This window comes from Eumetopias jubatus, unplaced genomic scaffold, assembly GCF_037043125.1.
Source record: "Eumetopias jubatus isolate StellerSeaLion01/CBP00866 unplaced genomic scaffold, mEumJub1_p1.0 scaffold_5, whole genome shotgun sequence".
Taxonomy (NCBI): Eukaryota; Metazoa; Chordata; class Mammalia; order Carnivora; family Otariidae; genus Eumetopias; species Eumetopias jubatus.
The window spans coordinates 150,045,231-150,189,409 of NW_028274811.1; the positions used below are offsets into that span (position 1 = coordinate 150,045,231).

The window sequence follows — 144,179 nt, forward strand, 5'->3', positions numbered from 1 at the left end:
GGCCGCTCATTGCAACCGCTCTGTGAAGTGTTATTCCTTCTTTAATTTGAGGAAACGGGTAGAGTAACTTGCCTGAGATCCCTGAGCTGGTGAGACAGTGATTTGGGATTCAAATCCTGGTCCCACAGACTTGAGAAACACTGTTTGTTCCACCACAGGATCCTTACTGCCTGATAAAGGATGGCGTGTTCTGGACGGTCAGTGCGCCGTGTACCATAGGCATAGGGTTCCCTAGGCTCCTGTACCAGTCACACCACTTCCAACCTCATTGCTTTTTGTGAGTTTTCTTTGTCTTTTTCAAAGTGCTTTATTTACAGTTTTTTAAATTAAATAGAGGAAGATGAGTCCAGATGTGTTCAGCTAAACAAACATCAAAAAGTGATAATTATCAATGAGCTTCTTGTATCTGTGAGTCGATGTTGTTCATCGGGAGGACATTTGGGAAATTCTCAGCCACCATCTCTTTGAAGATCATCTCTGATCCATTCTGTTTTCTCACCTTTGAGGTGTCGAGTCTATGAACATCCAGTGTTTTCATTATGCTGCTCTGTCCCTCCATTCTTTGCCTTATTTTCCATCACTTACTCTTTCTGTGATTCAGTCTGGGTATTTTCCTTCTCCTGCTTCTGGTTCTCGGGCAAAACCTGACTTTTGATTTTTGAACATATTCATCACAATTATTTTAAGTCCGTGTCTGCTAATTCCAATATCTGGATGGCCCATGGTTTGGTTCTTGCTGTCTGGCTTATTTGTCTCACCCTGTTTGTTTGTTTTCATTATGCTATCATTCTGTAGAGAAGACCGCCTCTTGCTTTGGCCCAGTGTCCAGGGTTGGGTGCGTGTGCAGCGGGGCTCCTTCTGCAGGAGACCTCTCACACACGGTCCTGCGAGACTCTCGCCTGAAAGCCTGGGGTAATTCTAAGGGCTTCTTCGGGAAGGCCTCTGAGATCTTCTTTCTGTCCTCCCGGGCCCAGGAGGCTGTTGAGAGCTCGGCAGATGGTCAGACATTTGGTTACTACAGCATCTTGAGGGTAAAGTGGCACCTGACCTCAGGGTTTTTCAACACCTGCCGTCCTTCCAGTGTCCGGGTCCTCAGACCCTGTGGCCTTGGGAGCTGTGCAATGGCCACAGATGGTCCTCTTTCCTTTTTATTGTGTTCAGTTTTCTCTGCATTCTCAGTAGAAACGTTGGTCTGCGTGATCTATCTTCCATCCCCAGAAATAGAAGTCTTGTCTTAGTTGCTTGTAGCAAGTTCACAAAGCTCCTCACATTAGTGTTCATAACCCACCAGCGTGGCACATGCCTGGGGAGACACAGTTCACGGGGCCGTCCCCACAGACGTAAGCACAAGCGACTTCAGACAGTGCATTAAGCACATTCTTTCAAGTAGTTTTAATAAAGCTTTTTATTTTCCCTGCCTCCTTTTGGGTCAGAAAGGGCCTAAGGTGTTCACTTTTTATGAAACTAGTATATCTCTCTTGGCTTTCACCATGTTGTGTTCTTAGAAACTGCCCGCCACTCATTGAAACATGCAGGTTATAAGTCTCCAAGTAGCAGTTGGGGCAGGATATGGGGTTTCAAGATGGACAACCTAACCTCAAACTTAATAAATATATTTTCAGGGGGAATAAAGAACTCAAATTAAGAAAGCAAAATGACAGATCAGAGAAATAGCATCAAGCAAGTCAATCCTACACAGCCTAATTTATTATCCATTTCTTCTCCAGATGCAGTGTGGAGGATGAGAGCCAATAACAAGTTTGAGTCGAAGCCTTGCTCAGAGTCTGCCTGTCTGCATTCCCCCAGACTCCGGGCCTCGTTACTCTCCAGACCCCATCACAGAGCCTGAGCGTGGTGAGGACTGGGAAAGGAGGAGCAGAAGGGGAGCTCATTGCACCAAGTAGAGATGGTGGTGGGGGAGCTTCCCCTGTACGAACGAGCAAAGATGTCCTCACAGATGCATGCAGGCAAGGAGGGGAGAAGAGCCTGCACACTCCCTGCCTAATCACTCTTTTACGTCACTTAGAAAACATACTCCCTAAAAACAGTTATCTCGTGTGCAAATCTTGTCAATGAGCACCGTGTTGAGAAACATTCTGAGGCTGAATCAAGGTCAATGACAAAGGACACAACTCTAAGGAGTGACATCAGCCACAGGCTTGCCGTGCACAGGTATTTCTGTATTTGCCACTTCTCCCATTAAAATGTGTGTACAATGACAATTATTCCAGACTTACTGTGGTGTGCCAGGGCACATCATTATTTTTTCTCTTGTTTCTAAAGCAACCTCATGATGTAGGTAAGACTGGTATCATATATCTCATTTACAAGTAAGAAAGCTGCTATACAGACTATCACTGGATTTGACCAAATCACCCCTAGCTCATTACTGACTTTTGCACCTATTTCCATTCAACTTTCCCACAGTTGTAAGGAAGACAGCAGGTGCCTGATGACCAGGGCATCACGTAAAAAAAAATGGACCAGGCAAAGGTATTCACAGCATTGGTCTCAAAGAACACAATAACTATTCTCTAAATAGCAAATGAGTCTGCCCATTCATGGGCTGTTTGTTTTTTTTTTTAAGATTTATTTATTTATTTGAGAGAGAGCGAGAGGTGAGAGAGAGAGCATGTGTGAGGGAGAGGCACTCCCTGCCAAGCAGATAGCCCCACGTGGGGCTTGATTTCACAACCCTAAGATCATGACATGAGCAGAAATCAGGAGTCGGATGCTCAACCGACGAGCCACTGAGGCGTCCCCTGCCCATTCATGTTAAAACATTAAACAAGTAATTCAGAATCTATTACAAAATATAACTAAAATATAAAAACTATGAAAGATCATGAATATACTCTTTTTTCATATTACTGATGGAAGACCACCAATGGTTAATCCTCCAAACATATAAGAAAACATACAACGTGCCTTCAGGATTGAAAACTTCAGCTGTTAATCATTGTGCATACCCCAAAACAAGGTAGGAAAACAGCAGTTCAATTCAGTAAAATAAATATTTAATTGGACCATATGCAAAATGCATAGAATATATTCTATGCTTAGAATATACTACAATATAATCTAATATGGGTCAGATAAATGTACAAATAACTATAATCCAAGACTAGATGTGATATGATGTTGGAGAGACGCAGGGAAAATATCACGGGAGTTCACCGAATCAGAAGGTTTGGAAATAAGCATTCAGAATGATGACTAAATGAGCATTAATTCCATTTTTATAAATATTTAAAATTTACTTTCAAATTCAAGTAGGGAAGAGAGAGAGAGAAGTATTTCTTTCAGTTCTGTGGATTGAGTCTGCTCCTATTTCCGCCCCCCCCCCCCCGGAATCCTTAGATGGATATGAACAAACCAGGCTGCTAACGTATTCACATCTATACCCCGGAACCTTTGTAGGATTATATATAACAAGCATTTAATAATAAACCAATTTATCTCCGGACTCATGGCATGGATTTTAATTTCTGCTTAGAGATCTTCAAAGGTTAATAAAAGGGAAAATGGCCTCTACAAATGAATGATAGAAACCAAGAATTTGATGTAATTCCTTCCACCTTAAATAGAAATATCTTTAGACTGTTCAACATGGACTATTATTATCCACTTTATTTCATAGCTCTCCTGGAAACTAGATACGAGAACCCCTTGCATCAAGCATTTTGGCACTAAAGCCCCTTTGTGTTGTGAGCTCTTCTCTTAAGGCTGAACACATTTGTACCAGACACACGGAGAGAGACTTTAGAGTTGCATTACAAACTTCTTCAAGTTTCTGATCCATGGACAAGTCTCAACAGTGGCATCTCTGTGTTGTCTCTCCTCAGACCTTCCCCTCAAGTCAGCAGGCTTGTGACTGCTTCAGTCAGTCAATATGGTGGAAGCGACACCACCTGACTTTTGGAGAAAGGTCATATAAGTCATGCATCCTCGATGGGGCCTCGTGGAGCACTCTTTCTCGGAATGCTCCTTCTCAGAGCCCAGCCCCATGCAGTGAGAAGCCCAAGCCCTGAGAGGGACTGTGTGGGCATTCTGCCCACCATCCTGGCAGAGCCCAGCCTTCAGGCCCCCCCAGCTCAGGCACCAGATGGCTCAGTGAAGAAGCTGCCAGATGCTTCCAGTCCCAAACTCAGGTCACTCCAGCCGTTCAAGTCTTTCCAGATGAGACTCCAGACCTTCTATACTCTGTAATTTCCAGACCCGTAGGATTTGTGAACATGATAAATGACGGCTGCTTTGCACCACTAAGCTTGGGCTGGTTTGTTATGCAGCACTCAGTAGCTAGAACACCCACCATGACTTTGGCCATATTACTCCAACATGTCTGGTGTCCATATCACAATCCTTTTCTATCCTGAGTCCATGGTCTCTGTCAGTCCTTATGCAACATTTCCATCTTACCACTTACCCAGTTTGCACCATTTTTCTCACTGTCATATTTTGGTGTATTTATTTCCATTTTTAAAGATTTTATTTATTTATTTATTTATTTATTTATTTATTTATTTATTTGTTCTAAAGAGGGGAGAGAGAGCGCACAAAAGCAGGGAGAGGGGCAGGAAGAGAATCTCACGCGGACCCCACACTGAGTGCAGCACCCGACTCGTTATTTATTTATTTATTTATTTATTTATTTATTTATTTATTTGTTCTAAAGAGGGGAGAGAGAGCGCACAAAAGCAGGGAGAGGGGCAGGAAGAGAATCTCACGCGGACCCCACACTGAGTGCAGCACCCGACTCGGGGCGACCCTGAGGTCATGACCTGCGTCGAAACCCAGAGTCAGACACGTAACCGACTGAGCCGCTCAGGTGCCCTTATTTCCATTTTTAAAACCAACCTAATATTACATTTAGATTCTTTTCCATTAGATGCACTTAGGGGTGATGCTATCATGAATAGCTTTGTGTGTGATTTTGTGCTTGAGTTTGCAATTCTTTTTATAAGACAGATTTTCAGAAGTTCAATTACTAGGTAAAAGAGGATTAATGACTTAAGACTCTGGAGGCATACTGTCAGATTTACTTCCAAAGAGTTATAACAATTTAGAGTGACACCAACAGTATATGAGCATGTCCGTATGACTGCACCCTCTCCAGCTAAATTAAGTTTTGAAGTTAAGAAAAATAATCATTTGAAGCATCACACGCACTGATTAATTTATCTCTCAAACACAGGTAGATGTGGAATAACAACAAGAGCAGCTAGAACAATAGGCACATTACAGTGTGGGCTGAAAACCAGATGAAGTATAATTTAGAAGTGAAAAAAAAACAAAAAAAAATCATTAACTGTCAAACCTGAGAGAGTGAGAGAAGGCAAGAGGGGAAAATGTAGCAGGAGGGATACTCAGAGGCATGGCTAGACCTCTGCACAGGAAGGGAGAGAGACAAAAACAGAGAGCTCCAAGCAGCTGGGTGCATCACTGTGTCAAGTAGGATTCTGAGGCTCCATGAAAGCCACTGGGGGCTGAGTATCGGGGTGTGCTAGATGAGACTCAGTATCAGTGGGATTTTCAGGAGGAGACCAGGTATTGGAGACACCCAGACAAGAGTCGTGAAGAGAAGGAGGGAAAAAATGCTGACCTATGGTGTCACTAGGTAGAATTCCCAACCTGTTTATCATCCCGTCGTTTCTCAGAGGGTAGCTAGACGTTAGAACACAACAGGATTAGATAAATAGCATTAGGAAAAAATTTTCAAAAAAAAAATTTTGGAATGCGAGTGAATTTGGCCAAAAACTTTATTCAAATACCCTTACCGTTGCTTTCCAACTAACAGCTCGTCTTCTTTCAGGTAAATGTAGCTCCTAGAATGAAGAAATTTATGAGAACATTCAAAATGGCATTTTAAGGAGTATGTTCCTTGAAATCGCACTGTTTAACGTCCAGTGTGCTGCGCTGTTCTATTTTTTCCCAGATACTAAGGGTTTGTGATAAAAACATCTGGTCTATGTGAGCTGGGTTTTGGCAGTAGCATATTATGTAAATAAATATCTGCTTAAAATGCATCACACCATTGCAACTGATGTCATCAGCTACCCAGTTTTCCAAGAACAACATGAAATAAACCACCGATTAAGCCTTCTCAACAGGAGGAGAACAATAGATAGAATAATCTGCTTCATTCAAGCTCTGCTCAGTGCTGGCATGCAGCACCCATGTAATTCAAGGCACTCGACGCTCCTGGACTTGCAGAAAGAAATGCATCTTCCGCCAGATCACATTCACGTGCTTGGCACAAACATCTAATGTATACAAAATAATCAAAAGTTTGTTTTCTGCATGGCCAGGAAATGGATAAATTAAATATTCTAGTTTATAATGTAAGCTCTATTTATATATCAGGTGTGTGTGGATGGTCCATCACCAAAGATCACTTATATTTGTATACTGACCTATGGTATGTATGGTAGTTTCCAGTGTATTATCCCATTCATCAGCACGATTTGACAAAAAAATCTATTAATGTCTCCACTTTTCAAAACTCTGGTCCTGGATGGGCCCAAGTGCTTGCCTACATGTGGGTAGCCAATGAAGAGGGCAGAAATCATACCAGCACCAAAAAATGTGCTTTCAAATCTGTGTTCTCCTGTGTACCTGAGCCCCCAGACCCCACCCCGCCAGCTGGGCCGCAAGACTCCAGCCACACTTGAGCCCATACACCACCAGGCCCGAGCCCTACTGTTCTCCAGCCTCAGCGGGGGTTCTGTGCTCCGCCCAAGAGCCTACCCCTGTCCTGCAGCCCTCACCCACTTCTCCATTATAATTATCAGGTGCCCTATGGGTTCTACCACCTGCAGTTCTCCCAGTGAAGCTAACACAGGCCTGTGATGAATAAAAGATCCTGTGAGGTCTCAGGGGGTCTGAGGACAACCTTCAACATCATTTTCTAGAGAACTCTCTGGTTTACATGGGCACTCTTAACGGAACAGGAAGGCCTCTCTTTCAGTCCAGAGCCCTTTGAGGAGATTACTGGTGTTTTCTCCAACTAGCTTTCTTCTCAGGTAGAGGGCATTCTCTGTTGGGGAAGCATTGGTTTTCTTTGTGGGGCTTTGAAGAGAAGGAAAAACAACATGGTGGCTTTGAACGCTGCTTGGTAGGACCTATGGGAGGTGGGCCCCTCAAACGGCCAGTTAGCGCACCTCGCTTGGCACCTCAGCAGTTTCACATGCAGGACGGGAAATGCGACCACATATGGAAGGGACAGCAGGACAAAGCACAGAGCAGCCGGGCGAGTTCAGTCCGAGGTCCCTGGCCTGGAGCTGGGCAGCCTTTGGTGATGCGTCCAGTTGGGATCCCGAGGAGCCGCCCTGAGACAAGGCTGGGTGTGCGTGTGATAGGGAGAAGGGCCATGGGGAAACCAGCGCCAGGGTCAAAGCTGGACAAGGACGGAAAGGAAGCCAAGCAAGGGGAGATGTCAGCAGAGTCCTTCAAGCGCAGCTCGGCCGAGCCCACAAGGAGCTCTTGGCGCGAGCTCTGCCTCCCCGGGAAAGACAGCCAGTGCGAGGCGCCCAGACCCAGGTACACCGTCAGCAGTCACCCCTAAGCTCCCGGCATTTCTGCTCTGTGCAGAAGGGAGGACAGGTCCAACAGCCCGAGGCCAGAGCCTCAAGGGAAGAGCCCCAGCTGCTTGCACCGAATGGGCACTGAGAGGGGGGTAGGACAGCAACAAATAGCCTGGTGCCCCAACGACTCACGGCTGAGTTTCTGGGAGCAAGCCCACGGCTTGTCTGCATCCCTCCCATTCATCACGTGCCTTCCTCAGAGCCTCCTGCTGCCATGTCTCCAGGCCCCTGAGCACTAGCCTTTGCCTGGGCCACAAGACACCTCCAGATCCCCCCGGGGCCCCGGCTGGCCGCCCGGGGCACAGCACCTCTCCAACACCATCACCAGGGGCCTGCTCCGCCTCTCTGGCTCCGCCACCACTTCCAGACCTGGGCAAGATGCCAACACATGGGATATGCACCCAAGCCGCTGCCCCGGGGACATGCAATCTCATTAACTTGGGAGATGTTTGCCAATACAGAGCCAGGATAGAAAGGAGCACACATTTCTCATCTTCTTCCTCCTATGGTGGTTTGTCTGGAGCCATCCTGCAGAGCAGGTTCACCTGTGCACACCTGACTGTGGCTCTCCTTGGCACCACTTCCCAACCGCTATGGACTACTGAGTGTGCCCCCCCAAATTCATATGTTGAAGCCTAACCCCCAGTGAGATGGTATATGGAGATGGAATCCTTGGGAGGTAAATAGGTCTCCACAAGGTCATGAAGGTGGAGCTGCCATGAAGGGATTCATGTCCTCATAAGAAGAGACACCAGAGAGGTTGCTTCTTCTGTGTTCTCGCTGTCATGCAAGGATGCAAACCTGGAGCAGAACTCCCTGGGTCTGCCAGGACCTTGGTCTCCAGGATAACGAGAAATAAATGTGTGTCACTTAAGCAGTCCAGTCTGTAGTCATTTGTCATAACAGCCTGAGCAGATGAGAACAGCACCCCTGGTGCCTCACATTCCTGCTCCCTCACTCCCCAACACACATAATCCAGCCGTATGTAACCCTTTCCCCAGGCTCTGCTTTCTGGAGAATGCAGGTCTGGTCTCAAGTATTTCATTTTTAAAATAGAGACCAGAAGGCTTGCTGTGAGAATGGACTCAAACGTGAAGAAGCCAACACTTCTTGTGCATTAGCCGCCTGCTGATACGGTGCTAAGCATCGTATAGTCAGGATCTTCAGTCCTCAAACAACCTGTGGGGACAGTCCTGTTCCGATCCTGCTTCATGGAGGAGGAAAATGAGGCAGAGCGTTTTGCAGAGACGTGGCCAAGTTCAAATTGTGAGGTCAGGGACTTTCCCAGGGCTCCACACTTGCAGTTCTGGCCCCAGCACACCTTCTTTACCACCGTATGTGACCTGGGAAGCCAGGAGTGGTGAGTAGATGACGGCTTCCCTTCCCCTCCAGCTGTGTTTACCATTATGATAGAACATCAGCTTTCTTTAGTTCAACATAATTTTGTAACATGATCATCCCCAAATGTGTGCTTCTAGCTCTGGAGACAACCATCCCCATGACATCTCCTGTAAGCACTGCTACCACATTGGGAAATGAATCTCAGAAAAAGCAAAATGAGCGGACTGTAGAAAGGATGCCATTAAATTATTCTGCAAGATCCTTCAACATGCACAAGTACCCATCTAAATAAATATTTATTCCCAGAAGCTGGTGTTATTGCCGAAACTACTTGCAACATATTGACTTTTATTATAGTACCGAAAAGTTATTCAATTTTATTATATTTGGTTCTTTTTGACTTAACAATTTTGCAAATAACTTTTTGATTCCAGGAAAACAGACGAATTAGAAATCGATGATTGGAATCGAGTCATGCTTGAGCTCAGATCCCATTGCGTTCTTTCTCCATATTATCTGCCTGTGCACGGCACAAGGTTGCACACTGTGCCTCTCCTTTCACCCCTTTCCTTTCAACTGTAGAGGAAATATTTTATCACTCATGGGAAGCCAGCATCATATGCTATTTCCAGATAATTGGAGAAATTGATGCCAGCTACTTTCTGTGTTCTTGGGCACAAGCCTAGCCCCAGGTCCCCGCTGGAAGAGCAGCAGGTAGAGGAAGGAGGCAGACAAGGGTCTTCATGCCAGAACAGAAGGGCGAAGGGCAGAGCCTGGGCAGCGGGAGGGACAAGGAGGCAGCCTCCTCAGGAAGGCTGCAGGGGGTGAGCCTTCAGTTGTTGAGAAGCATAGTACTTGTTGTCCAAGAGTAGGAAGGGAAGGAAATCCCAGATATCGGTAACATGAGCAAAGCCACGGGAGATGGAAGTGCACCCAGTTGAGTGTTCACAGTACAGGTGCCCTGTGAGAAGATGAGGCTGGAGAAGCAAGGAGCAAATAACGCTGGTCTCCGCATGGGCCCACCAAACAGCCAGAGTGGCAGGTAAGTGGAGGCAGTGACCTGTAAAGGCAGTGGAATTAGCATCCTAACAACCAGCAGGGGAAACTGATCCAAGCCTGGAAGGAGACTGAAGGCTTCCTGTGTGCGTCTCCTAGGTGACGGGTGCTAGGGGATGGACAGGCTCCCTGGCCTCGCCTGAAAGGAAGAAAGAAAAGAGAGGAGGTGGGGTGCTAGGGATGGGAGTGCATGCACCCATCTGGAGGACGGCAAGGTAGCATCCATCATGGTCTGAAGCTGGGTGATTTCTTGCCCTTAGGAGGAATTGCTGCATTGTTTCTTTCTAAGCCTCCAGCCTTTACCTTCCTTCTGCTCTGGAACCTGTGGCTTATCTCAGTTTGGATGCAAATGTCTCCTTCAACGCTGTGCTGATGACAACCCCGCACCATCGGATAGAGCAAGGATCACAGGCTGCATCTGGGCCCCATCATGGGATTCTGCAGTGCACCTGGTGCATCCCATGTGAGACAGAGTATCACGTGGCTCTCAAGAAGCAGTGGTGTGACTCTGGAAAGGAGCTGCTGATCCGGGATTAGAAGCAAGGGGCTTCATACACCCTGAGGGGAGGGGGAGGGGGGAGGCCGTGAGGGTGAGTGGGACCGCATGCACGCCTTGTGTTGGCGTGGACTGGGGTGGCAGCGTGCAGGCAGGGTGGACAAAGCCCCCATACCCATTCACTCTGGGATTCCAGTCACAGCCAAGCAATTAATGCTGTGATGACTATGAGAACCGACATTCTCCCACCTGGTGTACTCACACTAGAGTAACCAACAACGCGACGGTCCTCAGCAGAAAGGAGCACATGGGGACTAAAACTCACAACCCCAAGATGGAGAGATTGCAGTTCAACCAGTTTGCAGCCAACCACTGCTTTTCACCCCTCCTTTTCAGAAGGAGTATATGATGAGCAATACTGCACACTGTTTTTGGGAATCTGGATTCAGAAATATGAACGCCCCTGTCTCCAAAAATGCCAGCCTGAAGACCCCCTTGTCAATCACTTCAAGAATGTTTCCTTCTGAATAAATAACTTTTCACACTGGGCCACCTGCTTCCTCTGAAATGGGATGCTGTGTTGGTGTGTTAGTATAGGTTCTCCAGAGACACAGACCAATAGGACATATGTTAGCAAGGAGTATGTAGTTTTGTGTCTCTGGAGAATCCCAATATGATGGATGGATGGATGGATGGATGGATGGATGGATGGATGGATGGATGAATGAATGAATGGATGGATTAGATGATAGATGATAGATAGATAGATGATAGGTAGATGATAGATAGATAGATAGGTGAGAGATAGATAGATGATAGAATCCTATCTCTCTACCTACCTATCTATATAGTGTCAGTCCAGTTTCTTTAGAGACAGAGGACCAATAGGACATATATTAGGAATATGTAGTTCTGTGTCTCTGGGGAACCCTGACTAATGCACTATAGATAGATGATAGATAGATGATAGATACATATTAGTTTCAGATATATGTAGATGTGATATCTCTGTATATCTATACAGTTATTCTATGGATAGATATAAAGAGATTATGTCTGCCTATATACATATCTAAACCTATGTATCTATTGTAGATGTTAATCACGTTTGGAAAGTACCTTCACAGCAACATCTGTTTGACCAAACATCTGGGCACCACAGTCCAGCCAAGCTGAAGTGTAAAGTTAACTGTCCCAGCTGGTATGCATTTCCTTCCTTCTAGAATTTCCACGGGACAAGAACAATCATCCATCCCCAGAGAACGCACGTGCTGAGGAGTGTTCTCAGCCCTACATGATGACGCAAAGAGAGCTGAGGTGATAGGAAACCAAGAAGGGTGGAGGCCTGGGCGGGGAGGTGGGGGGGACAGGCAGAGCCCGCTGTTCTGGGGATATTCTCAAATCTGCTCCTTCCCCCGCCCCAAGAAATTTTCCTGAAGGACACTTCACCTTTCAGCTCTGCTCTCTTAGCCTCAGGGGTAGCAAAGGTACCCAATTTCACGCAAGGAAAAACCATTTTTAATGTAATGTACACACACTGAAATGCTCGGATCTTAAGTAGATTATTCCATGAGGTGCCGTGAACATCCACTGAAGAACACAGCACTTCCCTGAGCAGAAAGTTGCCTTGTTCCCTCCCCAGACAATTCCTCAGGCTTTGAGGCAAGCACTGATCTGATTTCTATCACCATAGGTCTCTTTTGCTTATTCTAGAAATTTGTATCCATGGAAGTGCACAGGATGTACATTTTTGTGTTTGCTTTTTCCACTCAGCCTATTATTTTTGAGACTTACACATACTGTGTGTATGTATAGTTCATTTCTTCTCATTGTTACTATTCAACTGTGTGAACAAAGCATGGTTTATCCATTCTGTTGATCAATAATCCAGGTGTGACTATTATAAATATCCTATTAAAGGCTTTTCATGGACACACATATTTATTTTGGACAAATACCCAAGAGTGGGATTACTGTGTCATAGGAACTGACAGTTTGACAAAGTGGTTATATTCCTCCAACAACATGTGAGAGTTCTGGTGTCCTTTATCTCTTCCAGGCTCTGCTGTGGTCAACCCTGTGCATGCAGACATTCTCGCACAGCACGTGTATCATTAATACCATCACATCATATCATAGCCAATATTGCATTGGGTTTCTAATGTGCAATTTTCTTGATGAATTTTCTTGATGATTAATAAAGTTTAATAGTTTTTCATGTGCTTATTAACCATTGTGTGTGTGTGTGTGTGTGTGTGTGTGTGTGTGTGTGAAGTGCCTATTTGCCTTTAACACTTTTGAAACTGTGTTGCCTTATTATTGAATTCAGGAGTTCTTTATATATTCTAGATACAAATACTTTCTCTTGTGAATATATCCTCACAGTCTGTGACTTGCTTATTTTACTAATAGTGTTTTTTGATGAAATTTTTATTTTTATGAAGTCTAATTTACCATTTTTTAAATTTTATGAGCATGCCTTTTGTCTCGTAAGAAATCTTGGCTTATCTTAAGCTCACAAATATGGTCTGTTTTCCTTCTTTCTTGTTTGAGCCTTTACACTTTGGTCTGTCTCAGATAGGATTTAGTATGGAGTGAATTTGTGATTGAGGTTTCTTTTTTTAAAAATGGATCTCGCGCAGGGGCACCTGGGTTCTCAGTCAGCTGAGCATCTAACTCTTGATTTCAGCTCAGGTCATGATCTCAGGATGGTGAGATCTAGCCCCACTTGAGATTCTTTCTCTCCCTCTCTCCCTCCCCCTCTGCTCACACACATTCTCCCTCTTAAAAAAAAAAAAAAAAAAAAAGGATCTTGTGCAAAGCACATTTTAAAACCTGAATTACAAGGTATTAATATAGAGCAATTAATATACTCTTTCCTCAATGTGGCAATTAACAAAGACGTTGACGACCGGCTTTCATACACCTGGGGGCGTCAGATGGCCCCCCGAGATCTGCCTGCTCTTTCTGCCTTTTCAGCTATTCTCCAGCGCCACTCCGACCTATCAGCCTCACTTAATAATCACTATCAGTCTCCTTGCCATCAAAATAGGGCTTTCTTCCCATCCCTCCATTGTGTAGCCCAGCACGCGTGGCAGTCTCCAGATGACTCACCTCCCTTGATTTCTTGCTCTCTCTACTTTGAACACACACACACACACACACTTACAACCTTTTTTATATTTATACAAATATGTACCTTTTCTGGTGCTCTTCATTGCTTCCTACAGATTTGGAATTGGAGCTGACATATTTCTTCAGCCTGAAAAAATTATTTTAGTGCTTCCTGGAGAGAAGATTTAATAGAGCGAAATGCTCTTAGCTTTTATCTTCTCAAAATGTATTTATTTTGCTCCCATTTTTAAGTTAATCTTTTTATTTTGAGAGCATATTAGATTCATATGCGATTTCAAGAAACAGAGATTCCATGTACCCTTTACTCAGTTTCCTTCAATGATAACATCTTGCCAAGACTGCCTACAGTACCACAGCCAGGATATTATTACTGGTTCAGTCAAGGTACAGAATGTCCATCCTACAAGAATTTACTATGGTGCTCTATTTGTAACACCTCACACTCTCTACCCCCTGTCAGTCACCCCTAGTAACCGTTAATCTGTCTCCCCTTTTTGTAATGTTGCCATTTCAAGAATGAAATTGTACAGGATGTAACAATTTGAGATTGCCTTAGCTTTATTTTTTAAGGCTATTTTCCAGGATATGGAATTCTGGGTTGACAGTCATGTGTGTGTGTGTGTGTGTGTGTGTGTGTGCATCCTCTGTATTTTTCCTGTTTTTTTTCTGAGCATTTTGGAACCATGGGTTGACAACTTTCATCAATTTTAGACCACTCAGAGCAAATATTTCATTAAATATTACTCTTTCTCATTCTTTTCTCCTTAGATTCCAATTACACACCTGCTGGACCATTTGATATTGTCCCACAAATTAAGACACTCTTCATCTAATCTGTTTTTTTTTCCCTCTTTGTATTTCAGTTTGGATACTTCCAAGTAACCAGTCCTCAAGTTACTGATTATTTCCTCTGCTGAGTCACTCTGTTATTAAACCCAATAAAATATTTATTTCTGATATATTTCTTATTTCGACTTGATTTGTTTTTATAGTTTCTATGTGTCTGCTAAAATTCACCATCTCTTCATATCTATTGTATACCTTTTCTAGATCATTTAGCATATTTCTGGTTATTTTAAAGCTTTTGTCAAATAATTCAAACATCTGGGTCATTTATGGGTCTACTTTTATTTACCATTTCCTTTCTTGATCATGATATATGAGAACAGTAGAGATTGAAGTAAATAATATTTCCCTACAGGCACTTCCTTTCTGGTTCAGGCCATAGGCTTGGAGCAACCAAGTAAATGTCTTTTACAGTTAAGCTAGCTCTGAGCTTTTCAGCAAGTTTAGTTATTCACCACCACCTTCAAATATTTTGAGACTGGGCTCAGGATTTTCCGTTCTGCAGTGCTTGGGGTCTGGGCAGCAATAAGATTTCCCAAATTTCTTCATGTTACCCAAAACACCAGTTTTCCACACCATGAGATCTTTCCGATTTATAAGTCAACCAATAGTTTTGTACATTGTTGGGCAGCTCTCTGCTTTCTGGTGCATCCACAGGCCTTGGGATATGTGTTAGAGATCTTGTTCAGCCTGGAGTGCGTGGATGGGTTCTATCAGCTCTCCCACCCCACCTGCAGCTAACATTCATGGACAATCCCCCCGGTCTCTTGCTCATGCCCAGCCCTTGGTAGCTGAAAATTCAGAGTGCCTCTGATTCATTTACATGAGTTCTCATGCTCTGCTTCTCCCCTCTTTTTGTAGGTGGCTGTCTTGGACTTGGAGGGGGTGCCAGGAATGTCTGGGGACATTCTCCAGCTTTCTGTCCAGCTCTGATCCTGAGCACTTGATTAAGGCCTATGGGAAAGACTTGCTCTGTGACTGGGGGTCCTCAGAATTCTAATCTGTCAGCCTCGTGTGGCCATTAAAAGATGGTTAAAATTCATGCCCACTTCTTATCCCCACCTATGGCAGAATCCTTTTTCTCTAATATCTACACCAAGAATGAGAGTAGCTATGGGACTTTTCTCGCCTCTGAAAACCTTGCCATTTTCTGTATTTTAGTTCCTGATGGGATTTTTTTATATCCTAAGCTCTCTGATTGGTTTAGAAAGACTAGGATTTTGTGGGTTACACATCCTGTTTGGGTTACTGAGAGCAAGAGACTCTTGGGAGACATCTTCTGTGGCTCCTACCTTCTATTTTCTACCATTTTGTCTGAGTTGTCTTCTGTAATTATGTTCAGAGCAATCTTAAACCAATATCTCATCATTTGTAACTAATCTGCTTATATCCTGCCTTCTGGGATTATACTTTGAAATATATGTGTGTGTGTGTCTGTATCTTTGTTTTTAGAAGTTCTATTTTGTTCTTCACATCTGTTGCCTGATGAATCTCCATAATCTCTTGTTTTCCTGTTATACTTTCATACTCCCATCCAATTTCTTTAAAATATGAAATACCATTATTGCATGTACCCTGAACCTGAGAAATAAGACATATACAAACTCCATACATCTGATTAAAAACCTACTTTGTTGTTTCTGGAAGTTCCCACTCATGGAATGGGTTTTATTTTCTCATCTGTTTAGTAATTTTGTGGGTATGAGTAAGAATTCATGCTCCTTAGAACTTTACCTGTGGGGATTCTTTAAGGACTGGGCTTAAAAAAAAAATCTTTCCTCTAATAAGAATTTGTGTTTGACTCCAGATGCTTTAAGTACAATTAAATTGGGATCACTGTGAAGGAATTTGGAGGGATGGGGTCCATACAAGTGGTATACATTCCTGCCCATGTCCACTCAAGTGCAGGACTTGGGGTAGGAATTTTCATGCAAAACACTGTTGTGTGAGTGAGTGTGTGTGTGAGCGTGTGAGTGTGTGTGTGAGCGTGTGAGTGTGTGTGTGAGAGCGTGTGTGTGTGTGTGTGAGCGTGTGTATGTGTGAGAGCGTGTGTGTGAATGTGTGTGTGTGTGAGTGTGTGTGTGAGAGCGTGTGTGTGTGTGAGAGCGTGTGTGTGTGAATGTGTGTGTGTGTGAGTGTGTGGTTCTCCTCGTCTCACCCACAGCTAGGATGGAGAGGGGGTTCTGGATTCTATCCCTACCTTCTCCTTCTTCTTGTTTTTTTTTCCCCCTTTGGCTTAATTCAGAGCTGCATTCCTACCCATGTCCTGGCTTATGAGACGTGGCTGGCTCAGTGACGGACCTCCTGCTCTTCCGGCCCCAGGCCTTGTCATCTTTATCCTTCCCTGCGGCCTGTAAACCTCAACCTGCTTGCCACCTGAGGCCGGTTGACCCCACCCCTCTCTCACCCAGGCAGATTCTGATCCCTCCCCCCGTGGATTTCAGCTTTCTTGTCCTGTCTCTCACCTTCAGGAGATTTTCTGATTTGCTGCCACCTCAACTATGCATTAGATTTTCAATGTTTTATTCAGCATTTTTTAGTTGTGCTCCTTGTCTGCAATTCTGCATGATTCCTTCTTTATCTTTTACTTCTACTGGGCTCTCCCGACAAGTAGTGTGCAAGTTTGTGGTTTCCAGGGGCCCTCGGGACGCACTTCATTCATTCATTCATTCACTCACTCATTCATTCATTCACTTCAGAGAGGGTGGGGAGGGGCAGAGAGACGGAGAGAATTTTAAGTAGACTCCACACCCAGGGTGGAGCCCAACGGCGGGGGGGTTCGGGGGGATTTAGACTCAGGACCCTGAGATCAAGACCCGAGCTGAAACCAAGAGTCGGACACTGCGCCGACTGAGCCGCCCAGGTGCCCCAGGCACCATATTTTTCAAGCACACTCCAGGATTTGGGTAAGTGCAGGACAGTCATGTGTACTTCTCAGATAAGGTAGCCACGCACTCATCCGGATGCCCACGCCGCAGAGTTCCTGAAGGGGAAATCCTGCTCCTTCTTTAGGCCACTGGCCAGTTTGGACTTTAAAAACATTGGGTTAAATTGACTTTTATATCGGTCTTTATTTTGGCAGCTGTAAATGGTGAAATGAATACAGATGTTACTAAGTTTAAAAGTAAATGCATCATTACCACAAACTTACTTTTAGTCAAATTAAATTTCAAACAAGTCCTTATGATTTTTAAAAAACACATAACTATCATTTCTAATTTGAAATTAATCATTGGGCAGAAATACATACTTCTAAATGATGACTAGAAATTGTCTGGTGTTAACTGTTCTTAGAGATTTTTCGGAGTGAAAGGTGGAATAAGTCTGTGCAAGCTCAGTAAAGGGAAGTACGTAATCAAATTTGGAATTACATGGACATGCTGTGAACCGGCCCAGGGTAACAGTGGAAGCGATCTAGGAATTCTGAATATGCACTGCTTTTCCCTTTCTGCAGAGAAGAAACATCTCAAGTGTGGACACAGGCTGGGGGCAGACAGTGGCCCGGGCATTAGAAACAGCAGGTTCTAGACTGAGCCACAGTCTCTGCCGCCCCGTGGCCGGGTCTGGGGGCAGGGGGGCGCTGATGTTCATCGGCCCGACCTGCTCCGCCGGCCAGGGCACATCTGCATCTCCCTTCTCCCAGGAGACATCAAGAGACAATGGGAATGGCTATAAACCAAGTCAGACCTTTCTGACACCTTCTGTCATGCCTTTGTTCAATCTACCTGGTGAAACCCAGGATCTGGGATGCAGGAAACATCTCATTCATGGCCATGGACACTTCACGAACCAGCAACTTTTCTGTAATTCTGCCTAGTGCTCTTGACCAGCCCACATCATCACTGATGTAGAGGTGCCCTAGTCTGCCCGCCGCTCAGCTCTGGGAGCAGCTACAGTGATGGCTGTAGCTGAGTTTCAAGCAGCCTCTCAGGAAGACAGAAATATATAATATTCCTCTGTTTTCATAAAAGTAGTTTGCCTTGAAAAACTCTCTACCAAGCAAAAATTTTAAAAATTAAATCAAATGAAATTAGTGGCACTGAATTACTCCAATAGTTAACAAAGAATATTGTGATATTTGGGTATAAACTTGAACATTTAAAGAAAATCTCCCCCCCACCCCCCCCAACAAAATCAGAATCAACAAGAAAACAGTAAACGCAAAAGAAAATAATCAAAATAATTCCATTCCAACGGTGAAAGATTATTAGCTGCCCATTACCAAGCCACCAGGATCCTGGCAGAATGCTATTAGAGTATTAGTGGGCTGTGCTAATGAAAAGCAATGTCTCCTGAGCTCAAATTCTCAAGATCTGAATTTTTCAGGGACGCTGTTTTCTATAGAACAAAGTTTTAAGCCCCACCAAAATTTCTTGGGTGACTCTTAGAAAGATGTAATTTACAGTGTACATCAGTCATGGCTGCACCAAGACAGAAGACCAGTCCCAGCGACGCCAGGAGCTCACCAAAGAATATAGACCCTGCCCCCTCCGAACCCCAACGCCCCCCCCCCCGCCCCCGCCACCTTAGCGACAACACACATGCCTGGCCCTGCTTCCAGCGCAGGGGCTCCAGGGAAGCCGCCTTGGGATTGGGTTAACAGGGAACAGGGGGGGAGGCGTGGTCTCCAAAGCCCCTTGCTTGAAGCCCCTTCCCGGGCCCTTCAGGAGCTCCGTCACCACCAGCCCCTGCAGTCTGTGCTTCCGCGGTAGGTCGTCCCCGGAACCCACCCCAGGGGCACGTCTGGGTTCACCTGCAATATGCGTGAGGTCCTTTTGTGTCTATGCTCTGCGCAACCTGGGATCCCGCGGCTGGGCCGGGGCGAGGGGCCCTGCAGGTTGCTGGCCAGGTGCAGCGCGCCCCCTCCCGGGCAGGCCGGGCACCGCGCTTCCCACAGACGCGGCCCTGCACCAGATTGTTTTTAAGTCCTGGGCACACACAAGGGTCTTCTTACTCTAAGACTTTTCTTCTCCCTCTCCTTTCACCCCACTTGGCCACACTGTGGAATTTGAGAGAAAAGGAACTGCCAGGTAAAGGGCCAGGTGTAAAAACAAACCGTGCTCCATAACCTCTCCCTTTGCTTAAGCACACTGAGAAAATGGGGGTGGGCAGCTGAAGAAAGCCCGAAATAAAGCCACATGAACTGACAGTTCCTTGAGTTCTATTTATCTTACTGTTTTTTCCAATGTCAGTGTTTCTATTTAGAAATTAAAGTTATAGATTTCAAAATTGCATCAGAATCCAGAAAACTAATTTCCTCATCACTAAAGAAATAGGCTTTAAGAACAGAAATACACATGAAAATGTTCTTCTGGAGGATCACCACTATGTTAAGAGCCGGGTTTCAGTCTCCTTAAAAATACAAATTCAGAAAGGTCAGGAGGGAGCGCTTTTAAAACTATTTTCCACTCCAGAGCCAAGGTAACAGATTTCCAATCTGCAAAGGCTGGCCCTCCGGTGTAGACGAGAGGAGGCTGTCCGCACAGCCCCTGGGACTGAGTCACACCCCTCCTTCCACCGCAAGGGGGCTCCCCAGGGACTATCCCTGGGGTGTCAGGTTCAAGACTGCCCAGCAAAGGGACTCCTCCCATTTTATGAAGCACTGCTTTTGCATTTGAAGGTGGGGGCCAGAGTCCTGTTTGGTTTTCTCAGTTGGTCTCTCCCTGGATTTCTCCAGAAGAGACAGGACTCTTGAGCACTTGCTGCCACCACAATGGACCCCAACTCTGCTTTTCTAGATGTTTCCACACTCACAAGGCTCCGGAATTAGTGAACACCCTACAAGAGGCAGTTCCTTCCCTTGGGGGGGGGGTCTCTTTCCTCTTCGCCCCCATGTCCCTGGGGTGATGTAAAAGCAAAGGCTCCAGACGAAATCAGAACCTCTGAATTATTGATAGGGGCGCCCCCTGCTCTGCAGGCACAGAGCTTCCTCTGCCCAGGGCGGGTATGGGGGCTGGCAGGGCTCTGGGAACATAAGAAACCCTTTCTTATGTTAAATGCTAAACGCCTTTTTTTTTTTTTTAAGACTCCACAGTGTTTCCGCACAAACCTAATTTTTCCCCACAAAGGAGAAGCATTGTTGAAAGACTAGAGAGATACAGGTCCAGAGACCTTTCTGCCTGCATTAGGACACTCAGCACTTAACCAAGTCTTCCTATGAAGGAAGTTTCTGCAGGTCAGATTCGGGTTGTCCAAACATTTGCAAACAGGACTGTTTTCGGTTAAAAGAAAATGAGTCCCAGATTATATCTGCTAGTGACTGATGGGCATGTCGAGGCGGGCTTTCCCGACTGCGTGCGGGAGCATGCTTCAGGCCCCCGGGGGACACGTGTGTGCTGACAGGGCAGAGTGCCTGGCATGTGCGGTTTCAGCCACACTGTCAATGGTTTGCTAACCTCTGGTCCCCTTCCATTAGTTCACACGATTGAGGTGGCTTTAAATACCGCCTGGAACAAAGCAGGTGTACACAGACACCGACTTGGCTAACTCATTACACAACACATTTATCGCCTCTACACTCCAACCCCCAAAAACATTACTAGGTGTTTATTTTTAGAGGATTGTCACAACACCGTAAATACGATTCCTCAAAATCAGAATGGTTCCTTCATTTGGGGGTTTGCTAACTATTTATTAAGGTCATCTGTAAGAAGCTGACTGGTGTTGGCTTGGACATCAGGGAAGGAATCATAGAACAGTCATCCACCCGAGTTAGGGGTTCAGGTGTACGAGCATCTGGGCGACAGCTGGGTTCAGAGCCCCCGCACGCCCCTGCCCCACACGCCCCTGCCCCACACGCCCTCCCCTCTGGCCAGCAGGCTCCGCAGCACTCCCTGCCCTTCAGGGGGAGCAAAAGCCCCAGTGGGAGCCCCTGCACCCAGAATCCCGAGGCTGGAGCAAAAGGGACAGCCTTCCAGACCTGACTCCCCGGCACTTTCAGCTTCAGAGGGTGCACACCTCGAACAACTCAACATGATTCAGCTCTTTTGGTCACCCCAGGCCCTCCCGTCCCCATGCCCTCCACCAAAGGGACAGCGACCCCAGAGGACCCAGTTCCCCACAGGCAGGAGAGTCTGCAGCTCAGCTGTCAGTGACCTCTGGCGTCCGTGGCAGACAGTGGTGAGAAGGGTATGTGGCCCCCGATGCTGGCCTCAGGACACCCGCCTGGGGATGTGGCAGGAAGCCCAGGAGCCCGGTCACGGAGCTGTAGGCCCAGAAAGCGGGGCCAGAGGAACGGGGCCGGAGGGAGACTGATGGGCCAGTGTGTGACCTCCTTTCATTTTTAATTTACGACATGCATACAGTACAAAATCAACATGGAAAATTAAATTAAAAAGTACACTGGATCACAATGTAGACTATTAAAAGTGGGTATATAGTAATACATATTTACATATAGAAACACGACAGTCGAGTGGGGCAGCTTCCATGAATGCAAAAGGCGCACGGGGCTCAGGGTTTACACATTCGACCCCTCGCTTTCCTCCCTTTCGTCGGTTGTACACTCGTGATTTAGGGTGAGATTATCCCGGAGCAGCAATTAATAACTATTTGTTAAGAAAAAAATTAACACTCTTAAAGACTACACGAACAATTCAAAACAAAGAACGGCAGTTCCAGACGGTGGGAGGAGGGCCCCTCCTCTCCCTCTCTCCCATTTCCCCAAAATGAATGAGGGGACAAGGAGGGCTCAGCCCAAAGTGGCCGGGAGGGCAGGGGCAGCTCTCAGGGGCGCCCCCACTGCTGGGGATGTGCACCTGGCCCGGAGGATCATTCTGCACAACTACCGACAGCCCCACTTGGGCATTCAGTGGATACGGGGGGAGGCCATGTCCTCCGAGAACCAGGGGTCCAGGGATCAGCCCGCCAGGCACCCCCCCCGGCCCCTCCCCGGGCACAGAGCCCCCGGCCAGGCTGGGCATCGCCAGCTTCCCCAGCAGCAGAGTGAGAGGCCCACCTGGGGGAGGCCAGGCTCCGAGTGTGGACGCTGGGCACGCCGGGGTATGTGTGCCAAGGAGCCCTGGTCCTAGAATTGTTCCAAAACCCCAAAGTCCTCCACGAAGCGCAGACGTCACTTTCTGACAACTGGAGTGCACCACCTGTGCTAGGGTATCACTCACAGACCCATCACTGCCCACACTGCACTACTTGACCACCCTAAACACACTGGCTCAGTACAGGGACCGCTCTGTAATTCACAAAAATGACCCCAGCACATGGAGATGGAAATGTCGCACCATACAAGTAGGTCCTCAGAATTCTCAAGGCAGGAACGGGTCTGTGTTTCACAACCATGCACTGAATTTCTCTGAGAAAGTACCAGGCAAATGGAAGGACGAAAAGGAAGGCCTTTAAGTTAGCGGCTGGCTTCCTGTTGAAGCACTTCCACTATGTATCTAGAACATTCCACACTGAACCCTTTGTGGCATCTTCGGTCTTCATGAGGCAGGATGGTTAGACGTACATTTCTGGGCTCTCTGCACACCACAGATTGCTGACAATACGGTTCTACGCCAGAGGACACGTTAGGAATGTTATCTGGGGTAACTGGGCACGCTCAGTGTGCGCGGGCTGACGTCACTGCTGTTCACACATGCCTGGCTAACTAGGCGAGCGCTCACAGAGCCTTCCCACCCAGCAGCGCCACCACTGACCCACCTGGCTGCCTTATTTGTTCATTTTTGTCAAAGCATTCCGCTCTAGGACCACTAAAAAATATCCAGGAAAGAACCCAACCAAAAGGCAAAATCTGTGCTTTTGTAGTTGGCGGGGAGGGGGAGGAGAGCTCTCAAATTCCACGGATCTTCCACGTTTACCCCTTCCACGCATCCTTCCGTTCACTGCTGGGGAGAATGGGCCCAGGCACAAAAACGCACCCCACTCGAGGCCCAACACGTGAACACAAGTAGGACTCCCTGGGTGACAGGTGCAGGGAGCGTGACCGCGCACTTCTGCCACATCCCAGTTAAGGAGTCCTCAGTGGCCCAGGCGGTGCTGTCCATCGGTGAGGCCGCAGCGCCCCCTAATGGCCACGGTGCAACTCTTTTCATTCCCAAGTTCAAAATCCAGTCTCCTAAAAATTCCCATTTTGAGTTACATTGTCACATCCTGTCTTAAGAAACAAACTAAGCAGTGACCCAGTGCTCTCAGGGTGGAAAATGACAGCCTGAAGTATCTCACATGCCAGTGGATTTTGTGCTTGGGATGAAAGGCCGGGACGTCCTCAGGAGAGTCCATGGGAACAGGGCCCAGACGTGAGCTAAGATCACGGGCCACACTGCTCGCTGCCCCTGCTCACGCCACCGTCCCAGGGACAGCGCCTCGGGCTCCTGCACCCTCAGCACCCAGTGGCCCAGCCCGGAGCACCTGGCCTCCCACGAGCGTCACCAGAGGAGTGCGCCAGGCCTGCACGGGCTGCTTAGAAAGCTGTGCGGGACCGGGCTCGGGCCACCAAGAACCCGTGTGCTTCCTGGGTGCACAGGGCCCAGCGCTAGTCTCAGGGACCCCACTCAACTCCAGGGCCAAATGTTCACTCACTCGGCTGTTTACTTGTTTGTTTTAAATGACACAACCCACAGCCGTGTTCTTCTTGGGTACCAGAAACTCAACCTAACAACAGCTTAAAACTGCTTTACTCCCTGAGGGTGCCAGAGCCTCCAGGGGAGGCCAGGTGTTTCTTAACAAGCCACACCACCAAAGGGATGCTGACAAGTGAACTCCAAGCACCTGGTGGCCAGAGTATAGCAACCAGCGGAAAAGCCCCAGTGCTACCTCTCCTCTGCCAATTAAAAACACATAAACCTACCAAGGTTAAAAAAACGGTTTTGACGCATATAACCAACCCATTTATCAGGCAAATTCCCCCACAAGCCCAACTGCAAACCTAATTTTTGCCCTAACGCCCTTAGCTTTGGGGAATGCTCCCCAAGGTCACCACCACCCCCCGGAGATAAAATGCAACCATCACCTTGTCTGACCTTGCGGCTCCAGCACAGATGGCCACCTGTCTGCCCCGCCCCCCCCCTTTCTTAGCCATGGCCAGGAGACAGCCACCAGGGGGCCACACCACCGCCACCAGCCAAGCAACTTCAAGTCACAGGACGTACTGGTTGGCAAGGTCATCTCCCTCGTGACCGCTTGCGCGTGTGCAGACACACACACACACACACCCCGCTTTAAATAGCCTCCCCACAATGTCAACTCTCCAACTTCTGCCCGATGTAGTCTACCTCCACACTTTGGCCTGTAAAGGCTGCCACCTCCATTTGCATGTCTGTCTCTTGGTTCCCGCATCCCGAACGCACACTTAAGGTTTGTGATTCCAACCACCAAACCTGTGCACCTGTCCCCAAACCCAGGTGCCCAACTCAGTAACCTGGGAACCTCGATTCCTACCGGTCCCTCTCCTTCGGTGCATGAATTTAGGAGTGATCCTACCCCGAGATACATGTGAACCCCATGTACCCTTGTTCTTCTGTACCGCCACCACCCAGACCTCCTGAGCGATCTCGGCTTCCACTCTTGCCCTCCTATCCTCTGGCCCCAGAACAGCTCCAGTGCAATGTGATCGCATAGGACACCTCTGCTCAAACCTCCATCCAAGCACGGACAAGCCTGGGACCGCCCAGGTCCCAGTGACGGCAGTTACCTGTGTGACTGAACAAACACTAATCCCCTTCAACAGCTTGTCCAGGCTGCACCAGCCTCCTTCCTGCACACAGTGGGCTCTTCCCTCCCAGAGCCAGTCAGCTGTCTCCTCTCAGGGCTGGCTCCCTCCTCCCAGGTCCTAGCTCACCTGTTACCTCCTCAGAGGGACCCTCCTTGACCAATACACAGAGAGACAGGCGTCGCCCCTGCTACTCCAGTGCAAGCCTCCACGCTTACTTCACTGCACTTACTACAATTTCTGACTGCTCATTCACTGGGGGGGGGGGGGGGGGAGGGGTTCGGGTTTTCTCTCCCAGCAGGGCAAGGGCTTTGCCAACTGGGCCCTTGTTGTCTGCTCTCTAGCTCCTCCCACGAGGCCCCTAGCACGAGCACATGCTCAGCAAACACTGGTAGAAAGAACAACACGCCAACAAAAAGCTTCCAAAGGGCAATGCAGAGTTATTTATAAATCTCAATTATGTCTGTTATAATTACTTTAAAAACACGAGGCAGGAGTTAACAAAATAGTCATCAAATGTAATTTTTAAAGGGCAGCAATATTTGTAAGGAAACAAATCCAATCATGAGGGCCAATCAGTACGTAATTATCTGGTGTCCAATGTCGCTAAGAGCATCTTGGAGAAACCTGCTAAGACAATGGCAATGTAGCATATTTCTATCATTTGGAATGGCTGTTTTATCTTTGGTTAGAGTGGAGAATTTTCCATCTTTGGTAAGAGTAGAAGTAATGCCCAGTGTCACTCTTCACTGATCAGAACAATCGTGTGCATGGCTTACTTTTATTTTTTATTATAAAAAACACATACAAGAATTTTAAGAAATGATGAATATAAGACAAATCAGAACCACGGTGAGTTATTAAACCCATTTTCTATGTACAAATACTAAAATTCCGAAAGTGGAATATCATCAAATGTGAAACACATTATAGCACGGTCCATATATACACGGCACACACAGAGACCTGCCTGCGCGTGTCTCTGAATCGTCTATATACACGTCGCTGACAGAAACCCTGCAAGTGAACTTCTACTCTTCAGCCCTCCTTGTCCTGATACAGTGACAGTTTTAAGGACCTGCAGAGACAGGAAGAAGATGCACTAGGGCGGGTCTCTAAGGCTTTCCCAGGTTTTCCTCTGACCAGTTGCGCGCTATACCTTGAGAAACAATTTTGTAGCCCATTTCCAGCTAAGACAGTGGAAGAGTCTTCTAGCTCTTTCTTAGCTGATTTATTTTTCCCTAAGTCAATCATTTCAGCGCAAAGTCCAAAATTAGCTCAGGAACCAAATCAATGCTTTTATATTAAATTCATTATAAAATGCCACTCAATTTTAAAAAGCGACTAAAAGGACACTTTCTGCAGCAAAAAAGGGCTAAGTTCAAGTTTTTGTTGTTTGACCAAGACACAATAATACAACCCACACGTCATGGAATCACAACAGCCTTAAGTGAAATGTATGCGGTTTGGGGAAAGGCAGCCCTGCCGTGGCTGGCTTCTGTCTCCTCGCCACGGTGACCAGAGCCTCTGGGCATTTTCTCTCTTCTCCAGCTTTCCTTTTGAAACCTCAGTTTGTGCGCCGCCAGCTGACTCATCTATTCATACTCGAGATACATAAAGGCACTTCTCTAGACGCAGTGGCGCAGTGGAGCTTAGCCGACCTCGTCCACGCACAGCGAGCTGACCTCCTCCAGGCAGCTGAGCACCGCGGAGGGCACGCTGTGTGCGGTTTCTTGGCGCCAGGCCTCCAGGATCTTAGATATTCCCGCTGGATTGCTGGGACTCAAATCACAGAGCGCGTACACGGCGGCCAGCTGGATGCCCCACGGGATATCTGCAAGAGAATTTCGTATCGGGCGTTACCTAAGAAAAGGCTCGTTATTCAAAACGTTCATGTTGTCCTCCACTGAATTACTACTCACATACAGGACCCTCTCTGCCGGCAATGAAAAACAGAAAACCCCGTAATGAAAACACAAACTACGGATGCATCTGCAGCTGGAAAGAAACAGAAGCGCAGAGGAGCTGTGTGCAGGCCCCAGTCCTGGCCGGGCCCCTGAGCACTGGCACAGTCAGCACAGAACACGTGGCCGCGAAGCTCCGGGCCTCACATGCCCAACGCCAAGCTTCCCAAAGCAGCTCTGGAAGCATCACGCTCCATGATGTAAGTTTCGATAAAATGTGGATCCCAGAGCACTGGTCAAAGAAGCAACTCCACTGGCCACCCACTGGAGGTGCGTATACATGGGCTCCAAACAGGAAGCATGCAGACCTGGGGCGAGCTGGAGCCCAACCTCACACCCACCACCGCCGCACACCACCGTGCACGAGCAGCGCGGCCACCGGGGCCGGCGGGTCACAGCCAGCCCGAGACTCTGCTAGGGGGGGAGCCTTCTCACTTAGCAGAAGGTTATTTATAAGGTATTCAAGTAACATTTAGTTGGGCTGAATTTTGGTTAAATTGTAATTCAACCCACACAACAGAAAACCCACACACGCTCCCGTGTCCGTGCTGACAACGCAGGCGCGCCGCAGCTTGGCCAGTTCCTCCCGTCCCAATGGCAGGGAGGGGGCCCTGGGCACCACACGAAGCAACCACTCAGAGAGGGCTTAAGGGGAGGAAGGCAAGGGACTCAAAACTCCTTTCAATAAACAGAGGTCTTACCTTCGTCCTGCGCATGCTGGATGAACATACCAATGACGGAGCTAATATTCTTCACGGCGGACGGGAAGCCTTCCTTCAAGCCCAGCTGGCCTAAACGACCTGGAGGACACAGTAAACCAAAGTGCCAACAGCCTTCGGTGAAACATTCACTTTTCCTGAGACTTTAACGTTCCTGTTCTCTTTCCCGCAACACTATTTACGTTAAGTTCAAATGGGTACGTGCTTCCTACATGAAAGCAGGTAAAGGGTGAGGCGCCGGGAGCCACAGAGCACCGTGTGTCTTACTGGGGGTGGGGGGGACTGAGACCACCAATCACCCCCGCTCTCACACTCAGGACACAGCGCACAGCTTCCTCAGTGAAGGTACCATAAGGAGTGGAATTTAGGAGAAAGACCGGCTGCAGCAGACTCGCTGTGGAACGGTAGACTTCTGCGAGGTTCCAGGATCCCCCACGCGCTGCCCAGCAGGCCCGGCTTCGGTCCAACACTTGGCTGTGCTGACCCGGCTGCGCAGCACAGTGACTCTCAAGTGTGGTCTGCAGACCCCCGGAGTCCTCAGGGTCAAAATGATCTTCACAACAACACAGCTGTCACTCAGGAGTGACCTGCCTTCTTCCCAGGGCTGAGACCAGATGGACAGCAGCAAAGCCAGGGCCTGGCACGACCGTGACCTTGGCACCAACCAGGGCGGTGGCGGCAGGCAGTCACTCCTGAGCACCAGGTGCTCCCAGCGCAAAAAGCGGACACGCACTGGTGGAGCTGCTTGACCTAGGAGGGGAACTGGGCACCTCTCCATGCAACCCCCACGTTCCCCTGAAAGAGTGACTAACTCCAGCTATTCAGACCGAGACAGACATTTTCTCAAAACTGAATAAAGTGAACCTGTCACTGCAAGGAAATTTATCACTGCTGTCAAAGATAAAATGTGAGCTCTTAAGCAGAACTAAAATTTTGGAAAAACTTCCATCAGCCACCCAGAGCTTGATAGCTTCAAAAATTGAAGACCTCGCTGATGAGATCAGTGATGATATTAACGCTTGTTTTCTCAATATTGTTGACATTTGGAAGATCTATGAAAATCAGCATTTTCCAAGTGAGCAGAGCACGTCACAGAATCGTGACTGGGCAAAAGGCCTTCTCCATGCAGGTGCGAGAGCCCCGGGTGGCATGGCAGGAAGGCTCCCCCCCCGGAAAGGGTTCAGACTTCACACTGCATCCAGCCTTCAGGGAGTTACCCCTTGTGGAAGTTCAATGCTGTGTCAAAGAAGAATATCCACAATGATCTAAAAAGGCTATTAAAATACTCCTCTCCTTTTATCAGCTCCATACAAAACTGAATTTTCTTCATACACTTCAACCAAAACAACGTACTGCAAGCGCCTGAGTACAGAGCAGAGAGGTCCATGAATCCAGACAGTAAAGAGGTCTGCGACAAGACAATGGGCCGTTCTCCTCACCGTTGTTGTTGGGGGAATACTGTTCATGGACAGCGTCATTTATGTTAACACTGGTTTATTATTAACAATGTTAAATGAATAACTCTAAATGTTATTTTCAATTTCGAACATGTTAACACCTGGGAGATATGACATGAAGTGACAAGCTCCGGGGGTTCTCACTGGGCGGGGGGGGAGCTAAAGCAAACAAGATGAGGCCACACAGCTAGCCCCCACTCACCTGGTCCTTCCTTTATTCCAAGGGTCCGGGGACTGGAGCTTGCTCTGAAGCAGAGGCCCCATTCCCTCCCTCAGGACAAGGCCGCATGCTCTTTGCCCCTCCTCTCTCATGGGGAGAGAACTCTGGGACACACCCGGATGCGCTCTTATCCATGTCCTTTTCCTGGGTTCTAATGACGGGACCCTGCAATCTCACTGTTCTGGGCCTACGTTTTCTCAATACTACACACATTCTCAGGTTTGTATGTGAACCCAGGCCCTCAGCTTCATCTCCATCTTGAATATGGAGAAACTGAGGCCCAGGACACTACAGAGGCCTTTATTACTTAGTATCCCCAAGAGAAACCAACTTAGTGCAGGTTACATGCACCCTGAATGCTGTGACAGAGAGCAGACACTCGATAAACTCCTGCTGATGGATGCCCGCTTGGAAAATTTTAAACCCAGGACGAAACTATAAACATCTGGATAATTTCTGGGAAATCTTCCAGTGAGGTTGAAAAGCACTGTACTTCAGGGATCGGAATTTCACTTACTGATCACTCAATCATCTGCTTCCAATTAGATCAAACTGGTAACTGTATGAGACCAGATCTGTCCTCCAAAACCATCTACCAAGGGTGTTCAACACATAACTGATAGTAGAGATGGGGAAGGGGCGTGTGCCAAACATAGACGTGGGCTCATCCAGCCCTGGGATGTGAGTGCATTCTCAGATAATACAGAACCCTATTACAATGGCTTCTGTTCTTTCAATTAAAAATGTTTAATGAATTGGATTTTGTAAGTGATCTAAATTAATGGAGCTATCAGGGATACAATAAGAGGAAATCATGACTCAGACGTAGGTGGCTTAGAGGAAAAAACTTACATATACGATGACAAAGATAATGGACAAATTTGCTGAATACATGGGAAGAAAAGTCCTCCTACAGAAGGAATGAGTCCAGGGTGGCTCAGCCACATTAAAATACAAGTAAGAAACGTGGACTTAACCTCCATGTCAAAGACAGCACTGCCCAGCACTCAGGGAAGCATGAGGAGGGTAGGTGGGGGCCTGCCGGGAAGGTACCTGGGTAGCCACCCAGGGTTTTCATTCGAGATTGCAGGTGCAGACGCGCCGTGGGAAAAGCGAGTTGAGATAATTTCAAAGAAAAGGGAACAGGCCTGGGAAGAGATTGGGTACAAATCGACAATGGTTACTTCAGCCGGCCCCACAAAAACCTGCTGTAGGAAATGGTGTTCTCCTAGCTTCTAGGCTCCAGTCAATACCAGAAGGGCCACAGGGAGTTAATAAGCTCTTTGGGGGCAAAAAAGGTACTACACAGCTCTGCACTCAACTCAATCCAGCACCATGCACACGTCGGTCTCCCTTCCAAGCCTCATGTCTGCCCTGAAACAAGCAGACTGAAGCGGGTTCCACCACTTCTCCATGGGCCCCTGAATCTACAGCAATGCAAACACTCTACAAAATGCTCTAACACATCATTGTTGAAGATGTTAGACCCTCATCTAATAATCCCACATCTGCTAACAGCGATATCCAACATCAGACAACACTGAACTGCTCTGACAGAAAACGTCTTTTATTTCCCATGAAGTGAAAATCCAGTTAGGGTTTAGCAAATCTGGAAATAAGAATAAACACAACTCCTTTATTTTATGAATGATTAGTGAATTATTATTAAGTCACAGCCTAACAATTTAATTACTTGCTAAATTCTTCAGTGAGTGTCAGCTTCGAAAACTGCAAGAAGGTTCTCTAATGGAGTTTCTTAGAAACAGTTCCAACTCCAAGTCGGACAGGTGTGCAGAAGGGTCTGTGCACATCCAACCCTGACATGACTCCTCAGAACTCTGCCAGCAGGTCTCACCTGTCTCTGCTCCCCACCCTGGGCCGCCCACCCACACCCCACCCCACCAACCAGCAACATCGCTTTGGTGGCCAGACAGCCAGAGCAAGCAAAGCTGAGCCACCAATGGCCAGCACCAGCCCACAGCACCATGGCCAGGCTGGCTGTCCCAGCGGCCCTCTCCTGTCTGCAGACCTAAGGAAGGCTTTCCAGGCCTGGCTCTGCTCTCACTTTCACCATCACCATCTCCTACTTATCCACCCTTTGGATCACATTCAATATATATATTAGCATTTTACCTGACAATACTGTTAACTATGTATTGTCAATCATTCCCATAATATATACCCTACTACATATGACTTTAATCATGTGAGTTATCCATATACATTTTCTAAAAAGCTCAGGCAATCTGGACGACCTGCCAAATGTGGAAGACTCCTGAAAGCCAACTGTAGGGGAGATTCATACATGAGGCTGACCCTCTGCCACAGATGCACAGGTACTGTGCGGAAGTCACCAGAAGTGCAGCCTTCCACTCTCCCACACCCGGCTCCTCTCCTGTTACAACCCACACATATGTAAACAATGTAAACAAACACCTCTGCAAACAACAACAGCAAAAATCACACCATATTTTATAAGTGTGACTTCAAAAAGTTTATCATGTTCTTTTCAAAATTCCAAAGATAGTTTATCTAGGTCGATACATCTATTTATGCACTTAAGAACATCTCCCAATTTTTAAATTTTCAAATAGGTTTTATAATTTAAAAGGTCAGTTCCACGTATGAACATTTTTCTTGAATCCCTGAGAGAAGATGCGGCTGAAAGCAGAATGAGTAGACGTGCAGATGCCAGCAGACTGCTGAGAAGGCTGCCCCTGGCTCTGCTCTGGCCTCACTGCTTCCGGATTAGGGCTGAGACTGTTCCTCAGGGCACCCTGAAATAAGGGATGCCACAAACTGTGTTTTGAGACAGTCCCCCAGGGAGCAGTCCATTCACTTCCACACCCTGAGCTATCTTTGCAGGCATCTCTTCTGATTCCCTCACCCTCTCCAGCAATCACCTGGCCCACATGCTCTCTTTTTGGTAACTTCACTCCAGGTGTATTTCTGGTTCTATCCAGTGTAATTAGGTGTCTTCCTTGAGAGCAGCTTGGACCATTTTACACATTTACTGAGCACCATGTTCTTCGGTTTGCATGTAAAGAATGCACAGGGCAGCAATATCTATTTACTGAGATGCTAACACAACTAGCCATGATGTACATGTCACAGACAGACCTATTTATGGGACTTACTTAGATAACTTAAATATTCACAAACCTTATTTCAAGTGGTACTATCTCGAAGTTCTAGTCAATTAAATGCCAAAGATACTTGAAAAGTCATAGTGAGTATGTTCTAGGATCTGAGGGGCTACAATACAGGTATCAGATGAGCCTCGATGGTGTGCCCCAGGGGCAAGGGCTACATACTACAGATGGAGAGGTCCACTCTAAGTACGAAGAGCCTTACAAAATTAATAGATCTCATCATTGATAATTCTGCAGGGCCTGGAGAGTGACTCATCAGAGATGAGGCAAGGAGGAAAAAATAAGTAAAAATAAAAAATAAAAAAGTATGGCTGACAGGGAGCAGAACCAAAAACCTACTGAGGTCCTGCTCACCCCAGATGGAAGAGAATCTATGCTTCATTTAAAATCTGTTTAAACAAGAATTTTAATTTCTGTATATGGGCTTGGAGGAAAACAAAGCTAGTCCCCAGTTACGGAGCTGCATGACTCGACCCTGCCTGGGCCAGCAGAGAAGAAACGAGAATGAGGAAGAAAGAGGCGGGTTATAGACACCGAACGAGACCAGAGCATCACTGACCACAATTCCGTGTGCTGGTGTGCACATGTGCATGTAAACTGTAAGAAGTGAGCAGCACACGTTCAATCACACGTACAGTGGACAGCATGAAGACCTCATCTCTGACAAAGTCAGAGAAAACATTAATTTATAAAGAAAGAGTGTGAGTGAGGAGAAGGAAGTGAGAATGCATCTAATATGTGGTGGTAAAAACCCATCATTACGGTGAGGTTTTGGTCAGAATCTATTATTATACTTTTATTCTCCCACCAAGACGTGATCAATAACAAGAAAACATTTCATAAAACAGACAACTCACCAATCAGCCTCAGTATCGATGCTATAATAATATCAGGAGTATATGCAATGTTCGCGTGTCCTTTTCTGTATTTTATCCATTTATCCATTACAGGCCACAGCTCTTTACTAGAAAACAACAAGAGCGTATATATATACATATATATATGTGTATACTTAGATACATGGGCGTGAAAAGCATGCATGCTCACCATCACTCAAATATTAACAAATTAAAATGGTCCATAAGAAATAGACAACTGATAAAGAAGAGGGACTTTTCTTATTTTTAAATAGGGTCCATGCCCAATGTGGGGCTCGAACTCACAACCCTGAGATCAAGAGTCACACGCTCTACTGCCCCAGAAGAAGGTCTTCTGAAGATGTAAGCTTCTAGGTTAAAATGAGATCAGACACTGGAAGCTCATACGCTCTCCAACTATTTGGATATTTGGGCCCACACTGGCTTAAAAAAGGCTACAACTACCTATGCTTGCATCTTTATTCTGTTTTTACCCTTTTTAGAAGGCTTTGAGTATGGACGCTGGACAATGTCCCCAAGTCACAGAACTGGAAGAGGTGGGAGTCTGGATTCTCACTTGGGACCTCCCAGACACGCATGTGGCACCTGGGTTCTAGAAGCCTCTACCATGTTCCGAGAGGAGCAGGGAGCTCAGAGGCAACAATCAAACCACATGTTAGAAACTCTCTACTGACTGGAAACAGTCTCAGCTCCTCTTTGCTTTCTCTCTCTTCCAAAGTATAATTACTTCTTACATGGTATTTACAGTATCAGAAAAGTTAAACGCCAACACACAGAAGAAAAAGGTAAATTAAGAGCACCCCAAATAATACCTCTGCAGATAACGTTACTCAACTAACTTGGGACTGTTCTTTCCCCGTGCTTCTCTAGGCACAGGCACGTGTAAATCCGGCGGTGGTGACCAGAGTGCTCCAGGCTCTGGGTGTGGTGCTGCTCAGGAGGGATCCTGCTCTTCAACATCCGTCCTCTCCCCCGGCGGGGGTGCCCGGAACCACTTCTGGGGGGCTCCCCCGAGGAGTCAGGAGACAAGGCCCACAGGAGGCACTCACTGACGGCATTTACACTGACGGCACTGTCACTCCCTTAGTCAGCAAAGCACGTGAGCTACTCCCATGTCACCACCTAAACACCCACTTACAGTGATTATTTTAATGTGGCAGTAGCTCATTATATAAAAGTACCATAATTCGATTCCCTATCGTTTGACATTTAAATCTGTTCCTAGTGTTAAGGAGGAAAAGGAGAGCACAGTTTTCCACAGAACACATTCAAGTATCTCCAGGATACGGACTATTAATCCTTTGTGAATCCTTTTTAATGTCATAAACTCCTTTAAATCAGCCTTTCTCAATCAGGCTTCCAAGAAAATTAAGATCCACGGAACAATCATCTGAGTGACAATTTTCTCCGTTCTCCCATTCTCCCAGAGATGGTATATAGCTAGTGCCAGAATTCTCCATGCACAGAGAAAAGTGGATTCATTACATAAAACAGATGCCCAAGACATAGTTCCCTCCTGAAACCCAGGTGAGAAGAGCTGGTAACATGGAGTTCTTGCTATGTCTGTTCACATGGGTTTTCCAGAGTGTCTGAACGTTAGGATCCAGTCATGACACTTCCTCCCACACTAGCCGTGGACAGCTCCTTTGTGGGCACTGCGTATGAGCTGGGGACATGCCAGTGAACCCAAACCCCTCCTTCATGAGGGTCACTGCTCCTTGGCAGAGAGACAGTAGTTAACAGAATATAATGACAAAAAGTCACAGCCACCACAAAAACATAAAGCAAGGGGATGTGACAGTAAGACAAGTCTTTTAATGGGAGTTTTACCAACTCTTACCAAATCAGAACGTCACTTGTAAATGTTTCAGCGACCTTCAAGAGCAAAAACTATTCAAAAACTATTCAAACCACAATCCACAATTTGACAGCCTATCTTAGAATTCAAGAACCCAACTTCCAGTTAGCCAAACAGCCTTGTACCTTATAATGTTATCATGTGTCCAAATCCATTTTTGATGACAGCAGAGCAGATCAATGGCAAATATGTACTCCCAAGTGTTATCACTTAAGTCTTCACCAAATTTTTCACTGGACTGAAATTCTGTTTTTGGACACAACTGTATGGTCAATAGCAGCTTGGAAACCATGAAACCCACATCCACAGGAGCATTCTAGCAAATGAAGAAAGAAAAAAATAAAATAAAATTTAGAGTTTCAAATATTAACACATCTTATGTTAGTCATCTCATAGAATGTAACAAGCATCAGATGAATAATCATTTAATTTTAAAAGACACTTTTTAAAAGTTGTATTTCAATAAGGAACTATGTTTATCTTGGTCATAATACTTGTCCTAAGATGATTATAAGCAAAGGTTGGCAGGTCAGATAAAAAAGCTCCAGGCAGGGGGCGCCACGGTGGCTCAGCTGGTTAAGCATCCAATTCTTGGTTTCAGCTCTGGTCATGATCTCAGGGTCCCGAGGTCGAGACCAGGGGCTCCACGCTTGAGACTCTCCCTCTGGCCCTGCCCCGCCCCCCTCCCCGAGGGGCGCACACGCTTACACACTTGTGCGCTCTCTAAAATCAATAAATAAAATCTTTAAAAAAAAAAGAAAGCCCCAGGCAGGATGCAGAATCTAGTCAGGTAGAAAGGAGGTTAAGTGCAATCCAGATAGAAATGCAAATTTTTATTATCTCAAATCAGAGAAAGTTATGTTTTTTAAACTTTGAAAAAGCTCTTCAAATTCTATAATTCTTCTGACCCTAAATAGCAACCTTTTTACAGAAATCCGTAATATTGAATCAGCCAACACCATACTCCTTATCTGGCATCTTTCACACAATCGCACATTTGATGATGCCTGTACTGGTAGTCTCAACACTCCCTCCTGTCGGCGAATGTTATCCTTTACATGATGGACCAGTCTGCTTATCCACTCACCTCCTGACAGACATCCTGGGCTATGTAGCCTTAGGCTACCCATGATAATGCTGCTAATGAACATGCATGTAACACATCTTTGTATGGACATTAATTTGACTTCTCCTGGACAAATACCTAGAGTGGATTTATAACTTTTTTCTTTCTTGTGCTATTTTTTTATTGGGTTTTGTTAATAAAAATAAAAAATAAATAGAGGGGCACTTGGATGGCTCAGTTGGTTAAGTGTCCGACTCTTGATCTCAGTTCAGGTCTTGATCTCAGAGTCATGAGTTCGAGCCCTGCGTTGGGATCCACAATGGGCGTGGAGTCTACATAAAAAAAATATGTAATTCAACAAATAAAAAATAAACAGAAAGGGGGTGCCTGGGTGGCTCAGTCATTAAGCGTCTGCCTTTGGCTCAGGTCCTGGTCCCAGGGTCCTGGGATCGAGCCCCACATCGGGCTCCCTGCTCGGCAGGAAGCCTGCTTCTCCCTCTCCCGCTCCCCCCACTTGTGTTCCCTCTCTTGCTGTGTGTCTCTCTCTGTCAAGTAAGTGAAATCTTTAAAAAAAAATAAAATAAACAGAAAGCTTTCAATCTTATACTTGCAGAAGACTGGAATTATTTGGTTCTTCAAAAGATTAGGCAAAATTCAGATGGAATCTACACATGCTTTTTATACAGTAAATTTTACATCAACGTTTCCACATCTTTGATGATAACTGAAAACAACTGGTTTATCAAGTGTTCTATCTCTAAAACCAAGTGTGATAATTTTTATTTTGCTAAGAAATCATCCTTGGCTTCTAAATCTGTCACTACAGAGCTATAGGTGGTGGTCTTCTCAATCTTTCTCCTACATCTGGAGTCTGTTTTCTTTCTCATTTTTGAAATCCTCAGTATTTTCTATTTTCTCTTTTTTCATTAATCTGACCTGGAAGCTATCTGCTTTGTTACTATTTCTTAAAGGCAATGTGTTTTTCTTCTATGTGTTCTTTTGTTCTCTGCTTCATTACTATTACCTTTTATACTCTATTCCTTTTTTCCTAGATTCCTTCTCAGATATTTAATTTCTAAGATGATAATCAGCCACCTTACTATCTAATAATGAAAACATTTAAACTACCTTAATGAGTATAAGTTTTGCAAAAACTAGAGATCTTTGGGATGAAGGGTTTTCCTTTCCAATGACTTTTAAAAAATTCATTTTACTTTTGAGTTCCTATTTATTTCCAGATTGTCCAGAACCATGTACGCCAATTTTCAAGTAGTGTTATGGAATCTTTGAATTACTTAGAGCGAATTTCACTGAACTACTACCAAAGAATCTTGAGTATGGAATCTTTACTTTTTTTTTTTTTTTAAAGATTTATTTATTTATTTATTCATGAGAGACAGAGAGAGAGAGAGACAGAGGCAGAGGGAGAAGCAGGCTCCCAAGGAGCAGGGAGCCCGATGCGGGACTCGATCCCAGGACCCTGGGATCATGACCTGAGCCGAAGGCAGACGCTTAACCATCTGAGCCACCCAGGCGCCCCTGGAATCTTTACTTTTTAAGAATTAAAGTTTTCATGTGGCCAAATTCATGACTGTTTTTATAAATGTGCCACAGGCATACAAAGAAATACATACTCTTCATTCAAGTTTACTTTTTGTATTACTGAATTCCACTGTTTCTACTCATTTTTGTCTATCTGATCTGTTGAATTCTGTGAAAGAAAATTTGGAAGTCTTATATTATAATGGTATTTTTACCCCAAGTATTACTCATTGTTTTATACCTTTGACTTTATATTTTTATTTGATATGATATAGAGCAAACGCATTTATCAAAACTGTATTTTCTTTATAATGTCTTATCACCAAATTACCACATGTGGTTTAATTCTGACCAGGCCAAAAGGAGGAAGACCAAAGCAGATGCAAGTCCCCCTGCATGAACCTGGGCGGAGGGGCCTTGCAGGTACTGGGGGAGGGGGTATGACTGAGGCAGGTCAACGACAGGAGGTGGAAGGGCTCTTCTGACTAAGCCACTGACCTGAATCCGATGGAGCCTCCCAGGACTACACTCTGGTTTGTCTAGGTGATTTGCTGAAAAGATGATTACAGACTTGCTTTTTAGTATTTCCTTAACTTTTGTTTACCAAAAGCCCTTTCCTTTACTTTTCAGAAGAAAATAGAAGACGGGGCACCTGCATGGTTCAGTCAGTTGGATGTCAGGACTCTTGATTTAGGCTCAAGTCAGGATCTCAAAGTCGTGAACTCAAGCCCTGCATCAGGCTCTCTGCTCAGCACGGAGTCTGCTTGAGATTCTCTCTCTCCCTCTCCCCTGTGTACCTCCTGTGCTCTCGCTCTCTCTCTTTAAAAAAAAGGGGAAAAAAAAATTCTCTCTCCCTCTCCCTCTGGCCCCCACTCATGCACTCTTAAAAAACAAAAAAGTCTAATGAATATTAATATCAAAAAGCACAAAAATGGAAAGCAAAATGGCATATAAAATTGCACTACAGGCATAAGCCAGGATAACCTTAAGAGGAAATTAATACACAGTCATTTAAAAACAAACCGAAGTTGGGGCACCGGGGTGGTTCAATTAAGTGTCCAACTCTTGATTTAGGCTCAGGTCAGGATCTTAGGGTCGTGAACTCAAGCCCGGCATCAGGCTCTCTGCTCAGCACGGAGTCTGCTTGGGATTCTCTCTCTCCCTCTCCCCAGTAACCCTCCTGCACTCTCTCAAAAAAAAAAAAAAAAAAAAAATTCCCTCTGCTCCTCCTCCTGCACACGCGTGCACATACTCTCTAAATAAACAAAAAACAAACTGAAATCAACCCCTCACTGAATTCGACATCTCTTCTTAGAGTTTAGCACTGTCAATTCAACCCCCAGAGATTCTCACTAGATAGAGCTTTAACATAGAAGAACAACAATCTAGATGGTATATTAGCACCCAGTTACCAAAGAAAATAATAAAAAAAGGAGAACACAGGGACAAAATACTTAAATAAAAATTCCATCAACCAAAAAGAAAAATACACATTAGATTAAAAAAAGTCAAAACAGGAAGGAGATGCAATGCCATTTTTCAGCTCTCCAAGTGCCTACCACAGAAGCAAATGCTATGTAGCTCCTGTGAGCGCTGCACACACATATATATTCTACACGGTTACCAGTCGTAAATCAGTGAACAAAATAAACTTCTGTTAAATTAACACAACACCTACATCTCCAATTCTTCCCAAAGTGCCTCATGCGTATTTCCCGAACTAAATGTAGTTTAGTTTAGCTTAGGCTAAAACGGTATTTTAAAGGATCTAACAGGAAAAGTCCTATCTCTAAAATGCCTATGAACTAAGTCGACACTAAATACAAAACCGATTAAGAACATTCATGTGAGATCTGCAAGTAAGGTCTGAAATTGAGAAATAAAAACAAAACTCACCTTTTCCCAGTTGAGAAAGGCTCTCAAACAGTTCCGAACCTCTCCTTTAGCACGTTGCCTGGCAACCAACTGCATTGCCTTATTAATCACTGATTGGGAAATAAATATATCATGCCACATGTTTGCAATGAACAAAGTCAATTTCTCTGACTCTGGAAAATCTATGAGAAAAAATACAAAAAATCTTTAGGTCTGATCAAGTGAATAAATTACAAGCTAAGAACTTACTTTATTTAATAATTTCACTTCTGCCTCGCAAGGTCTCCTAACACTGAAGGGAGGTGCCCGAGGAGGCCCTGCTTCTTGCAAATCTGCTTCTTTCTCCCCTACCCCCTTCACTTTGGCAAATCTTCCTTAATTAAATTTGAAACATAATACCTGGATATACAGCACTGTCTTATGAAAAGAACCATAAAATCCCAAATATGAAGCAAAGGTAAGCCTGTCTCTCCAGACTTCCACAACCCTAGAACCTCCCCATTTGTGGAGTGTCATTTAAGGCTATTTCTGATGCATTTGGAAGACAGAACTCACCTGTGAAACACATAAAAAGCTTTTGATTTGAAGAGATGTTTTTATACATTACGGATGATAATCTTCTACTCTGAATGTTCTTTCCCACAGTTGGCTCTGTTTGTTTAATCAACCTAACCCACATGCAGCTCACGTACAATAAAATACACTCTTAAGCACGCAGTTTGATGAATTGTGATGAATGAATATATCCATGTAACCTCTACCACAATCGACAGAGAATATTTCCATCATCCCAAATTCCCATGGTCTGACAGCCCTTCTAGTGAGTCACGTCACCCCAGATACAGACAACCCTGACCCGTTTACTACCACTGTAAATTAGCTGTCTTTCCTCAAATGTTCATGAATGGATTCCGATAGCATGCACTTTCTGTCTGGCTCCCTGACTCAGCAGAATGTTTCTGCAATTCATCTGTGTTGCCACACACATTAGCAGTCCCTCACTTTGTGTGGCCAACTGCTTGATAACGCACACCTGTTCTTCCTTCACCTGCTGACGAACCTCCGTCTCCAGCAATGGGCAGCTACCAGTGAAGATGCTGTGGCAATGCGAGTACCAGTCTAGGTGAGGGTAGTCTCTACCTCTGTTAGGTAAGGACCTTCGAGTGGGATTTTGGGGTCATACGATAAATGAATATTTTGATTTTATAAGAAACTGTCCGTGTTTTGCAACTTGGTTGAACCAGCAGACAGATTTTTACCGTTTGGCAGGAAGCCACATCTTGTGTTTCCAGAGCAGGTAAGTCAAAGCAGAAGCTCACAGTCTATTCTGACCAGCTGTTTCAGAGATTGAATGTCCTCCCGCCCCAGGACCTCTCCACATGCTGCTCCTTCTGCCCGGCAGCCTCTCCCTCACGTTTCTTGTAGGCGCTCGCTGGCATCGAGCTTCACGCCTCAAGTTGAGAAGCCGCTCTGACCAGGAGAGCTTCCCTGACCCCTCAGACTCTCACAAAATCCCCTTCCACGGCAGTCCCTCACGCAACAGATCCTCAATGGCTGCGTACAATGCGTTCTTGTGGGGTAGGGATAAGCAGAGATAAGACAAACAGAATCCCTGGGCTGACAGAGCACACAATCTGGTGAGGACAGAGACAGCAAACAAAAGGGTTCAGGCTACAAGGCAAGGGGATGAGCACCATGAAGAAAAGCCAGCAGCCTGCAGGATGAATGGCTGTGGGAGCCCCGACAACAGGGAAAGCTTCTGAGGGAAAGACCTGTGCCCCACGAGCCTGAAGGGAGAGGGGGCTGGCGGTGTGTGACAAGAACAGAACCTCAGCGGGGACTCCAGAGCGTGCACGCCGCTCGCCTTGCTAGTACCCGCCACTGAGGGAGCCCCACGCGTGCCGGGGCCACGTGACCGGCAAGTACGGGCCTCACCGTGCGGGCGTGTTTGCATCAGGTTCCAGTCACCGTCCAGGCCCTACGACCTAGCGAGCACCCTGTGAACTACTGTGGAGTCCATCCATGACTGAAAGAGTAAACAAAGAAACGAAGAGGGCGACAGACAGCAGCCTTATTCACAGGTCTGCACGCTACGGGCACATTCCATTACCCGCTTCACAAGCCCTGGGAACATCATGCTATTAGGATGAAAAACCTTCACTGTCGAGAGAAGACTTTCTGATATGAAATTGAATTGCATTTGTGTATCATTTCCCTGTTTACAAACGTTTCCCCTGAGGCTGTCTTATTACAAAGCATGACTCCTGATCTACCCCATCAGCGGGGCCGGAAGCAGAGGAAGGGAAAGGGGATCCCAGGAGAGCGCTCCTAGCCACCACCCTCTGGTTCTCTTCTTGCCATGGGCTCACTACTCCATTTTAGAGTTCTGCCTCTTCCAGCCAGGGATGCAGGGGTGTGGTCTGTCACTGACTTTACAATCATTCCCTCATCTTGTGTCACCTGTATCTGGTTCTTCAGCAGCTGCACCAGGAAGAGACAACCACGCAGTAATGAGAGACCCTTGATGATATACCCGTGGAAATGTATGTGCTGACAGAAGAAGCAAGTTTAAGTCATGTAAATTCTCCCACTGAAAACCAGGCACGGCTTGGCACAGCTAATGCCCTTCATGTCCTCCGGAAAATGCCCAAACGTTAACGCTATTTTGAAAGATACGCAGCAATCACTTAGCTGCAAACACAGATCCAAGTGTAATAATGAGGTAAAAAAGCAGTAGCAGACTTCCAATACAGAAATGTCACTATCTAAACGTACCTTCCTTAAGTAGGCTGTAGCAAAACAAACGAGCTCTTTCCAAGTCTCCAAGTTGCCGACAAATACCCACATACACTCTGCAGAGGGCGTGAATGTAATTGCGCTCCATAGAGATCTTCTGAATTTTTAGTTCTGAGAGAATAGAGTGAAGCAAGCACTCTGCTAAATGCTGGATTGGAGGGGGGAAAAAAAAAGAAAGAAAGAAAGAAAAGGCAATGTACGCTATTTCTTTTGCCTACTGAATAGCAAAAAGTGCCAAAATGATCTATTAGGGCCGTAAAACGGGCACCGTATCAGACAGTCAAAAAGAGCAATCACTGTGGCCAACCACCTGCCTGACTCGGCCATGAACACCCCCCGCCCGGGTGTGTGGGGCAAGAGGCCCAAACCTGCGGGCTGCCTGCAGGTGCCACAGGCCACGTCCCAGCACACCCGCCTGGCCTGCCGTTACGGCCACCACGTCAACCAAGTACACTGCCTTGGTTTTGGCTAAAACAATTTTTTGTGTGTGCATTACACTCACTCTTAATGCTTCTCCCATTCCTGTTTTCTGAACTCTGATGTGACCTACACATTTATCCTGTTTAGGTCTTACAAATACTGGGCAACGTTTTTTCCTACTTAAGAAAAAGGGCGTTAAATAATTTGATCCATTTGTTCATTTGAAAATAAGTATCTTTTCAAAGTGACATGGGTTACTGTTTCCTGAAAGTAAGCAATCTAAGAAAAATACATACATATTTACACCATTATGACTCCAAGGATGTGCAGATAACCAATACAGCAGGATCCATGGGGCACTGGAAATAATCCACACTAGGTGTCGACATGGACACTTGGAAAATACAACCCTGTAAGAGCCCTAATAAGCCAGGTGTGTGAATCCGCACAACGCTCCCACTTTAATGGTCCCTACCTTGAAACCAGGATCTGTTCCTGTTTCATTTGTGACAGACATTAAAGGAGGGGCAGGGGGACCCCTTGCTCTCTTTCTGGAAGACGCTCAAACTCTCAAATGTGTGTGTGCTATTCACGGAAAAGAAAGGCTCTGTTACAGAAGAGTAATTTGATGCCTTGGAGCAAATCATTTTGAGCCTTTAAACATGCCAGAATTGATGGGAAAAATGCAATTGTTGTCCCGACAGATACTTTTACTTCTTCAAAATTTTAAGGCATTTGATGAATACAAATGATCAAATCGCCAGTGTCTTCTCACACCTCAAGTGTACAAAATGCTGACTAGAAACAAAGTAGAGGTCACCATGTTTATATGGATAACTGTCGATCTCTAAAATAAAATTTCTGTTCAGGGTAATCCACCACTTTGCTGAGAGCAGACAGCCCATATCTGAGGACATGCAATTCCTAACGCTCTTAGAGAAAAGCAGCCACGTACCTTTTTGGTTGTGCTAAATTCATAAACCACTTCCTTCTCTTGATCTCTCATTACAGGCTTTTTAGAGATATTTCCCACATACACGTGACTCCGAATGACAGGTAAGAGATCAAAAGACGACTCTGCGATTTTCTTCAGTGCACCAGCTATGGCTTGGTCATGGGACTCTACGGTTTCTTTTGGGTTTGCAGGCAACTGTGAAACCGTACTGATGGTCAGAAGAGAACTTTCTTCCTCCGTCGTCACACCTTCAGCTTGAGGGAGGCTCCTCCGGAGGGTCTTGCTGACCCCCCCTGCAGCGGCGGCCCCCGTTCCCGGTTCTGGGGACCCGCCGTCCAGCCGCAGTCTTTTGGCGCCCCTCAGTGTAGATGCAGGCAACGTCCTTTTCCCACCTGCCTCTCTGGACTTCTCTTGATCACAGTCGCTCCCTGAGCTGCCCCCTGTCTTAACAAAGGCTGTGGATGTTGAGGTGATTGCCTTGAATCCTGTTATAGCACTGACAGGCCCTGCTAAGCTTTTACATTCTGCAGACGGACCTCGAGTGAGCTGAATATTCCCTTTGAGGATGTTGAGGGTGCGGGCCCTGGCAGACAGCTCTGGGTACATGGTGTCAAGGATTTTAACGGAATTCTCCTGGGGTACGGCCACAGCCGTATGGGCAGGTGCCAAGGGCGGGAGGCGGCCAGGCACAGGGAGGGCATGCTTTGGGGTCGCAGCACAAAACTGCAAGGGTGATGACAAGATCCTCTCGCCAGCCTGTGCAGTGGATGGGGATGGAGATGTGCACAGAGGGGAGGGGCATCCCGGCTCTTCTGGCAAAGGAGACATCATAGGAGGCACTGGGATTTCACACAAAGGAGAAATCTGGCCAATAGGAGAGGTAGGTGAGGAGGGAGAGGAAGTTACTATCAGAGGAGAAACTGGTTGTGAAGTCCTTGGAGGTGTAGCGACCAGAGGAGCGAGCAAGGGCGGCAGGGGAGGCCCCACCTCCTGCCGGATTTTACTCAGAGTATCGGAACAATCTGTAGGAGTCGATGTGTCAGCATTGGCTAGAATGGTCTGAGTTTGATTTCTCTGAGTTTTTGTGTTCTCTCTTTCCCCTGAAAATGACTGAGAACCTTCACTCTGATTAGCTTCAACTCGGCTTGATGCTAAAGCCTTTGCTGGTTTGTTTGATTGATCTTTGTTTGAAATCTTTGATCGATTCTTATTTTTGCTGAATGGCTCTAGTTTCGAGTTAAAGTATGTGTGATCAGATGCAATAGTCTGAGACTCAAAGTTCTGATCATAGATTTCAGAACTAATCCTTACACTAGGTTTGACAGGCCTATTGCGCAAACGACTTTTATCGAAGTTGGTGCTCTGGCTGCTGCTGGAAATTTCCTCTTGGGCACATGACAGGTTGCTGCCACACTGGGGCTCCTGAAATGGAGGGCCAGGGTGACTAGTCTCTGGGGACTTGTCCAAGGAAGTAACGGAAAGGAAGCCAGCTCCCAGGTCTCCTCGATCTGGAGAAACAGGGATGTCCTCGGGACTGTCACACAGTATGACCTGGTCCACATTTGGCATAAGAGTGACCCCATTTATGATGGTCCAGTGGTCCCCCTTTTCAATGACGAGATTCTGATCCTTATTGATGAGCACGTTTATGACTTCGGAAGTCACTGTTGATATCTGACACTGAAATGTCGTTTCTGCCCCCTCCTCAGCACTGCCCTCTGTGGTCTGCCCCACCATGGAGTCAGAGCGCTGGGGGGAGGGCTCTGCCAGCTCTGACAGGACCTCTGCCCCACCACGGATTGGGCTGGTGACATCGGGAACACTCTTAGGACTGCCTGGAGTGACTCTGTTACTTGATGTGCCTCTGGCCGGAGAACGGCCCTTGCTGGCCATGCTGGCTGTTGGAGGGGGTGTTCCTGAAGGGTGTGGCAGGAAGCCACTCACCTCCTGAGGTGGGACGTGCTCTCGCATAGGCTTAGTGGTCAGGCTGTCGTGCGTATTTAAGAGCACCAAGTTACCGGTGTCTTTTCCAGGAGAGCTCTCACAGCTGGTCTGAAGCACCTGGCCGACCCTGGTGAGTACCTCAGACAGCGTTTCCAAGGAACGCCGTGTGAGCTGATCTGTGCTCCTCAGAGGACTGTCATCTTCCTCGGATTCAATCCACTCTTCGGAGGTTTCAAGGGTTTCTTCTTCACAGAGCTGCTTTCTGTACTTTCCTCCTGAGAGTTCACCTAGCTTTAAGTCTTTGTTCATTTCTTTATGTAGGGTTCCTTTGCTAGAACATTCTGAAACAGAGTCCCCTGAACTATAATCTCTTAACTGACAACTTTCGAGAAACATCACGACCTCTGATGTAGAAAGTCCGTCTACCTCAGAAAGAGTACTGATGTTGAAGTCCTGCAGCGCAGAGGTCAGACACCCCACCTCGACAGTAGGCCTGGTCTCGGCTGTGCCAGCACCTCGGGCTCCTAAATCTTTTCTGGAGCCACGGGCGGCATCTTGCTGTCTGTCCCCCATCGCGGCTTCGGGCTCACTCTCCCCCTCGCTGCAGCTAGGTGCCTCACTCTCCTCCACCTCTGTGTCGCCACCGCCTGCCTCCCGAATGCCTGTGTAACACAGAGCCCCAGCGAGGCCACTCTGGGGGACAGCATGCGTCTCTTCATCTTTTCTGAGAATGGCCGACAAAAGAGCAGTCCCTGTAGTGCCTGGACCTTTAGGAGAAGCACTGCCAGGAGTCTGAGATGGCAGCTCTAGAGACTCCAGGCTCTGCCGGACACGAGGAGAATCCTCTGGGACGGCCAGGGCCTCACCACTAGATCTGCCCATGCCCCCACAGGGTACTTCGTCAACAGGAAAACTTCTCGACACTGGAACTTCTGTGGCGGGAAGGAGCTGATCCCCATCCAGCCCAGATGAGTCCAGATCCGTGGCACGAAGGAGCAAACTTTGCTTCTGCACCGCTTCCTGTGCTGAGGCTTCCGTCATGACGTCTTGGTTTTGGACTGGGATGTTTCTAGGAGAGAAAGACAGTTTGCTATTTGTGGAACAATGAGAATTTCCTACTGGTAAAGAACCACTTGGAAAACTGAAATCTAATTTTCTCCACGAGGCAGAAACTTGTGGCGAGGTCCCTTCAATAGCAGCTGCCCCCTGGGCATCCCGTGCCGTGTCCTCTCCTTCTCCGCCATGTCTGGCTACAGATGACGTGGGCGCAGCCCCAGGACCGGCGCGTGCTGCTGCAAAGGCAGACTCAGTCCCCCGCCTCCAGTGCTCCGGTCTAGCGCTCTGTGCCATGTCAGGCCTGGCCTGCTTGGTGATCACGGACACCTGGTTCGGCAACAGTGATGTAACAGCCCTGAGCCCCACAGCGTTATTTTCTCTAGCAAGTTCAGGCCTGGATGCGGATCCTCTACTTTCTAAGGATGGCACTGCCTTTTCTACCTGATGGTTGGTCTTCTGTTCATATTCTGACTTAGCTCTCAGCCTTTCTTCCCCACCTCTCCTTAACAGATCACTATGGTGCCATGAAGGGCTTTTAACAAAACCAAACCCACTCTTGGTCAAGCTGCACTGAGACTCTAGCAATGGTGCAGAATCCACCCTAGTCAGGGGGAGCTCAGTTCTGGGACCCTGACTTCCACACTGTGCCTCTTTCGTAGCTTTTATAAATACTGACTGTGCAAGCGAACAGACTTTGGGCATGCCTTTCACAATGTTTGTGCACCCAACCTCACTGCTGCTCTGATTATTAAAATTTGATGCTCCCAACTCAGGGCTCAAAGCACACAAGCTATTCTCCAGATGGTTCTGTCCGGCAGGACACTCTGGGGGCTCAGGCTGCAGATCTAACATGTTCAAGGTTTCAGCTTCTAACTTTTGTTCAGAGTGATGCAGTTCCATAGGGGTAACTTTAGCAGGAATGTGTAGATCATGACTATACTTTAACCCAGAGGAAGACGGGGAGTCACTGCAGACAGATGATGTTCCCGAGGTAGACGAGGAAGAAAGCCTGGCGTCAACACTGAGCCCTGTGGCACCCATTGCATCACCTGCATCGTCCTCTGGTTCAGGTGATGCTCCTAAAATGAACCCTTGAACATCTCTCTCCTTTCCCAATACTCTACACATTCCCTGAAAGTGGTCAGAGATCGACAGATGATCTGATTCAAGAGGGATTTCATTAGTTAGCGTCCACTTAGTAAACTGTGATTTGGGTGATCCTATCATTTTGGATAGTAGGGTTTTTCCTTCAGAGTCCATGAGCTCACTGAATGGCCTCTTGCCGAGGGGAGAACACACATCAGACTTCTGGAGGGCCGCTCCCCTGCCCTGTGCCTGGCTGCCAGACGACGTCTCAACACACACATTTCTGATGGGTTCATGAAGCGTGTTCTCAGTCTGCACTGACTTATCCGCCTCTCTAACCTCTCTCTGTCTATGTGCCTCGTCTAAAACGTCTCTTCTCCTATCACTCGTGGATTCAGATGACACCATCCAGTGTTTCTCGCGAGCTAAAGAGTATGTGGCTGAAGGCTCTCTCAGTGTTGCTGTGAATGTCCCAAACCCGACAGTTGTCACTTCATTTACTTCCAATGTAGTCAGAGCTTGGGTGGCTTCATGTGATTTGAGCTTTTCCTCCCAGGTACCATTACTTCCTTTACATTTTCTGGATGAGCCAAAATACTGTGATTCAGACGTCTCATCTTCTGAAACAGACTCAGCAGAATTTCTATGTTGGGACGATTCATTATCACTGGAATCTGTATACTCTCCAAAGTAGGTTTCCTTAAAAATGAATGAGTTATTCTTATTAGTTAAATAGTAATTGAACTGACTAAACATACCTACCAATTAAATGCCTTAAAAAAATGATTCTTATTAAATACTAATTGAACCTACCAAACATAACTATCCATTAAATGCATTCTTGAGGAATCCTTTAAAACACAGCTGAGGAAAGAGTAAGTCCCTGTCTGGAGGCTACCGACAGGTAGACGAACTGCAGCCTGAGCACCGAGCTGCCGCCGTTTCCCTGACCTGTGTCCCCGAGTTCCTCAAACTCCCACCGCTCGCTCCTCCCGCAACAGACACAGCCAGGGCTAGGTCCACCCTCCAAAGGGCCCAACATTCCCAGTCTCCAGCCCCTCCCCCCGTCTCCTGGCACGAAAGGTGTCCTACTCTGGCTGCACAGCCTCTCGTCCCCGCTTCCAGGTCAGTCCCCCGCAGGCGACCAGCCCCAGTGCAGCGGCACCGGCCACCAGTCTGGGCGACATCTTGTAAGTGTCTCGTGCCCACAGGTCCTCGTGCCTAGGCCGCGTCTGGGATGCTGCTACCAAGCAGACAGGCTCTACCTCTTTCAATAGTATGCACACTGACACTGCTCCTTCCCACAGAGCCTGCTCTCCATCTCTGCCCCAGAAACCCTGAACAATCCCTGGGCACCCCCTGCTGCCTTGGCTGAATGGCATCCATCACATGGCCCAGCAGAAGAGCTGGTTCCTCAACTGCCTGGCCTCCTCTGAGCACCACGCTCACGGTTCTAAAATCCTACTGCACAAGTCCCCTTGCAAGCCCCACGCATGCCTCGGATCCACACCTGACCCAGCACCCTCCCACCCAAGCAGGGCTGCTGCTTTTCTTTGCTATTTTCCAGCCTCCCCACCTCCTCTACCTCCCTGACCACCACACTGAAAACCTCACCAAATGCTGCTCATTCACCCTCATAACATTTCTCAAACCAGCCCCACCTCTTGAACCCAGTGCTGCTGCAGGGATGAGAATTCGAGAACACTGGCAGCTGCTGATTCAGTCAGGGATCTCCCCCGCTATGCTCTTGCCTCTGTCCAGACTACCCCCACTCCCTACTCGATCACACAGAATCTAAATAGAAACTTGCAACTGAACATCTATCATTAAGTCTACTTCCCAGGATCCACCAAGGACTTCCCACTGCCCTCACGTTAAAACGGAAAGTCCTAAGAACACAGATGGCCTCTGCGGACCTGGTAAGTGTGAACATTCTCTGGCACAATCTCACCTTCAGTCCCATGACTCTGTAAAGAGCTCCCCGAACTGAAGCACCCCCACCCTCCTGAATACTCAGCTGGGCCTTGTCTTCCCAAAGCATCCTTGCCCCCCACCCCCACCCCCCCGGGCTCCCTCGGGAGCCAGGCTCTGGTCTGTGTCCTCTCCAGCCGGTGTGCCCCCAAGCCCAGCAGTCTCTACCGAAGTGGTTCAATTGCCTGCTCCCTCCTCCGCCCAACTGCCACACAAGACCCAGCAAGTGGTAACCATGGCCTGTGTCACGTCCATGTTCCCAGGCTGAGCACAGCCGCTGGAACGGAAGAGATGTACACTGCTTCCTGAAAGAAGGGAGTGACTCAGAGCAATGCATTTATCTGCTCTTTGAGCCAAAAAGCATACAGATCTGCTTCTCAAGACTAACTTCCTAAGAATTTACAATAAACCATTCTGTAAACACATGAAAAGGTGATGAAGTCATTAAGCAAAAGCGGAAAATTCTGCAAACACAGGTTAATGCGCATGTATGCTATGTACATGGATTACCCATCTCTGAAAAACTCCAGACCCGCAAACGTGCACTTAATCCATTCACTGTGTTAGGTGCCAGGCAGCAGAAAGAAGAACAATTAGAACACAGTCCTCCCACAAGGGACTACGAATTTGGTTGTGGATAAAGACACACAGAATGCAACCTTAAGTGAACATGTCATGTGATCCACGTTGATCCAAAGAGCGCTGGCATGCCCTAGTCAGTTCTCACATTCATCCCCAGTAAAGTCTGGTCTGAGTATCACTGAGCAGCACTCCCTTAGTATGGCTAAGATGTTAGGATGGGGAAAGTGCCCGCACGATAACTCAAATGCCAGGTGCAAACTCACAGGCGCGAGCGAAGAAGGTAACGTGCTCAGGGGTGGTAGGGACACCAGAGGGGGTGACGGCACTGGAGACAACAGAGGAGGGGGAAGTTTGAAGAAATCAACTGCCGCCTGGAGATCTTCATCAAAACAATGATCACGATCAGAGAAGTCAGTACTGTCCTCATCGTTCGTGGGCACTGCGAGTTCAGGATGCCAGCCCTCATTAGAAACGTGGTCATTACAGTGCGCGGCTCCACTGGGCCCCTCTCTCCCCACACGTCTACACGCAGAGAAGTCGCCCTCTATTTCCATGGACAGTTCTGCCAGGCACGTCTGCACAGCTGCAGCTCTGAGCAGCCTGCCTCCCCCTGGAGGAGGCACGCCATCATCCCTGGACTCTGTGGGTCCGGGGTTTTCTTTGGCAGGTTTCTCTGTAGGAGGAAAAAGTAAATACCAAACATCTGTAACATCAACAAAACTTAAAAAAATTATCCTAACTGTTCAAAATGCTTTATTGAAGAAACCCAAATAAGGAGAAACATTTTTTAAAAGGCACCCAGTCCCTTCCTACAGATTATCCTGTAAGACCTGAACACATTTCATGTAGGTACACTTCCCTCACAACAAGCAGGACAAGAAGGCAGGAGGGCGGGTGAAGGCGATGCCCTGTGGCCCACGGGCAGCAAGGCGCACGGGTGGAAAGGCATCGCGGTGGTGGGAACGGGCCTGGATGGCATGCTCCCTCTCTCAGTAAAAACTATCTTTCCACACAACCAGCAGCATTCGGAGACACGGCTTTGTGCAGAGAGGCTGACAGGGAACACAATTTCCTCTGTCTGAAAAACAATCAAGAATCAGCCAACATAAAGCCTACCCATAATGATATTTGTACAACGCTGCAATCAAGGGACTCAACTAGGTCACATACATACTTTATGTATTACAGTGCAATGGGAAAATTACTGTAAAAAGCCAATGATTTGGGGGTCTTGATTTTGGTGAACTTCAGGTGGTACTAATTATCAGTGAAGACATTTGTGTCCTGGGAAATAAGTAGAAATAACCATTTGTAATATCTTAAAGCTATAAAAATATGTTTTACATAAGGACTCAAGGCTCCCTGGAGAAGTGACTGACTATAGGGCTGGGGAGGGGAAAATACAAATAGGGCCTGAAACATCTTGCAGAGTCAGAAAGAAGTTCTCAAAACAGGCTGGGGTATGCCTCAAGGGCCCAGGAGCCAACCTGAAAACAGTCCCAATAACCAAAGCTGGAATAATTTGAACGATGAAATAAATAATGGTAGTTATGAATTATAATGCAGAGAATAAAGAATTCCAATTAATGTAGAAGGAACGAGAGAAATACAAAATCACTATTAGACTAAGCAGGCTTCAGTGGTGGACACTAAAATCATCGGGCTATAGTGGGAGAAAAGCAGACTATCTGCAGAGTATCCATATGTCTCCCTCAAGAAAATTCACAGTAACCTAACACTGGAGGAACCTGCCAGACACCACCTTAAACAAGCGGTCCCGTCCTCACCCATGTCACCCATCCCCCCGCCCCCACCCCGGTACAATGTCAGAGGGCCAAGAAGAGCGCAAGGACACCGCGGTGGAGTTCTTGCTGTAAAGACAGTCTTCACCTAATATGAGAAAACAGCACACAAGCCAAAACTGATAGGTTTCCTACGAAATGATGCTTCCTCTCTGAAAGTGGGTAAGACAGGAGACAAAGCGACACAGATAAACCGCCAGACTAGGGGGGCGGAAGGCGGAGGGCTCCTAGATGCAACATGGGCTCCGGGGAGGGACACACGCCCAGAGACATCCATGTGAACTTTCGCTTAGCTAACAATCTTGCACCAAGGGATAAATTCAGGGGAATCTGGATGAGGGGTCTAAGGGAATTCTCTGCACTATTTTTTAAAATTTTCTCATATAAAAGCAAAAAATTTTTTTAAAAAGTGTATTTTAAGACTGAAGATTCCAAAGACACCATGTTTTCCTTTCTACTTGAAAAAGTTAACATGAAGCAATACACTTATCCCTCAAAATAGTTTGCTTTTAAATAAAAACACCAAATTATGAAATGGAGAGCCCTTTTAATAGTATCTTGAACAACGTGAAATCAAATGCTTAGAATAAAATAAGACTACTAGCTGCTGAAGCAGACTCAGAAGAGCCCCGGGCTGCTTCTGCCCGAACAGATGAAGACACGGACCGCGAACTGTAGGGGCTGGCTCACGAGACACAGGCGCCACCTGCTTGGATTTGCAGTGCCACCACGCAGCAGGCAACAATCCAACAGCACCCCATCCAACAGGCCTCTCTCCACCTCACAAAACCTCACTGAGTCAAGCACAAATGAGAATCAGCAACTTGCCTGGGAACATTTTTCTGAGGAAACTCTGCCTTCAGAAGCCTGAGAGAGAAAACTAGGCACACATCTCTACAAATTTAGATCCTCAATGATCTGTGAATTCACAGGAGGTAATCATAAGAAACCAGTAAAAAGAAAAAAAAAAAGTTAAGTAAGGAGCACTTTAATCTTGTACATGAAGGCTAACTTCTCCCTATCCACTCTGGGATGACTAATACCTATTTCCAAATCTTAAATCCTGAGTAGGGTGTAACTGAGAACATGGCAGAAGGCCTCCACAGTTTTGCCTGCAGATCAAGAGAGCCCACAGATGAAGTCAAATCTGAAAATTAGCAGATGGTGCTGCAGAGTAATAATCTGACGTGATGTGAGAGCAGGAAAGGAAACCGCTTATTGGACAACACCAGTATTCTAAAGGAGACTGTGAATGTACAGATCGGCCACTACCAGTTCAGTTTTGGCTTGTGTGCTGTTACAGGAAAAGTAAATTCAGTGAGGCCGCTACTGGATGGGTGACACTAGTGAAATGATTCAGAAAGCACCATGCCTCCCCAGTCCTCTGCATGTTCCTGCCATAGACACTCCCCTGTGTGTCCTTCCAGCTTCTTCGCATGTCCTCTGATGAAAGCCACTATTAAAAAAGTAAAAGCTGGATACACTTACTGAGACTAGAAGCCACGTTGAAGGGAAAGGAGCTCTGTAACTGAAAGTACCCAGTCCAGTTTATTTCCTTCTTTCAATGTCAAATTCAGGAGAGAATAAAAGCTGAAGGCATACAATACCCATGGTAAACATTTCTACTTCCATGCATGAAATGTACTTCTGGAATCTTCTCTCACCTGTGATACATCGGCTGCCTTCACCAGGTAGTCTGTGTGTTGTGTTTATGCAGAGCCAGAGTTCCTTCAGAAGTAGCTTTACTTTTCCTGTGAAAAAGAGTAAAGTATTAAAGACATGTCATTTGGCTCAATCTACAAAAGGCCGAAACTCACACCTGGGAAATCAGGACTTCTCAGGGGCTGGGGAAATAACTAGGCACTGAGATTTCTTCCCCAGATCCAACCACTATGCATAACTGGCTAAGCTGCTGATAGGAAGGCCTGCAACGCTCCAGCTGAACACTGAAGACAGGCTTGTTTTTTCCTAGGGGTGAGGGGACTAGGAGGGCACAGGACTCAAAAGACGGAATCTACTTGCTGGTAAGGGTCTTTATCACTTTTTGTATGAATGGACCAAATACACACACTTGGCACTTTCTACAGAAAGTGGTAAGAGATAAGGGACAGAAGCAAAGATATAATGACGGATATAAGAGATGGTGGCTCTACGTTTACTATAAACAATAGTAGAAAAGCACCCCTCAGTGACATGAGGGTGTCAGAAAACCCATCAGAATTGACCATGCTGGGTAGAGCATGCAACTCACTGATCTCAGGGTTGTGAGTTCAAGCCCCACACTGGATGTAGAGATCACTTTAAAAATCAAAGGAAAAAAAAAAAAAGATTTGGCCAAGCTCTAACTAACCTGGGGGCTTTGTGGGGAAGAGAAAATCCATTAATAGTCTTAAGGGGTAACAGGGTGGAAGACGAAAACATGTACGCATAAACACATCGAAAGAGATTATCACACAAACGAGCAGACACACAGAGAAACACATGCTTTTAGAAGGAAAGTGAAAGCCTTGGAATTTTTATAAATTTTCAAAGGGGTCAGGATTCCTACAACAGTTAAGAACCATTGGTTCAGGTTGAAAGGTACATATTTCTACAGATTTCGATCCTCAATGATCTGTGAATTCAGATCGTTTTAACTATGCCAGGCCTAATGAAATTCATATAAGTTTAGGAATATGACACTATGGTTTTAAAGTGAGTTTAACATTAATACATACATACAATCCCAAAAAAACTCCCAGAACAAAACATATTCATAAAAATTTAAGTATGAATAGCTTGTGGTCAAACATGCATAAAAAGACCAACCGCACTAATAAAAATTCAACCAAAAATAAGCTTTAAGTATTAGATAATTTCAGGCCACCTCAAATTCTATTATAGTTTCCTTGAAGTTCTTAAATTGGCCTGAAGCATGTATCGAAAATACTGAAATCTTTGATCTAGTTCTAGAGAAGATAAAAGACCAACCTTTTAACCCAAAATATCTGCAAGAACTCACAAATTTTGAAATAGGTCAGCCCTATTTAAGCTGGCAAACAACATCACTGAACAAAGAGCATTGTCCCCAGAAGAAGGGACCAGGGTAAGTGGTGAGGACATAGTAACAGGCAAGCTTAAAAAGTTTCCCATTTCCAGCCTCTCTGGAGCCCAATCAATTTCTGACTGTCACTGTGTATGAGGCACGTATATTCTTGAGTTCCAAATTCTGTGATCAAGTAACTTATCTACATTGTGATTTAACCTACCCAAAAGCCTGCTTCCAAATACTGTAATCCCCTTTGCTTAAATGACCTGACCAGGATCCCTGCTTATTACGTATACCCAAAGCAGCAAACAAGGAACCTTAAAAAAAAAGAGAAAAAGTTACTTTTCTATTCCTATGGAGGCTATTAAGCAGAGCTATGCCTATTCTAACACTCATTCACTACTTCTAATCTGACAAAACAGAACTATCTATTCCCAGTAAAGCAGAAAAAAAAAAAACCCACTTCATTACTTAGCTGTGAAGAGAAAAGCTCATTATGTTGAACCACACACCTTCCACCAATCCCGTACAATCCTGCCTGTATCAAAATCTAAGGCGCCCATGAGTGTCTCTGCACTTGTCTGCTCCACTGACTTGTCAGGCGTCACATGAACACCATGCTTTCACTGTGATACCGTCACAACTGTGTTTGACAATCTGTGTGGGCGTGAGCCTTGCTCAGGTTTTCCCTTTTCAAAAACTTGATTATTCCGAACATCTATTCTATCCTGGTAAGCCCTCACCACCTGCTTGTCCTTTCCCATCTAAAACCTCAGTGGGATTTGAGTAAGACTGGATCTTTAGAAATACATCTGGGGAAACCTCACATCTTTACACCGTTGAGCCCCTGATCCAGTAACAGTGCTCACTCACATGTTCTGGTCTTTCACCCTCTTCCACGGCTTTACGGGCCTCCTCACAGAAGCCTGGCACACTGCTTTTAGGTTTTCTCTTCCTAGACATGACAGTCCCGTTGCCTTAACGGGTTGTTCTCATTCCGTCCCTATTCTGATAGGTTGAGGATGGCGCACTCGGTGTGCTCAAAGGATGTATCAGCACTCTGCCAAACTCCCATACGTTTTCAAGCTGAGTCTACCCAGACAGTCTCATCATTTGAAATCATGACAATTCTGACTCTTCCTTATTAGTACAGACCCTGATCTCCCACACTGGCTCAGCTGCACAGTGCAGCCCCCTGCTCCCCAGGTACATACAGAACCTGTAGGGCTACTTGAGTCTAAGACAACCACATGAAAAGTAGTCTGTATTTTTCTGAGTTCTCAGAGAAACAAAATAACAATAAAGACATTAGTCTTATTCACTGAGGCCTTTACAGAACTCACTTGTAAGTCATTCGGATCTTGTATGGTATTAGATCTTTAACTATTTTTTTAAATTTCTTCTGCATTATTTTTCTGTTCAGGTTTGCAACAACTATCCCAAGTCAATCTGAGCATGTTTTTCCTTGAAAATGGTCCATTTCACAAACACGATTCAATCTGAATATAAATGTGTGAATTCAGAAATTCTCTGTGGCTTTTTCATGGCTTTCTCCGTCGTGATGCTTTTGTTTCTGTTCCTTCCTTTCTTGATCAGACTTGCCGAAGAGCTGTCGGTTTCAACAGCTCTGCAAAGATCCAGCTGTATGTTTTAATGAACCCAAATCAACTGCTTTGGTTCATTAACTTAGGTTTTCTTCTTCATCAACTCCTCCTTTCCATTTTCCTCAGTTTCTGTTGCATTTTCCTACTTTCCTGTCATTCTTGCTTTCTGTAGTTCTTGCTTTCTAAAATAATCACGAGGATTACTCATTCCTGTGAATACCATACTAAGAGTATCTCAGAGATTTTAATACTGCCCTATGATTGTTTTAGTTTTAATGTTCTCTGCTACCCAAGAGGAGTTGGTTTGTGTTAATGCATGCATGCTCACTTACCAGACAGGTTTAGAAAGTTGTGGGGTTGGGGGGGAGGGGTCAGGGAGAGGGAGAGATTTTTATTAATATCTTACTAAATATCGGTATCGTAATAATATCTCTTATTAGGCTGGAGTTTCCGTTGTCTAGCAAAGAGTAAGCTTTCATATATGTTGGAAAGTATTTTAAAGAATTCTAGGTTTGTGGTTTAAAAGAGTTAGATGTAAATCGTCAATCCTGAAATCACAAATCCAAGTCCACCTATTTTGTCTGCCTTTACAAACAATGGTCTCTGAGAAACATACTAAAGGTGACTATTCCCTCCAGAATTTCCAGGCATTTTACCGCAGAGTTTCATGTTCTTAGTCTATGACAGTAGCATCTTCTTGGTGAACTGTACCTTTAAGAAACCTGGATATTCCCTTTTAATCCATGTAAACTCATTTCTAGGCTTGAATTACTTTTTGCCTGGTTACTGCTTTCAAGTTAGCATTTGCTCGAAATTTCTCTATCCATCTCTCTACATTCAATCTTTCCACTTCATTTGATTTTAAAAATACTTCCTACTAACATGCCAGAAAAAGAGATAGTACACAAAAATCATGCTCAACACCTGAAAGGCCTTTCTAATATAAATATTACATGTGTGTCCTGCTCTGAGATGGGTCCTTCAATTATTTCTTGGTGACCTTCCGGCCTTAGGGCTCTGGCCTCCCCTCAGAGAGGTCCTGGTATGTGACCATTGTGACATCTACAATCTTGTTTTCCATACTTGAGAACCCCACTGGCTCAATTTCATTGCAGCAGCCGATTCTCTAAGGACACTAACTCTATATTCTTAACATTTTCTTCCCTCCCGTTCGTGATTCAATACCGTTTCCTCAGGGTTTTTCTCCTTGGTGCCTTTCTTCCCCAAGACTCTGCTTCTCAGTTTTAGATGAAACTTGAGGCAGGTCATCTTTGAGAGCCAGTGTATACTTCGTCAGCCTACATTCCTCTGGCAATACATGCAGGTTCTCATTTCATGGACCTAAGGGACCCTGCCTTTGGAGGGAAGGGATGCAGAGTGAGGCAGTTACGAGGATTTATACGGAGAACATAAGTATCTCATTTTCTGCGAACAGGAGTGGCTATCCTTCAAGGCAGGTGTAATTACCCAATTTTCTGATTTTCCTATATCCACACCCAGAGTGCCTATGTTGCAAATGACACTTCACAGAACTAAACTCTGGGCCACAACGTGTGGATAAATGCCAGAAGCTGTTTTTGAAACCAGAAGGCTATACATTTTTCACCCTGAATCCATTACCTGGCAAACCATTAATGTCTTGCTCTGTTTCCCACTCCCTGCACCTCTGATCTGAAGAAACGCAGGGCTTCTACAATCAAACTTGCTTTTTGAAGCCTGCTATTTTCTCTCTAATTTTGGGTTTCATCACCAACTGATACCATCTGCTTTACATTTTCCTCCACTGGTATTAAAATTTTAACTCTAAAAAGAGTATTTTCTTTTTTTAATTTTCTGCCCTCTCTAATGGATTTAGAAGGAAGGAAAGGCAAATGTGGCATTCAGGCGGACTTTCAAAAAGTGAAGTCAACCCAATATAGTTTCTAACTTGTGAATTTCTTTCAGAAGTACAGATGAGCCCTGAACATGGGGGACAGGGGTACTGACCCTCTACAGAATTGAAAATCCACCTGTAACTCTGACTCCCCTAAAACCTAACTACTAATATAATAGCCCAGTGTTAACCAGAATCTTTCCTGATAACATAACAGGCAACAGCATGTATTTTATACATTGTATGCATCATATACTATATTCTTACAATGAAGTAAGCTAGAAGAAAGAAACTGTTAAAAACCATAAGAGAAAATACATTCATAGTACAGCACTGTGTTTATAGGAAAAAACCCACATAGAAGTGGACATGCATGTAGTTCGAACCAGTGTTGCTGAAGGGTCAACTGTATGATGAGAGAAAAGTGTTAAAGATATACTTAGCAATTAGGAATTAAATCCCGCAGGGTCCATAGGTAAATAAACAGATTCCTAAAGACTTCATGTATTTACCTGGAAGAAGTAAAATGTACAGCAGAAAACAATCATCCTCATGGTGTGGGTAGAGAAAAAAGAATGCAGAGATAGAGAGCAACTCCGAGGACACAGGGGGAGGGTTCAGTTTTAAATAGCAAGGCTTAAGAACAGTCAAATCCTAAAACAAACCCGTCAGTCCCAAAGAGAAGATGATGAAAGCAGCAGCTGACCGCTGGCTGGGAGAACCAAGCCCAGCAAGCCCTCCACTTCCCTGGGCAGCACGGGGGACTCAAAGCCTGGCCTTCCACATTGAGGGGTGAGGAAAAGAGGGTTGAAGCATGTGGACCTATGCAGCAGTGACAGTGGGAAACGGCAAACAAGTGCCCAGGCCACTGAAAGGTGTTAACTATTAAAGCCCTGAGCACAGGAAAAGGTGATGTTGTGCTCTGAATTAAAAACAAAAGTCAAGGACGAAGAGACGGGGTAAAGGAGGCTTCTGAGGAGAAGCTATATCCTGTGAAACAATGGAAGTGGTTTTAGTAATCTCTACTGGAGGGAAAATTAACACATCAGTAACATAAAAATACCATTATTTCCTTATTTATCATTTGAATTCCATCTCCACCAAGAAAGTGAGACAGGTAGAGCAGAAATCCATATTCTCCTTTTTTAAAAATGAATGAAACGCAGAGAAGTAAATGGCCAAGGATCACACAACTAATAAAGAGAAACAATAAAGCAAACACTTCAATTTCTCAGCACCTGGTGTTTCATCTTCTCACCTACAAGCTAACACACTGCGCGACAAAATGAACACTGAGACATCTGTGACTCCCCTGTTCCACGACCACTATCTTACCTCCCCTTACAACACTTGGCCTTCCCTCCAAAAATACAGTGGAGGGCTTTACTTCCAGTTTTCCTGCCCGACCTTAACAATTTTTATATACTTGGCACCCAAGAAATTTTATAAATTAACTTGGCAAACTGTAACCTAATAAAAAACTATACTTATTTATTGCAAAGTATGGAAATTGTACCATGGACTAGTTTTCTTTTCCCAAACAATACTGCTTTTTGACTCTTTCATTCAGTGGATGTGATCAGACAGCAAGGTGATATAATACATACAACAGACCTGACGACATAAAACAGGATATGACTTCTCTAACATGCACATCTGCTAAACCTAGAAGTTCTGCAATTACAGGTAAGAGCGACAAGCAACCTCCCAGAACACTGAAAGGCACAGAAATTAATAAGAAATCTATAATATACTCACTTTTATCTATGCTTCCGTAAGAATCACTTGAAATTTGAGTTCCAATGTGTCTCAACTCTAAAATCATGGGGAAAAATACAGTTAATAAAGAATATTGCATGTTAAAACAGAATTTTCAAGCAGTAAGTGAATACTCACCCTTTTCATTTTTCTGTTTAGAAAATTCATCAAGCCGTTCCTGTGGAAACAAAACGCTGACAGTGTTTGTAAGGGGTAGGGAGTGCAGGCATCCCACACCCGGTCTAAGGGGAAAGCCCAGAGGCACCACAGACTGCTTCCACCAGGCGGCCCCGAACCCTGACTCCCGTGTGACAAGGACGCTAAGGAGCCCTGAGGCCACGAGTGTCACCTGGGTGCGCACTATTATCTATTACCTGTGTCTTCTTAAATTCCTTTTCAAGTATTTTCTTCTCATTCCTCAGCTGCTTGAAGTCCTGCGTTTGCTTGACAGCAGCCTCTTTAAAGAGCGCAATGAACAAGACACACAACAATTGACCAACTTCACAGCTACCACTAAGGAAATACTCAAAATATCATCTACTGAGAGCTTTTCTCATTTCATAAAACTTTGAAACAAATTTTGGTAAAAAGTTACTGTTCCTTCAGCACTTCCTCGGTCAGGGATAAATGCAGGAACATGGTTTGTTTAAACTGTTATCTATAAAACCACAGACTTGGCAGAGGCCCCAAGACGCCTTTGCAATCCCAGCAGGAGCCAGCCCACGCCCTCTGGTCAGGCAAGAACCCAACACAGATGAACTTTCGAGAGGAGGGGCACTGTTCCCTCCTGTTCTTCAGCAATAAGCAAAATTCATGTTTCTGAGATTTTAGAGCTGTGGTTTCATCTCGGAATATAGTCAATACCATCCTCTGTATTGGGGAGGAGGGACAATCTTCTCTATGCTTATTGTTACTTCTTCCTGGAACTCCCTTCAACAAGCTAATAGTTCTAGCTGCTAATACCTTTGTTCTAGATCTACTTTTAAGGTATTGTTTTAGGTCTTCCCTGTATCTTCAGCAAATTCTTCAATCTGGTTTTTCGTTCTGAAGCACATGGTCCAAATATATTATTAAGAATCTAACCAGCATTAACTTTACCTGAGTATGTTCATACGCAATTGCCATGAAAACTAAAATCCCCTAAAACACCACAGTAACAATCCTTTCCTGACTCCTCTAATGAGCTTGAGTATTTCTTTACCTGATTATTAGGCCACATGGCTCACTAGGGGAAAATGTTTTTGTCACATGGGAAATAAAGGCTACATTTCTCTTCAAAGGAAATCTGCCCTAAAAGGTGCACATAGTCTGAAATGCACAGGCATCTCAGACCTCTTTAAAACATTTCCTTAGATAGATACTTATCTCCACATACCAGCAAGAGAAAGTCATACTTAAAAAGAACACAGTGATGTCATATTTACTGCCATATTGTCAGTGTTTGTGCAAAAACTAAATCAGAGGAAAAATTGTTACCAAAATATTTGTAGAGTTTAAATCTATCAACCTAGGCTCAATCTAGGTAAATTCATGACTGGAAGTATTTTCAGCAAGTTCTCTTCTACATGCCCCGATCCAGCTACATTTAAATTCTTCACACTCTACATGAAAAATGAACCATGTTCTGAGGCAGAGCACCATCAGTGTGTCATCAGTATCTAAAAACATCAAGTTTCCTAGTACTAAAAGTAGTAACTTTTTCTTTCTACTAACCACTTATTTCAGGAAAAAATGAAAAGCCCCATAACATGTAAATTTCAAAATTAAATTCTTTTACTGATTGCTGCTTTTTAAGGTACAAATATGGACTGCCCTTATTTTGAGTGCACAACATTTCAAAGATTTGGCAAACGCCATTCCCATATTCCTATCTGGGAACTGAGAGGAGTATTCAAACTTCTCCTTAATGGTGGCCTTAGAGCGGACATTCGGGATGCGCCCTCGAAAACACAATGACCCAGCTACCAATCAAGTCCTACAACTCTGTACGGTCATCAGTGATCTGTGTGAAGACCAATGACATCCATTAGCGAGACAACAATAGTGCTAATTACCTTCCAGCTTCTTCACCTTGGCTTCTAGTTTCTTCTTCCTAATAATTTAATAAATAGTAAAAATAAATAAATACACACACACACACACACACACAGACAAAATTTGTGGTACTTTTTTTTAAACTATTAAAACTTATATAACAAAGGAATGTTGGTTATGATGAGCATTGTGCATCAACCACTGAAATCATCAACAACCGTTATGAAGGTATAGTAAACTAAGAGAGAACAGTACACTATTTAGTGTGTAATATTTCTAGAAAGAAATGTGTATTTTTCCGCCATGCCACATCTGGGAGTCTCCCTGGGCCACAGTGGCCTCATGTCCAGGCCACACTGATGTTTCCCAGTGGGCTCCTAGAACCAGTCCAGCATCTACATTGACAATGGCACTCTGGGGAGCATGCGTGGCGGTGGTGCTCACAATTCCATTTTATGGGAGGCAGAGGCTAGAGAGCTGCACCCGTTTTCAGATAGATTTTTGGATCAGAGAAGGCAGGTAACTCTGAGGAAGTCTCTGAGGTACCATTACATCACACATACATTTGACTACTGTGTGTGTAGCTCACGAGATCTGTGAATCATGTGACTGTAATCACTTGGATGCTTTCAAACAGCTTTTCTTTATTAATGGTAACAAAGACGCCCATTCCACAGGATACCTGGTAAAGTCCCAGTGCAGAGGAAGGAGCTGACGATCATGTTTGAAAACACACAGACATGCATGTGTGTGCACGAGTGCGGACATAAACACTTCCAGGGAGTTTTCTTCCTGCAGCTTCTTTAACAAATCAAACTTACAATTCTTCAGGGGAGGTATAATTTCCACTTGACAGACCTAGAGACTAATGCTGAGTGACTAACTAGTTTAAGAACAGTTAGAGCCCACAGCCCAAAGACAGAGAGGAGAGAGACAGTACTGAGTTAAGGACCAGCCATTTTCAGACATGAAAACCGTATGTCCAGAGTCATTTGAGAACTTACTGAGCATCAGTTTTCAAGCATTCTTCTTTTACACGTGCATATTCCTGGTGAGTATCTTGGTACAACTTCAGAGAACTCTAAGAAAAAGATAGCTGTTGTCAATTTGAAAGTCACCGACCATCAGTGAGAATTTACTTGGACCTTGGTAAGTGAAATTATTACCACTTAACAGTAAGAAATCAACCAAATGAATACATATATTAGACAGGAAATCAAAGTATATTCTTTGAATATTTTAATAGAGATAACCAGATCTTTAACAGATGTAATATGATTAATAGTCTCAGCAAACAAAGCTACACAAGTTAAAATGTACTAATTTTAGGGCAACTCCAAATCTTCCTAAGACTGAATAGCCAATATCTTTCTCAACCAGTTAAAATTCAACAAAATCTGAAGAAATTTTAGAGCTCAATAAATATAAGCTATCATTACTACTATATAAAAATATAAAGCAAATCATTATACTTAACAGTCACTGGGAAAAATATGCTACCACCACTCAGCAGGTACATCCCAACGGCCACCATGGAATGGGAAAGAGTCTGTCACTGAGCACTGTATCCTACTACAATGTGCACATGATAGATCTTTAACTGCCACAGCTCTGAGATGGATTTTATGACCCCCTTTTATAGATGAGGAGTCTGAGGATCCACAAGCTGACTTATTTTTCCAAAGTCACAGAGAATGAGTAATTAGCATTTCTCACTGAGGTCTCCCTCCAATGTTCATGCTTCCTCTCAGATATGGCTGACAAGATTGTTATATATTAGAGGCAGACAAAATTCACTGTTGTAGTTGTTTCTGTTTAAACTTCAAGTAGTTAAAAAATATAATAAAGACTTTCTACAGAAGTAGGAAAACCAATCACCACTGAAATATATAAGACCTCAGATCGGTGCATGGTGTTACTAAAACAGTACAAGTCAATGCCTGAGAGGCACAGACACCATCATGAAAAGAGCTCAGAGAACAGGCTGAGAAGCAGGCATCATTCCAGCTCGGATATTATTATGTCTCATGCAAACCAACTAACTTTATTGGCCTTCAACTTACGTTATCTGTAAAAGCTATGAATTCTCTAAGACTCCTGAAAAGAGTAAATCAAAATTTATACCAGAAAGCAAGTTTACAGCATTTTTCTTTTGCACTGCCCCCAAGCTTACAACATTTTAAGTAACTGTTTTACTGCAACTTGATTTTGAAACAGAGAACATGATCTCTTCACCTTTAAGTTTAAATTCTTGCAGATTATTTTACACTTACAGGAAGACCGATGTGAAAAGGCAACCAACGCAAGACACATAGAGCCCTAAAAATTCCCAGGTAGAAGGTTCCTCTGCAGAACCTCAAAGAACACATAAGCAACCAACATAGCGTCACAGAGCTAGTTATTACTGTGAGGACCAAGCCATTAATCAACTAGTTCGATGTTCTCTAAACAGAGGAATACACTTTGTGATTCTTGAGTATCCCTTGTTTCCTCTGTTAAGACATAAAATACCCCCTCATGCCAATGACAGTGAATAAACAGATCTTAATTTATGGAAGATAAACCTTCATAGGAAAATTCCTTTAGGTACCTTCTTCTCTTCCAGCTCTGCTTTTAAAGATCCCAATTCTTCCTGACATTTCTGCAGAGGAGAAATTTTTTGAAGCATCTGTTCCACTTGGTGATGCAGAGTACTATTCTCTCTAAAAATTGACAATGCATTAGCATTACTATACAGAAGTATCTACAGCGAATCATTAAATACATCAACTGCTGCTATTCTATTTTTTCTAACTTGGAAGGAAAAAGTAATAAAAGCATCTCTTTTTAAATGCATTCTATTTATACCAACATGATCTTCATACTGCTCTCTAATATTCTCTGACATTATAATTTCTAATAAAAGTATATGATAAACTACTTAAGAAGTACAGTAGATTCTCAATCTGATAGGCAATATATGAAAGGACAATATGCCAAATAATTAGGTTTTTCCAATCTTGAACTAAAACCCCATTTATCCAAACTAAATCACAGGCAATTTTGTGATCCAGTTTGTAACAATATTTTGCCTTCTCCTAGGGGATGAATATATTCAGAATATGAAACACTGCTAAATTTTAACTCCATTTTAAATTGTTTAAGATACACAAGACAACCACATTATTAAACAATCCAATTCATGCAGACAATAATTTGATTAACAATAAGCTCCATTTCAATGGCAACACCATCAGTAAAAGTAATAAAAAGTCAAATACCAGCCTGTAACTTCAGACCTTGGTTAAGAAATTCATTTGGATAATATAATAGTAAGGAAAATGTAAATCTTCTTTTATTATGACCATCAAAGCAACATTCAATATGATGGGTCAATCCTATGTGGCACTTTGAATCTGTTTCTAAATCTAGTCTGATAAATGTCTACCCCAAAACAACCATGAAGACAGGTACTTACCTTCTTGCAAACTGCAGCTGTAAAACTTGTTAAAGAAAACTCTCAGTTTTATCTGAAACTTGTCAGAAGATTAAACTCACTTTAAAATTACCTGTAATAATCTCTGTTCAATGTATATACAGGCAAATTCACAATTCCTAGAAAACTATATTCCAAGGTCCATTTATAACACAGTGTTAAAAATTTTTACTAGGTTACTCTATTTACCATAACATGTACCTAAAGTCAAAATATCTACTTCTCTAAATTAAAATAGGTACTCAGTTACATCGATCATTAATACTGAGTCCCGGGAATAAACACAAAGCAATATTCAACGAATGAACACTACCTTGGATCCTATAAACAACAAAATCCCCAAACAACCTATCCTGAATTTAACAAATAGTCCAGAGCATAATTCCAGCAAACAAGAGTTAGATACTTATGACAACCATTTATCACAATACTCAATGAGTAACAGGAAAAGAAACAAAGGGAGAACATAAAACCTACATAACCTCTCACTTTTACAATTTACACAATATAACTTCATTTCCCATCTCATGCTGCCAGTGAAATGTTCTAGGACAGCAAAACAATTATCTTTTTAAACTTCACCTCCTACAAGTTTCTATGCATATACCATGAGGTGGCAAATGTCTATAATGACACGCCTCTATCCTCCTCTGTCAGAATAGACTTCTCCAGATTAAGGACTACATTCACCCTAAGTTACCAGTCTTTGCAAAAAAGAGAAGTTCAAAATACCTGATGAAATAAAATATACCCTCTCCTTCCAAAAAAGGAAATAATAAACTTAACAAAACAGTCAGAATTACACAAAAAAGTAAGAAATCAATGGGTGCCTGGGTTGCCTTATCACTTAGGCATCTGACTCTTGGTTTCGGCTCAGGTCGTGATCTCAGGTCATGAGATGGAGCCCCTTGTGGGGCTCAGTGCTCAGCGGGGAGTCCGCTTGAGATTTTCTCTCTCTCCCTCTGCTCCTCCCCCTGCTGTCTCTCTCTCTCATAAAATCTCTCTTAAAAAAAAAAAGGAAAAAATCAAGTTACATAACAAAGCCATTGAAACCTGCACCATTAGCACTTTGGGTTGGAAGAGCAAACTACTGCACACCTACGGTACAAAAAATATGTATTTGGGGCAAATACCAAATGTATTTAAAAAAAAAAATCAATATTTACTTGTAGCTGAGGCTGACGATTATCGTATCACCGAATGGGTATTCCAGGATAATCCCAAGGTTTATCAATTTTTAATAAACATTCTAAGAATTTTGATTTAAAAATTTTATAAATTTTTAAAAAGTAAATCAATTTCCCTGCTAGATTACATGTGTAAGTACCTCAAAAAGTTTATGCTAAAGGATATAATGAAAGTATACTCTCCTAATATTGGAATTAATTGGCTACCTATATTTCCTATTTAGCTAATTAAAAGTACTTATAATAACTGTTTCTGTACAGGCTTCATAATCAAAGGTATTACTCTTGTGATAATATACATTTATAGTTAAACAGACGGAGAATTTTAACAAATGAAGCACAAGGGGGGATTTCACTGATCTACATTTTTTAATGTAAAAATTCAGTACTAAAAATAAATCTAAGTCTTATGCCTTGATTTTATTACTCTAATCACACAAGTTAGACATGATGGTACCAACACAAACAAATAATTAGTGATCACGTGTAAGTTCAGGGAGGCCAGAAATAATATCAAAGCAGGCCTGGGGTTCCTGCCAAAGTTGAAGAGTAGCATCTGTCCCAAGACCTGAGCTGAAGCTGCACTTCAGTGAATCCCTAAAAATATACCCACGCTAATTTTCATGGGAGATTTCATTCATAGAGTTTTCACCACGAAATGCAGAAAACACAATTACGCACACTATTTTCACCCTAACGATAAAATATCTCACCAGAGGCCAACTACACTACAGGTGTTCTGAATGGTTACTGAACAAATGCTGACCAAATTTGTCTTGTAAATATAAAATCACACTGTGATTATGGACATATATGTGTTTACATACACACACACACACACACACACACACACACACACACATATAGTCATTCTCTACAAATCATAAAGCTAATTAACAAAAGCCACTTATCCACCATTTTGAATATTCCTACACGGCAGGTCTTACAGAAATCCTGAGAAATTCTCACAGTATACTATTCAGCTTAACTTTATTCCTAATCCTACAGAACATGTCACGTCCTGAGTACAAATGAAAAAGACCTACCCATTAAAAAAGGAGGTGACCTGAAGAAAATCAAAATCAGTGACAAAAACATAATATTCTAAAATAGAGACCAGGAGTCTTCATTCATCATGAAACACGTACTCACAGGAAAGGACTCATGTTCACTGTGCTGCTCAGAAGGGTTCCTTCCTTCGAGGCTGTAAACACTACCTTCCAAAGATAACTGAAAATTCCCACGGTTCTTTTCAGAAACTATAAATAAGTAAATTTAAAAACTCCAAGGGAAAAGCTAATAAAAGGATATCATCACATTTCTTCTGATATTCTGTTAATAAATTACTGCAACGAAGAAAAGAATTACATTACTTTTTTGATCTAGAAAATATACTATTAAAATCATGTTTCAAAATATGCTAGGCATCTTTCTTACTAGGCTTCCTGCAACAAATCATGTTTAATTAATTAAATATGTATACACACACACACACATATATATCACTTTCAATTCCTTAAAAGTGCTGCAATGATATATGAACTTTAAAAAAAAATAAAAATAAATCCCCTACCATGGCTGTGAAATACTGTGAGGAAATCAGAGGTCCAGGCCTAAAGCTAAGAAGGCTTTAAAGATAGAAAACAGCTTTAAAAAAAATGCCACTCAAGCAAAAATCACTTCCTAACCCGTAGGCCTGCTGTAAAGGGCTGCAGACCCACAACACAGACTTTAGCCTGCAGACAAGGCTCACCAGGGTTCCACCATGACCCACAGCCCATGGGCCCCAGATGAGAGACTAAAGGCCTAACACTCCACCTGCTCTGGCTTGTCTGTCAGGTTCATGAAGCTCAAGAGAACACATGAAAACATACTCACTCTGTATTAATAATTTTCTGCTTCAAGGTAATTAGTGCTTCAACATATTCGTTTAAATTCTGAAAGAAAAAAACAGCTACAGTCAGCTACTTGTTTCTATAACATGAATGACTCTAAATGTACTTTCTGTAACGTGTGACTTATTGTAAAACGTGAAAATATTTACTCTCGCATAAATACAGAAATACATAAAGATATTATTTACATTACATAGAAACCCAGACCTACTCTGTGTGTATCCTGTATCTCTCTGAATCTTTCTTTAGGTGGATGGCGCTCTCTCTCTGACAGTAAGGGGGTCGTGCAGACTCTCTGTGTGCTCTTAATCAGTGAGAATCTGGTACGTATTCACTGTTTTAGTTCACTAATTATAAGTAATCATGTCTACATCTCACTCTGCATTGTCTCTGAAAGGATTTAAGACATCAAAAAGTCACATAAATATAAAAAAAGCAAAAAAATAAAAATAACATGGGAAGAACAAAGAGGAATATTACAATAGGGATGAAATTCAATGAAAAATTCATTTTATAAGGATCTATATATTTTAGGGACCAACTACAAATCTGGCTCTAAATTACTGCTATCAATTCAACAGGGAAAACACCATTAGTTACACTGCTCAAAATGTTCCCAAGACTTAAAAAGAGATATTTTTTTCTTTCAGGTGACTTTTTCCCCTAATATCTTCATATTTCATTGGTAAATACTTCAGAAGAACTTATTTTTCACTGATTATCCCAAAACATCTTTTTTCTAGGTAATCCAAATGATTTTGAGAATTACAGAATTACTTCCCTTTATAGTAGTCTCTGTATCTTCTTTGCAGTCAGACATGTAACACGGTATTAGTTACAATAAAAAAGGTCCACACTGAAATACGTAAATAAAAAGTCTTAGTTTGGGGCGCCTGGGTGGCTCAGTCGGTTGGGCAACTAACTCTTGGTTTCGGCTCAGGTCCTGTCTTGGGGTGGTGGGATTGAGCCCATGTCGAGCTCAATGCTCAATGATGTGCAGCTCGGAGTCTCCTTGTCCCTTTCCCTCTGTTCTACCACCCGCCCAGGCTCATGCACGCTCTCAAATAAATAAATAAATAAACAAATAAATAAATAAAATCTTTATAAAAAAAAGTCTTTGTTTTCGTATACTCCCACCACCAGTTAAAAATCTCTACTCCTCCTTGTGTATCTCCTCTCAGAATGTTCCTGCATTTGTAAATGACATATGGATGTGCTCAGTCCACCAACTCACTACTGCAGGCCATTCAGGTTCTTCTCTGTCTCCACCAATGCACACCATCAGTGTCCCTGCCCATTCCTGTGAGATACTATCTTTCCTTAGGATCAAGTCCAAATAGGTTTCCTGCATTAGTGATAGTGATGAGCTTTGAAAATCTTAGAGCCATTTTCCATATATATTTATTTACAAGTGTGACTGAGAAATCTCTTGCCATTTAGTTTTTCTCTTATTAAAAGCTCCTTAACATTGTTTGCTCACTGGTGTGGTTGCACTTTCTTATGAGCTGCAATATTTGAGCAATAGCAACATTTCAATAAATGTTACAAATATATACATAATGTCTGTCACTTGATCACTAAAATACAACCATATAAGCATGCAGAAGTTTTAAATATTCACAGAACTGAATCTGTCACTTTTTAAAAAAGTTTTGGTTTCCTGATATATTTAGAAAATTCTATCCCACCCAGGATGCTAAAATAAAAGGATTTTTCTCTCTGTTATTCTAGTACTTTTATGTTTTTTTGTACTTATATCTTCAACGATTCTAATATTCTTTATAGTAGACTCTAAACATTGTAAGTCAAAAGGACAATGAGTGGACCATTCCATATTTGTATTTGATGTACATTTTGCTTTCCACATTCAAAAACAATCTTTCATTATATACCAAATAAATTTCATACAACAACAGATTTCTGGGCAGAGGGTAAATAATGCATCTGCTTTTACTCCCTCCCTAAAAGCCAGCTAAAACTAAAGCCAAGAAACTTTTTCCCCAAAGGCAAAACCCACAAAGATGAGAGCAAAATAAAAGACAAGTGGAAACTGGAAAGCCAATTCAAGAATACCAACTCAGCAGGCTTAAGAAAGCGGGAGAGGTGGGAAGGGGGGAGAGTCCGTGACACCAGGGTGCTCTGAGACAGAAGGCCGGAGGTGGCACTAACAGAACTAGTGGCAAGCTTTCTTAGAAGCATTAAATCCTCAAATTCCTACCTCTCTGCCCCACCACCGACCAGCAAAAGGTTTGCTGTTTGAAGAATTCTCTGCCTTGGACACTGTGAACACCGTGCCAAAAACAAAGGGACAAGGCAGCCCTATGCACACTGACCTGACACTGACCACCTGCTTGTCCCCATTAAGCTCCCAGACAGTGGCAGCCAATCCTTTGCCCTCCGGGCAGGAGACTGAAAGTGCTTTCTCTGAGGATATCTAACCAGCACTGACATGAGATATCCTTCAAATAAATGGCCCACCAGACCTTCTGCAATGAAGCTCAAGGCCCAGATGCCCCATACACTCAGCATTTCCAGCCAACATATTAGCCAACAGTTTTAATAGAAACAATCATGGATTTCCACACATCAGAGAGAAACCTGTAACATGAAAGTGAGACCAAAACAAGCAAAGCAACTTGGAATAAACAGAAACTGAGAAGAAAACTGCAAAGATTAATATGATCGGAGATAAATGTTATATTCACGAAGCAACAATATTTTTGAAACGAATATACAGAGTTCCTAGAAAATTTTTTTAAAAGCTCCTAAAACTTAAAAACATCTACACCCCCTAGGATGGCTGAAACCAAAATGGCAGATGACAACAAGCATCAGAGAGGATGTGGAGAAACCGGAGCCTCGGATTCTGTGCCCGAGGACGACGTGGAGCGGCTGTGGCACATAGCAGTCTGGTAACTCCTCCAAACGTTCCACAGACTTCACCATGTCATTCAGCAATTCCACTCTGAGGTCTATGCCCAGGAGAGCTGTAAACACACGTCCATGCCAAACTCTGTGACTTAGAGCTTTTATCCATGCTAGCCAAAAAGTAGAAATAAGTTAAACGTGTGTCAGATGATGAAGGGATAAATGAGATGTCACAAAGCCATACCACGTGATTACTCGGCAATGAAAACAAATGAGTGACACCTCTGACGACAGGGATAAACCCTGAGCTACATGCAAGGGGCCGTTCACAAAAAGCTACATGCCATACAAGTCCATTCATATGAATTGTCCACACCAGGCAAATCCAGAGACCCAGAGACAGATTAGTGGTTGCCAGGGACTGGGGTAAGGGAAACAGGGAATGACTGCTAATGCCTAAGAGGGTTCCTGGCAGGGGCATGGGGGGGGCGAGATGAACGTGTCTTACAATTACAAAGTGGTAACAGAGTTGCTTAACTGTGACTGAATTAAAACCCACTGAATCGTACGCACAAAAAGGATGAATTTTATGTGAATTATCTCTCAGTAAAACAGTCAGAACTAAATTAAAAATAGGGAAGCAAAATAAAAGCCTCAAAAGATTTGATAAAATTGAAAAAAAAAAAAAGTTCCCCCAAATAATGCAAAACACAGACATGAGAAAGAACAAAGACAAATAAAAACAATTGGAGTATCAGTGCAAGATGTCCACATGCCCAACAATAAGAGTTCCAGATAGAAAGTAATAGAAAAGACAGAGATAGTCAAAGAAATTGTGATATTTAAGAAATCTCAGAACTGAAGCCAGAAGTTTCCAAACTGAAAGGTCCCAACACATAAATACAAACAGAATCCAAACCATGGAACATCAGCACCAAATTTCAGAGCATCAGAGACAAGCAAAGACCCTATAGGAATCCCAAGAGAAATATAAAACCAAACAAGTCAAAAACAAAGAATTTGGAATCAGAATGGCTTCAGCCTTGAACAACAATCCAGAGACCTAGAAAGCGAGCCTTCAAAATTTTGAAGGGAAGTGAATTCCAAGCTACCTACATCCTTACTTAGGGAGGTACTGAAGAATGTGAACACGATCCACCCAAAATCACCCAGACAAGATGACCTGGCATCCAAGACAGAGGTAATGGGAATCCAGGAAGGCAGCTGTGCCCCAGAATAAAGCAGATGCAAAGGCTCAGGAGGAAATTTTTTCCCTTAAGAAAGTGACAGAATATCTGGTGGAGTGAAAGCATTAAGAGGGCATTTCTACCTAACTGGCACAGAGAATTCAAGTAAATGTAGTTAGTATTCACCATGCATTTAAATCAGGATTTTTTTTAATACAAGTGATTCTTCCTTTATTTTTCCCCCATCCTCTTTCCAGTTCTTTGCTAGTGGGCCTCATCTTCTCCACCTTGCTTCCAGATGCCATTCTGTAATGTTAAGTACTATGCAAGAAACATTCCAGAAACCTGACTCTAGAGTCACACACAGATGGATCCAAATTCCTGTCCCACCTCTTTCTGGCTGAGTGAACCTTGGGCAAGTTTGTTTAGCCTCCCCCTGCCTCAGTACCCTTTCCAATTCCACAGATAAGGAGACTGAAACTCGGGGAGGGGCAGAGCTGGACAGCTGTTAAACCCTTAAACAGAAAGGGTTTAACCTAGTCCCTGGCATACGGTAAATAGTCCTTAACATTTTCAGGATGAGCAAGTTGCATTAAGGATACCATCATTCATCAGGGAAAACAAGAAAACACATGGGAAAGGAAAAATAATCGTAATTTACTCCAGAGTATAGCTCTGAATAACATATAATCATAATAACGTCCACTCTGAGTGGTGACTTAACCGAAATCCTACGTAGGCTGAGAAGACTGGGGAAGCAGCAGGAGGAATGCTTAGGCAGGGAGGGTACAGGGTGGAAGGAGAGCTCAGTCTGCATCTTCCAAAGGCAGAAACTGAATAATATGCCCTACACTGAAAAACAAGAAGTAGCAATGCAAGTCTATTACTCAACGATACTAAAGCTCATCATAAAACACAGTGCAATTGAAAGTGGGAGGTGAGCGATGCGGCTGGGAGCTGCGGGCTGGCTTAACACGTCTTGTACATCTAGCTACCTCTCTCAACTGTGTTCATGTATATTTGATAAAGAATTTAAGACCACAAAACATAGCATTACACAGGAAAAGCCAGAGACTAAGTACAGTCTCAGTTCCCTACAGCATTCTAGGCCCTGACTTTTTTCCTCAGAGCTCAAATTCAGGCAGATAATGCAGCACCCTAATAACACAGTCTCGTTTTTCTCCAATCTAGTCCGAACGCTGCCTAAGATGGTTGCAACTATTTCTAACGTAGCTCGGAAGCATGAGCGAGCAGCAGGCTGGGTTGCAGCGGCCTATGTGCATTTATGGGGGCACACTGCACCCCAGCACCGTCCAGCCTCTGAGAGGAAGCAAGGTACGGGGTGCGCCCATCCAGGAGAGCTTGAAGTGACATGCTTCCGGACTGCTGCTTTTCTCCCAGTGGTCTTGCTCTTCTGGAACTCCCACTGCAATGCTCAGGCTTCCCCCTGGTCCCCTCCCCTAACCACCTTCTTTCTTCTTTCTCTGGCTTCTGGCTTAGTCCCTGAAGCTGTACTTTATACTTGTTCACTAATACAATTCCCAAGCAGCACGTTCTATTACACATACTTATTCCCCACTTACTCCTTTTCCAAAGCGTACTGTTTTAATTTTATCCACACAATACCCTCTGGAATGTCACTGTGAACGTTTAGCACTTGAGAAAAAGAAAAGAAATCCATCTATGCTCATTTTCCCTCCCTTCTCAGAGAAGTGAATTCAACACAGTGGCTGAGCACACAGGGCGAGTAGGGGGCAGCAGGATAACCCGGGCCCAGGGGCAAGCCAGGACTCGTGGGGCGGAGGTGGGGAGGGCAGATGCCAGCGCGCTTGGGAAAATGGCAGTACTAAACGAGTCAGTACAATGTGAAGATACGTAGCAGATAAATGCAGGTAACAGGACAAGTACATTGCCAAAGTCAACCTCAACATTAACATTACAGGCTGGAAGATTCTTGTTTGTGGTGGCTGTCCCGGACACCGTACAAATGTTCGCCAGCGTCTCTGGCCTCCACTCATTAGGTGGCCAGAGTACTCCCTCGACCGCCAAGGTGTAAGTGCAGAGTGAACACAGCAGGTCTGAGATGCTGTCCCTGGAAAGGCCTGCTAGCAAAGTGGGCCCTTGGTGGTATCTGGGAACTTGGATTTCTAGAGGCTTCCCACCATTCTCTCAATGCCAAGAGTGGCTCCCTGTGCTTAACTGCACAACGTGCTTTATGCTGAAACTTGCTTTCCTTCTGGGAGCCTGGCGTCTGGGTATGTGCTAGGTAGGCATATGCATGTGACCAGCGCCCAAGAGACACTCTGTGCCATGTCACAGCGCGCTGTTGGAGAACTTCAGTGAGTCCAGTCACCCTCACTGGGCTTCCTCGGGACCCCACCCCATGCATGGCCTGTCCTCCTGGCAGATTTTGCTTTGTATGCTCTCACTGTAAGAAGCCACCCAGGGAGTAGGCCAACACTGCGCTGGGGGTGGGTTTGGGGATCCCTGATACAGTGTGACCTCCCACAGTGTCTCCAGACCTTGCCAATGAGAATAAAAGGCTGTGCTCTTCAAGCTTTCAGGCACATAAGAGGCAGAGAAAGACTCAGTTGGAAGAGGCTGAAGAGACATGACAGTGCTCTACGACCCACGTCCCCAACGGGACCTGGAACCAGCAAGGCAGGTGGGATTCTTGGGCCTGCAAGCAAAATCTGAAGGGCCCAGGGATGGGACAGAGCGGCGGCACCAATGCCAATGTCTAGGCTGGAGGGCTATGGGCTCATTCTGTCAGAAAGTGGGGAATTGCGGGGGAAACACACCCTGCAGTGTGCGGGACAAAGAAAGTGTGTGTGTGCATGCCAATGACAAAGCAAACGAGGAGACATCTGAACACCTGGTGAATGGGATGAAGAGAATACCAGAGTTTTTGGCACTACTCTGGTGATTTTCTTTAAGTTCTAAGTTATTTTTTAAAAAAAGTTTTTAAAAATCACACCAATCCCATTAATTGCTCTGCTGGGGGTGGTCTGGCTCACTGCTCAGCTTGCATCCTCTCTGATTTAGGACATTTCCTCCTCCTACTTGTTAACTTTTTATTCATTGCTCTTATGTAAAGGCTACAATGATCTGCATCAGAGCTGAGTGTGTCTCCTGAGCGGTGAGCAAGGACCCCCATGTGATGTCCTCTGGCTCAGAGTGGACTGGAACAAGGCAGGAAGGTAGGAATGCCCACCCCCACCCCCCAACTCCCCTCTGGGAACTTCCCCACCAAACAAGCCGAGAGGCTCTGCTTCCTGGGAAGGCAGGACCCAGTCTCACACACCTAGTCTTCAGCTGCCCTGACCTCATACATTGTGCTTCATCCATCACAAACTACCTTGTCCCACCCCGGTCTCTGCACGTGGTGCCCTCTGTCCACAACACATCCCCTCCACCTCTTCCTCTTACTCAACTAAGAATCACCCTTCAGACAGACCTCAATTCAGATTCACCTCCTCCAGGAAGCCTTCCCCTGTCCCTCCTAGGTGCTCCCACGGTCCCCTGTGCACCCCCCAGCATGGTACTTACCAATATACTCCTTCTGTGGTGGTTTTCTCACCATCTGTCACCCCAACTAGAACACGAGCCCCAAGCCTCCTGTTCATGACTGTATTCCAAAACAAAGCATGGCATCCTAGACCCAGTGATGCTCAAGAAATGTTTGCTCACTGAATGAACTACAATTTTGTGAGCCTTCTTTGTAATACAATCATTTACAAATCAGTATGTCTAAGAGAAATCATGGTTTAGGTTCCAAATGATGAAGTTCAAACCACTGGCAATTATCAGTGGGAGCCCAACACAAGCTTATATAAATAACAGGCTCAAATCTGCGCCAAGGGCAGCTAAACACCATCTATTCTGAATCTACTGTAGTGGCATGAGCTCAAAAGTATACCCATGAGCTCTGAACTCTCACCAGGATTCCCAAGGGTTAAACTGTTTTGCTCTGCAGTGAATGGAACTGGTGAAGAGGGACCTCTCCTCCACCAGAATAGAGCAATTTGTGCCACTGGACTGAAAACAACTCAGCTTAAGAAGTGTGTAAGTGCACACTCTCACCACAGGAAGGGACCCACGCTGCTCTGACGTGACTACTCAAGTCCGGCAACCCATAGGGACCTTGGGCTGGAGCTCAGTGACCAACCATCACCACCACTGAGGGCGGACACAGACAGGAGGTGGGCTGCGGGACCACAAAACAAAGGATACCTAACAGGTGGTTAAGACACACACTTTCGAATGGAGCGACAATCACAGCCAGACCCATTTGTCAACACCGATGCAAAGAGGACAGGGAGGAAGATTTCCAGCAAGAGGAAAGGACTGCTCCACTCAGGAGAGACAGCCAGCTTCCCGCTGCGGTTCAGAACGAGCCCAGCATGGCCACGACCGCCTCCGGTGGGGAGACACCTGCAGCCTGCCTGCCCATTCTCGGCCAGGTGCGAGGTGCCCACGTGAAACCACCCAGCAGGCCACCTTCTCTGTGCAGGGCACCCCCTAGCCTCTCTGACACAGTGTCTCTCAAGGAGGGAACCCGGCAGCCTCTCCTAAGGTGATGTATCCTGACTGACAGATCCCTGTCTGCTCCACTCTCGACCTTTCCCACCCTCATTTCCTAGGTGCTTCTTGTTTCCCCGTTTCCTTTCCTCACCATTCCATGCCTGCCTTCCGTCAGTAGCCAGCAGCTTCTCCCTCACTGACTCCTGAGGAGGCACCTCATCCCATGCCGTGCCACAAAGGTTCTCAAAATCTCTTCAAGTGACAGAACGTGCTCCCCCATTCTATCACCATCTCTCCCCCCCAAAAATTCTTACAAGGCACTCCACGCCAACCCACCCAGGCGTCTGCTCTATCTTCTCAGCAGGCCATCAGGTGCTCTGGAGGCCTGTGTTCCACAAACGACAAATGGGAAAGCAGCTGAAAATTCCCAATTCTCAGCTCATTCCAGAACTTCAATCCCACATTTCCAACACCTCTTCTGTCTCGGTTTCCACTTCTCTTCCCTCTAACAGTTCTCAGTCACTCGGGTTTTAATCGCTGGATCTTTTATTCCCCAGACCAGATCTGAAATCCATCTATTCTTTGTAGTTTTTCATATTGAGACCGTTTTGCTGTTTTATTCCCATTCCTGGGAAGCTTCAATTCACCCAGGCTTTTGTTATCACTAGCGTGCATTAGTAAAATAACGTTCCGGAGCTGGGTGCACCTCCTCCAATCCAACCTGTACACCACCACCTGCCATTTTTACCAAAAACACCACTTTTATGTGGTAATTGTGCAAAACCTCTCTCTACTCCATAACACTGACAAAAATAAATGTGTATATATATATATATATATTTTTTTTGGTGGTTACCACTCAAGATCTTCAATAATCTGCCACATACCTATCTTTACAGCCTTCCTTTGCAAAATTAAAGACTCATTCAAGATTCTACACGTGACTAATCCTCCTCTTCCCCTAAAACGACATTCCAGGCAAAAACCCCAGTGCAATGGAGTGTTCTGACCTAGCGAAGAGGTCTGCAAAGGCCCCAGCCAGGCCCATCCTTTTACTGCTGCCTGCGCGGCTTGTACCTTACAATGGGTAGAGGACCCGTGAACAGACCACAAGTCCTCCATCTTGAGGATCTTGCTCCTTGCAGAACAAGTCTGCAGACCCCTGGACTGACAGATTTAACGGGATTCCTCCTACTGCTGCTCCGAGAACCGCTAGTGGGAATGCGGCAAGGATGGAAAAGGGGGGCTTCTCAGGAGACTGGAGCCAGAATCTCTAGGCCAGAGAGCACACTGGGTTCACACAGGGCTGGAAGCAGCGGGGACCAGTGGGGGGTGGGGGGGATCATGAAGATGGAGTCAGGATGCGAGAGAAAGACAGGAACCAAGGATGACCCCTAGTTTCCGGCCAGGTGCTACTTTTAGCTAAGATGAAGACTACTATGGGTAGACCAGGTTTCTGGAGAAAGACGAGATCCACAACTGAAAAGTCTTAACTCCTGCTGTCCTCCTGCACAGAGGCCCCCAACAACTCACTATCCTTTCAGAGTAAAGGCCACAATTCACTATCCTTTCAAGCCAAAATCGTTCGATGGTCTCTAAGGGCCCACACAATCAGACCCCTCTTTTACTGATGTCATCAGACTTCCTGGCTATTGTTTTTGTGCCCCCCTCCCCAAATTTGTACGTTTAAACCTAACCCCCAAGGTGACACCTCTGGGAAGTGATTAGGTCAGGAGGGCAGAGTCCCCATGAATGGGATTAGTGTCCTTTACAAAAGACCCCAGAAAGCTCGATTCCCCCATTAGATGATCCACCACGTGACAGGGCGAGAAAACAGCCACAAACCAGGAATCAGGCCCTCGTCAGACACCAAATCTGCCCATGCTTCATTGATCTAGGACTTCCCAGTTAACAGAACTACAAGGAATAAGCTCCTATTGCTTATAAGCCTCCCAGTCTAGGGTATTCAGTCATAGCAAACCAGAACAGACTGAGGCATCTACATTCACTCCACCCCAGCTACAAGGGCCGCCTTCCCAAGCACATCAAGCAAGCCCCCGTGTCAGGCACCCACACCTGCTCTTCCCACTGTACGGGACACTCCCTCCTGAAGTATCTCCAAGCTTATTCTCTCACCCCCTTTGCTCAAATACACCCTTCTCAGAAAGGCCTTCCCAGTACTTCCCACATAAATTCCGCCAGCCAGTAGGCCCTTCCTCGCCCATTTGTCCTTTCCACCTTCTCTGCTTAATTATTCTCTACCATATTATCTCCCCATGTAACTTGTGTAACCTGTCTCCTCCCCCCCCCCAGAATGGAAGCTCCAAGAAATCAAGGATGTTTGCCTTTTTTCCTGCTGCTATAATCACATTGCCTAAAACACAGCATGTGACCTATACATACTTGTTAGGTGAAATTGGCACAAAGAATAAATATAATTTATTAAAGATTCAAAAGAACTTCACTCATGCTCCTGGGGTTTTAAGGGAAGAGAAATAAAAGCCCGTTATACGTGCCTATACAGTGCAGCTCAGCTCAGACAATGGCTTAACTCTCAGCTTTCCTTCCATCCAGAAGGCCAGTGCATGATCCCTTTCTCCCCTGTTCTCAACACTTAAAACGTTTGGGATCAGGTCATAGATAATGCACTTAAAAAAAAAAAAAAAAAAAGGCTTATCTCGATGGCCCGTGGCCTACATTCCTTTCTGGTCTCTGCGCAGCCACTCTCCGCTCTGCACCGTTCACGTCAACCGGGGACCGCTCCGCTCCTCAAAGGCACCCTGCTCCTCCCTACCGCACAAGGGTCCCACCTGTTAATCCCTCCATGGAGTCCGTCCCACACCTCTCCTGCTCAACATTCAGCTCTCCCTAGCTCAGCTCCCCAAAAACATCCTGCCCACCAACCCAGCCAGGAGACAAGACCACCATTCCAGCTCCCCCTCTACTTTCTTCAGAATACGTAAAACCTTCCAAAGTCTTACTTGGACACGTGTCTTACTTTTAAGAGCAGATCATCTATGCTGTTCACCACCGTGACCCTGGTGCCTAGAACACGACGTCGGAAACGCTGACAATTTAGTTCAATCTAGGAGGTAGGATGACGCCCCACTTTGCCATTAAAGGCACTGAGCCTAGAAGTTAAGAAACTCTCGACGTCAGACAGCGAAGAGGGCCTAGTCGGAAGCAAGTACCGGGGCTCTTCCCGCTCCCTCCCACGGCTCGGGGCCAGACACTAGTGCGGCCTCTCCCGTCACTGTCGAGACCAGTCGGTTCTGCCGGGGGAAGCTCCAGTGACTGCCAGCCCTCAGCTGACGAACGACCCCCCGGCCAACCCGCACGTCGCGCCTCCAGGCAAAAAATATTTCAGGATGAGCCAGAGCAATCGAAAAGCTCCTTCCTCAGAGAAGAAGCTTCCCTCTGCACTTCACCCGTCACTCGTCAACCGCAAAGCCGGCCCTGGGGAGCCCTGAGACTGGGCAAGCGAAGGGGCCCTCCAGACCCCGCTCGCTCCGCCCCACCACCACCGCACCACGGCAAAGGAGTCCTGGGTCACCATCCTCAATACAACAAAGAGGCGGTTCCCCAAACCACTGCAGCAGAAGGGGGAGCGGGAAGGGGAGGGGGGGGCTTCCGCCGCCGAGCGGGAGCAGCGCGCGGGGGCGCAGCGCGCGCGGCCGGACCCCCAGCCCCGCGCCCTGGCCGGCCGACTGAGCTCCTCCGCGCCCTCGGCCCGGGAAGGCGCCGCACCTGCTGCAGGGAGGCGCAGCCCTGACACCGCGAGAGGTCCGCCGCCGTCCCGGGCGCCGCCGAGTGGGTCTCGCCCGGCATCATGGTGCCAACGCCGGGCCCTGTGGGCCCGCGCGCCTCAGGGACCCGCGGCCTCGGCCCTGTCCTCCCTCCGCTGACACCGCCGGGGCCGCCGCCTGCCAGGCCGCTTCCCGCCGAGTCCGGGCGGGTCCATCCGTGCACAGAGGTCCCCGTGGAGCTGGCGAAAGGCTCTCCCAAACGGAGCCGCCTCAGGCACTGGAGAGAAACGCGACCCGGCGCGGCCCCCGAGCGCGACACCGCCCAGCCAGGACCCCGCCCCGCCCGAGCCCTCCCCGCCCCTCGCCGCGGCGTGGGTCTGCCCGGGGCGCCGCCTGAGCAAAATGGGAAGGGGAGCCGGGCCGAGGCGGCCGGAGAGGCGCCCACAAAGGAAGAGCCGGAGAGATCAGAGGCATCGGAGGTGCACCCCTTGTGCTGCCTAGGGAGTTAATCTTTTATTGTCGGCTTGCTGTGTAACAGACTTTCCGTAGATACCTAAAGCCTTCAGCGAGGGGGCGGTGACCCCCCTTGATGACGTCACTCGGGCGCCTGCTTGACTGGAAGGACCCGCACCCGGACGGGCAGGTGTGTGCGATTTGTAACCGGAGGGAACCGCTCTGTGCGAGCCCTGCCGGGTACCCGGAGGAGCTGGACGGCTGCGGCTCCCGACGCCCCGCGCGGCGGACGCCGCGGAGCGATCCTCCGGCAGCGCCGGGCGCGCTTCAGCGCCTCGCCGCCGCCCTCGCGACAGTGGTCCTTCCTGCGGGGCCGTCTTTCCTCCTGGCGGCGCCCCGTGCCTGCCGCGGTCCATTTGTCCGCGTGCCAGACCCTCCCCGCGGCCCGAAGCCCAATCAGAGACCGTAGCCGGCCACCACCAAATCCCACGTTAATGCCTCTTGAGGGGGGGGGGGGGGGAAAAATCCTCTCCCGGGCCGCAGTCACTGGGTAAATTCGGACCCAGATCCTCCTCTTGAACGAGGTTTTTCACCTTATCCTCCACCACCAGAATCACCTTTTCAAGGATCACTGTCTTGCTCAGAAACTTCCCGAGGCTTAGCAGCGTCTGGTTGTAAAGTCCAGATTCTTAGCATTCAGTGCAAGCAATGCATGTGTTCAGTAGACGTCCCGACTTTACCGGCTCTTTCCCAAAGGTTCCGTATGGAATTGCCACTGGAAACACTCCCAAGAAAGCAGTCTGGTTCCGCCCCAAATGCCACACCCCTGCCCTTTGGTACCATCATCTGTGGCTGGCACGTGCTGTGGAGTGAGGGGCCAGGTATATCCTAGACCTTACCGCTGGATTTCTTGTCCCTGACACCTCGGGTGGCACCTGACGGAGGAAGTTTTCTGATGGTTCCATTTACCCAAGAGCAGAAAACAAGACCAAGCTTTAAAGGGAATGGAGACGTGAGCAGCACAGCGGGAAGCAGATGGACCTTGGAAGACCCCCGTGGGACCCATTAGAGAGGGGGGAGGAGACCATGTATGAGTCCTGATGACTTTCCATTTCTGGCTTCAGATCCCTGACAAATACGTTTTCACAGTAACTTCCCTTTTATTCAGGGTTTCCCAAATGAGTGGGTTGTTTGTTTTTATTTTGGGTTGTTTTTTTTTTTTTTCTCCCAAATTACTCTAGTGGAGGAGACGCCAGGTTAGCCTTGAGCCTTTTCTCCCTCTGCACTGTCCACCCACACCCGTAGCACGCCTTCTTTCGCTGGCACTCAGAACTCTCACCCCTGCTTTCCTGCCTTACTGCGCCTGTTTCTTCCCCTTTGCCTGGAATGCTTTCCTCCCAGCTTCACCAGCTGCAATCAGCCAGGTAGTCCTTCCAGGCCCCACATTTTACCTCCACCACCCCGAGTGACACCCACCCTTTTTTCTGCACTAATTTTTTTATAACAAACCATTTTGACTTGGATCACAGGGATTTTTATGTCTTCTAAGACCTCTCAGTTTTCCTTTTAAACCTTGTGAAGTGCTGTACACAGTAGGTGCTCAGTGAATGTCAGAGCGGGTCAAATTTGCTGCAACTAATTGAAGGTAAAAAAGAAAAAGCACTCGTGCAAAATTTAGAATGCATTTGTCTCTGCTTCTGCCCATCTCAAACCAGTCCTTAGGACATTTAGAGAAAGAAACAAAATCTTGTTTGTGTAATGCAGGGTCAGCAAACTCTGTGAAGGGCCACATGTTAACTATTTCAGGCTTTGGGGACCTGACAGATCTCTGCTGCCTATTTGTCATTAGTTTTTGGTTGGTAAAGAACCACCTAAAGACATAAAACTTGGTTGCCTGCCGGGCTCAGTCGGTCGAGCATGTGACTCTTGATGTCAGGGTTGTGAGTTCAAGCCCCAGGTTAGTTGTAGAGATTACTTAAAAATAAAATCTTTTAAAAAAATGTAAAACTCATCCTTACCTTGAAGGCTGTACAAAAACACATCATAGGTAACAGTGGGAATTGATGTAGGTCACTAATTGAGGAAAACTAAAAATTGGGTTTTTCCTCTTTCCCACATGAGGAGCCACACCTGTTCGTCATTGTGATGGAAACAAGCAAGTGTCTACACTGCAGAATCATGAACAGTGAATTTAGAGCTACACACCTGGCTTTAAATTCTCAAGTGAGCAGCCTATTTGAGCTGGTATTCCCTTACAGAGCATTAGATGTCATTCAAGTGAAAAGTGACCAGGACAGGGCCAAATCCATAGGATCTACTATGCAGAGAGTAGTTCATAACAAGCTATTGATGTCATGATCCATCTTGGAAAACAAATGTGTCTTTAGTTTACTCACAGAAAAATAGTGGGTTATTTTGGTCTGGGGGGTGTTGCTATTTTTTTTTTTTTAATCATTTTTCGTATCAAACTTCCAAGAAAAATGTTGCATTTTTCTGTCAGTGTCACCAAACGTGGAGGGATGTCTAGATTCTGGCTTCTGATGTGGGGGCACCCTTGTGGTTGTGGAGTCCAGTCCACTGCTCAGAGGATCTGACTCTAAAAGTCTCAGTTCTTGCCCCACAACCTCCCAGATACTCGGTCACTTCTCCAAATTAAAGCTTTAGAATGTAACATAATTAAGAGCCTAGTTAAACTGATGATTTATTAACATCTGCTTCCACTGAAATGGTTAATGGATTTGGTCTAGAAGCCAAGGAGATTATCATCATATGAACTCAAAATGGAAAACAATTTGTTCTCTGGAAGTTCCTATATTTTGCTTCATGAAGAGCCATTCTTTCATTTGATGCACTTATCCATAATAAAAATAAACCATGTTACATTATTTCTTTTAAAACCCCTAGATATGTTTTATGGAGTCGTTGGCGGCTCTAACAGTTTATGATTCAGTGACAGTATCTGATTAAGTTCTATGCATTTTCCGACCCGTGATGTAATGCTAATAAATGGCCACAGGATGCCAGTCTTTCCCTGTGTCCTAGAGACAAATGGACCTCCCCAACAGATTTCTGTTTTCTCCTCTGAGGCATCCCGAGGGAGGCACTCTGCAGGGCACCTGTGCCCCTTCACTGTCCCCCAGGCATGATCCTAAGTTACCTTTGCTCCAGTGTTTCTTACTGTCCTGGGTTAGGCCATGATTTGTCCCCATGGGCAGCAGTAGGCCCTGGACCCTTGCTTAGAGCCCAGGTCCCACCCTGGAAGTGATGCAGAGTCGGGGAAAGATGGCTGCTTCCTGGAAGATGGAGCTCACTCAGCAAGCCGAAGAATCCATTTCCCCAAACAAGCATCGTTTGCAATAGAGCGCAGAACCAACATGACTGTTAATGACAGTTTTAAAGGACTCTCAGGGTTGTGTGACCCTCTTCGGGGGAGTAGGGGGTCACTCCCCTTTTGGAGTATTTTGTAAACACCAGGCAGCTGTAACAGCTTGTCTCCTCAGACACTTCCTGCGGCTCCGGGGATTTGTAGAAGGGAGGTGGCTGGCAGTCTCAGAGAGGGGCAAGGGAGAGAGGACTCTGTTAGGGAGGGTTGGTGGGCAGGGTGCAGCCCCCGCACCCCCAAGAAGAAGGCAGCAGAGGGAGGAGTGGGGTGAACCACTCCAAGCTAGACCTGTGTCCTGGCGTGACTCCACGGGAGCGCAGGAAGGCCAGAGTGGCGGGAGATGCCCGAGCCTGTGGGAAGTGGGGTGGGGAGCACTGAGAGCTAGACGCACTTCAGCATGGGACAAAAGGGAGGGTTTTCTGTGCACTAGGTACCGTGGACCTCTCAGTGGAAGCTGTCCAGGGACCCAAGAGCACAGCCAGGAGGGAGGTAAGATGCCTAGCAGGTGTTCTAGATGCCCGGGCCCAAGGCAGAGTGGAAGCAGGCAGCCAGAAGTAAAACGTGGCTCCCACACCCACGGTCAGAAAAAGTGTAGCTGGGAAGGGCCGGCTCTGGCCACCTCCTGGAGTTGTGTATATTATCAGCTGCTCAGCAAAGTCTGTTTCAGCGTCTCCGAGGCGTTCAAGAACTCCCTGGCCCTCTTCGAAACCGGCATATGCAACTATGTTCTCCTGGTTGAATGTCAGCAGCGGGGGCCTGGCTCGTAAAGCCCTTTCACGGTGTTTGCTTCCTGCCCACAGAAGCAGCGATGAACCCAGGGCACTGAGCCAGCCATGAAGCTACTGTTTCTCAACTGCAGACCTCCCCTTGTGTACCCTGCTTTGTGATAACTGGGAGCATGGAGCCACGTGGCCGCCTTGCCTGCTGGGGCCCGGCAGACTCTGCCGACAGGTAGTGCACTGGTCCACAGCGATGGGAGGAGGGCAAAGTGCCTCGCCTTTCCTCTCCTCCAACTCTGGGTCCTGTCTTTGTCTCTCATCCTTGCTTTGCCCCAGGCCACATCTGATTCCGTCTTCAGTTTCTCTGACATGTGCAGAATCAGCCTCTGAGACACGGGGGACCCTGCCTCCAAGTGCAGAGACCCAGCACCAGGCCAGCAGGACCCCTGCTCCGATGCCTGAATTTGAGGTCCAGCGGGCACGCCCTCCACGTGTCCATGGCTCCTACCATCCTTTTCCCTTGGTTGCCTAGAGCCTGAGGAGTTGCAGGAACATCTTGCAACACAGAAGGTCCCTGCAGGGGTGGAAGGAGGGGACTCACATCAACAACAGGTTCATCCAGCTCGCACGCTGATCCCAGCCGGTGGTGAACCCAAGTCACAGCAGAACCAGCCGTGAGAGAGGGTAACTTTGTCTCCTCGTCCCCCCTCCTCCCGGCCCAACCCTGGAGGGACCCCACAGCCTGGCTGGGGTTGGTGGGCATGGCAGGCTTTTCTCTCCCCCACCCCTGCTGCTGGCATCTGAGAGCAGACCAGAGCTCCAGGGATGGCAGAAGCTCCAAGCTGAAGACAGAAGATGAGTGACCAGTATATTGTACTGGACTTTGTGTTGCCCAAGAACGTCTGTGAGGCCGCAGGCCTGAGACGTGGTCTAGGGTAAGCGCGGCCCCAGGGAGCCAGAGCCGCAGGGATGGGGACTGAAAACTCAAGAGTTGCGGCTTCACGAGGGCTGTGCGCTGTGTGGGCGCTGCCCTCCTTCCTAAGCCCACTGTGCTGCGCTTCGCCGTGGGCACCGGGCACCTGGCAATGCCCGGCTCCGTGGCGCGTACAGCTCGCCACCCTAGGCCGCCGCTCGGAGTGGTGGCGCTCGGCGTCCCAGGTGCTCCAGCCTCCAGTTCGAGGCTCCTGCCCGCACACCTCCTCTGGGCATCTCCCTGCTATTGTTCTGCAGGTCTCATTGTTTTTAAAGATTTACCTATTTATTTTAGAGATTGCGAGCGGGGGGAGGGGGCTCAGGGAGGGGCAGAAGGAGAGGCCGAGAGAATCTTTAAGCAGGCTTCCCGCTGAGCGCAGAGCCTGACGCAGGGCTCCATCCCGGGATGACGGCCTGAGCGGAAGTCAGACGCCTAACCGACTGTGCCATGCCGGCGCCCCTTCCTGTCTCATTTCACTGTCTTACTGTGATATCATTCCTTCTCCCCCAGTCCCCCTCGCCACTCCACACAGCTGAGCATCATCAGGCCCTGTGGGGGCCGCTCGCCAGCCGTCCACCTCCCCGCCCCCGCAGCCACCCCTAGCCTCCAGGGACCACAGCTCCTGCATGGCGCGGGAGCCCCTCACGGCGAGCCCCAGCCGTTTCCCACCAGCATGAGGGACATCCATGGACTCATGACGGGCAACGCAGGCAAGAGGAGAGAGGTGGACAGGCTCCGGATTCCCTGCATCACCTCTACTGCAGTAGAAACAAAGTTGGGACCCCCTTCCAAGGCCGGCAAGGCTCCCCTGGGTCTGGTCCATACCCTGCTTTGTGCATGCTCCCCCACTGTCCTCTAGATCTCCTGGGGCTGGCTTGTTCCCTGGTCCGGATCTCAGCCCACGTGCCCCTTGCATACGGCTCTTGTATATCCTTCACAACAGTACCCCACTTCACCCAGGAAGAAGACAGACGTGAGAGAGGTGAAGGGGCTCCCGGAATGGGAGCCAGGGAGCAGCCACTTGCTCAGCTTGTGTTTCCCAAAGGGAGTGCGGGGAGCCAGGAGCACCTGTTCTGTGAGGGGGCAGGTGTGCTCCTTCAGCAGCTTTAAGTGGATGTTAGTTTATAAACAAAGAGCTGAGACTAGGAGCCATGAAGGGGCTTGTCTCCCAACTTCAAAGGGAGGAGGTGTCAGAGCCGCGTCCACGGGGCCACACAGCATCCCTGCATGCCTCTGCACCCCATCTCAGCCTCCACCTGGCTCTTCTCTGGACTTGGCCCGAATATCCCATCAGCTCCCATCTGCAGGTCCCCCGGGCTCCCCACCTCCACCCGGCTCCCTCCTGCGTATCCCCAGGGCCACCTGGGATATGCTAGGGTCTTTCCAGTAGGGTCTTTATGCTGCAATTATACGTTAACGTGGGCCTGCTCCCCTGCTCACCTGTGTGCTGACTGAGACCGGGGACAGAGACCACATTTCATTCACCTTCTTCTCGTACCTTCTCCAGTGCTCATTCGTCACGCAGCAAAGGCTACTGGATGAGAACCTGTGCCTGGGATTGTCACAGGTGCAGGGGAAGCCTCAGGGAGGGGACACGGGACACACACCCCTGCCCTCATGCAGCTTGCTCCCCCCCTTACTCCTCAGCCGCTTTGTCGGCTTGGACCCGCCTCACCAGGCTTGCTTCTTGAAAGCACCTACACTTCGGGCCCAGCTAGCTTCTAGCTCCTTCCAGCACCAAGCCCGACTACACAATTCGTGGGGCTCAGTGCAAGATGAAAATGCCAGGCCCCTCATTCAAAACTTATTAAAGCTTTTAAGATGCCAGCAGCAAAGCGTGAGAACAAGAGCAGAGCCCTGGTGAGAATGCATGGCACCCCGGGGCAGCGGCACTGCCAGCCCCCTCCCAGCCTGACCTGATCTCAGCCCCCAAGTGGTCCCACCTCCTCCCTGGCCAGAGTCACGGCCAACCCACCCTCAGTTTCAGACTCAGCGCGCTGTAACAGACCTTTGCCCCTATCTCCCCAGTCCTGCTCCCCATTCTAGGCACCAGCGTCTGGCCAGTCCAAGGGCACTGACTGATTTCTCACCCTCGCCAAACTCTGGTTCCAGATCCATGCTTCTCCTTTCTACCTGTCTGTCCAGGTGCTTCACAATTCTGGCTACACAGGATCCCTCCCGCCCATGCTATATATTAGTCCTCTCTCCTGGGGCCAGGTTGAAGACTCCAGGGGGCCCTGGGACATACTGAGTATGACCCCGGAGTAGCTCAAGCATGGGACACTTTTTTTTCTTTTCTTTTAAATTTAATTTTATTTACATTCAATTAATGAACATACAGTGCACTATTAATTTCAGAGGTAGAGTTCAGCGATTCATCCGTTGTATATAACACCCAGTGCTCATGATGTAAAGAATGAACATTTCTAAGAGCAAACATCAGGGGGAGGGGCGTTCAGGCAAAACTGAACTAACAGGATTTTTGCCAGAGGCAGCCAGCCCGACCAGATGACCAGATATCTCCAGAAGAACAGTGGATTAGATTCAAGAGGGTCAGATGTCGGGGGGGGGGGGAGGGGTAGGAGGTGGAGGTTCTGGTTAGACTGACTCAGTGGGACTCTGGATAAGACTGTACAGTGCAGAGATGAGCACAGAAGCCCAGGAGTCAGGGCCTCGTTGAGAGTTCAGAACATCACCAACGTTGGGTCAGGAGAGACTGTCAGAACAAGAGGCAGCTACTGTCCCCTCATGCCTACTTCTGCCAGAGCAGATCAGCCACTGGGGTTTCTCCAAGATGCCATCTCAAGGAGGGATTTGACTCCCAGAAGAAACAGGGTCCTTTGCCAGAGTCAGAGCCAAGGCCAGTTGAGGGGGGTTTTGCTCTTAGGAACTCCACCAGGACATTTCCAAATCAGATGCCTTATAAAGAACCTTCTGGTACAACCACCTCAAGGCCAAGAGAGTGGGTTCTGACACCCTGTGATGAGAGGAAGGCAGATTGCACAAGAGATCCACACTAAGAGCTGCCCTTACCTTAAAGTCATCCGCTGGCGCCTGCCTGCAAGTTACATCTGACCCCCTGATCCTTTTAGGCAGGTCTGGAGGGTCTCTAAGGGACACTGTCCGAGGCCGGTGGTGCTCCTTTAAGGACGGGCTCCCGTGTTCTACTTCATGGGAGTCTCAGCTGCTGCATAGAAGCAGGTACACCAGGACCAGGGGAGCTGTTCCAGGCCAGGAGCCCCGCCTGGCCGCGCTGCCCACCCTCTCCCCCCAGCAGCCCTGGAGGAGGTACACTGGAGGCTCCGTCCCCGCCCCGGGTGTCTGCTGCCACCTCCCCCCCGCCCCCAGCAGGTAGTCTGAGCCCTCTGCTCACCCTCAGCCATGGTTTTCACAGGGTTCTGGGCATTCTGTGTTCTATTGTTCCTTGGAGACTGTGCCTAATTCCCATCCTCTCTGTGCTTTGGGCTCCTGGTTGCCCCCCCCCCCCCCACAACTGCTTCCACTGTGCGTCCTCACAGCCAGACGGGTTCGGTCCCAGGGCTTCTGCCTTTGCATCCTGCATCCTCATGCCCCCTGAGGACCCACTCTGGAAATGGTCTGTGTCTACACTGCCTGCCAACTCCCGGGTTCCCCTCTCTGAGCACCCCTTCCCTGCTAACTGTCATTTAGGAGGACCCCTTGTCCATTTAACTAAAACATCTTGACGGTTATCATGCTGAACAGCATTTCACCGCCATCTTTTTATTATTGAAGTTGAGCTCTGGGGAACCCCTTTCGAGGCTTGACACAGTTGGCCTGCTGGTGTCCTCAGTCCCACGCAAGGAAATACTTTCATGGGTTTGTGAGCTTGGCATGGCGTTTCCCCTGGGCTCTGCCAGGAGGGCCTGGAGATGGTGGCTACTCCAGGTGGGTCTCCTGGGGCTCTCGGGAGCTGGGGCTTTGGCCGGGGGGCTGTCCTGGGCCCTGTGCTGCAGCGTCCCTTGCGTCTCACACTCGATGCAATGCCAGGAGCGCCCTGGCCCAGCCCTGCCAAGATCATGGAAGCTCTCTGGACTTTGCCCCATGTCCTCAGGGATGGAGGAACCACTGCTCTACAGCTCAGCAGTCGCTTTTTAAGTTTTTTCTTGGTGGCCGGAAGGGGGAATATGGAGTCGAGGGAGAGATATTTTTCTTTTCCTAGAAAAGGAGAGAAAAGGATCCAATGCAACATGTCTTGTCCCTGAAAGTGACCACGGTGTAAGCCCGTGGAGCTCTTCCTGTGTCATTTCTAATGTTGGATCTCCCCCTCAGAATAAAATAAGACACTCTCCAGTGCCCCAGAAGGCCCTACAAGAGTTGTCCCTGGCCCCAAGGGACAGATCCATAAAGCTGGGGGCACACATGTTGGCCTTGAGCTGCAGTCTGGCACAGCTCACAGCACCCTTTGTCACAACTTTGTCACCCTTCCTACTTGACCCCATGTCCTCAGGGCCTCGGACCCTCTGGCAGGATGCCCCCCCCCCCACAGGCTGTTCCCTCTCAGCTCTCCCTGGCTCCCCTGTCCCTTCTGCATCTCCAGCCCTAATGTGGTAGTGCTCCAGAGCTCGGCCCTTGACTCTCTCTCCCCTTTCCCACCCAACCCCGGGTGGTTTCCTCCAGTCATGTGACTTAGAGTGACCAGTTTTAGCCGAGGCCTCTGGCCTAGACTCTAGAGGCAGGTGCTCGGGGGGCCCGTGTGCTCTCTCCTGCAATGTGTGGCAGGAATCCTGAACATTCCCCAGCTTGCTGCATTGCAGGGCAGCACGTTCTGCACGTGCAGAGCCCAGAGCTGGGGAGTATCCCTCACCCCTCATCCAGCTGCCCCTGAGACAGCTGGGCAGTCAAAGCACCTGCAGCCCCCACCACTCCCACTCCTGTGCCTCACGTCTGTCCCACATACTCATGCAAGTGATGCTTCCAAACATAAACCAGCATAGGTTCCTCTGTGGACCAGGAAAGAAGAAAGTCTCAACCTTCCTGGAAGACCTGTGACCTCCCTGTCCTCCTTCCCACCCCACTTCCCCATGCACCCTCATCATGCCCGGGGGTCTCTGGGCTGAGACCAGGCACCCCCCGCCTCTTTGTGTTGCTCTTCCTTCTTACAGAATGCTCTTCTCCCTGACCTCTGCTGGCCTCTCTCCTTACCCCATTCTTGTTTCTGCTGCAATGTCATGTGACCACAGATCCATCCAAAGCAGCAAGTTTGGGCAATCTCTGTCCCTTCCCCAGACTCCTTGTCTTCCGAGCTCTCAGTAGCACCTGCCCTCACCCATTTGTGGAGGGCTTTCCTCCACTGAAACCCATGTTTGTGGAAGAGATACCCACCCTTAGCTTCTTCTGTGCTTCCCTACCCACCCCAGTACCTGGATCATGCCTCACATGTGGTGGGCAATCGACAAATAGTTGCTGAAAGAGTCACTGAGAAGATAAATAAATGGATATTTATCTGAATAAAAGTATAAAGCTAGTGAGATTAAGAACCAAGAGCTCCAGCAATCACACACCTTGGGATTTAACCAAATGAGTTGAAAACTTATTTCCACATGAAAGCCTGCACACACATTTATAGCAGCTTTATTAAAAATTGCCAAAACTTGGAGGCAACCAAGATGTCCTTCAGTAGGTAACAGATAACCCAGGGTCCATCCAGACAGTGGAATATTATTCAATGCTAAAAAGAAATGAGCTATGAAGCCATTAAAAGACACAGAGGAACCTTAAATGCATATTCTTAATGGACAGAAGCCAGTCTGACAATACTCCATACTGTATGATTCCAACTCTGTGTCATTCTGGAAAAGGTGAAAGCATGAAGACAGTAAAATGATCAGGGGTTGTCAGGGGTTGGGGGAGGGAGGAGGGATGAACAGGTGGTGCACAGAGGACGTTCCGGGCACTCTATGGTACTGTAATGACACCAACATGTCAGTGTACATTTGCTCAAATCCATGGACGGTCCAGCAGCAAGAGTGACCCCTAATGCAAACCATGGACGTGCTGATGATGATGTGTCAGCGCACGTTCGTCCGCAGTAACAAATGTACTGACTGGTGCTGACAGAGACAGAGGTTACAAACCGTGCGAGGGCAGGGCCATGTGGGGACTCTGTACCTTCCACTCTATTTTGCTATGAACCTAAAGCTGCTCTAAAAAATAAAGTTTATTAAAAAAAAAAAGAAGGGGCGGAGTCAGATGGCGGAGGAGTAGGAGACCTGGATTTCCTCTGTTCTCAGGAATTCAGCTGAATAGGGATCAGACCATTCTGAACACCTACGAACTCAACAGGAGATCGAAGAGAAGAATAGCAACAACTCTGAACAGAACAGAAAAGCGACCACTTACTGGAAGGTAGGACGTGCGGAGAAGTGAATCCGAGGCGATATTCGGGAGGAGAGACGGCGGGGGAGGGGGCCTCCGTCGGCCGCTTCTGGCAAGTGCTAGAGCCGCGGAGCCCAAAATCGGACCTTTTAGAAGCCGGCTCCGCTGAGGGACGTTGCTCCAGTGGCTAAGCGGGGGGTGGAACCCTCCCAGGACAGTGTGGTCTCAGGACCCTCGGGGTCACAGAAAGACCGGGGCTGCCTGAGGGCGGCAGAGCTCCCAGGGATCCGAGCGGGGAAGCCGGCTGCAGAGACGGAGCCGAGGTGCGGGCTCTCAGCTCGGGGTGGCCATAAACTGTGATCCGCGGCCCAGTCGGGCCACTGCGCCTCCAGCAGGGACCCAACAAGCGGCAGATCCGGGGAGACTCCCCTTCCTCCCCCGGGAGGAGCGGCGCGGGAGCGCACCGCAGGGATCTGCTGGGTTTGGAGACTCCACACGGGGTCGGGGGCCAGAGATAGAAACGCTCGGTCACAGGCCGGGTGAGCACGGAGTGCGGCCGGAGACCGGGGACACGGGAGTGACTGCTTTTCTCTGGGGGCGCACTGAGGAGCGGGGCCCCGAGTTCTCGGCTCCTCCGGGCGGAGATTGGGAGGCCACCATTTTCACCCTGGTCCTCCAAAGCTGTACCGAGAGCTTGCAAGGAACCAAAGCTCCTGAGAGCAAACCCGAGCAGCTTGCTTAGCCCGGACCCACAAGGGCGGGGCAATTCCGCCTCCGGCAAAGACATTTGGGAACCACGGCAACAGGCCCCTCCCCTAGAAGATCAGCACGAACAGCCAGCAAGCCAAGACCAAGTTTACCGATCAAGGAGAATGGGAGAAATCCAGCGCTAGGGGAATACTGCACATAGAATTCATGGCTTTTTTTTTTACCATGATTCATTAGGTTTCAAAGTTAATTTTTTTAACTGTTTTTTTTTAATTTTTCTTTTTCCCTTTTTCAACCAACATCTTATCAATAATCCCTTCTTTAAAAAAACATTTTTTATTTTTCATTTTTAGAGTCATATTTTATCCCTTCATAGTAGTTACCCTTATTTTTGGCATATATATATATGTTGTTCTCCTTTTAAAATTTTGAGATACAGTTTCTTTTAACAGATCAAAATATACCCTAAATCACTAGTGTATGGTTTTGCTCTAGTCTCCTGCCTGATCACATTCTCTCCCTTTTTTTTTTTAATCTTCTTCTTTCTTTTTCAAACAACCTCTTATCAATTCCTTTTATAAACTCTTTTATACTTTTCATCTTTACACTCATCTGCCATCCCTTAATTGTATCAGCCCTTATTTTGTATATATAAGTCTTTCTTCCTTTAAAATTTTAGGAGGCACTTTTTTCTAACAGACCAAAATATGCCTAAAATCTAGTGTGTGGCACTGATCTATGCACTAGCCTGATCGTATTTGATCATATTCTGTTTTTTTTTTGTATTATTCTGTTTTTATTTTTATCTTTTTCTTTTTTTTTTCTCTTTCTTTTTTCTTTCTTTCCCTTTCTTTTCCCCTGGTTTCAGGTCTTTTCTGATTTGTATAGAGTATATTTGCTGGGGACGTTTTAATCTGTTAGCATTTTGTTCACTCATTCATCTATTCTCCTCTGGACAAAATGACAAGATGAAAAAAATCACCTCAGCAAAAAGAACAAGAAGTAGTACCATCAGCCAGGGACCTACTCAATAAGGACATTAGTACGATGTCGGACCTAGAGTTCAGAATCATGACTTTAAAGATACTAGCTGGGCTTGAAAAAAGCATGGAAGTTATTAGAGAAACCCTTTCTGGAGAAATAAAAGAACTAAAATCTAACCAAGTCGAAATCGAAAAGGCTGTTAATGAGGTGCAATCAAAAATGGGGGCACTAACTGCTAGGATAAATGTGGCAGAAGAGAGAATCAGTGATATAGAAGACCAAAGGATGGAAAATAAAGAGGCTGAGAAAAAGAGAGAGAAACAACTACAGGATCACGAGGGCAGAATTCGAGAGATAAGCGATACGATAAGATGAAACAACATTAGAATAATTGGGATCCCAGAAGAAGAAGAAAGAGAGAGAGGGGCAGAAGGTATATTGGAGCAAATAATAGCAGAGAACTTCCCTAATGTGAGGAAGGAAACAGGCATCAAAATCCAGGAGGCACAGAGAACCCCTCTCAAATTCAATAAAAATAGGTCAACACCCCGACATCTAATAGTAAAACTTACGAGTCTCAGAGACAAAGAGAAAATCCTGAAAGCAGCTTGGGAGAAGAGATATGTAACCTACAATGGTAGAAATATTACATTGGCAACAGACCTATCTACAGAGACCTGGAAGGCTGGAAAGGACTGGCATGATATCTTCAGAGCCCTAAACGAGAAAAATATGCAGCCGAGAATACTATATCGAGCTAGGCTATCATTGAAAATAGAAGGAGAGATAAAAAACTTCCAGGACAAACAAAAACTAAAGGAATTTGCAAACACAAAACCAGCCCTCCAAGAAATATTGAAAGGGGTCCTCTAAGCAAAGAGAGAGCCTAAAAGCAGCAAAGATCAGAAAGGAACACAGACAATATACAGTCACAGTCACCTTACAGGCAATACAATGGCACTAAATTCATACATTTCAATAGTTACCCTGAATGTAAATGGGCTAAATGCCCCAATCAAAAGACACAGGCTATCAGATTGGATTAAAAAACAAGACCCATCGATATGCTGTCTGCAAGAGACTCATTTTAGACCCAAAGACACTCCCAGATTGAAACTGAGGAGGTAGAAAACCATTTACCATGCTAATGGACACCAAAAGAAAGCTGGGGTGGCAATCCTTATATCAGACAAATTGGATTTTAAAACAAAGACTGTAATAAGAGATGAAGAAGGACACTATATCCTACTTAAAGGTTCTATCCAACAAGAAGATCTAACAATTGTAAATATCTATGCCCCTAACGTGGGAGCAGCCAGGTATATAAGGCAATTAATAACAAAAGCAAAGAAACACACTGACAACAATACAATCATAGTGGGGGACTTTAACACCCCCCCTTACTAAAATGGACAGATCATCTAAGCAAAAGATCAACAAGGAAATAAAGACTTTAAATGACACACTGGACCAAATGGACTTCACATACATATTCAGAACATTCCAGCCCAAGCAATGGAATACACATTCTTCTCCAGTGCCCATGGAACATTCTCCAGAATTGATCACATCCTAGGTCACAAATCAGGTCTCAACCAGTACCAAAAGATTGGGATCATTCCCTGCATATTTTCAGACCACAATGCTTTGAAACTAGAACTCAATCACAAGAGGAAAGTTGGAAAGAACTCAAATACATGGAGGCTAAAGAGCATCCTACTAAAGAATGAATGGGTCAACCAGGAAATTAAAGAGGAATTAAAAAAATTCATGGAAACCAATGAAAATGAAAACACAACGGTTCAAAATCTTTGGGATACAGCAAAGGCAGTCCTGAGAGGAAAGTATATAGCAATACAAGCCTTTCTCAAGAAACAAGAAAGGTCTCAAATACACAACCTAACCCTACACCTAAAGGAGCTGGAGAAAGAACAGCAAATAAAGCCTAAATCCAGCAGGAGAAGAGAAATAATAAAGATCAGAGCAGAAATCAATGAAATAGAAACCAAAAGAACAGTAGCACAGATCAACGAAACTAGGAGCTGGTTCTTTGAAAGAATTAACAAGGTTGATAAACCCCTGGCCAGACTTATCAAAAAGAAAAGAGAAATGACCCAAATCAACAAAATCATGAATGAAAGAGGAGAGATCACAACCAACACCAAAGAAATACAAACAATTCTAAGAACATATTATGAGCAACTCTATGCCAGCAAATTAGATAACCTGGAAGAAATGGGTGCATTCCTAGAGATGTATCAACTACCAAAATTGAACCAGGAAGAAATAGAAAACCTGAACAGACCTATAACCACTAAGGAAATTGAAGCACTCATCAAAAATCTCCGAACAAACAAAAGCCCAGGGCCAGATGGCTTCCCAGGGGAATTCTATCAGACATTTCAAGAAGAATTAATACCTATTCTCCTGAAACTGTTCCAAAAAATAGAAATGGAAGGAAAACTTCCAAACTCATTTTACAAGGCCACCATTACCTTGATCCCAAAACCAGACAAAGACCCCATCAAAAAGGAGAATTACAGACCAATATCCTTGATGAACATGGATGCAAAAATTCTCACCAAAATACTAGCCAATAGGATCCAACAGTACATTAAAAGGATTATTCACCATGACCAAGTGGGATTTATCCCTGGGCTGCAAGGTTGGTTCAACATCCGCAAATCAATCAACGTGATACAATACATTAACAAAAGAAAGAACAAGAATCATAGGATCCTCTCAATAGATGCAGAAAAAGCATTTGACAAAGTCCAGCATCCTTTCTTGATCAAAACTCTTCAGAGTATAGGGATAGAGGGTACATACGTCAATATCATAAAAGTCATCTATGAAAAACCTACAGCGAATATCATTCTCAATGGGGAAAAGCTGAGAGCTTTTCCCTAAGGTTAGGAAGGCGGCAGGGATGTCCACTATCACCACTGCTATTCAACAGAGTATTAGAAGTCCTAGCCACAGCAATCAGACAACAAAAAGAAATCAAAGGCATCCAAATTGGCAAAGAGGAAGTCAAACTCTCACTCTTTGCAGATGATATGATACTGTATGTGGACAACCCAAAAGACTCCACTCTAAAACTGCTAGAACTCATACAGGAATTCAGTCAAGTAGCAGGATATAAAATCAATGCACAGAAATCAGTGGCATTCCTATACACCAACAACAAGCCAGAAGAGAGACAAATCAAGGAGTCGATCCCATTTACAATTGCACCCAAAACTATAAGATACCTAGGAATAAATTTAACCAAAGAGGCAAAGGATCTGTACCCAGAAAACTATAAAATACTCATGAAAGAAATTGAGGAAGACACAAAGAAATGGAAAAACGTTCCATGCTCATGGATTGGAAGAACAAACATTGTGAAGATGTCAATGCTACCTAGAGCAATCTACACATTCAGTGCAATCCCCATCAAAATACCATCCACTTTTTTCAAAGAAATGGAACAAATAATCCTAAAATTTGTATGGAACCAGAAGAGACCCCGAATAGCCAGAGGAATCTTGAAAAAGAAAGGCAAAGCTGGTGGCATCACAATTCCGGACTTCCAGCTCTATTACAAAGCTGTCATCATCAAGACAGTATGGTACTGGCACAAAAACAGACACATAGATCAATGGAACAGAATCGAGAGCCCAGAAATGGACCCTCAACTCTATGGTCAACTAATCTTTGACAAAGCAGGAAAGAATGTCCAATGGCAAAAAAACAGTCCCTTCAACAAATGGTGTTGGGAAAATTAGACAGCCACATGCAGAAGAATAAAACTGGACCATTTCCTTACACCACAAAAAAAATAGACTCCAAATGTTTGAAAGACCTAAACGTGAGACAGGAGTCCATCAAAATCCTAAAGGAGAACACAGGTAGCAACCTCTTCGACCTCAGCTGCAGCAACTTCTTCCTAGAAACATCGCCAAAGGCAAGGGAAGCCAGGGCAAAAATGAACTATTGGGATTTCATCAAGATAAAAAGCTTTTGCACTGCAAAAGAAACAGTCCACAAAACCAAAAGACAACCGACAGAATGGGAGAAAATATTTGCAAATGACATATCAGATAAAGGGCTAGTATCCAAAATCTATAAAGAACTTATCAAACTCAACACCCACAGAACAAATAATCCAATCAAGAAATGGGCAAAAAACATGAACAGACATTTTTCCGAAGAAGACATCCAAATGGCCAACAGACACATGAAAAAGTGCTCAACATCGCTCGGCATCAGGGAAATCCAAATCAAAACCTCAAGGAGATACCACCTCACACCCGTCCGAATGGCTAAAATTAACAAGTCAGGAAACGACAGATGTTGGCGGGGATGCGGAGAAAGGGGAACCCTCTTCCGCTGTTGGTGGGAATGCAAGCTGGTGCAACCACTCTGGAAAACAGTATGGAGGTTCCTCAAACAGTTGAAAATAGAGCTACCATACGATCCAGCCATTGCACTACTGGGTATTTACCACAAAGATACAAATGTAGGGATCCGAAGGGGTACGTGTGCCCTGATGTTTATAGCAGCAATGTCCACAATAGCCGGACTGTGGAAAGAGCCAAGATGTCCATCGACAGATGAATGGATAAAGAAGAGGTGGTATATATACACAATGGAATATTATGCAGCCATCAAAAGGAATGAGATCTAGCCATTTGCAATGACGTGGATGGAACTGGAGGGTGTTATGCTGAGTGAAATAAGTCAATCAGAGAAAGACATGTATCATATGAGCTCACTGATATGAGGAATTCTTAATCTCAGGAAACAAACTGAGTGTTGCTGAAGTGGTGGGGGTTGGGAGGGATGGGGTGGCTGGGTGATAGACATTGGGGAGGGTATGTGCTATGGTGAGCGCTGTGAATTGTGCAAGACTGTCGAATCACAGATCTGTCCTGAAACAAATAATGCAGCATATGTTAAGAAAAAAGAAGAAGAAGATAGCAGGAGGGGAAGAATGAAGGGGAGTAAGTCGGAGGGGGAGACAAACCATGAGAGACGATGGACAATGAAAAGCAAACTGAGGGTTCTAGAGGGGAGGAGGGTGGGGGGATGGGTTAGCCTGGTGATGGGTATTAAAGAAGGCACGTTCTGCATGGAGCACTGGGTGTTATGCACAAACAATGAATCAGGGAACACTCTATCAAAAACTAATGATGTAATGTATGGTGATTAACATAACAATAAAAAATTTAAAAAAAAAGAAGAAGAAGAACAAAAAGTTGTAGACAGTGGGGATAACAATAGAAAGTCTCCACATTAGGAGTGAATTTGGCATATCAAAGCATCAGAAATCAGTTCAGGGTCTGGAGTATAGGTACTCAAGGGGCAGGGGTGGCACAGACCCATAGCACAGGGTCTTGTAAGCCAGGGTAGAAATGTTGTCAATTTTTGCAGAAAGCAGCCATTAAGGAGTGTTAAGAAATGAAAAGGCATTCTCTGATTTGCATTAAAACCTTTTGTTCTGGGGCGCCTGGGTGGCTCAGATGGTTAAGCATCTGCCTTCGGCTCAGGTCATGATCCCAGGGTCCTGGGATCGAGTCCCGCATCGGGCTCCCTGCTCCTTGGGAGCCTGCTTCTCCCTCTGCTTTTCTCTCTCTCTCTCTCTCTCCCTCTGTCTCTCATGAATAAATAAATAAAATCTTAAAAAAAAAAAAACCTTTTGTTCTGGTGGTCATATGGAAATAGAGTGGATGCTGGGTGCCATCTCCCCAATTGGGAATGAAGAATTGGCACTGGGTAGGAAAGTCAAGGATGTGTCCATTCAGATATGTATGTAACTTAAAAGAGGTTGTTTACCTTTCTTCTGGAAAAAGCACACAAAAAAATCATCTGGAGCCCAGGTTCACAAGAAGTTTTTGAAGAGCAGTGTTTTGCATTTCTTACTGGTCTTAAGAAGCCATGATTCTCAGAACTTCCTTATTTCTGAAATTGATGATTCAGATTGTGAGTTGGAATGGTTTTATTCTAAGATCATGAGAATATAGTACATTCTGTAATTTATCCAGGCAGAAAATTATTGCCAAGAAGCGGGGGAAGTGTCTTTCATTTAGAATAAGTGTCTAGCAATTGTTTGACTTTTAGACAAAATGATATCAAACCTCTTTGGCCTGAAATTTTCCTTTGGGCTCATCTTCAAACCCTGCGATAAAGAAAAATCGTGCTAAACTTGAACAGTACATTCCAGATCTGTGGCGGATGCTCCAAGAATCGGAGACCATCATTCAACATATACTAGAATGAAAAAAAACAAAAAACAAAAAAAACAAAAAACATAGATTAGCTTAATATTTTTCATTGAAAACAAGATAGTGAAGTATGACCCCCAAATATCTTTTGGATGTATCCTGCTGAATTTGTTGTTATATTCGGAATTTCTGTTAGAGAAGAGATTCTCTATCCAGTGGGGCATTTTATGGTTGATGATGGGAAAAAAGTCAAATATTTAAGTACAGGTTTCTTTCTTCCCTCCTGCAGAGAAGATGGAATCACTTCTCATTTGTATGAAGAATAAATCCGTTATGTTGGGCAGGAGCGTGGAGGTGTGCTCGGGGTGGTGTGGCAGCTTTGGTGTGCGTAGATTCTGATTTGTGGCGCATTGGTAGATCGGCACCCAAGGTCCATTCGAGACTCCGACTAAGGTGCCTTCCCGGAGGTCCAAGGTTGAACAGCGTTTGGGTCCTTCCAGTCCAGCTCCATTCTGCATGTTTGTCACCTTCTGAGAAGCAGCCATTGTCATGGGCACGCTGTCAGGCAGGGGACGGGGTGCCCACCTCACGGCTGCCTTGGCCATCTCCGCTGAGACGCAGGACTGAGAGGCTGGGTTTCTGCAGCCCCCTGTCTCAGGCCTCACTTGCTGTGCCCCAGAGGCAGATTTCTGGTGTCTGGGATGCAACTAAGGCTGGGTGATCCTGAAGCAGCGTTCCAGTGGTGGCCTCACCCTGCCTCACCTTCCCCTTGGGATATGATGCAACTCTAAGAAAGGCCTTCCAGACCCATTCCTGCAGCCCAGGGCACAGACCACTCCTCCTTCTGACCCAAAGGAAGCGCACAGTTCTCTGCACTAAATCTGTTTAAAATAGCTTGTGATTCCTGCTGCTTGCTTGTTAATGTGACGTGGCTTTGGAGGCAGGAACGCATGCTACTCCTGAACCCCGGCCCCAAGCTGGTTCCCGCTCGCCTTCCTGACTTCTCCCCATCAGCCTGCACTTCACCTGCTCCCTTGCTCCCTTGCTCCCTCTCTGCTTGCCTGTCTTGCTTCTCATCACAGCAAAGTGTGCGCCCCTGTGCGCCCTGCTTATGCTTTACACGCTAGTTCTCTTGAAGAGTTTCAGTTTTGTTTTGTTTTGTTTTTTTATATTTTATTTATTCATTTGACAGAGAGACACAGCGAGAGAGGGGAACACAAGCAGGGGGGAGTGGGAGAGAGAGAAGCAGGCTTCCCGCTGAGAAGGGAGCCCAATGTGGGGCTCGAACCCAGGACCCTGGGACCATGACCTGAGCCAAAGGCAGATGCTCAACGACGGAGCCACCCAGGCGCCCCAAGGGTTTCTTTTTTTAAAGCAAGTTACTCTCTTGTCCTAAAAGCGGTCACTAAGGTAACCCACAAGAGAAAGCCTTGCTGCTGTAGAAGGTTAACATCCTCCTCTCCCGCCCTCCCCCAGCCTTCCCGGAAGTTCTTTGAAGCTTAATTATCAATTAGAACATTAAATCAACTCTTGGGGCGCCTGGCTGGCTCAGTCGTTAAGCATCTGCCTCAGCTCAGGTCATGGTCCCGGGGTCCCGGGATCGAGCCCCGCATCGGGCTCCCTGCTCCGCGGGAAGCCTGCCTCTCCCTCTCCCGCTCCCCCTGCTTGTGTTCCCTCTCTCACCGTCTCTCTCTGTCAAATAAAACAAACAAACAAACAAAAGAACATTAAATCAACCCTCAGACTCCCATCATGCCTTGGATGATCTCACCTTTCGTTCCAACCCTCTCCCTCCTGCCCGTAACTTCTTCCAAGAGCTGCTACCTTTGCCTTCCTGCCCCAGCCCCACAGGATGGGGGGGCTGCCTCCCTAATTTATCTAGCCCAGCACTCTGCCCCACCCATCTGAGCCCTGTGCTAAATACTGCACTGCCTTGTGTCATCAAGAGTCCCTCTTGGGCCGCTCTGCCCTCTTCAGTGAGTAGGGCACAGATCCTCAGAACCAAGTGGTATCACCATCCTCCACGGTGCATATGGCAAATCAGCAGGCTGTAATCTGTAACCACACGGGGGGTACGGACACTTGGATACGATAGATGGGAGGTAGCTCGTGCGATCAAACCTGGAGGCTGGTGGTAAATATCTCGTGCCTACTATCAACTTGGCTGTGCATTTCTTGTGTGCTTAAAAAAATTTTTTTTCGCTTATGTTTCAGATTTTCTGCCCCCAAAGTGGGGGATGTATATTGACTCACTTAACAGGAATCCTGTGAAGCGCACTGTTATTTATAAAGTACCTTGTTTCTCATTGATAAATAGCAACATGAAAAGGACAGTGTAATTTTCTTTATGAAGTATGTTTAGGCCACGGATCTAAAATTTGGGAAAAGCAAAGAGAACTTAATAAATCTTAAACTTGACAAACATGATTATCTTTGAACCCAAGTGGTACTAATTTAGCAAAGAAGACCAAAAAAAAAAAAAATCCCTGTTTCTGCCAGAGTTTATGTTTTTAATTCACTTATCTGAAAGTCTTTCCTATTCTCTTGGAAGGGGAATTCCCATTTTGCACTAGGTTTGACGATGCATCCATATGTTATAAGAGTAGAATGTACGATTTCTTCATGTAAGCATCTCTGTCCCCAGCAAGGGCTCATGCTAGAACCTTTGCCTGCCCTGCTTTTGCTCACTGAGCCGTGCAGACTGAGCATGTGCTCAGGTGGGGCACTGCTCTGGGCTGTGGAGGTGCTGGGGCTCCGCTCCTGGCCTGCTAAGCACTGGCAAGCTGAGATGCTCTGCACTGTGCCTGATGCTAGAGGAACAGAGAGGTTCCACATGGTCAGAGACAGGAATCTCACTGGATATCCGGGAATGCCTCACAAAGGAGATGAGCCCAGGATTTTGAGGTGGACAACTAAGAAAGGATTTTGCCAAGAGCAGAGCCACAGGGTCTAGGGCATTCCTGGGGGAGGGACGGCTTGGCAGAGGTATTGGCTTCAGGAGGGGAGCTGGATAGCACCACAAAGCTAGAAAGGAGGTTGTGCTGGGCAGGGAGGAGGGGCTCAACAAAGGTGGACTGCGGGACTCCTTGAGTCCCAGAAACAGAGTTTGGGTGCCAAAGACACCGTATTCAGTGGGAAGGGGGGGAGGAGAAGGGTTTTGAATGACAATCTGGACTTCTGAGGAAGAGAGCTTCCTTGGGATAGACTCCTCTTTTCTCTGGGACAGAAATAAAAACACCCATGGAATACAATGGATGATTTATGTCAACGTGGGTATTTATAGGAACAGAGGGTGCAAGCCCAGCAGAGTACGGCAGCGGGTGTCACCGTGGCTTTCTGGAAATGCCAGGGGGCAGTATGGCATTGTGCAGAGGCTAAGAGCTTCGGGTTTAGCTGCTCAATGTGTGGCCTTGGCCAAACACTCAGCCTCGGGGAGGGTTTCTTCACGCAGCTGTAAGATGGGGCAACAGCACCTTTCTTTGTGTTGACTCAGTTGCACATATAATGTACCTGACCAGCAAGTAGGGTTACTTAGGAAGTGACAGATGCTGAGCTATGAAGACATATCACAAGTTCGGTACTTGTGAATTTCTCTCTAGCCCTTTGCCACAGGTGGCGATCTCACTGGAAGCAGGTCTACACGGCTGCCGAAATGCTCCCCCTTGTTCTTCTAAATAATGAGAAGGGCTCACACGTTGTTGACATTCAACCTGGCCGCAGCGTTCAGCCCCTGGCCGCCCCGCTCCCCGTGCAGAAGGCACCCCTCCGTGGCCAGGTGGCAAGCAGCGCAGGTCTGTGGCTGGGCTGCCGCAGATGCCCTTGTCACTTACGGAATTCGTCCCCCTTCTGTCTTCTGTTCCACACTTTCTGCCATTTGGACACACCCTTGGAAGTCATTCAGGGTATGGGTTTTGGAAGTCATGCAGAGAAAATGTTCTGCTCCAACAGCTGCCTTCCTTGCAAAATACCCAGGTGACCCCCTCCGGTGCCCACCATTGGACTCCCTTGGGGTGCAGGAGTGACTTCTGGGTTTTCTGTGTGGTATAGGCCTCCCAGAGGCATGCTCTGCTTAATTTGATTCAGGGATTTTTGGTTGGCTGAGTACCAAGAATCAAAACATCTATACCCACGTAACTGACTGTCAACCTTAACATCTACTTACTATTCCACTGTCTTAATCAATCTGACCTCACTACTCTAGATAACTCTTGCCCAGGAAGAGAAAACTTGCAAATAACTTTATTGCTAACTTCAGGAACTTCCCCAATATTAATTTAAATGGGTACCAGGCCACTCAATTTACAATAAACAACATTGCATGATGATAAGTTCTCAAGGCTTTCTGAGTCTATTTCTCCTAAACTATGGGTAACACTTGAACAACGCAGAGGTCGGGGGTGCCGACGCCCGCCCACAGTCAGAACTCCTCCATATAACTTGGACTCCCGCAAAAATTCACTACTCATAGCCTGCTGTTGACTGGAAGCCTTGCTGATAACATAAACAGTTGATTCACACACATTTTGTGTGTTATAGGTATTATACGCTGCGTTCTTACAATAAAATAAGCTGGAGAAAAAAAGTTAAGGAAGAGAAAATTTATTTATTTGTTTTTAAAGATTTCATTTATTTATTTGAGAGAGAGAGAGAGAGAGAGAGCCCTAGTAGGAGGAGGAGCAGAGGGATAGCGAGAAACAGCCTCTCCGCGGAGCAGGGAGCCTGACGTGAGGCTCCATCCCAGGACCCCGGGATCACGATCTGAGCCTAGGCAGACACTTAACCGACTGAGCCACCCAGGCATTCCTACTGTATTTATTGAAAAAAAAAAAAATCCACGTATAAGTGAACCTATATGGTCCAAACCCATGTTGTTCAAGGGTCAACTGAATTATATCATGGATCTTGACCATTTGTAATCTAGCTGCACTTCCATTTGGAAGACTGGCCTCAAACCAAACATTAGAAACTTCCTAAATATGTCACCTTTTCCAAACCCCTCCAACACAAATCTAAGGCTACCAGGGTAGTGCTAGCAAAGAGGAGGTGGCCACATGAAGGGGCAGAGCTTGGAGTGAGGTGTTTCGAAGACAGTGGAAGGGGCCACAAGCCGAGGAATACAGGTGGCCTGAAAGCTGAAAAGGGCAAGAAAACAAAGTCTCTGGCGCCTCCAAAAGGAAAAAGTCCTGCTGACACCTCGATGTTAGCCTGCCTGAGGACTTACGCCCTGCAGGCTGTAAGGGAATAAATTTGTGTTGTTATGAGCCACCAGGTTTGTGGTGATTTGTCACAGCAGCCGAAGGAAACTAACAAATACACTCAGTTTTCTCACGTTTAAAGTGCATGTAGAGATAGAACCTGTCTCCAGGGGCTTTTACAAGGGTTCAGTGAGTCAGTTCATATAAAGCACTTAGGTCAGTGTCAGACAGTAAATACTGAGTGTTATTACTGCATCTATTATATCTCTATCTAAAAACAAGTATATTATGTCTGCAAAGCTGCATGTGGGCAGGATGTCTGTCCATTCCAAATCTGGGACTCAGAGGCCAGCCGAGCCTCTGTAATATTCTTTGTTGACCATCAGATCACTGAATGATTTACCACTTTCTCTACCATGCAAGATGTTCAGCCCTTAAAATGCTTTGTTAGTGAAAGAAAGCAACTGCACAGATGATTCCAAACACTACAAAGCTCTGAAGTTCTTTTTGTTCAGCTTTTAAATTAATTACATAATGTTAGTGGCCGTAGAATGATGTCCCTCAATTTATCTTAGGCTTTCACAACTGATTTTCCCTGGATGTGTAACCCAATGATCGAAGAAATGGTCTGGGTTGGCACTGAGTGGAAGAAGCCAGGAGAAATGAGGAAGGGAAGGGATCAGATGCAGACACTTAGCTGAAGGTGATAGAGAAATATCTCACTGTCCCACCTGCGATCATGAAACTCTGAGCAATACAGGGTCTTCCGAGAAAACAGAACTAAGAGGAGATGATGGATAGATTGAGAGATGGATGGATAGATAGATAGAAAGATAGATAGATAGATAGATGATAGATAGATAGATAGATAGATAGATAGATAGATAGATAGATAGACGGATAGATAGATAGATAGATAGATGATAGATAGATAGATAGACGGATAGATAGATAGATAGATGATAGATAGATAGATAGATAGATAGATAGACGGATAGATAGATAGATAGATAGATGATAGATAGATAGATAGACGGATAGATAGATAGATAGATGATAGATAGATAGATAGATAGATGGATGGATGGATAGATAGAGGAGAGAGAGAGAGATACATACTATTAGGAGAGAAGGTGGAAAGAGAGGGATTTTAAGGAATTGGCTCATGAGACTCCAGGGCTGAATGTCATAATAACTCTCAACTAGAAGGTGGGAAGAGCAGAGTGAGGCTAATGGTCTCTGGTTAAAAAGCAACAGCCACTCACATTAGCCAGGGTGGAGGGACGTTTAGCCACGTTTGTGGTTTTGACAAGGCTCTTTGCTCGTGCCTAGACTAATCTCAGAGGGGCCTTCATTTTGCTCTGCTCCATCATGCCCACAGAGTGGCTTTCTGTGACGCCAGTGCTCTCTGACACTGTTTAATCTCAGCGGGGGCATGAGCATGGCCAAGGGTACCAGGGGTCTGCCAGCACCTGGAGTCTGCTTTTCTTTTCTGTTGTATTCATAGGTTCTGATCCATCAGGTCTTGGATGATTAAGGGCCCACTATTCCCTGTATATAGAGATAGCTGTAATACTTAATGAAGTTTTTTGGCTCATGTGTTCTCAAAGGAGAGGGAAGCTTCCCACATTTTGTTAATCTATTGCTGCATAACAAATCACCACCGATGAAGTGACTTACAACAGTACATGTTAATTATCTCATACTTTGTGCAGGTCAGACATCTGGGCACTGCCCAGCTGGGTCCTCTGCTTTGGGTCTCACCAGGCTACAGTCAGGCCTTGGGCAGGGTCATGGTCTCATCAGAGGCCCAAGGTGGGGAAATATCAGCTTCCAAGCTCTCTCAGGTTATTGGCTGGACTTGCAGGACGGAAGTCCCCATCTTGCTACTGGATGTCATCAGGGGACCGAACACTCTCAGCCCTGGAGGCTGCATAGTTCCCTGTCACATGGTCTTCTCACAGGTGGCCTCACAAAATTGCAGCTCACTTCTTCAAAGGCAGCAAGGGAGAGGCTGTCTTCCTCAAAGTCTTATACAACCTATAACCACGGATGTGACAGCGATCACCTCTGCCATATTCTATCATCCAAAATCAGTCACAAACCCCACTCGCTTTCAAGGGGTGGGGATTATGTAGGATATCAATCATTGGTGAGGGTTGCCTCATGGTATGTCTACCACATCACTTCAGAGTCTATTAAACAGCTATATGAACCCTTCCATTTCTTATGCATTGAAAACTTACAAAAGGAATAAATATAGTAAATGTAGATGGCATGAATAAGTCCAAAGAGGGAAATAAAATCATTCCCAGTGATTACTATTTCTACCATGAAGAGATGATCACTTATGACACTTAAGTGTTATGACTTCTTTCAGTCATGATTTACTGTTCAGTGTGGACTGAGGACTCTTCACAAATACAGTGGGGGCCCAGCCACATTCTTATAGGACACAGAGAGGAGGCTTCCATCTTCACTGGTGAGAGAAACTTCTGGAGCTCCTTCTCCACCTGCTAGTGGAGGCCATTGACCAACTGGGCCAATAGAGCTCCAGGTGATGTGACATTTTTGAATTTCTGATTATCGCAGTGTTCGGGGTAGAGGGAGGGCTCCTGGTGTCGAGTAGGTGGGGCCTAGGGATAACGGGGGGAAATCGCACAACACAAAGCACTGTCCCGCCTCACACAACCACGGTGCCAAGGCTGAGAACCCCTGGTCTCAATCCTTACATGAGAAATGTGAAGCTGGAGATGCTCTGGGGCAGGAAGGGTGTTTACAGAGGTGATCCTTTCTCTCTCAATCACGGCTCCTCGTAGCTCAACCCAATGGAAATGAAGAGTGGCAAACAGCTGGTTGCAAAGCACCTAGTGAACTCAGCACGTTTTAAATCCCATAGCAATCTTGGGTAGACATTCACACTCACTAGCCGATGAGGCAAAAATTGTAAGTGCTGCAGAGTGGGAAAAGATTTATTGGGCTTAAGGAATAAAAGGAAAATTATGTTATCGAATGATAGATTAGAACCAACCAAAGACTAGAAAATGCACTAGAGAGCCAGCCTCCTCCACTGCTTTCTTCCCATGAGAGCCGCAGGGCTGGCCAGCTCTCTGGATTTCTACGGTCACATCCCAGACCTTCAGAAAGCTTTGTAGGAAGACGTTTCTCTGGGACACTTGGGGCCCAGCACTTGGACAGCGGCTTACCTAAACTCTCGCCCTGGAGTCTGTGATCATTCAAAAGTAACAGGAGAAAGCTGTCAAGCCAAGGGCATGATTTCCACAGGCCCATCAGCAGTAAGGATGTAAACCATTCATTCATTGCGAAATCCGGGGAGAGACACGAGACGAAGAACTCACAGGATCTGAGCACTGAAAATACCCTGGAGACAGCTGGGTCGGCGCGTTCATTCTGCAGATGAGAAGCCTGGGATCAGAGGCAGAGAGCCAGGGTTGGAGGCCGGATCTGGGAGAGAAGGTCCTGTGTCTCCCCACCTCTCTGTGCTTTCTGCTGTCAGGCTGACGCAGTGAGTGGCCAGACAGGGCTGGCCTCCGGGCAGGCAGCAGGACCAGCCTCATCTCTCCCCTGTGCTCCTTGGGGGTGGGCCCTTCTTGGGAGCAGCGCCACGCAGAGGGGCCAGTTCTAGCTCATCACCACACCTGTCTGCCCCTCAGGGCGGTGCGGAGTGCCGGGCAGGCCAGCCCATCCAGTCGGGGGCTTCATAGGCAGGGCGCCCAGCTGATAAGGAGTCAGTGGGCCATCTCCCCAAGACACATGTATTATTACAGATTCAACAGTGTCTTCACTTAGAGGCAAGACTCCTTCCTGATGGGACCCCAGGCTGAATTCAGCACCCCGTAGAAGAAGGCTCAAAAAGAGAGAGAGAGAGATAAATTGGAAAAGGTGTAGAAGAATAAATACTATCATATGTGTGTATACAATATATATACATTTACATATAAAATAGTATATATTTCTTTCATATGCTACTTTCTATAGAGACATATACAATACATTTTTCCATGAAAAATGTGAAAGATAATATTCTATAAATATTTATATACTCTATTAACGTATTTACATTTTCTAGCCATGTGACCATCACAAATATAATTTTATAATCATTTTTTCACTTAACAAAGAGCTCTAAGCATTAATATGGTTAACAGTTTTTCCTTGCAAAACATCTCACTTAATCGATTCGACCTTGTCTCTACATCTGTGCACTTTGGACACGGTGCCTCAGCCCCAGCACTCTGGCTCTCCGGGCCAGACCACCGTGTGCGGCGGGCAGTCCCATGCACAGCACTGAGCAGCATCCTTGCCTCTGTCCCCTGGATGCCGGGAGCAACCCTTTCCAGTGTGACCATCAAAACTATCTCCACACAGGCTGAATGTCCCCCAAGGGTGAATCACCCAAGGTTGAGAACCACAGATGTAAGTTGCTTTTTTGTTTGTTTTAATTTTTTTCTTTAAAGATTTTATTTATTTTTGGGGGGAGAGGGAGAGGAGCAGAGGAAGAGGGAGAGGCTGACTGTGCTGAGCATGGAGCCCAATGCGGGGCTCAATCCCATGACCCTGAGATCATGACCTGAGCTGAAACCAAGAGTCAGACCCTTAACTGACTGAGCCACCCAGGCGCCCCCTTTTAAAAAATTTTTTTTGAAGATTTTATTTGTTTATTTTTTAGAGAGAGAGCATAATTCGTTTTATTTATTTATTTATTTATTTATTTGCTTTGACTGTCATTACACAAAGCTGCCTGAATCTCTTTACAGCCCCCTTTCTGCTTCTATCCAAGCACACCCAGACGGTACATCCCTAGATGCTATATTACTATCGTGGAGAAGAAGTATCCATTGAGAACTCCGATCCATTTTTACCAAACTTCTATCCAAGTGTCATTTTTAAAAAGTTGAAAGCACAATTGTCGCTCACGTATATGGGGAGCCTACGTCATAGATTTCTTTGTCTCATTCAGTGAGAGAGCCCGCAGGCTGCGGAGGGCTGGTTCAGGAGGAAACAAAGAGAGGTGCCCCAAATCACGGTGAAAACCCTGGGGGGAGTTGTTCAATCTCTTGCACAATGAAGCTCTCCCTGTGGGCTGTGTCCTCCGTGAGGCTCCAGAACGCGGGTCGTCTGCATTGCGGTCAGCCTTCCCTGCGTCAGCATGGACTCTCACAGGGCCCGAAACACGCTCATCAATGGAAACGGTAAGTCAGACCAGACGCGGTGGCTCCTGCTGACTCCGAAACAACTCAGGAGGCTGTGGCGCACACCCCCATGTACCCTGAAAGAAACAGAGCCACCCTCTTACCTATTTCTGCGTTTCCATCTTTTTCTCTCTTAGCGCTGTCTTCCTGGCATTGTGCCAACTGTCCTCTCCCTTTGATTGCGCCCCCGCCCCCCCAGCATCCACCGGCACAGGGGAGGAGCATCCCTTTCCCTTAGCGCCCATCGCCCATCAGACAGGTGCCTCGAGTCCTAGATCCATCTCCCTCGCTCCTGTGAGCTTCAGGATGTCCTCACACATCTGTGGGCCATTTCCGCTCTGATTTACTCTGCCTGCATGTCCTTTAGCGATTTCCCTTTCAGAGAGTCGCACTTTTCCTCATACACTTCGCAAGCCGTTTATGTATGCATCATTTGCCTCTTATAAATATTAGAACTGCTTTTTCTAAATTTCCCTTTAATAAAGAAATCGATACAGAATCCGGTCCACCGGTATCTGTGTTCATGGGTTCATGTCTGAGATTTTATGTTGAAAAGCCCTTTCTCAGCCCTGGGATTAAGTCTTCACCTATGCTTCCTTCTAATATATTTAGAAGTTAATATTTTATACTTAAGTTTGTGTTCCATCCGAAGCTCCTTTCTAAATGATGAAAGTTGGAGATACAACTACTTCCTCCCCGCCCCCCCTCACCCCCCGGAAGAGTTAGCCAGTTTTCTTGGCTCTGTTGAATTATTCATGTTTTTAGGTCCTATTGCTCAGATGTGAAGTCTCTGTGTGGAAGAGTCTGATTCTGGACAGCCTGTTCTATTCCCTTGATCTGCCTGCCGTCTTGGCCCCAGGCCACAGAATGTAAATCGCTATTGATACATCATACACTTCTTTATCTGCAAAGAGCAGGTCTCATTTTAAATGTCATAGCTTTTATTTGCAAATGGTAGAGTGACTATTTGTATAGAATTTAGATAAGTAAAAAGGTGTTCTTTATTTATGGATGGTGGTTTTTCATTATCTTATCAGACCAACTATTTTCCTATTAAAGAGAAGATTTTCACTTCTTCTTGAACCCTTGGAGGGCATGGAATTTCTCTCTGTGGAGTGGAAGGCTGTGCCACTTGTCTTAAATATTCTCACCAGGCACGCTTTTCCTATGCCTGAGTGTCTGGGAATGTTTAGGCCCAGGATCGTAGAGGGGTATGCAGAAATTGGCTGAGGGAGGGCATCCGGGCACTTGAGTAGGTGCAGACTCTCCTACGCTCATGACACAACATGATCAGGGTGCTTGCAAAGGGGAGTCAGCAGCTCTTTATGTATTTGTTTTGTTTGTTTGTATTAACCTCTGAACCAGTTTTCTCAAACATGACTCCTCCAGTCCCATGAGATTTATCGGAGTGGCCGGATAAAAGTTCTTTCAAAATAGGAAGGTGAGAAAATGCCCTGTTACACCATGTTGAGCAAGGTTCTCTGCAGCAGGACTTCTCAGGACCTTTAATCTGTTCATATCCTGTGACTCTCCAATAGTGTGATGGTTATTAGACCTTGGCTTCTTTCTCCAAGATCCCAGTCAACACTAGGCTGTCTAAGCTCTGCAGCCTGGCAGGCACTATTTCCCAGATACTATTATTTTTCAAGCAAAACTGAAAAAGACAAAATGTCGCCAACAGAGCAAAAGAAAATAGCTATAATTAATGGTAATCATTGACAACAAGAACACGATCCACTCTATCTTTGGTGGCAGTTTCAGTTTTCCCGATTGAGTTCTGTACACTTTCTTGGCAGCCCTCCCCGCTCCCCCGTCAGGAGTGCAGGGTAGGATTTATCATCCCTCTTTGCCGAGAACGTTGATGGTGTCCCGTGGCCACGGGACAGTGGCGCCCACGCGAGAATCTGCATCTGTTGATTGCCCAACAGATTTTGTTAGTTTTGCTTTGCTGTGTAAAGTGACAGAACTTAATGGCGTAAACCAACAGCCACGTGTTAACTTATAGTCCTCCGGGTCAGAAATCCAGCACAGTGCGGCTGGGTTCTCTGCTCAGGGGCTCACTCGGTGAAATCAGGGTTGGCTGCGTTTCCTTCCTTTCTGGAGTCTCAGGGGAAGATTCAGCTTCCAACTCATGTGGGCTGTTGGCAGAATTCATTTCCTCACGGTTATAGCACTGAGGACACCAGGTCCTAGGGACCGTGCACACTCCTTGCCATGTGATCCCTCACCTTACAAGACAGCCACAGGGAATCTCCTTCATGTTAATCCCCCCACGCAACATGTCTCTTGCTTCAGGAAGAGCTCCATCCCTTTTATGGGCTCACCTGATTAGGTCAGGCTCACCCAGGAGAATCTCCTGTCTTGAAGTCAATGTGTTTTGGACCTTAATCCCACCTGCAAGATCCAGTCACTGCAGTGTCTACATTAGTGCTGATCCCATATCTGGGAGACACTTTGTGTATACAGTGGTGTTGGGGCAAGTGGGGGTTGTCTGGGGAGGCTGTGGGAGAATTCTGCCCACCACCTTCACTTCCTATGGGGTGGGGTACCAGGACAGCACTTGCTTTAGAACATTTCCCTGCTGCTAAGATACTCCGTGTGTGTTTGGGGAAATAAAAAATGAGTCAGAAGAGATTTAGTCTCAGTTAGAAGTAGTAGAACACATGAGACTTCCAGAGAAGCCGCTGCTGACAACCGGGCCATGTTCTTTCCACGTCTGGCAAAACCGCTTCACTTGGGGCTCCCTGCCCCTGCTGTCCTGGGGTTGGAAAGCATCTGTGCAATGGTTCAATGGTCGCCATTTAATGTTTTGTTTTGTTTTTTTAAAGAGACTTTTTAAAGTCTCTTTTTTTTAAAAAAAAAAAAAAACGACAACTTTTTTTTTTTTAAGACCTTATTTTAAGCTCTATTTGTTGTCTGTGGCGGAAATAATGCTCAGTATATGGGGGCAATTAAATCATTCACCATTATGGCACTGCTGTTCTTTATAGGATGTTAAAATCATTTACATTTTGTTTGTCCTTGATGGTCAATCGATGGAGATCGCCTTGCCATTCCCAAGCCCGCACCCGGGGACTGTGTACCATGAGTGTCAGGTCTGGGCACTGCTAGATTTCCCTGGCTCACCTGGCCTCACCTTCCCGAGTTCCTCATTGCAAGTTTGTAAATGTCGCTCTACGTTTTTAGTGAAATTCAACAAGTGAAAACATTTAGCCAAACCAGATTCCGTGGGGTCCCTGATTGGTTGGTTGTAGCTCCCCCTGTCCAGCCAGTGTTGGAGGGGGCGGCAGAACCGGGAACTGCTGAAGGGACAGCCCCCTCCTCTCCCCTGGAGGAACCATCTGCCTTCCCACCAACTTCCCACCAACTGGAGGAAGCTGCCATGGATTTCCTGTTACAACACGAAGCAAGCCCCCCCCGGGCGCTGAGTGCACAAGCTCCACCGCAGGGACCCCTGCACCACTTGCCTGCCCCCCCATCCCCTCCAAGCTCTGATATCATAGGTACCCCGGGCCCAGAGAACGGGGCCAGGCTGGGTTTCTCAAGCAGGGCCACGCTAATATCATTAAGCTGCCTGGTTTTAATTTGCAGCCACTTCCCCACTGTCTACTTAGAAGTGTTTAAAGCCAAACTCTTTCATTCTTTCCACCATTTCCTGGTGATTGGAGAAGTTTAATGATTGTCTTGTGAGGAGGAGGAAGGGACACAGATCAGGCACAGGCAGAGAGTGATGAGAAAGAAGAATTATAAGCTGGAAGAGAAATGCAAGATAATAAAACTGTAATTTAAGACATCATGCTTGTACAATTACCATGGTGTGTCACGCTTAGCAGGGAGTCTAAATTTATCTCACTGCTGATAGTCCACTGTGAGAAATAAAACCGTACGGAAATCTGGGGGGCGTTCCAGATTTTCTAAACAACTTTATCTAGCGGTTCAGCGTGTGGCCAGGAGAGTGGGTGGGGGGGTTCCCTCAGGGCCTTCCGTGGTGCTCAGCCCTCAGCGACCGTGCTGCGGAGCGGAGCTGGCTGCCCCCCGAGCCTGCAGAGACCGCGTCTCTGGAGCCAGCCGCCCTGCAGCCCTGCCTCCCGTGCCGTGCCCTGTCCCGTTCAAGAGCAGGGTGGTGGCTGTGAGGTCAGTTATTCCGGGCCCCTCCTCCCTTCCACGTGCCCACACGGGTGCCCCGTGGGCCTGGACGGCACACACCCCTCCCTCTCCCCCTTGGCGGGCCCCAGCTCTCCCCCTTCTCCGTCAGCAGCCGCCCCCCGCCCCCACACCTCACTCGGGAGGTGTTCCTGGGTTTCTCCCCTGTTCTCCGAGCTCAGATCCCCTGACAGGATGTCCTCCCGGCCCTGCGTCTCTCCGCCTCCCTCCTCCGGCTAGGCCACGTCTCGGCCACAGACCACTGGGAGGGATTCCCACCCCAATACCTAGTGTCCTCCCGGGGGCCAGGGGAATGAGTTCCAAACCCAAATAACATCACTTTGTGCCCCCGCTCAATGTCCTCCAACAGCTGCCCATCCTGCTTAAAAGAAAATGCAAATACGACAGCGGCCTGCAGCCTGCTTTCTCTGCTGCAGCCTCCTCTTCCCCTTGGCCTCCAAGAGGCGCCTCTCCTTTCTGCCCACTTTCTTCCCCCGTCAGGGCCCGCGCAGGTCCCGGGCCGTCTACCCGGACACACTCCCTCCAGATCTTCCCAAGGAACACAGGCCTCTGCTCAGATGTCCCCTCTCCAGAGAGCTCCTGCTGCCACAGGATGGGAGCCCCAGGGGGCAGGAGTCCCCAAGGCAAGAGTGAACCTGGCTTGCACAGGGCAACCCCACCAAAGTCTGAAAAAGGAATAAAGGAAGATGTGTCACTTCCCTGATATCTTGGAAGGTTTAACTGTTTAAACTAAGAGCCAAGATAGTCTCCCCTCCTAAGTTCAGTTCACCTCAGGACTACGTACTCTATTCCAAGCAGTATGGAAGCTTCTGGAGTCGCGTTGTCCAATCTGGGAGCCTCTAGCCACATGTAGCTATAGAAATATGCATTTAATCGACTTAGGGTAAACCACAATGAAATATCCAGTCCCTCAGTTTCACTATGCACATCGAAGAATCCACACGTGGCTAGTGGACTAAATGACCCCCCCCCCATTTCATGTTGAGACCCAAGCCCCCAGGGAGATGGCATTTGGAGGCATGGCCTTTAGGAGGTGAGTAGGGTTAGATAAAGTCATGAGGGTGGGGTTCCTTCCCATGACGGGGTTAGTGCTCTGCCTTATAAGAAGAGGAAGAGACCAGAGCCCTCCCATCTGTCCCACGTGGGCACAGACAGGAAATGGGCTCTCGCCAGATGCTAAAGTGGATGGCACCTTCATCTTAGACCTCCCACCTCCAGAGCCGTGAACAATGTCTGTTTTTTGAGCAACCCTGCCTGCGATGCTTGCTCATGGCAGCCTGAGCTGCCTAAGACATTAGCTATCCAGCTCCCAGACATGTCTCTGCTGCTCACAGGTACAGACGCGGAGCTCCCGCATCGCTGCCAAAGTCCTACCGCACAGAGCGGCCATGCCAAGTGGTAGGAGGGTCTCCATCATGCTCTCGGACGGGGTTCAGAGTTGGCTACTGGAGGATGGATGGGGAAATGGTATCCGGTTAGTCCCGGGAGATGAACGCACAGGTGCCGAGCACTTAGCATCAAAGCAGCGGTGGGCCCAGCAGGTGCCAACCCTGAGCCAAACTTTTAAGGATGAGCAGGAGCCACCAGGTGGAGCAGACTGTGACCCATCAGGGGTCAACCCTACCAAGTATCCTGAAAATAAATATAGATGTACACAGGTGTAAAACCTCAAGCCTGCGTCCGCTTACCCATTATCCCACCACTTCCTTACGCACCTTGCTTCAAGAGAAAGAGCATGTCCCTTGTGTTCCTTGGCAAGATTAATGTAGAGAGAGGCACAGCCCAGTCCAAATGCTGGGGCTGTCGAGACATGTTACTCCATGCGGAAGCAGCTTAACTAGCGTGGCTGAGATAGAAGAGGCAGCGTGAGATAGCGGGAGGTAACAGATCGTCATGTGAACAAAATGCCTCTAGGTAAGACCATGAGGGCAGTGGGAGTCCACACATCCCGCAGGCAAAGCACCTTGTGGGAGCAGTGATCGCAGCTGTAGAGTGGGGGTCCATCCACACGGGGGGCCCCCGTGCTCATATAGCCTCCCCCCAGAAAGAAGCTCAATCAGCCTTCTCTCTGCTCACCTGATACAGTTATCTTTTTGCCAGGATACTTGGTTACCAGCTTGCCCATCATCCAGGAGTTTCAACTATTCACGTGATTTCCCGCTGGGCCTTTGCTTCCATGGGGTCCAAGTGCTGGCAACGTGTATGCCCTCAGCTCCCACCCTGGTCTTCCTTCCTCCCCAGCGCTGGCAGGGTGCTTCCCGGCAGCAGGCTTCTGCCATGGGAGCCCACACCTTGGAGCGTGGTCAGTGGACACCAGCCCTCCGGGCTCTGCACCAGTCCTCAGCTGGGGGCTGGCCTTGCTCCGGGCCTCCTGAACTCCGTCCACCAGCACTGTGGGGAGCAGGGCAATAAGACCGAGGACTTGAGATTCCCCGAGAAGTGCCAGAGGGCACCTGTGGTAATTCAACAAGGGTCTCCAGGGATCTGTGTGAGGAGAACCAGCCAAGGAGGGAAGGGGAGGCCGTCGGGATGCGGTGTGTCTTGGGGTGGGTTGACGGGAGAAGAGAGGCACACAGCAGGGGCAGGAGCCTCGGAGGTGCTCACCGAGAGCACAAGCTCTGCATGCACCTCCCAGCCCTGTCTGTGCTACCGCCCGCGGGGCGGATGGTGGCTGTCACCGGGTACCGACCCCGATAAGAACGCTTTTCCTTGCCTGCTCCGCACGGGCCGTTTGTCACAGCTTTTGGAGGCTGTGATTGCTGCCACTACATGTTGTGTGCGAGAGGATACAGCCAGCCGAGCGTGGTGTTGAATAAATGTTGGCAGCCACACCAACTTCAAATTGATATTAATGTCAAGGTTGCTTTTTATAGTTTTCCTGAAGGCTTTAGCAACAATCGACCAAGGCGAGCTTCATGGTACCTGAACCCGAATCAAGCCCGCATTTTTCTGATGTGTATTTAATTTGGTCTTGGCACAGAGTCTCTGTTTTCCTTGGGCTTTACATCATTTATGAGGTTGCATGGATACGCTCTAACAAAACATCATCTATAATCAAACGAGGCTCACAGAAGAAAGAAATGCATGCCAATTCCGACTAATCTTAGCCTTTATGGGAATAGCTATTTGCTCTGAATGATTAGCCAAACATCTGTGTCAACACTTTCTGAGCTGGAGAGAGAGATGTTAATCGCCACATTTACGACGAAATTTCGAGTTCCAAAGAGGGGAAGTGCTCATCGCAAACAAATGTCTCAGCTAAGCACTTCTGAGTGAAATCTACTCTCCTAATTAATTATAATAATTAAAGGCACAGATACTTGCAAAGGGGCGCGTGTGTGCATGTCAGGCAAAACCCGTTTGCCTTGCCTCACACTAAGCTTTCTAAGAAAATGACCTCCAGTCATCCTACGGAGACATTTCAGGAAGAAAGCCGTTTCCTTCTCCGCATGAGACAGAGGCGTGTGGTCTCACCCACCCCTCTCAACCAGGCATCACTCAGCACTTTCTGGGTTGATAAAAAGACATATGTGCTCATCAAGGTTGGTTTATGTGATTAAGGAAGACCAAAGAATGTCAATAATTGGCTCCATTGTGAAACATGTCCTACGAGAGACAACGTCTGTGCTTTGCTGTTGTGCACACACAGGGCAGGGCTCGGTGTTTGCTGTGGGCAACGCGTGTCTCCTGGTGATTGCAAACGCAAAGCTGCAGACAAAGCAGCCTCCCGGAGCACACACTTTCTGCGCCCGCAGGGGAGGGGCGTCTCCCGTTCTGCCCTCCGCTTTCGCCTCCAGGGGCAGGGGTGCACTGCTGAGCTGCCAATCAACTTGGCTCATCTGTGACATCCTTTCCTGTCGCCCTTCTGCAGAGCGGACACGGAAGGAAGGGACACGGTGATGAAGTGAGATCTGCACACATGTGGCAGCCGGACCAGCTTCTCAATTTAGGAAAGAGTCATAGACGTGGCCGACGAAGAACCAGGACACCATTCCTAGCCTGCGGAGAGGCTCATGCTTCTGTTTTCCTGCAACTGGAGGGCTCAGTGCAAATGGGGCATTTCCATCCCATCTGAGCCCACGGAAAGTGCCCATTGATGTGGGGCTAAGCGCTGTCTCTGTTTTATCAGCTGTGTCCTCTGTGGGCACACGAGGCTTTCCCAAGCCCTCCGAGGAGGCCAGCACAAAACCTTTGAGTTACGGGATCAACTCTCTAAACCTAGAGACAAATTCCTTGAGTTTAATAAAACGAAGTTTTAAATAAAATGAGTTTTTTTTTTTTTCTCAAATGTCTGTCCCTATTGAATTTGGCTTCTTCTTAAGCCCCTGAACTGTGGTATGTAGGAGCGAGTGATGGAAAGAGAGCAGCCTGAGATACTTCAGTCTCCGATTCCAGTGGGTTCTTTGAATTAATCACACCAGTTGGATGGAATCCAGGTGCAGATTTAATCTCACTCTGAACAAGCAGTTTTATCTTTTTGGTTCCTGAAGTCTGCCTTTTTGTTCCTCAGAGTTGACCTAGAAGGCAGGTTATCTTGCAGCACAAATGGGGAAAGCAGCCCAGACATAGCCAGGTAAACTCGATGAGGCTTGCAAGTCTCTTTCCGGGCTGTTCTGGCTTGCTCCGGGAACGTGCTGACTGTGACCCAAGTCATTGCATTGGTGGCTCTGCGATCAGCGGACTCGTTATCGAGCTTTCGCCCAGCCCTCTGGGCTCTCCCCACTTGGGTTCATTAAAAACCCTCGTATTGTTCTGGTTTTTGCAAATTTAACCAGGAAAACCATTTATCAACCTTCACCAAGAAGCCGAAAGCTGACAGGAGAGAAGATTGGGTTTTATTTCATTTCAAGATTGGCCAGTCCAGAGGCTGGGAGACAGTGCATGTTTTGAGGTGGAGTGAACCTTGACCTCTGGTCCAATAGCCAGCATCAGGGGTGCCCCTGAGCCCTGCACTACTGCCTGGGAATTCAAGTGCAGAGCAGAAGCTCGGTCCAGTACATCTTCATGGAAGTAGATTGATGCGTCAGCACCAAATCGGCAAGGAGACAAAAATGTAGCTGGAGAGGATGTTCAGGTGTTCAAATAACTTTCACGAAGATGGAAGTACTTCCTGTTTTCTAAGCAATTTAATCGTGTACCTTCCAGGTCCGTGGGACTCCTACCCTCAGGTGTATTTGTGACTTCACTGGAGGGTAGCTCACAGGATGTCAGCCTCCCTTGCTAATGAGTTTAAGGACAGGATGACTATGGAGCGCTCTGCTGTGGTTCAAAGCCCCACATCCCGCTCCCTGCCTTTTCCCTGGGCGTTCAGATCAGAGCCTCAGGCACCTGCATCCACTGTCCATTTAGAGCACTACTACTTCCAAATCCCTTGGTTTTGAAAATACTCTTCATTGCTAACAGGTTTGATCAGTGACCCCCTTACTGTTCAAGTCCGCAGAAAGCTCAACAGCTCAGTTTGGCACCTTCTCCTTGAAACAAGTTGCTTTTGAGTCAAATCTATGCCAGCAACCCCCAGCCCCACCCCGCCGCCCCGGGAAGGAAGGACAGGGGTGGGGGGAGGTGAGCCCACACATCCAGCCAAGGTCACCAGGGCTCTTCTGTGTCCCCCCCGCCCCGAACAACACTGCTGACTCCGTATTGGTCACAAAGATAAAGGGGGAAGCCCGCAAACTATTTATGCAACTTATTTATTTGCATAAAAGACTCCAACTTTACGGGAGTCTGTTTCTAGCATTTGGACTAAATTTTGGACGTTTTAAACCAGTTAATTGGAGTCATTCAGGAATTATCATAATTCACTCCATTTCTTTCCAAAATGTCCCCTTCTCATCGAATCGGTCACGTGTATTATTAGAGTGATCCACAGTCAACCTGTGGATCACAGGTGCTATCTTTCTAGTTCAAGTATTTCATTCTGAAATAAAGAAATATATGAAAATGTGAATCTTTGAAACTCGTTGTCTAGAAGTTTCAGTGGTTTCTTTTTCTTGGGACATTGTTCTGAATTTCTGACTCAGAAGGGCTGGCCAACCATGCTTTCAATAATACCTTAATGATTTTATGACTGTCCAAAAATAAATAGAAAAGATCAGTAAAAGCAAACGAAGTATTGATGAGACTTCTCTGCCTTCAGGGGCTGTTGGTTCTAGAAATGTGTCTTGGGGAGAGGAGCCTTGCAGGAGGGGCTGAGGGAGGGCAGGAAGGAGAGAACACTAGCCCACCAACACTTCCACAGTGACGGACGGAACGACAACTGGAGTAATTGAGCAGGGGCTTTGTAGCCTGGCACTGTGCAGGGGCTTGGGTTGGGGCGGGGCAGGTCCCTCTTATCTGAGCAGCTATGTGGGGGTAGATGGCAGAGGTAGGAGAAGAATCAACAGGGGCAGGAAGTTGAGATGGGCATCCCGGGCCAGGAGACAGCTTTTGTGTTTGTATCTACTTTGCCTTGGACCCAAGTCCCTAACCCTCCGTCTAGGAAATAACGGATCCGGCCACGTCCTCAAGCCCCCATGCTAACGCCCTGTGAGCCTGTTGCAGGGATCCGGAGGGCCAGCATCATTCCACACACTCCCTGATCTCCCCGGCTGATGGGGCTGCTCATCTCCTGGGTTTCCCGATCGTCCGTGGGCACACCCCGCTCTCACCGCATGCCATACGCAGCATGAGCCCTGCCACCCTGTCATCTGGTCACATCTCTTCTTCTTTCACGTTGGGTTTCGATGCCTTCCCCATGCAGTGTCCCCTGCATCCCATACAGAGGTTATAGCACGCATAGTAGGTGCTTAGCAGATGTCAACTGAGTGAGTGGTAGAAATACCCACCAGACCACCTACTCATTAAGTCTCAAGTGGTGGGCAAGAGATGTGAGCTTGTCCACACTTGTCCCCAGGAAAGAGAAACCTTGTCAAGATGAGGACTCAACATCTCAGTTCCCCTTTCTTAAAAATAATCATGTATTTTATTTAATTTTTAATATATACCTTTAAATTTCAGCCATCTCTACCTCCAACTTGGGGCTCGAACTCATGACCCCGGGATCGAGAGTCACATGCCCTTCTGACTTAGCCAGCCAGGCGCCCCAATAACCAAGTATTTTAAAACTCACTCATTTTAGGGACGCCTGGGTGGCTCAGTCGGTTAAGCGTCTGCCTTCGGCTCAGGTCATGATCCCGGGGTCCCGGGATCGAGTCCCACATCGGGCTCCCTGCCCAGCGGGCAGTCTGCTTCTCCCTCTGTCTGCTGCTCCCCCTGCTTGTGTGTGTGTCTCTCTCTCTCTGACAAATAAATAAATAAAACCTTTAAAAAAATAATAAAATTCACTCATTTTACCAGGGATTTCTTTTTATTAGCTACTTTTCTGGAAATGAAATATAACTCACTTCCTTTGGACACAAGCAGTCCACCCCCTTCTCGGCTGCTCTGTGTTCCTCCCAAAGGCACTGCCTTCTTTTATCTTGCTTACAGCCTCGCTATCTTCTCTGCTGCTGTTCTCTTCTCCCTGGGCACAGGGATGCTCACCATCTGCTCACATAGCCCTTCCCTGGGATCATAAAGTATATTTCTCCCTCCCACCCCGTATCCACAAACACTTGCTCCAGATCCCTCTCACACTCCCCATGACAGCTGGACGGGGCCAGCTCATAGTTTGGGAGATTAGGTCACCGTGGCTTGTCTATACAGCTGTGTTTCTGGCAGGGCCCTGGAACCGCTAATCCCATCCCTCATGGTGGGGCCGATAGTTTAGTCTCAGGCAAGCTCATACTCCTGGAAACATGACACATTCATAATAAAGTCCAAACACGAGTCACCTAGCCCTGGAACCCAGCTCCACTTCCAAATGTCTTCCTGCAGCTTCCATGACCCGGGTGGGAGCTCTGGACGCATGGAGACCCTGCCAGCTGCTGGTGGAGTGGTTGCTATTAGGGCCACCACGGCTGGTGATGATGTGGTCTGAGGACCCGGGGTGGGCTTTTCTTGAGATGACAAGAGCAGTGGTTGCCATTTCAGTGTAGAGGAGGCCTGGCATGCTGGCCTCCCAATGGCCACTCCTAGTAATGGCCCTGGACACACCTCGTTTGGAATTTGACCGTGAAACAGGACCCAGAGATTGGGTCCAAACCAAAAGAGTGTCAAAGGCATGCGCGAAGGGAGTTGGGAATTAAGTAATAGGGAGGGAAAGGGGCTAGTCCATGGCTGGGCTTTCTGTCCATCTGTGGTCACCAACAGTCGTGGTTGGTGGAGGTCTATGTGAAGGCAAGGCCACAGTCATCAAAACAATGACTCTGGTCAAAGGCAGACCACACAATCCCCGCAGAGGAGGAAGTGACTTTCAAACGAGTCTACAATCCATGAGGTCAGGGCAGTTGCTCGAGTCACCAAATTCCCTCCCTCCCAGTGACCTCTCCACCGTTTGTTTAGACACCACAGTGCAGGGGCGCCTGGGTGGCACAGTCGGTTGAGCACCCTACTCTTGGTTTTGGCTCAGGTCATGATCTTGGGGTCGTGAGGTTGAGCCCCTCATCGGGCTCTGCAGAATCTGCTTGAGTGTCTTTCTCTCTCCCTCTCCACCCCTCTCTCCAGATTAAATAAATTTTTAAAACCTAAGTGCCACAGTGCAGACAGGTGAATGCAACACAAGGAGGTGATGGTGGCTTCTACTCTGATACGTGGCTGCTATGCCCCAGGAACCATCAGGGATGTAATATGATTTTGTAGTTGTTGGAAACTTTACATTCCAGCATCACTTAGGAGAAAGAAAATAAGTCATCTGCCGCAGCGGAGAACAGTGAGCAGAAATCCAGCCAACCATTCTCATGTCGGCCCGATGCTCCCTGGCCTCCTCCTCCTCCTCAGCCTCTGCTCGTCCAGCTCAGAAGCTGTCCTGTTCTTTTATGAGCCCATCTCCAGGGCCCCTTGATTTATCCTGGTCCTTGTCAGGAAATGCTGAATCTCTTCCCCAGGGTTTTGAACAGGAATTACCTCGGGGATGGAAGCCGAACAACATAGGCCAAGGGCACCCTGGGCACCGTGGTTTCTGCTGTTTAGAGGAAGGGGTCGGGGCTCATGGCAGCCCATGGACAGAAGCCTGAGAACACTTATGTCCAGGGCTCAGTACCCCCTGGGTTCAGAAGTGCTGCCCACTTCCAGGGGCTAGATGTTCACCCCTTCCTTGGATTCTGCCAACCAATTAATCGATGTTTTCCTTGTGCTCACTCACGTCAGGTTTTCTATTTTTTGCCACCAAAGGGGTCCTATTGGACTAGTAGCTTTCCATTGTAGAGTCTAATTCCTTTTTCAAGAAAACTCTCTGTAGCACTGAAGTAAACTGGTTAGATATCAAGCAACTTATTTGAGTCACAAAAATGGCAGATGCTGGATATTGGGTGGAGAGAGTAGAAGATGAACAAGGAACATCTTATTGTGTCAGAAAAGTAAGGAATACTAAAAAAAGAGAGAGACAGGGCTTGTGAAAAGGACACAGGAGCGGCTAGAAGGAGCCCCCAAAAGCCAGCCCGGGACTGTTTGCATTCCAGTATATTCAAGGACGACAATGAGTTCCTGCTAAGTATCCATGAGTCTATGCCAGTAAGAAGTAGATGGGCTCCGGCTTGCAGCCGAATGCCAAGTCAGGGTGACAACTGTTGTAAGGGTGCTGGGTAGAAGAACTTCGCTGGGCAGCCATCGCCATACAGAGAGCTTTAGGCAAGGTCCTCAGTGAACGCTCAGGCTACTCCGGGGCAGGGCTGGGTCTCCATGAGGAGCAGGATATGGACACATCTTAGAGCGCCTCTGCACAGACCCCTTATTAGATGCCAGGGAAATACTAGTCTGTGCAGAGCGGAGAAATGGGACCACAGCCTATGCTCTGGGCGCGACCCAATGCAGACACCGGTCCCATGTGAGCAACCACTCGCTGAGAACACGTTCCATGAAAACAAGACGATCCCGATGCCGAACTGCTTTAGGGGAAAGGAGATGGACGCGCCTGACCGCCAAGGGCAGGGAGTGGTCAACACCGCGGCTCCGGGGCTGGAGGAGGGGGCCACAAAGGACGTCACTAGGCCCATGGCCACAGATGGAATGTGGGTTGTGGGCCAGATCGGAGGCCATCTCCATGTGACATCCGCTGTGGGGGAGACCTGCACTGTGGCCGGCGGAAAGCAGATCCATTGTCTGGGGGTAAGGAGACGTGATGTTTGACAGTTGTTGTTAAATGGCTCAGAAAATATTACACACACGCAAACACACACACAGAACGAAGAAGCTGATGGATTAAAAGGAAACCGTAGTTGATTCTGAGTACAGGATATACAGGTGTTATTTGTTCTAGTTTTAAATTTCTTCTCCAGTTTTGCAGTCATTTTGTAATAAAATATTAAGGACAACAGCGGAATCAGAGCGATCTCTTCCCAGAGAAGGGAACCCAGCCCTGCCTGGGGGTCACTGCCACGCTGCCGCACCCTCGTTTGGGATTTTTGCTGTTTGAACTTGGTAATGGTGCAGCAGGCCCCTCACTTTTCTGCCATGTGTCTGGAGACTTTCTCCTTTCTAGGATGTTCGCTTCAATTAACCTGCAGGTGGCAGAGGGTGGACAACACCCAGCTGTGTGCCAACAATAAGGCTTGGCTTTCCTGCGGCCTCAGAAAAACTGTAAATAAATCAGAATGCAGGCGATGTTATTGATCTGGAAAAGGGTTAAATATTCTGGGATGTTGGAAACAAAAGATATTTTAAACATCACATTTAAGAGTAATTTAGAGGATGTAATTCTGTCCAATATTAGCTGACATCAACTGGAAGTAAACCATAGCCAAAATCTGAAACCCCGGATGTCAGAGGAAGAATAAAAGGATCCAGTTTCTTCGACCCCAAAACTTCAGGGATCCTCTGGTTTAGAAACAGTCATAGGGCCAACCTATATGCAAGCATCCTTGAGCCCCATATGACTCATCAGCCACTCCTGCACACATTACTTCCTTTGTCAGCACAACATCTAGAGTCTAGGAGGCTGAGGAATTGCCATGTGGCTGAGCTGAAGGGACAGCATCAGGGGTTTGCAGAGGGGGGTCCCCAGGTCAACAGCATCTGCATCACCGGGGGAAATTAAGAAAAGCGTATGATATGGCCCCACACAACCTGCGGGATCCAAGCTCTGGGGTGGGTCTTAACAAGCCCTTGGGGGACTTCCACGGCCACTACAGTTTGGGAATCACTGCGCTACTTCTCTTTCTTAGTGTTTACTTTCGTGGAAATGTCAATTGCTCAAGGAGACAGGCTTTCATCTAGCCCCTATTGCTCCCTGTGACCCTGGGTCCATCCAGTCAAATTATTGGGCTTACTGTGAATTCAGGGGATTTGGCCAGATCGCTTCTATTTTTCCACCTCTTTTTTTCTTATTTTGTTGACTCAAAATTACAACACACTGGACTTAACCTAGTGCAAAGGCGTTTTCAACCTTGCTGCAACATGACAAGCAAAAAACTTGTTCTTTTATTGATATCTCAACAGACCGGCAGTCATGGGGCATGTCGGATTTCATTTTGACGGGCACGTGCAGAGACTGGCAAAAGTGTGACAGCCCCTGACACCCTTGCCCCCCAGGGTCTGGCGGGGACCGTGCTAGGACAGGGGGCCGTCTGGTGGAGAGCTGAGGCCACGCCCCAGCCCGGAATGGGGGAGTCCACACACAATTCAGGTGCCTATGGGCATCCAGGAGAGTGGCTGGGGCTGGCCTGAAGCGGGGTCCCCACCTGCAGACCCCACCTGGTGGGAGCTCTGCACATATGGGGCTCTGGTGTGGGGAGGTGGGTCCACAGTCTTGTGCTCACACACACGGGGACATGCTTCCCTTCTTAAAGGGTGCCTTTTGGGAAGCTACAGAGCCACGGGGGAGTTTGGGGTCAGAGTCCCTTTCTCTTTTGTCTTTTGGGTGCCCGTGGGATCACGGGTGCCACAGTGACCCATGACGGAGTCCACTGTGGCCCATCCAGGGAGGCGGAGACTTCCTCACTCAACGGAGAGGGCGGGCACGGGGCAAAGGAGCTCCCGCATCCTCTCCCCAGTGTGTCCCCTCATCTCCCGTGACCAGAGCTCCACTTCTGACCGTTCCTTGGGAACAGTGCACCCGCGCAGGCTGTGACGGGAACACAAAGTTCTTTACAAAGTAGCCCAAGAAGCAGGGCCCTGTCAGCACAAGTGGGAGGAACTTAGGGAGGGAGGCCTAGGCAGGAACTGCCTTGTTGTAGGCTTCTCCCTGCTCCCCATGAGGAAGGCGCCCCAAGAGCAGGGCTTTACTCCATCACCCCCAGATCCATGCTCCTTCTCCCCTGCAGCCCCCACTCATCTGGCCACACACCCCCAGGAGAGTTCTGCTGGGGTCTTCCTGGGTCCAATCCCCTCTTTCTTCTTCCACCCTGAGCCCCAGGCTGGCGGACAATGAGCCTGAGTGTCTCCATCTGCCTGTGACGGCCCCGGCAAGGGTCCCACCCCCCTGTCCGTGCATTCCATGACCCTCTAAATAAGCTCACCTTCAAAGCTGAGAAACAAATGCAAAAAAACCCATAACTTGGCTATAAGAAAAATGTAAGCTTCTCTAACATCCCCAAATGCTCCCTCCCCGATTTTGCCCCCCAACGCCCCACATATGACGAGACCCCATCATTGCTCAGGGAGGGGCTGGGTCGTTTCTGACTGGTGGCAGCAAGGACTCAGCTGGGTGGGGCGGGATGTCCTGCACTTCCTGGATTCTCTGTTCATGGCCTTGGAATGGGGTTTCCTTCTACCCACTCTGGTTTGTGTTAATTGTGTATTTCATTTCACTTTGGGCCAAGACTACTTGTAGGACAAATTGAGGGAAGTGAGGGGCCCTGGTTTATACTTAATAAAATGGGAGATGCATCAGGTTCTTCCTTGTGGCTGCCCTGCCCACATGTCCCCCTGCCTGGGCTCCCATGCCCCGGGCTCCCATGCATGCCATCTCACCATCCTGTTTTGTACCCCAGTGCCTTCATTCAGGGCACACAGTAGATGCCCAATAAGTACACCTGAATGAATCTGTGCACTACAGACAAGGTGTCATTCTCCTGCCTCCATGGGAAAAGCAACATTTAAGTATGAAATGAGGTAAAACTTAAGCTATAAACCAGAAATATCTCCATAGGCATTTTCAGAGCCATTGACCCACCTGTGGATGCCCCACCCCCTCCCCAAAGTCATAGCCAATAGGGAATGAGGAGGCCACAATAGAGTGGGGGGGGCAGGCGGATACACCCACACGCGGTGGCTCAGGACAGGCCGTACCTGCCATCAGACACGTGCGCACCTACAGAGCCTGGCGGCAGACGTCAGGGGGAGGCCTTGCACGGTCTAAGGAGCAAGGGCCAGAATCAAGTTCAGAAATTAGAGAGCTGTGAATGTAGGCAGATCTCCGCTCCAGCTGGCTGGGGGTAACACCGGAGTCACGCACTCCCTATAAAACCCGTGTTTATTCACCCCTCAATTGTCGCCACTGGGTCTCTTCCATCCTAAATTTACATGGTGCTTCTTTCCATGGCCTCCGGGCAGGGGCCACACAAGAACAGGTCTGCAGCGGGAGAACTGGGAGAACGGCCAGCCCAGGGTGGTTCCAAGGAACAGAGCAGGTGTGATGCGTGCTCAGGAAGCGGCTCCCATGCAGAAAGGATAGCACCTCCAGAGGTGCACAAGAGGACGTGAGATTTTACTCCAACGAGAGTTAACCTCTGGTTGCACTCCATCCCTCAAAACTAACAAGTCTACTGATGGAAAAATATATATTCGTAAAAAAAGAAACAGGAGGGAAATGGATTGTGGGCCTGGAAAAGAGGAATCTTGGACCTAGCCCAGTTCTGAAAAAAGTGGGACTCGAAGTCAATTGTGCATGTGTGCGCACGGTGAGACTTGTGCATGTGTGTGCATGTGTGTGTGCATGTGTGTGCATGTGTGTGCATGTGTGTGCACGGTGAGACTTGTGCATGTGTGCATGTGTGTGCATGTGTGTGCACGGTGAGACTTGTGCATGTGTGTGTGCATGTGTGTGCACGGTGAAACTTGTGCATGTGTGTGCATGTGTGCGCACGGTGAGACTTGTGCATGTGTGTGTGTGCATGTGTGTGCACGGTGAGACTTGTGCATGTGTGTGCATGTGTGCGCACGGTGAGACTTGTGCATGTGTGCAGATGTACTGTGTGTGCGTGTGCACATATGTGTGTGTTGCATGTTCACATGCATGTGCATGTGAACATGTGTGCATGCATGGGTAAGAGTGTGTGCCTGCGATGTGGTATGTGTGTGCACGTGTGTGTGGCTGCACACACGTGTATATGTGGCACGTGCCATCGTGTACATATAGGAAACCTGTGTTGTGCATGAGTGCACATATGAGTGTGTGTGTATACATGTGTGAGCATGTGTCCACTATCCTTGTAACCATCAGACACCCACACAGTCTTAGTGGCCGGTTCTGAGTGGGAGGGGAGCCAGGGCGGCGGGGCGGGCAAGGGCAGGAGCACAGAAGGGGGACAGTTCACAGGCCCCGGTGTGCTGTGACCGCGGAGCAGGCTGCCCAGGCGGGAACGGGGCCCTGGGCGGATGGCGGTGGCACCACGTTTGCCTGTCTCTTCTGTACTTTGTTCTGTTCTGTTTTTGTAGAGAACTGACACCTTAGTTTGACAGATGTTGTCAGGGAAGACAGAAAACATTTATTTATGCTCGTGGGGAAGGGCAGTGGGGGCAGGTTCTGCGTTCTGAAGCCAGGCTTGCCGGGTGCCAGCAGTGCTCCTGGCTTCCCCTCAGTTCTTCATCAGGCCGTGTGGCTATTAATAAGATGTTATTGATACTATTATATGAAATAAACACACCTAGATGATGTGAAAATGTGTTCCCTCACTCACAAACCCCACGTAGAGAATGTTCGAAGCGCACGTCCCTGGAATGAGCTACTACTTTCACAAAGTCAAACCGTGTTCTGACATTCAGATTTAAGAGTTGAGTTAAAAATAAAACAGCAAATTATTATACGGGAACAAACTCCTACACTAGAATAAAAGGTCAATGAACTGAATGCCACTGAATTGCATACCTGAAAAGAAGTAAAATGGTGATTGACTACATGAACGTTCCCAGAAAAAGAGTTTAGTAAATAGCACACAGTAAGGCTGGAGCTCTAGGGGACGCCCACAGGCTTGGCCGCGGCTGGAAGAAGCAGCCCCTGGCTCTGTGGACAGTGTTGGAACCTTCCGGAAGGCTCTGCCCTTCTCCCTGGCAGCCTCCAGCCCTGCCCTGTAAGCTGACTCTGGTCCCCAGGATATTCTCTGGTTCCTGGAAACTAATTTCCACCTCCATCTTTTCTTCAAATCCTTTCCTCTGTGTGGAACTTTCTCCCCTTTACTCCAGCCCCTTGGACCCACCATCCCCAGGATCTATGGAACGCTTCTTCAACACTGGTGTTTCGGGAAAGAATGCCAATGCCTGGTGTCTCCCCCAGAAACCCTAATCTGGTGACCTGTGGGGGACCCCGACCTAAGTCTTGTCACCAGCCCCTCCCCACAGACCTCGTGCGGCTGCCTGGGCTGCAGGAAGCCTCTTCTCGGAGCTCAGGTACAGAACCCTTCAGCACAGCTTCTTAAGTATGTGCTACTTTTGCAGCAAAATTGTGCCCCAGGTGACCAGGCCTGCATGTGGGTGCCGGGTGTTCAAGGTGAAGCGGATGGGGCCCTCTAGCAGCCTAGATCTCTCTTCGTGGCCCTATGTCTGTGGCCAGTTCCAGGGGCCTTCCCCCAGCTCTAAGGCCGAATGCCACTGCTGCCCACGAGAAGCCTCCCCTTGTCTGTCCTGGGGGCTGCGACATCCTCTGACCCCTATCCATTCAGGCTACCTTTCACTCTCACACCCCCCACACCGGGTTCCTCTGAGCCCCGTGGCACCTCCGTAGAAAAGACCCCCTCTCCTTAATTCCCGAGACGTGTGCAGAGCCAAGCGTCAGAATGTTCCCCACACTGTCATAATCTTTTTGAATAAAGTCTCCCCTTACTGAGCCTGGATTAGATTTTATTTGCCGTCAAGCTGAAGCAGCCTCAGTGAAGTGCCCACATCGGGTCGCAGAAAGCCTGCACCTGCCCACGGTCCATCCGCTGAGAGGCCGAGGTGTGTCTTGCAGGTGGGCCTCTCCAGCCTGGGGCGGCCCGACTCTGAGGACACTCAGCAGCTGTGCCACTGGACTGGGGAGGTGACCGGTGGGCCCAGCCCCAGGGGAGGGGGGTCCCAGGACCAGACTGGTTTCAGGGTGGAGGGACTTGGGTCTCTAAATCACCCAGTGGGGTGGGCAGAGCCTACATGGTCACCGAGGAGGCCCGGCAGCATGGATGTGCTTCCGGGGAGTCACAGCCCCCCAGACTCACCTCCAACTCTGGATCCAAAACCAGAGGTTTGTGGGGGCACCTGGGTGGCTCAGTCAGTGAAGCATCTGCCTTCAGCTCAGGTCATGATCTTGGGATCTTGGGATCGAGTCTTATTCAGCGGGAGTCTGCTTCTCCCTCTGCCTGCCATGCTCCCCCACCACCGCCCACCTGCTTATGCTGGTTCTCTCTCTCTCTCTCTCTCATCAATCAATCAATCAATCAATAAAAATCTTTAAAAAACAAAACAAAAAAACCCAGAGGCTTGTGGACATGAATGAAGAATTGACCGTCTGGGTGACTGTCTGAGGGGCGCTTACAGCCTGCAGGTGCCCATGGACAAGACACCATAGGTCACTTCGGGCTGAAAGGGACCCCAGGCAACAGCAATCCCAAACCTCTTCTTTTTCCTCAGAAGAAAATGGAAGGCTTGTTCCTGAGGTCAAACAGAAGTTACGCAGAACCACAATTAAAATCCCCCAGTCAGCTCTGGCATAGAGGGCTCTTGTCACTCACCCCCATCACCTTTGCCATCAGGACCCCTCCGGGCACAATGTAATGAGAACACAGAAAAGATGGACACAGAAATGTGACCGTCTTCAGTAAAGCTCTCTTCAAATGTCATATGTCAGATCGAACAAATTTGTTTGCAACGGGCAAAAACCTAACTCAACCTTCTGCCAAGAATGGGAAATATTTGCACAAGGCAAAAAGAATCGCAAAGACATAGCTTTCTCCAAAAGCGAAGCACCTAATAAATCCACAAACCCATTTTTGCAAATGAGACTTTTTCATCATTCTGGGAACATTAATTGACGATTGTGTTGACGCCTCAGAAGGAACTTATCATGAGGAAAAGTAAAGCAGAACAGCAACACCTGAGTCTGTGTCTGGATGCAGGGTGGCTAGACTTCAATCCCTTCACTCAGTTCTATTTGTGAACTTCTTTAAATAAATCACGTGGCTTGGATGAACAAATTGAGTGTAAAATATACATCCTTTTCAAGTAAAACCTAACTAACGTGCATAGATAAAGGGAGCTCTGATAGAGCGCTCGTTTTTATCTTTTTTTTTACTTGAAGGAAATTTTAAGACTTTTTTTCTTTTACTGCTGCTACAAATAACCACCATCTGAGACTATCACAGAAGAGCAATGGTTTTCAAGCAGAACCAACCCACAAGACACTAGAAAGAAGCCAGTTCCCCATTCAGTTGGGATGTGGTTACTTATTTTTTTTTAATGAAGTTTTGGACACAGAATCCCCAGCCTCAGGGCTTCACACTGGCTGAGAGTACCTCCGATAAGTCTCACTCTCTACGTTCAATTTCTTAGACGGTACGTGAAGCCCCCATGACAGAGGGCCTTGACTCACCAGGAGTCTGGGATCCGAATCTGCTGGTGTGCAGGGTGTGGGGGAGAGAGGGACTGAAGATGCGCCCTGCCCCGCCTTAGCAGAAGACATCTCGCATGGACCTGACTGCAGGTCAGCCTTCGGACCCCCAGCCCTGCCTCCGTCCCTGAGTTCCAGGTGACCGTCCCCGACAGACATCTGTGTCTCTGGGCAGATGATGGGAGATTAAGATTTGTGGGACTGCACCTTCTGTGCGCAGCCAGCTCTACCTGCCGACCGCGTCTGGTCCCCCTGGTGATGCTTTTGTCTCCTGCACACACAGAATGAGCTTTTAGAGGCAGAGACCAGCCGTCAACAGGGTAGGGACCACCTGAGCCTCGAGTTGTCTCAATTTCTCAGGCTCTGAGCCTCGTATGTTCAAAGTTCCCTGAGCCCCTCACATTCTAGGAGATACCTCACAGTTCCTCCGTGTATTTTAGAAAAAGCACTCCATTCTTTTCTGTTATTGTGTTTAACTCTCTGAATCTGCTCACTCACCTCTTTACTTAGGGTGGAGGAACTTGGGACTCTAAATCACCTTTAAAGAACTCATCATTTAAAGACCTTGCATTTTAGACGTCTAAATCAGGACGTGATGTTTTGTAGAGACGTCTTATGAAGATTTTAGGGGTGTCGGGGAGCAGCAGTCAGGCAATTCTCTATTCTGTGGGTCATTTTCCATCAAATGTGATGGCGGGTCTCAGCCTGACCGTAAAAGTCCAGACAATCCAGAGGGGAAGGAGCCGTCTGCAAGCCCACCGACCCTACTCGTCTCCGCTGTCTTGGGAGTGGGATGCAGCCCCTGCAGAGGCCTGCTGTCAGCAAGGCAGGCTCGTGAAAGTGGGGTTCAGGAGGCAAGACTGTGGGAACTAGAGATGTAGAATTCTTAGTGCGGTTCTATGAGTCAGCATAACATACCCAGCAGCTCCAGTGTTTCTGGTGCCTTGAGCAGGTGCCCTTGACACATTCCCAAGCCACGCCCCGGCCCTCAGTCCCCCACCTGCAGCAATCTCTCTCCTCTCTGGTGGTCCTCAGGCTGCCCATAGCCCCGCTCTGGCACACCTCCTGCTGTTCACTCTGGATCTGGGGGTGTGGCTGCTACAGTGGGAAACCCCATTCCCTCTCCCTCCCCGGGGGAGGCTCCCTGGGGAGGAGGCACCAGGCACCCCTGGGCTGGGCCTTCCTACCCCTTCCTCTGCTCTCCCTTCCTCTCGCTCTCCTTGATTTGACCCCGTGAGGTTCCTGCCCTTCCCAGCCTCTCTGCTGTCTTCACTGGTTTCCATCACTTAGACCACAGCATGGCAATCAGCTCCGGGAGAAGCTCACGGTGTGCGAAAATGCGCAAGACACATGCTGGGAATTTATGTGGTCTTGGCAAGTCCAGAACACCGGGGTACTGGATCCTGCACCCAGACTGGGGAGGGGGGGGGGAACAGAGGTGAAATGAAAGGGTCAGCGCTAACTAACAGCCCTCCCGAGCAGGCTCACAGCCTTGACATCCTAGTAGTTACAACTCACAACTTAACTTTGTTTTTCCCTATCGAGAACCAAGCTCATGGAAGGAACATTCCCTGGTGCTGTGGACTGAATGTTTATGTCTTCTCAAATTCATATGTTGAAATCTTAATCCCACTGTGCTGGTAGAGAGGTGATTAGATCATGAAGGTGGACCCTAATGAATGGGATTAATGTCCTTCTGGAAAGAGACCCCATTGAGCTCCCTGTCCCCTCGCCCCTTGGCCATGGACTTAAGTAGTGTGCCAAAGTTTCCCCCCACAAATTATCTTAATTCCCCACTTAAGTATGGCCGTGAACCTGCTAGTCCTTAGTAGAAGGACAGCACCCAGGCTGTCTAATCACACACAGTGATTCAGCTGCTATAACTGACTGATGAGCCAAATCAACGTTTTTTAAAAGGCAGCCCGAAACATTAAAAAATTCATACATGTCCTTTTTAAAAATTTTTCCTTGGAATGTCAGAGACTGTGGACATTTCATCATGATGTGACTTGAAAGGAATTGTTGCGTTAGTTGGGATTATCAAAATGTTCTGTGTTGACAGGGCAGCTTGATTCTCTGAGCTCTCTTTGTCTTTACACCCACACGGTGTCTGGCAAGATCCTTCAGCTACTCAGGCTGCACAGGGCTGCACGGGGTTTCACGGGGCTGCCCAAAGATGCACGGAGCTGCAGGGGATGCACAGGGTTGCACAGGACTGCACAGGGTTGCACAGAGTTGCTCAGGGCTGCACAGAGATACACAGGGATGAGCGGGGATGCACAGAGTTGCTCAGGGCTGCCCTAACTGCAGATAAGGTTGTGTCCACATGTCTGTATCTTTCATGACCTGCAGCAAGATAAGAACTCTCTTAGCCCCTCCTTGGTGACGTTGTACTTTGTTTTTGCATATTTGCAGCGGGTTTATTTTGCTTTTAGGTGTGAGGATATCCCAAGTCCAAAAGTGAGTCTGTTTCATGATCATAGACTATTTACATTTTAAAGCATTTCGATGAGTAGAATTCACTTCAGTTTCTGAAATATGCCATCCTCTTTACCTTCTGAGAAAAGACCAAAGTGTTCCTTGGTGAGCATTCCCAGGAGTTGACAAACTTATGGTAACAAAAATCATCTTTCAGAAGGTAAACCTTTCAAGTCTGTGGACTTGACATACAAGATGGCTGATTGGGTTTTGTATTCTCTAAAGAACAGATATTAAATGTTATGATCATAGGTTATTTCTAAGAAGACTATAGAAACACACACACACACAAACATATACAAGTATATTCATAACTGTGATTACTTCATTGTTGAAAAAACGGGTTTTCATTTTAAAAAATGAGCATCTAATTCAGGGGCTTTACAGATAGTTTATGATCCTTGAGAAAAGAATGGCATGTTCTCCAGAATTTAGCAAAATTGAACTTTAATTTATCCCTACAGGATTGACTGTGGAATTTGGTGAAATGATTTTCACAGAAAATAAAATATAACTTGGTCCTCAAATTTCTGATATTTGAGTAATTGAAACCTCTGTGACCTTAACTTCCAAATATTTTGGCCCTATTAAACCAAATAATGTCAATTTGCCAGCCATGTCAATTTCTGTGGCTACAACCATCTATCCACCCTTTCATTCACCCACCATTCAATCATTTATTCTCGAAATGCAGTAAGTTGGGTTTTCCTTTTGTTGTGGGGAATAATGTAGAGAATTATGGATCCTGAGACATAGCTCATCCCTTCATTCCTTCTCTCAGGTCAGAATTCATTCAGTTCCAAGAGTTAGGGGAACACACAGAATTACAAGAATGGTGGGGAGCTTGGAGATGGTCTGAAGCCACGAATGTGCTTGTGGGTGGAGCTTTGAGGACTGACCATAGATGTGAGGGTACCAAGGGCCGCATGTTTTTGTCCCCCCTCAATTTATACATTGAAGCCCTTTTCCCAGTGTGATGGTATCTGAGAGAGGGGCCTTTGGGAGGTGAGAAGGGTTAGGTGAGGTCATGAGGGCGGGGCTCCCATGACGGGATCGGTGGCCTGTTGATAGGAAAGGGCTACTCGCTCTCTCGGTGCCATGGGAAGACACAGTGGGAGGACGGCCCTCTGTGAACCAGGAAGCAAGCCCCTGCTGGCATCCTGCTCTCGGACCGCCAGCCCCCAGAGCTGTGGGGAGCTGCCGGCTGTGTGCACCGTCCCGTCTGTAATAATTTGTTAGAGCCGACTGAACGACTAAGGCACAGGTATCCAAGTAGGGTGTCTACACAGAGCTTCTTCATCTGACTCTTGGAGCTGGAGCGCAATCTGGAGAGCAGGTGCATGTCTGCCTGGAAGCGCAGGTAGTTTCTCACTGCACCCGGGGTGCCGAGGACCCTCTCACCATCACTGGGGCTTGTGGTGGGTCAGGAAGAGCCGCTGGGGCAAGTGCTGTGGATTGGTCACGAGGAACCAATTCTTATCCATGACCAGAGCCTCTGAGAAGGTCGTTGGTCGTGGTTGTGGTCACCACGGATATTGATAGTACGGCAAATGACTGATGGGCGAAAGTACACCAACTTTATCATCAAACTGTAACAATCAGATGAAGCACTGTGTTTTCTCAAGAACAAGGAACAAATCAGTCTAATGGCTAAATCCAATGTCAAATGCACACTTTAATTCTCCAGAGAGAAATATCAGTGGTTAATGTTAGGCTAGGGTTCTTTTCAGTGAATCAAAGATCTAAAATGAAAGGGATCACATATTTCTGGGCTTCATGGGCAGGTATTTCTCTTGAGTGATTTAAGATGAAAAGTCATTTTTAAATAGCTGAGTCCATGATTTTCTTAAATAAAAGAATATCAGAAACATGTACAATTATGAGACTTTTTAAACATCAGTGGGGTTTCACCATCCTATGATTGATGAGACATATTTGGGGCAGGGATGTGTCACTCTGCAGGGGACAACAGTGCCAGACTGTGTTTATTTACCGAAAACTTAAAAGAAGTACAAGACCATTGGGATGCTCATGATTTTACAAAGGGTAAGATCAAATAGGAGTGGGGCTTTAGCACACTGTCCAAAACCAATGTTTAGAATAGGATAAAGGAAGCCCAAAAATGCAACAAAATACAAGTCCCTGGGCTTTTTCATTAAGATGTTTATCCCGGGTGGGAGAGAGTAAGGCCTTGGCACCAGAGGAGGCCCTCTCTCTTTTGGTCTAAAGCAATACCTTTTCTTCATCTGAGGTGTTGTTTGGCTTCTAGGGGGAGCCCTGGCTCCTGACCCAACCTCCCCTCCCTCCCCTGTCTCCCCTCCCCCTTCCCCTCTCCCTCCCTTGCCTCCCCCCTTCCATCCTCCCTCCCTCGCCTACCACCTCTCACTTCCCCCTCCTGTCTCCCCTCCCCTTGCCTACCATGTCCCCCTTCCCCCCTCCCTTCCCACCCCCAGGTGGAGGAAAAGCGAGTCAATGCCAGTCTTGATGGCTGTAGGGTGTACAGGTTATGTACAGGCTGAAACTTGGAGTCATGTTTAGCCCGACAGAGTTGGCAATGCAATGAAGCTCCTGGGGCATTCCCTAGCACTGCCGAGGCCTGGGGTGCCCAGAAGAGTCTGCTGCCCAGAGGCCAAAGAGAGTGCCTTGGCCTGAACGCCTCCTCACTCCACCCAAAGTGGAATGTGAAATGGATCGGGGGTCAGTGAGGCACTGCGCGGACCCCAGCTCTACCTCTTACTGCTGGGTGATCCCGAGGAACCACTCACACACTCTCTGCCTTGGTTTCCCTGTCTGTCACGGATGGAGGCACCCCACCCCCTCACTCACTGGTTTGAAGATTAGGAGGAAGCTTACATAAACTCCTCGAGCATGGCTGTGTAGCTGTGATATGTAATATGAACAATAAAAGCTACTCCAACAAGTGGTGCTGGAGCCGTCAATGTCCTTCCACCAAAAATGAGCCTCGCATCTTATACAAGAAGAATCTCAGAGTGGATCACGGACCTAAAGAGGATACCTGGTTCTATAATTCTTCTGGAAGAAAGCATAAGAGAGAATATTGGTTATCTTGGATTAGGCAAAGACTTCTCAGATATGACACCAAAAGCACAATTCACAAAAATGAAAAATTAATTAACTCATCAAATGGTAAGTTTCTGTTCTGTGAAAGATGCTGTTAAGAAAATGAAGGAAAAAAAACAGACCACAGATAGAAAACACTTGCCAAACCTGTGTCTGATAAAGGGCTTCTATACAAAATAATCAAAACTCAAAATAAAAAACAATCCAATTAAAGTGGGCAAATGATTTGAGATGTTTTGCCAGAAAGATGTGCAGATGGCAAATACGTACATAGCCTACAAGGCTCAACACCATCAGATGCAAGGGCCGGGGGAACATCAGGAAGCCCGGAGGCGATGCCATATGTCCCCGCCCGTTCGATTGGCTGGATAGAACACTGTCAGGCGCTGAGGCCGTCCAGCCCTGGACACCTCAGGCTGGCTAGGGACAGAGCGAGGCAGCGGGAAGCATGGGAGGGAGGGAGGACGTGGGGGCAGCAGAGTCCTGGGCTCCCGGCGGCATCTTTATAAGAAGAGGAAGTGGGGCAGAGTCTGGTCCCTACTAGAGCTAAATGCACCTCTGTGGAAAGCTGCAGCAAGAACAGTCTGAGCTACGGTGAACTAGTCTACCTCTGCCGTCAGCAATACAATGGGCACTTGGAGAAGTTCAGGTCAGCTACGAAGTATAGGGGCCACATCTATTGTACTGAGAGATAACTCATGTGTAAGGTTATATTCGTTTCAGGTGCACAGCCTAATGATTTGATATTTGTGTATATTGTGAAATGCTCACCACAATGCATCTAGTTAATATCCATCACCACACCTAATGAATGGCAAGTTTTCCTTGTGATAACAGCCCTTAAGATCTACTCTTTAATGAAGTGCCTGGGTGGCCCTGTCCGTTAAGTCTTGGGCTGTTGATTTCAGCTCAGGTCATGAGCTCCGAGTTGTGAGATGGAGCCCCATGTCAGGCTCCACGTCAGGGTCCATGCTGAGTGTGGAGTCTCTCTCTCTCTGCCTCTCCCAATCATTCTCTCTCTCTTCCTCTCTCTGTCAAAAAAAAAAAAAAAAAAAAAAAAAAAATCCACTCTTTTTAGCAAGAAGTCCCATTTGAGTGGCATTTGTACACTTCAGCCTGCATACTCATCCACATGCTTGATCAGCATGTCTGAGTGCATCCAAAAAATTCAAAAACAAATTCTCTCCACAAAACTAAATTTCCAGGAAGCTAGAGTCTCTGTCTCCTGCTGTCAAATGTGTGACCTCGAGACCCAGTTCACAGGCCTGTGGCAGGCGTGTCCCGAGTGGAAATGGGCTGTGCTCGATGATCATAGGTACACCATGCAGCTATCAGGACAAAGTGTGAGTCTCCCCTTCACTAAAGCAGATAGCATTTTAAACAACTCTACTGTAATGGGCTTTTAAAAGAATTAAGCACTGACAGTCTCCGCCGAGAGTCGCCGCGGTTTCCTGCTTCAACAGTGCTCCGACGGAAGCCGGCGCTCGTCCCCCACCCGGGCCGGCCGTTCAGGGCCAGCCCTCCGCCATCTCTTCGTCGCGCCCTCGGACCGCTCCAAGGCCCCCGCCGCCGCTCGCCGCCGCCTTTTCTCAGCCACCGCCATGACGACCGCGTCCCCCTTGCAGGTGCGCCTGAACGACCACCAGGACTCGGAGGCCGCCATCAACCGCCAGATCAACCTGGAGCTCTACGCCTCCTCCGTCTACCTGTCCATGTCTGACTACTTTGACCGCGATGATGTGGCTTTGAAGAACTTTGCCAAATATTTTCTTCACCAATCTCATGAGGAGAGGGAACATGCTGAGAAACTGATGAAGCTGCAGAACCAACGAGGTGGCCGAATCGTCCTTCAGGATATCAAGAAACCAGACCGCGATGATTGGGAGAACGGGCTGAATGCAATGGAGTGTGCATTACATTTGGAAAAGAGCGTGCATCAGTCACTACTGGAACTGCACAAGCTGGCCACTGATAAAAGTGACCCCCATTCGTGTGACTTCATTGAGACTCATTACCTGAATGAGCAGGTGAAATCCATCAAAGAATTGGGTGACCACGTAACCAACCTGCGCAAGATGGGGGCTCCCGAATCTGGCATGGCAGAGTACCTCTTTGACAAGCACACCTTGGGAAACAGTGATAGTGAAAGCTAAGCCTTAGGCTGTCTTCCCATAGCCACAAGGGTGACTTCCCTGGTCGCCAAGGCAGTGCATGCATGTTGGGGTTACCTTTACCTTTTCTATAAGTTGTACCAAAACATCTACTTAACTTCTTTCATTTGTACCATTCTTCAAATAAAGTAATTTGGTACCCCCCCCAAAAAAGAATTAAGCACTAAAGGGGCGCCTGGGTGGCTCAGTTATTAAGTGTCTGCCTTCGGCTCAGGTCATGATCCCAGGGTCCTGGGATCGAGGCCCGCATCGGGCTCCCTGCTCGGCAGGAAGCCTGCTTCTCCCTCTCCTGCTCCCCCTGCTTGTGTTCCCTCTCTCGCTGTGTCTCTCTCTCTCTGTGAAATAAGTAAATAAAATCTTAAAAAAAAAAAAGAATTCAGCACTAAAATCCTTTCTCCAGATATAAGCGTACACAGAACCCCAATAGCTAGGGGAGACAGAGGGGGCTAGTCTGAGGCCAGCAGCCCCCCAGCTGATGCATAATCACAATTCCCAAGCCCTCCTCCGACAGCTTCTGGGCCAGGGAGCCCCTTCAGGCTCCCCCCGGGGAGATTCTGGGCATCCAATACCAATAAGGGAGTTCACTTTTTGAATGGAGTAGGACTCTTAACATCCACAAGTTTGTAATCACAAAATACTTTTCAAAATGCTGGGAAGAAATATACAAAAAGTTTAAGAGTGATTATTTCCAGCTGATGCGATAGTGAGGATATTTCTTTCTTTTCTTTTCTTTTCTTTTTTTTTCCCCAGTGCTTTCCAAATTCACCTACAGTGAGTATGTGATAATTCCATAATGAGGGGAAAAGTGGAGGGGGCTGCACGATTTGGCAGGCAGCCCTGCGTGTAGGCGAGCACCAGCGGGGGAGGCCTGGCCACAGCAGGCTGGCGCTGCCAGAGGGGAGGGTCCCCAAGGGATTGTGGCTTGTAATGAGGGCTCAGCTTTGCTCCAAGCAAATGGGGATTTTACATTAAAGATTCTCCAAGGGGCCATTTTCCTAATTGGTAACCAATGAAACTGTCTTCAGGAAAAACAGTTTTTCTATAGCCTTTGTTTTTCTGTTTAGTGAGATGGGAATTCCGCATCCGTGCTCATTCCTGCTCGCGTCTCAGTGACACAGTTCAGAGGTTTGGTAACAATCACTCCTTAAGGAGACTTTGTTTTTATAGTTATCATCGCGGTTGTGTGCCCACGTATATGTGTGCCTCGGGGTGTGGACTCTGTGAGTGTGCGAGGGGAGGGCAGGCCTAAAGGTAAGGACTTAGTAAGGCTGGGTGCTTTTGCCTCCCAGCCGATTTCTGTGAAAAGGCTTGAGTGGGGCAGCCTTTCTCTGGAATGGAGTCAGGAGGCTGCGCTCAGCTCCAGGTGCCCCGGGGGCCCAGGCCCACGGGCAGGGCCCCACACCCCGAGCCTCCGTCTTCTCGTCTGTCCAAAGGGGAAAGGCACCGCGTCCTGCCCACGTCACCTGCTTTCCCTGAAGGTCAAATGCACCAATGCGGGTAAAATAGCTCTGCTCTGTGTTGGAACATGGCGGGGCTGGCAAAGGCCAATGTGTGGCGGAAGAGAGTTGGAACCGGTGAAATCCTGTATCTCTTTCTGCTTGATTACCAGGGGCGTTGACTTTTGATGCACTTGGAGGGACCTCATGGTGCATCAGTGGTAATTCCAGCCCAACCGCTTTCCAGAACCCATCATTGGTTCTTGGGGACTCTGCTGTGTGTTTCTCAGAGAGGCCTTTGCTGCGACTGTGGGCAGCACATTGACCCCCTCTCTCCCTCCTGGACAGTGTCTCGATTTCCTTAGAATCCCAGCAGTGGGAGTTTCTCAAGTGCCAGCACGGCTAATGTTTCTGTGACTCTATCTCCCGAATGCCCAAACCACTAGATAGCAATAGAAACGAATTTTCTTGGCATTTGAAGGGCCAAAAGGATCCTGATTCAAACTCAAGCAGTTTAGATGTGCTGATGCAGCCAGCGAGGACGTGCTGATGCAGCCAGCGAGGACGTGCTGATGCAGCCAGCGAGGACGTGCTGTTGCAGCCAGCGAGGACGTGCTGATGCAGCCAGCGAGGACGTGCTGATGCAGCCAGCGAGGACGTGCTGTTGCAGCCAGCGAGGAAGCTTTAGGGCAGAACAAGGAACAGAAGCCTGAGTCAGCACAGATTGTCCTGCCCATCACCAGGGAAATTGGGCTGAAGGCATTGGCCATGTTCTTGCAAAATGCCCTTAGGGTGGCCCAGGTTCCTGTTGCTGTTCTCCGGATTGCCTTACTGATGTGGTTTGAAGGTTGGGGTTCGGAGCCGACGGCCAAGAAAGAACTCTTGAGATGTCTTCGGTGCAAAGAGGTGGTTTTGTTAAAGCGCAGGGGACAGGACCCTTTTGGGCAGGACAGCTGCCCTGGGGCCCGGAGGAGTGACTGATTAGATAAGGTGGTCTCTCCTTGGGAGGAGAGGGTGACATTAGGGCTCCAGGAAATGGAGTCTATAGGTTTCCGGACATTGCTTTTTTCTTGTAAGTCATTGAGACAGTTGCAGACTGATGGGGACTCCTGTCCTGCAGAACTGTGATTAATTAACCATTTGTTTTCCACTTTCCTTTGTTCTCCAGCAGCCAGGAGGGCCTGAGGAATGTCACACATTCCCCACCTAGGGGTTGTGGGGTGTTA

General features: G+C 47.0%; 1 protein-coding gene and 1 pseudogene across 1 annotated transcript; one reads left to right on the plus strand and one right to left on the minus strand.

Moving 5' to 3' along the window:
• Positions 1-25,509: 25,509 nt before the first annotated feature.
• On the minus strand, positions 25,510-81,909 carry ICE1 (interactor of little elongation complex ELL subunit 1). Its single transcript, XM_028122653.2, has 19 exons — positions 81,647-81,909; positions 69,304-69,362; positions 68,737-68,771; positions 66,221-66,239; positions 65,354-65,465; positions 63,768-63,844; positions 62,784-62,821; positions 61,104-61,186; positions 60,868-60,907; positions 60,730-60,786; positions 54,131-54,217; positions 50,928-51,337; positions 44,026-48,810; positions 42,630-42,798; positions 39,876-40,036; positions 35,497-35,687; positions 33,493-33,599; positions 27,789-27,887; positions 25,510-26,957 (listed from the first exon to the last, which is right to left on the minus strand). The coding sequence occupies exons 1-19, from the start codon at positions 81,728-81,730 to the stop codon at positions 26,776-26,778; spliced, it is 6,795 nt and encodes a 2,264-aa protein (XP_027978454.1). The 5' UTR covers positions 81,731-81,909; the 3' UTR covers positions 25,510-26,775.
• Positions 81,910-140,932: 59,023 nt separating this feature from the next.
• Positions 140,933-141,653, plus strand: LOC114223680 (ferritin heavy chain pseudogene; annotated as a pseudogene).
• The last annotated feature ends 2,526 nt before the right edge of the window (positions 141,654-144,179 follow it).

What these genes read in the sequence shown, in the direction of transcription:
- ICE1 (XM_028122653.2), bottom strand. Translation starts at nt 81,730, where the DNA reads ATGATGCCGGGCGAGACCCACTCGGCGGCGCCCGGGACGGCGGCGGAC. An exon ending in CAGAAAATTATTAATACAGA is followed by an intron (nt 68,772 to 69,303) that starts GTGAGTATGTTT and finishes TCTTCGTTGCAG; the next exon opens with TAATTTATTAACAGAATATC. An exon ending in CCTTTCTCAACTGGGAAAAG is followed by an intron (nt 35,688 to 39,875) that starts GTGAGTTTTGTT and finishes TTCATTTGCTAG; the next exon opens with AATGCTCCTGTGGATGTGGG.